This window comes from Triticum aestivum, chromosome 1B (assembly GCF_018294505.1).
Source record: "Triticum aestivum cultivar Chinese Spring chromosome 1B, IWGSC CS RefSeq v2.1, whole genome shotgun sequence".
In the NCBI taxonomy this organism is placed as follows: domain Eukaryota; kingdom Viridiplantae; phylum Streptophyta; class Magnoliopsida; order Poales; family Poaceae; genus Triticum; species Triticum aestivum.
The window spans coordinates 205241356-205385534 of record NC_057795.1 but is presented as its reverse complement, the minus strand read 5'-3'; positions in this window follow the sequence as shown (position 1 = coordinate 205385534).

The following is a 144179-nucleotide window of genomic DNA, read 5'->3' as shown; positions in this document are numbered from 1 at the left end:
GGGTGTGTGGCGCCTCAATGCCGGGCTACCTCATGACGCTGTTCAAATGAGTCTGGTCTGTTGTATTCGGCCCGGCCGGATTTGTTTTTAGTATATCCGACGTGACAGTCATCGACGCGTGTTGGGGCACGTCCCCGTGATCCGTAGATCGATCTTGACTGTCCTCCTTTGTTTTACAATTTGTCTCGCAGGTCATGCGTGGAGCCCCAGGCCTTCGTATTTTTGCTTGTTTGGCGACGGGGTGCGAGCTAGACTTCGGGCTGATACGCTGCTTTGTCTTGGCCACGAGGTGGTCGGTCAGCTGCATCCTGCGCTGGTAGCGTGGGCTTTAATGCCTCCTCCTCGATTTGAGGTAGCAACCTGCGCTTTGGGTAACTTTTGGTTGGGCGCTCGAGTCGGTATTCCTCGGCTACTAGCACCTCAGTCCATTTATCAGTTAGCAGATCTTGATCAGCTTGAAGCTGCTGCTGCTTTTTCTTCAGGCTTTTTGCAGTGGCTATAAGCCGGCGCTTGAAGCGCTCCTGCTCGACGGGATCCTCAGGCACGATGAATTCTTCCTCGCCAAGGCTCACTTCGTCTTCGGAGAGGGGCATGTAATTTTCATCCTATGATTCTCCATCCATTGCCTGTTTCTTAGGGCTAGCTTGCCCATCCTCTCGCTCAACCTGCTCGAAGCCTAGCTGGGCGGGATTGTTTTCGTCTTCGACATTATTCGGAGCGTTATTGTCTCTTGTGCCGGTATCACTATTTTTGCTATGACGAGGCTTAGAGCGGCGACGATGACGTCGGTGCTTAGATTGCTTCTCAAGGGGATTATCCTCCATTGCATCATCGCCATCGCTTTCTTTGGGGGTGTCCACCATATATATATATATATATCATATGATGAGGTGGTTGTCCAGCGTCCTACGGGCGGTGGTTCCTGTTCGTCTCCAGCATCGTCGTCCATATCGTCGATGCCTTCGGAGTCGAAATCAAGCATGTCGGTTAAGTCATCGACAATGGCTACCAAGTGGGTGGTGGGTGGGAAACGAATTTCTTCGTCATCTACTTCCCACTCAAGCCGGACATAGTTCGGCCAAGAGTCTCCTGACAGGGAGAGAGATTTCAGTGAATTTAGCACGTCGCCCAAGGGTGAGTGCTGAAAGATATCCGCGGAGGTAAACTCCATGATCGGCGCCCAATCAGATTTGATAGGCACGGATGCGCGTGGTTCGGAACCTATGGCCGGAGATGAGTCCGAGGGTCCAATGGCACAGATCTCTTTGGAGGTGAAGTCTGTGTTCGGCTCTAGCGCCGATAAGTGTGCGGCCTCTGTGGCGGGGTCCATCCACCCGTCCTCGGATGGCACGAACTGCTCCGGATTAAGAGCCGGAGCAACCGAAGGTGTGATCTCCTGAACACCGTCCGATGGTAGATCTAAGTCATGCCCAGCATGACTGTTCGGCGCACCTGCCATGGGCTCGAATCTGTTGAAGATCAAGTCTTCGCGTATGTCGGCTGTATAGTTCAAGCCTCCAAACCTGACCTGATGGCCAGGGGCGTAGCTATCGATCTGCTCCAAATGGCCAAGCGAGTTGGCCTGCAGTACGAAGCCGCCGAATACGAAGATCTGTCTGGGGAGAAAAACCTCACCCTGGATCGCATCGTTGCAGATGATTGAAGGAGCCATCAAGCCTTATCATGATGACACAGTGGCACTCTCAATGAAAGCACCAATATCAGTGTCAAAACCGGCAGATCTCGGGTAGGGGGTCCCGAACTGTGCGTCTAAGGCTAATGGTAACAGGAGGCGGGGGACAGAATGTTTACCCAGGTTCGGGCCCTCTTGATGGAGGCAATACCCTACTTCCTGCTTGATTGATCTTGATGATATGAGTATTACAAGAGTTGATCTACCATGAGATCGTAGAGGATAAACCCTAGAAGCTAGCCTATGATTATGATTGTTGTTGTCCTACGGACTAAACCCTCTAGTTTATATAGACACTGGAGGGGGCTAGGGTTACACAGAGTCGGTTACAAAGAAGGAGATCTACATATCCGAATTGCCAAGCTTGCCTTCCATGCAAAGGAGAGTCCCACCCGGACACGGGACGAAGTCTTCAATCTCGTATCTTCATAGTCCAACAGTCCGGCCAAAGTATATAGTCCGGCTGTCCGAGGACCCCCTAATCCAGGACTCCCTCAGTTGATGCATGTAACTACAATAAAATCACAAGAAACTATGCTTATTAGTAAGGTACATGTGCATTTCACGCATGAGATTTGGCAACGAAATTATGAATAAATACCACACTATAGCATGTAAGATTTGAGTTACATATGCATGATGTAGATGTTCGTTTCTTATTGTGGTAGTAAATTTCTACAAAATGCACATAATGGCCTTAATATGGTAAATAAACCCGGAGAAGTGCCAAATTTGAACATGGTGCTTTGTAGGGTGTATGTTGATCATAGAAAAAGAAAGTTAACAGCCACATTAATTGAGTACTTTTGCAAACTACAAAAACAATATACCACCACGCCAGCATTTGACCGCCATGGCCCACCGAAACCCCTTCCATTTCTAGCGTGTGCTTCCCACCTGAAACAGTCACCGTCGCTCCAGAACGTCAATGCCGCATTCACGACCGACACAACCTCTCACTGGCGCCAGCATTGCAGCAGCACAACGGCCGAGAGAGCGTCACCGGCACGGCATTCCGGTGCAAGCGACTGCTCTGCTTTAGCGACACAACGGCCATCCGTCCGTCCACCGCCCACATTAATGACACGCGACTGCCGACGAAGCTACTCCAGTGGCAGCCGTCCATCCATTTGCCTCCGCTCATTGCCATTCGCCTGCTATATTAACTTCAGCCCCAGCCCCCAACCATAGCCAAAGACCCACAATTATTATCCTTCGGTCCCTTCCTTCTATCGGCACCACTCCAACCATGGCCTCCTCACGCTCCAAAGCTCTCTTGGATGTACTATCATAGGAGCATACGAAGGACATCGCTGGCTCCACTCCGGGCGTGCTCCAAAGCTCTCTTGGATGTACTGTCGCAGGAGCAGACGAAGGACATCCCGGCTCCCCCCCCCCGTCCGCCCTCCGCCGCCACAACCATGAAGTCGGAGCGCGTGTGCAGGCGCAGCTGGTAGCGAGGTAGAGTAGTACATGGTAGGTTACCACTGCTCTAGTCCTAGGAAGGCCACCGCTCCTCCACTCAGTCAACACCAAGCTTGGTGGGGTAAACATCGGCAGCCAATTAGCCGCTTGACAGTGACGTGGAGGCGGAAATCTTCAGAACCTTGTGCTCCGGAGGAGGAGGTTATCGAGGCAGAGCTGTACAAAGCCGAGGCGGATGAGGGGGAGGCAAAGGCAATAGCCGGAGCGTCAGTTCTCGGGGCTCATGGCCGAACATGGTGGTCGGGCACCGGCGATCTTATAGATTATGTTTATAGTAGGTTTTAGTATGGTTTGTGCGAAATATGTAATGAATTTTGTCTAGTTTATAGGAAAAGTTTTCGAAATGTAATGAATTTCATCAGGTTAATTTGAAGTTTGCTTTGTTTGCACGAATTTTTTCTGGTTAGTTCATATAGTTTTCGAAAGGTATGCGGGCAGCATTGGATGGCATCTGGCATCAGTGTCCTCAGACAGATGCTGGTGTAAATTTGTGGGTCAGTGCTGGAGATGCCCTAACTATGGTGCTATAATCGCTAACAGTTCTCCATTATTTCGCAGGGAATAGTTATCCCTCGATCAAAATCAGATCCACCATGTTTCGCACTCCTCCCACGTAAGAGTGGAGATGCTTGCTTACATAAAAATGGAGCAAGTGGACGGCACTTTAGCACGTCATATCACTCAAACCCACTAGGCCAAACTTGCCCGCCTAATAATACGTCTCCAATGTATCTATAATTTTTTATTGTTCCATGCTATTATATTACCTGTTTTGGATGTTTATGGGCTTTACTTTACACTTTTATATCATTTTTGGGGCTAACTGTCACGCCCAATATGCGACCCTATCCAAAAGGAACTCGAAGGTCCCACCAAGGATAGACCCGCATATTGAAACGCTTTTGCAAGGTGGATATCATTACATCAACATTACATAATTGGTAGGGATACATACATAAGGCAAACAATGCCACACGAATACAACATCATCATACATAAGAGCACCATCCGACTACAGATGAAACACAAACAGAAACTCAAACGACATCCACCCTGCTAGCCCAGGCTGCCGACCTGGAACCTATCCCCTGATCGAAGAAGAAGCAGAAGAAGAACTCCAAATGAGCAAACATCACTCTCGTGTCATGATCATCGCATTACCTGTACCTGCAACTGTTGTTGTAGTAATCTGTGAGTCACGAGGACTCAGCAATCATATTACCATGGGTATCAAGACTAGCAAAGCTTAATGGAAAGGAAGGGGTAAAGTGGTGAGGCTACAGCAGCGACTAAGCACATATGGTGGCTAACATACGCAAAGAAGAGCGAGAAGAGAGCAAGCGGAACGGTCGTGAAGCTAGCAATGATCAAGAAGTGATCCTGAACTCCTACTTACGTCAAACATAACCCAACGACCGTGTTCACTTCCCGGACTCCGCCGAGAAGAGACCATCATGGCTACACACGCGGTTGATGCGTTTTAATTCGGATCTGGTGTCAAGTTATCTACAACCGGACATTAACAAATTCCCATCTGCCTATAACCGCATGCACGGCTTTCGAAAGATTATACCCTGCAGGGGTGTCCCAACTTAGCCCATGATAAGCTCTCGCAATCAATGAAGGATATACCTTCTCCCAGGAAGACCCGATCAGACTCGGAATCCCGGTTAACAAGACCTTTCGACAATGGTAAAACAAGACCAGCAAAGCCGCCCGGATGTGCCGACAAATCCCGATAGGAGCTGCACATATCTCGTTCTTAGGGCACACCGGATGAGCAAGACGACGGGTTGGCATAGACCCTGGTTGCCCAGGGGGCGCCGGACATCGCTCGGTTTGGACCAACACTTAGACAAGCACTGGCCCGGGGGGGGGGGGGTAAAATAAAGATGACCCTCGAGAGCGCGACTCCCAAGGGAAAAGGGCTAGGTGAGGCAAATGGTAAAACCAATGTTGGGCCTTGCTGGAGGAGTTTATTCAAAGCGAACTGTCAAGGGGTCCCATAAATCACCCGACCGCGTAAGGAACGCAAAATCCGGGAACATAACACCGGTATGACGGAAACTAGGGCGGCAAGAGTGGAACAAAACACCAGGCATAAGGCCGAGCCTTCCACCCTTTACCAAGTATATAGATGCATTAATAATATAAGAGATATTGTGATATCCCAACCAAAAACCTGTGTACCATGGAGTAATCTTCAACTTCACCTGCAACTAGCAACGCTATAAGAGGGGCTGAGCAAAAGCGGTAACATAGCCAAACAATGGTTTGCATAGGAAAGGTGTCAAAGGTTAGAGGTTCATGGCAATATGGGAGGCTTGATAAACAGGTGATAGGTAGCGCAGCAAAGCGATAGAACGAAACAAACTAGCATAGCAATGATAGTAGTGAGATCCAGGGTAGCGATCATCTTGCCTGAAATCCCGCAAGGAAGAAGAACGAGTCCATGAAGAAGACGAACAGATGAAGCCGAACCAAGCGTAGACGAACGAATCCTCACGATCGCAACGAAACAGGAACTAACAAGAAGAAGCACACAACATGGTAAACACACCACACATGAACAAGACATGATGCACAACCAAGCATGATGCATGAAAAAGCTACATGAAGCTACTCATGGCAAGAGATGATGCAAACAAGAGCAAGACATCAAGGCAAGTTTAAATAAGGCCAGGAACAACATATAACAATTCCGGTAAGTCCTCATATGCATATTTTGAAATTGGTCCAGATCTGAATAGACTTTATGTTCAAGTTGTTAAACAGCAAGTTAAGATGCACCAAGATGATCTACACGAGATTCTAGTCAAGTTACATATAAAGTTCATTAGATTTGGAGCTACGGCCTAGAAGATATGAGCAAGACAAGATAAACATGGCATTGATGCAAAATGCACCCAAACATCAAGCAAACACCTCAAAACATGGATGCAACATGATAATATGGAACTACATGCAATTCTAAGCAAGTTTCATATAGAGCACACTCAAAACGGAGCAACGGTGCAACACATACACTCTATACAAGTCATAACAACAATCTGTCCAAAACAGCAACTAGGCATATTGCAAGCATCAAAACAACATGCTACAACATCTCAACAAGAAAACAAAAGACATGGGCATGATGTACAGGTAAAGCATAACAAAACATGAACACTGAGCTATCTCCAGAAATCACTAGAACATGCTCAAACACACATGGCAAGATTGCAAGTAATAACAATTTCAGACTTTGCAGAAAATAACATCAGGTTGCAATGTTCAGAGCTATCAAACAACATGTTACAGGAACTTATCATGGCAAACAAAGGCATGGCATGAACCTACTAAATACATAGATCAAAAGTCCTTTACTGACCATGAGCCAAAAAGTATCAGAAAATATGATGGCACCCACGTAAACACAGCAAGTTATATTACAGATTCAAACATGGCAGAAACAGAATTATGAAGGCATGTTGGTGAGCTTGTGCAACTCACTACAGAGCAAAACATGGCATGGCAAGGCAACCAACAGTAAGAAGACATATTTTTGAAGCTAAGCATGGCAAGAGCAAGTTCATAGGGTGCATGGAACACTAGCAACAATCATGGTAACAACTGAACTTAAAGTTAACAGGCTGACAGCAACATTATCAAGCAACTTTGGAGCAAGATATGAACAAGTTACAGCAAGATATAAATGCAACCAGGGGCATGGATGGATAGAGCATGACATGTACAACAAAACATATTTAGTGCTCATCTCCATATTATGTATAGAATGATTTGTAGGAGCAGGTTTACATAGCATCACGAAATAACAGATTCAGCCTAGCAAAACAGCAACATCAAGTACACTACTTAACAAGCTTGATTCACTCACCACAAGTCATTGCATGACAAGGTAAGCATAGCATCATCAAGAAGACATGTTTGTGAAACAAACCAAGGCAAGAATAAGTTCATAGCATGCAAGGACCAACTACAACAACCTTGGCAAAATTGAATATGTAAACAATCTGCAAGGAAACATTTTGAAGCAAAAGTAGAGCACGAAAATGACATGCTAGACTACTCCATAATTGCCAACAGGGGCATGAATGGATAGACAATAACCATATGTTCAAAACATCCTGACTTAAGTATCTCAAAATATGCATGTATCTCTCTGTAGCATCATGTTTACATGACATCAAAATAACAACAGAACAGGGACTGAAAACAGCAATATCACGAAGCCTAGTTTGCATGCTTGTGCTAGTCACCACATTGATCACAAAAATACATGGTAAGCACCTCTGTAAAGAAGACATGGCATAGATCAAAACACATGTAGCCATCAACCTCATAGGATGCACACATCAATCATGGCAAAAATGACAAAAGAGCATGTTATAACAGTTTCAGCAGATTAACATCATGAAGCACTCTTGCAACGATGATTCAGGCATCAAGATGAACTCAAATAAACATGATGCAATGGAATGAAATGAAGTACTCGTTGAGACAAACAATTTGACATATTACACGCACCAAACGGAGCTACGGCTGCAGAGAAACGATGCGATGAACATGGCATGATTATTTCACAAATCTGGGACTTGGGCAAATTCGGGGTCAACCTCAAACGGATCCAGATCCAGATCGGGGCGGCGCGGATCCTGAGGTGGCCGGAGCATCGCCGGAGAGGAGGGAGACGATGGCCGAGGAGGCTCGGGGACGCTGGATCCCGGGCTCCCTCGGCCGGATCCGGGCGTGGCGGGGAGGCGGCCGGCGTTGGGGTGCTCGGGGCGAGGTGGCCCGGTGGGCGGCCGGGGCGGTGCCGGTCGGGGCACGCCGGCTGGCGGCGGTGCCAGCGATGGGCGGCGACGACCGGGAGGCGGGGAGGCGAGGCGAGGGGCGCCAGCTCGGGGCGGCACGGGGCGGCGCCCGCGGGAGCCGGGAGGCGGACGACGGAGGGCGGGGCCGGCGGCAGCGCTCTCCGGCGGCAGGCACGACGGCCGGCGGCGGGGTTGCGGCGACGAGGCGACAACGATGCGTGCGGGGCGCGGCGGAGGGCGCGGCCCAGATCGGGCCCGGGGCGGGCCGGCCTCGGGCCCCGACGGGCCTGGCGGCGGCTGGGACAGGCGGCGATGATGTGGCGGAGAAGGCAATGTGTCGCGTGGGGATTGGCTCGGTTGAGGTGTCCGGCGGACATGTCCGGCTCGGGCGGACGTGTCCGGCGGCGCGAGGATGAAGACGGCTAGGGTTAGACCAGGATTTCGGGGGAGATGCACATATTTATAGGTAGAGGGAGCTAGGAGAGTCCAAATGAGGAGCGGTTTTCGCCCACACGATCGTGATCGAACGACCGAGAGCATGGAGGGGAGTTAGATGGGTTTTGGGGCTACTTTGGAAGGGTGTTGGGCTGCAAAGAGAAAGAGGGGTTTACAGTTACCCGGTTAACCGTTGGAGTACCAAATGACCTCCAAATGGCACGAAACTTGACAGGCGGTCTACCGGTGCTATACCAAGGCTGCTTGGAAAATCTCGCGCCATTCTGAGAAAGTTCAACACCCACTCACAAAGAGAGGCGAGAAGGGGACGCCGCATGACATAGGAGTGCCGGATCGCGAAACGGACAACGAGAAAAATGCTCGGATGCATGAGGTGAACACGTATGCAATGCAATGCACATGAAGACATGATAAAATGCAACACGCAAGCAAATGGCATGGCAATGATAGCGAATAATAGGCAGACACCTAGCGCATCGAAACCGGGGCGTTACAACACTCCTCCACTAACAAGAGATCTCGTCCCGAGATCTTAGGACCGAGACGGAAGGGAAAATGGATGAGGTGAAGCAAGAACTGAAGAGAAGAAGCAAAGAATCGAGAGCACTCGAGAATAAGAGAGGAACGACGTGAATGACGAGAATCGAAAAAACTCTTGGAAACAGATAGACTATGAAACAACTCTGGTTAGAACGAGATAAGAAACGAATAAGACTGAAAGGATTTAGGCAGCACTCCGGCTGAAAATGGAAGGAAAAGAACATGAACTTCACAAGATGGGATGGAACTTGACAACATAAGCAACGCAAAGCCTCCGGAAGAATTGAAGAATGGAATCAAAAGAATTTAGAAGGAAGGGTTGAACGGAGTTGTTGAGAAAATCAACAACGAAAGGATAAGCTTGTTGTGGACTTATGGAAAACATCTCAAAATTATGAGGTGATAACCGACCGCAAACGGAAATGATTGGATTACTGAGAAGAACGAAGGAATGCAAAACTCCACTTCAAAAGGATATGGAGGATTAATTGCACTTTGAGATGCAAGAAGAAAAGATACTTGAACTCCACCGATAAGAATCTTGATGAACTCTTGAAGGATGAATTAAATCATAAAGAACCACCATGAAGAACTCCGGTGACAAAAAGGATGACGAGATAGAATGAAGGAAGAAAGAATAAGATGAGTGTTGCGATGATTTAGATGGAGGTTCCGACGAAATAGCCGAGGAAATTTGAACTCCGAAAAAGAAAAGATGAAAACACTTGGAACTAGAATTTATTCCTCAAGAACAAACTCCGAAGAAAGGGATTACTCACTTGGATGAAATAATAATAAGATTTATTGTATGCTTATCCTTCATCAAATTAAATTGATGATAAGCAATGGATTTTGCATACTACTTATTCCTCTTGAAAAGGATTGAGAAGTGACATATCGCAGACTTGAGAAGGTCTTCATGAACCACCGGTAGGATTGGAAAGAACGAAAGGATTAATATGATAAACAAGGAAAAGAATCTTGAACGAACCACCGTAAGAATTCGAAAAAGACTGACGAAAGAGAATGAATCACCGGGAAGACTTAGAAGAACAAATAAGCTAGAGGGGATTTAGATGCAAAAGAATAAAGAGATCATGAGCTGATTAAAGAACACTTGAACGAAGCACCGGGATAATTGGATAACGATAGCTGAAATGAGAGGACTAAGAATTCTTCTAGAACGATGGACTCCGGTGAAAAGAAATCCAAAACAACTCCTGACATACTTCGGATGGATGAAAAGAATATCTGACAAATGGAATAATTCTCGAGGATAACAAGAAGCTAGAACCACGAATCTTCGGGAGAATGGGCAAGATTTAGAGGAAAAACTCTTCTTCGATCTTCAAATGACGACGAGAAACACCAGCAAAAATTATTGAGATACTCCAGGAGAATGAAAAGCGAAGGGGTTGAGCCCACAATGAAAATGATTTGAAATCGATCTTGGAAAAACATCTGACTGATGGGATCCATTCTTACGTCATACTTGAAAAGAATTGAGAATAACTCCGGGGGAATTAGAAGAGTCAGGTAAGATCCTGGGAAAAGACCTATGGGTTAGGGCCCACTGAAGAGATAACACCGTTGGAAAGTACTGTTGAAGAGATAGATGATGCACCGGAACAATTGAAATATTTGAATGAGGTGACAACCACGAATTAATTGGAACACAGACGAATCTCTTGATATGCCTTGAGCACTCCGGAAGGACAAACTGGCGAGAGGAGAACGAGAAGGGAAAACACTTGAACTGAGGGAAAGAATATTATCACTACCGAAAAACTTGAATTGAGTCCACCAGAAAAAATAAAGGGATGAAGAATGACGAACAAAACGAGAATTCACCGGTTGAAACAATTGAGGGAAGACTGAAGAGGCTTCGCACGAGTAAAATAGATGGTCGAGAGAGAGTCAGACTCCGGGAAGAAAAAAGGGGAGAGGGCGGGAAAACAAAGGCACCTTGGAAGGGGAAATCGATGAATATCTTGAAGAGAAAACACCGGTTGAAATCATTGAAGAAAGAAAACAAAGACTTCGCACGAGTAGGATGGATACTCGATTACGAACTCCGGTTCCGAGATGAAAAAGGGTGGGCGGGTGGGAAAAGAAAACAACTGAGGATAGAGAAATAACTTCATTGAGAGCAAACTGAGGATTGAACTCGCAAAGATGAAGGGGTTCGAGTCGACTTGACGAGAAATGCACCGGATAAAAAGAGCTGAGAACCAAAGATCGGAAAACCAACTGCGTGATCCTAAAGAAAAATTTGAAGGGGGAATAGGAGTAATTCAAAACACCTACGTCAAGATTCCTCACCAGAGCGACGAAGGGGGCTGAGGAGTAAAAAGCATTCCTACTCTCCGATATAACTAGACTCCGAAAACAGTTTTCTTCTAGACTCAACAACGGCCAAACTACACGATCAATCAAGGGGGCTCCTAGGGTCGATCGAGGCTCTGATACCAACTTGTCACGCCCAATATGCGACCCTATCCAAAAGGAACTCGAAGGTCCCACCAAGGATAGACCCGCATATTGAAACGCTTTTGCAAGGTGGATATCATTACATCAACATTACATAATAGATGGGGATACATACAAAGGCATACAATGCCACACGAATACAACATCATCATACATAAGAGCACCATCTGACTACAGATGAAACACAAACAGAAACTCAAACGACATCCACTCTGCTAGCCCAGGCTGTCGACCTGGAATCTATCCCCTGATCAAAGAAGAAGCAGAAGAAGAACTCCGAACGAGCAAACCTCGCTCTCGCGTCATGATCATCGCATTACCTGTACCTGCAACTGTTGTTGTAGTAATCTGTGAGTCACGAGGACTCAGCAATCCCATTACCATGGGTATCAAGACTAGCAAAGCTTAATGGAAAGGAAGGGGTAAAGTGGTGAGGCTGCAGCAGCGACTAAGCACATATGATGGCTAACATACGCAAATAAGAGCGAGAAGAGAGCAAGCGGAACGGTCATGAAGCTAGTAATGATCAAGAAGTGATCCTGAACTCCTACTTACGTCAAACATAACCCAACGACCGTGTTCACTTCCCGGACTTCGCCGAGAAGAGACCATCACGGCTACACATACGGTTGATGCGGTTTAATTCGGATCTGGTGTCAAGTTATCTACAATCGGACATTAACAAATTCCCATCTGCCTATAACCACAGGCACGGCTTTCGAAAGATTATACCCTGCAGGGGTGTCCCAACTTAGCCCATGATAAGCTCTCGTGATCAACGAAGGATATACCTTCTCCCAGGAAGACCTGATCAGACTCGGAATCCCGGTTTACAAGACCTTTCGACAATGGTAAAACAAGACCAGCAAAGCCGCCCGGATGTGCCGACAAATCCTGATAGGAGCTGCACATATCTCGTTCTCAGGGCACACCGGATGAGCAAGACGACGGGTTGGCATAGACCCTGGTTGCCCAAGGGGCGCCGGACATCGCTTGGTTTGGACCAACACTTAGACAAGCACTGGCCCGGGGGGGGGGGTAAAATAAAGATGACCCTCGAGAGCGCGACTCCCAAGGGAAAAGGGCTAGGTGAGGCAAATGGTAAAACCAATGTTGGGCCTTGCTGGAGGAGTTTTATTCAAAGCGAACTGTCAAGGGGGTCTCATAAATCACCCGACCGCGTAAGGAACACAAAATCCGGGAACATAACACCGGTATGACAGAAACTAGGGTGGCAAGAGTGGAACAAAACACCAGGCATAAGGCCGAGCCTTCCACCCTTTACCAAGTATATAGATGCATTAATAATATAAGAGATATTGTGATATCCCAACCAAAAACCTGTCCACCATGGAGCAATCTTCAACTTCACCTGCAACTAGCGATGCTATAAGAGGAGCTGAGCAAAAGCGGTAACATAGCCAAACAATGGTTTGCATAGGAAAGGTGTCAAAGGTTTGAGGTTCATGGCAATATGGGATGCTTGATAAACAGGTGATAGGTAGCGCAGCAAAGCGATAGAACGAAGCAAACTAGCATAGCAATGATAGTAGTGAGATCCAGGGTAGCGGTCATCTTGCCTGAAATCCCGCAAGGAAGAAGAATGAGTCCATGAAGAAGACGAACAGATGAAGCCTAACCAAGTGTAGACGAACGAATCCTCACGATCGCAACGAAACAGGAACTAACAAGAAGAAGCACACAACATGGTAAACACACCACATATGAACAAGACATGATGCACAACCAAGCATGATGCATGACAAATCTACATGAAGCTACTCATGGCAAGAGATGATGCAAACAAGAGCAACACATCAAGGCAAGTTTAAATGAGGCCGGGAACAACATATAACAATTCCGGTAAGTCCTCATATGCATATTTCGAAATTGGTCCAGATCTGAATATACTTTATGTTCAAGTTGTTAAACAGCAAGTTAAGATGCACCAAGATGATCTACACGAGATTCTAGTCAAGTTACATATAAAGTTCATTAGATTTGGAGCTACGGCCTAGAAGATATGAGCAAGACAAGATAAACATGGCATTGATGCAAAATGCACCCAAACATCAAGCAAACACCTCAAAACATGGATGCAACATGATAATATGGAACTACATGCAATTCTAAGCAAGTTTCATATAGAGCACACTCAAAACGGAGCAACGGTGCAACACATACACTCTATACAAGTCATAACAACAATCTGTCCAAAACAGCAACTAGGCATATTGCAAGCATCAAAACAACATGCTACAACATCTCAACATGAAAACAAAAGACATGGGCATGATGTACAGGTAAAGCATAACAAAACATGAACACTGAGCTATCTCCAGAAATCACTAGAATATGCTCAAACACACATGGCAAGATTGCAAGTAATAACAATTTCAGACTTTGCAGAAAATAACATCAGGTTGCAATGTTCAGAGCTATCAAACAACATGTTACAGGAACTTATCATGGCAAACAAAGGCATGACATGAACCTACTAAATGCATAGACCAAAAGTCCTTTACTGACCATGAGCCAAAAAGTATCAGAAAATATGATGGCACCCACGTAAACATAGCAAGTTATATTACAGATTCAAACATGGCAGAAACAGAATTATGAAGGCATGTTGGTGAGCTTGTGCAACTCACTACAGAGCAAAACATGGCATGTCAAGGCAACCAACAGTAAGAAGCCATGTTTGTGTAGCTAATCATGGCAAGAGCAAGTTCATAGGGTGCATGGAACACTAGCAAAAATCATGGTAACAACTGAACTTAAAGTTAACAGGCTGACAGCAACATTATCAAGCAACTTTGGAGCAAGATATGAACAAACTACAGCAAGATATAAATGCAACCAGGGGCATAGATGGATAGAACATAACATGTAGAACAAAACATATTTAGTGCTCATCTCCATATTATGTATAGAATGATTTGTAGGAGCAGGTTTACATAGCATCACGAAATAACAGATTCAGCCTAGCAAAACAGCAACATCAAGTACACTACTTAACAAGCTTGATTCACTCACCACAAGTCATTGCATGACAAGGTAAGCATAGCATCATCAAGAAGACATGTTTGTGAAACAAACCAAGGCAAGAATAAGTTCATAGCATGCAAGGACCAACTACAACAACCTTGGCAAAATTGAATATGTAAACAATCTGCAAGGAAACATTTTGAAGCAAAAGTAGAGCACGAAAATGACATGCTAGACTACTCCATAATTGCCAACAGGGGCATGAATGGATAGACAATAACCATATGTTCAAAACATCCTGACTTAAGTATCTCAAAATATGCATGTATCTCTCTGTAGCATCATGTTTACATGACATCAAAATAACAGCAGAACAGGGACTGAAAACAGCAATATCACGAAGCCTAGTTTGCATGCTTGTGCTAGTCACCACATTGATCACAAAAATACATGGTAAGCACCTCTGTAAAGAAGACATGGCATAGATCAAAACACATGTAGCCATCAACCTCATAGGATGCACACATCAATCATGGCAAAAATGACAAAAGAGCATGTTATAACAGTTTCAGTAGATTAACATCATGAAGCACTCTTGCAACGATGATTCAGGCATCAAGATGAACTCAAATGAACATGATGCAATAGAATGAAATGAAGTACTCGTTGAGACAAACAATTTGACATATTACACGCACCAAACGGACCTACGGATGCAGAGATGCGATGCGATGAACATGGCATGATTATTTCACAGATCTGGGACTTGGGCAAATTCGGGGTCAACCTCAAACGGATCCAGATCCAGATCGGGGCGGCGCGGATCCTGAGGTGGCCGGAGCATCGCTGGAGAGGAGGGAGACGAAGGCCGGGGAGGCTCGGGGACGCCGGATCCCGGGCTCCCTCGGCCGGATCCGGGCGCGGCGTGGAGGCGGCCGGCGCTGGGGCGCTCGGGGTGAGGCGGCCCGGTGGGCGGCCAGGGCGGTGCCGGTCGGGGCACGCCGGCGGGCGGCGGCGCCAGCGATGGGCGGCGACGACCGGGAGGTGGGGAGGCGAGGCGAGGGGCGCCAGCTCGGGGCGGCGCCCGCGGGAGCCGGGAGGCGGACGACGGAGGACGGGGCCGGCGGCGGCGCTCGCCGGCGGCGGGCACGGCGGCCGGTGGCGGGGTTGCGGCGACGAGGCGGCGGCGATGCGCGCGGGGGCGCGGCGGAGGGCGCGGCCTAGATCGGGCCTGGGGCGGGCCGGCCTCGGGCTCCGACGGGCCTGGCGGCGGCTGGGACAGGCGGCGGTGACGTGGCGGAGAAGGCGACGTGTCGCGTGGGGATTGGCTCGGGTGAGGTGTCCGGCGGACATGTCCGGCTCGGGCGGACGTGTCCGGCGGCGCGAGGATGAAGATGGCTAGGGTTAGACCGGGATTTCGGGGGAGATGCACATATTTATAGGTAGAGGGAGCTAGGAGAGTCCAAATGAGGAGCGGTTTTCGCCCACACGATCGTGATCGAACGACCGAGAGCATGGAGGGGAGTTAGATGGGTTTTGGGGCCACTTTGGAAGGGTGTTGGGCTGCAAAGAGAAAGAAGGGTTTACGGTTACCCGGTTAACCGTTGGAGTACCAAACGACCTCCAAATGGCACGAAACTTGACAGGCGGTCTACCGGTGCTATACCAAGGGCGCTTGGCAAACCTCGGGCCATTCCAAGAAAGTTCAACACCCACTCACGAAGAGAGGCGAGAAGGGGACGCCGGATGACATAGGAGTGCCGGATCGTGAAATGGACAACGGGGAAAATGCTCGGATGCATGAAATGAACACGTATGCAATGCAATGCACATGAAGACATGATAAAATGCAACACACAAGCAAATGGCATGGCAATGATAGCGAATAACAGGCAGACACCTGGCCCATCGAAACTGGGGCATTACACTAACCTACTAACCGGAAGCCCAGCCTGAATTGCTGTTTTTTGCCTATTTCAGTGTTTCGAAGAAAAGGAATATCAAACGGAGTCCAAACGGAATGATACCTTCGGGAGCGATCTTTTTGGAACAAACGCAAACCATGAGACTTGGAGTGGCCGTCAAGCAACAAACGAGGCGGCCGCAAGGGTGCCCGGCGTGCCCCCGGGGGTGGGCGCGCCCCCCACCCTCGTGGGCCCCTCGTGGCTCAACCAACCTACCTCCTTCCCCTATATATACTCCCGTACCCAGAAAACATCGAAGAGCACCACGAAAAACTATTTCCATCGCCGCAACTTTCTGTATCCGTGAGATCCCATCTTGGAGCCTTCGCCGACGCTCCGTCGGAGGGGGAATCGACCATGGAGGGCATCTACATCATCTCCAAGGCCTCTCCAATGAGTTGTGAGTAGTTTACCACAGACCTTCGGGTCCATAGTTATTAGCTAGATGGCTTCTTCTCTCTCTTTGAATCTCAATACCAAGTTCTCCTCAATCTTCTTAGAGATCTATTCGATGTAACTCTTTTTGCGGTGTGTTTGTCGAGATCCGATGAATTGTGGGTTTATGATCAAGTTTATCTATGAGAAATAATTGAATCTTCTCTGAATTCTTTTATGTGTGACTGTTTATCTTTTCAAGTCTGTTCAAATTATCAGTTTGGTTTGGCCTACTAGATTGATCTTTCTTGCAATGGGAGAAGTTCTTAGCTTCAGGTTCAATCTTGCGGTGTACTTTCCCAGTGACAGCAGGGGCAGCAAGGCACGTATTGTATTGTTGCCATCGAGGATAAAAAGATGGGGTTTATATCATATTGCTTGAGCTTATCCCTCTACATCATGTCATCTTTCTTAATGTGTTACTCTGTTCTTATGAACTTAATACTCTAGATGCAGGCAGGAGTCAATCGATGTGTGGAGTAATAGTAGTAGATGCAGAATCGTTTCGATCTACTTGTTGCGGATGTGATTCCTATATACATGATCATGCCTAGATAATCTCATAACTAAGCACTTTTCTATCAATTGCTCGACAGTAATTTGTTCACCGACCATAATACTTATGCTATCTTGAGAGAAGCCACTAGTGAAACCTATGGCCACCCGGTCTATCTTTTATCATATAAGTTTTCCATCTATCTTTTATTTGCATCTTTTACATTCCAATCTATATCATAAAAATAACAAAAATATTTATCTTATCTTATTATCTCTATCAGATCTCACTTTCGCAAGTTTCCGTGAAGGGATTGACAACCCCTTTATCGCGTTGGTTGCGATGTTCTTGTTTGTTTGTGTAGGTGCGTGGGACTTTTCAGGAGCGTCCTACTAGATTGATACCTTGGTTCTCAAAAACTGAGGGAAATACTTACGCTACTTTGCTGCATCACCCTTTCCTCTTCAAGGGAAAACCAATGCAGTGATCAAGAGGTAGCAAGAAGGATTTCTGGCGCCGTTGCCGGGGAGGTCTTCGCTCAAGTCAAGACATACCAAGTACCCATCACCAACTCATCTCCCTCGCATTACATTATTTGCAATTTGCCTCGCGTTTTCCTCTCCCCCACTTCACCCTTGCCGTTTTATTCGCCCTCTCTTTCCCAATCTCCTCTCTCTTTCGCTTGCCTTCTTGTGTGCTTGTGTGTTGGATTGTTTGTCATGATGGCTCAAGATAATACCAAATTGTGTGACTTCTCCAATACCAATAATAATGATTTCCTTAGCACTCTGATTGCCCCTCTTAATGATGTTGAATCTTGTGAAATCAATGCTGCTTTGTTGAATCTTGTTATGAAAGATCAATTCTCCGGCCTTCCTAGTGAAGATGCTGCTACTCATCTAAACAACTTTGTTGGTTTGTGTGATATGCAAAAGAAGAAATAGATAATGATATTGTTAAATTGAAGTTATTTCCATTTTGTCTTAGAGATCGTTCTAAAACTTGGTTTTCGTCTTTGCCTAAAAATAGTATTGATTCTTGGAATAGGTGCAAAGATGCTTTTGTCCCTCAATATTTTCCTCCCACTAAGATCATCTCTCTTAGAAACGAAATTATGAATTTTAAACAACTTGATCATGAGCATGTTTCCTAATCTTGGGAAAGAATGAAATTAATGATTCGCAATTGCCCTACTCATGGTTTGAACTTATGGATGATCACACAAAAACTTTATGCCGGATTGAATTTTGCTTCTAGAAATCTTTTAGATTCGGCCGCGGGTGGCACTTTTATGGAAATCACTTTAGGAGAAGCTACTAAACTCCTTGATAATATTATGGTTAATTATTCTCAATGCCACACGGAAAGATCTACTAGTAAAAAAGTGCATGCTATAGAAGAAATTAATGTTTTGAGTGGAAAGATGGATGAACTTATGAAATTGTTTGCTACTAAGAGTGCTCCTATTGATCCCAATGATATGCCTTTGTCTACCTTGATTGAGAATAATAATGAATCTATGGATGTGAATTTTGTTGGTAGGAATAATTTTGGTAACAATGCTTATAGAGGAAACTTTAATCCTAGGCCGTTTTCTAGTAGTCCCTCTAATAATTATGGAAATTCCTATAATAACTCTTATGGAAATTTTAAGAAGATGCCCTCTGATTTTGAGAATAGTGTTAAAGAATTTATGATCTCTCTAAAGAATTTCAATGGTTTGCTTGAAGAAAAATTGCTTAAAGTTGATGAATTGGCTAGGAATGTTGATAGACTTCCGCTTGATGTTGATTCTTTGAAACTTAGATCTATTTCACCTAAGCATGATATCAATGAGTCTCTCAAAGCCATGAGAATTTCCATTGATGAGTGCAAAGAAAGAACCGCTAGGATGCGTGCTAAGAAAGATTGCTTTGTAAGAGCGTGTTCTTCTAGTTTCCATGAAAATAATGATGAACATCTAAAAGTAATTGATGTGTCCCCTATTAAATCTTTGTTTTGCAATATGAATCTTGATAATGATGGGACTGGAGATGAGTCAACTTTAGTTAAAAGGCGTCCCAATAATTCGGAGTTTTCAGATCTTGATGCTAAATTTGGTAAAAGTGGGATTGGAGAGGTCAAAACTTTAAATAGCAATGAACCCACTATTATGGATTTCAAGGAATTTAATTATGATAATTGTTCTTTAATAGATTGTATTTACTTGTTGCAATCTGCGTTGAATTCTCCTCATGCTTATAGTCAAAATAAAGCTTTTACCAAACATATTGTTGATGCTTTGATGCAATCTTATGAAGAAAAACTTAATTGGAAGTTTCTATACCTAGAAAACTTTATGATTAGTGGGAACCTACTATAAAAATAAAATTAAAGATCATGAATTCTATGCTTTGTGTGATTTGGGTGCTAGTGTTTCCACGATTCCGAAACTTTATGTGATGTGCTAGGTTTCTGTGATTTTGATGATTGCTCTTTAAACTTGCACCTTGCGGATTCCACCATTAAGAAACCTATGGTAAGTATCAATGATGTTCTTATTGTTGCAAATAGGAATTATGTGCCCGTAGATTTTATCGTTCTTGATATAGATTGCAATCTTTCATGTCCTATTATTCTTGGTAGACCTTTCCTTAGAACGATTGGTGCAATTATTGATATGAAGGAAGGGAGTATTAGATTCCAATTTCCATTAAGGAAAGGCATGGAACACTTTCCAAGAAAGAAATTTAAATTACCTTATGAATCTATCATGTGAGCTACTTATGAATTGAAGGCCAAAGATGGCAATACTTAGATCTATTCTCGCTTTTATGCCTAGCTAGAGGCGTTAAACGATAACGCTTGTTGGGAGGCAACCCAATTTTATTTTTGTTTCTTGCTTTTTGCTTCTGTTTAGTAATAAATATTTCATCTAGCTTCTGTTTAGATGGGGTTTTATGTTTTAATTAGTGTTTGTGCCAAGTAGAACCTGTAGGATAACCTACGGTGATAGTTCATTTGATTTTGCTGAAAAACAGAAACTTTTGCACGAGCGAGAATAATTTTGATAAATCACAGAAAGGTGATTTTGCGTTTATTATTTTTGCAGAAGATCAATAGACAAATTTCCATGGACTTCCTATTTTTGTAGGAGTTTTAGAGGTCCAGAAGTATTCGAAAGTTACAGATTGCTACAGACTGTTCTGTTTTTGACAGATTCTGTTTTTCGTGTGTTGTTTGCTTATTTTGATGCATCTATGGCTAGTATCGGGGGGTATGAACCATAGAAAAGTTGGAATACATCAGGTTTAACACCAATATAAATAAATAATTAGTTGATTACAATACCTTATGTGGTGGTTTTTCTCTCTTGCACTAACGGAGCTCATGAGATTTCCTGTTGAGTTTTGTGTTGTGAAGTTTTCAAGTTTTGGGTAAAGATTTGATGGACTATGGAATAAGGAGTGGCAAGAGCCTAAGCTTGGGGATGCCCATGGCACCCCAAGATATTCAAGTACAACCAAAAGCCTAAGCTTGTGGATGCCCCGGAAGGCATCCCCTCTTTCGTCTTCCTTTATCAGTAACTTTACTTGGAGCTATATTTTTATTCACCACATGATATGTGTTTTGCTTGGAGCGTCTTGTATGATATTAGTATTTTCTTTTTAGTTTACCACAATAATCCTTGCTGTACACACCTTTTGGTAGAGACACACTTGATTTGGAATTTATTAGAATACTCTATGTGCTTCACTTATATCTTTTGAACTAGATAGTTTTGCTCTAGTGCTTCACTTATATCTTTTAGAGCACGGCGGTGGTTTAATTTTGTAGAAATTACTGATCTCTCATGCTACACTTAAACCATTTTGAGAGTCCTTTAGAACAGCATGGTATTTTCTATGGTTATAAAATTGGTCCTAGAATGATGGGCATCCAAGTTGGGTATAATAAAAACTATCATGGAAAGTGAATTGGATGCTATGATCAATTTGATGCTTGATAACTATTTTGAGATATGAGGATGGTGATATTAGAGTCATGCTAGTGGGGTAATTATGAATTTGAAGAATACTTGTGTTGAAGTTTGTGATTCCCGTAGCATGCACGTATGGTGAAGCACTTTGTGATGAAGTTGGAGCACAATTTATTTATTGATTGTCTTCCTTATGAGTGGCGGTCGGGGACGAGCGATGGTCTTTTCCTACCAATCGATCCCCCAGGAGCATGCGCGTAGTACTTTGTTTTTAATGACTTGTAGACTTTTGCAATAAGTATATGAGTTCTTTATGACTAATGTTGAGTCCATGGATAATACACACTCTCACCCTTCCACCATGTTAGCCTCCCTTGTGCCGCGCAACTTTCACTGGTACCAAACACCCACCATATACCTTCCTCAAAACAGCCACCATACCTACCTATTATAGCATTTCCATAGCCATTCGAGATATATTGCCATGCAACTTTTTACCGTTTCGTTTATTATGACACGCATCATCATTGTCATATTCCTCTTTGCATGATCATGTAGTTGACATCGTATTTGTGGCAAAGCCACCTTCATAATTCTTTCATACATGTCACTCTTGATTCATTGCATATCCCGGTACACCGCCGGAGGCATTCATATAGAGTCATATTTTGTTCTAAGTATCGAGTGTAATCTTGAGTTGTAAATTAATAAAAGTGTGATGATCTTCATTATTAGAGCATTGTCCCAAGTGAGGAAAGGATGATGGAGACTATGATTCCCCCACAAGTCGGGATGAGACTTCGGACTTAATAAAAAAAGAGAAAGGCCAAATAAAAAAAGAAAGGCCAAAGAAAAAAAAGAAAAAAAGAGAAAAGAAAAGAGAAAAGAAAAGAAAAAATGAGAGAAAAAGAGAGAAGGGACAATGCTAATATCCTTTTACCACACTTGTGCTTCAAAGTAGCACCATGATCTTCATAATAGAGAGTCTCCTATGTTGTCACTTTCATATACTAGTGGGAATTTTTCATTATAGAACTTGACTTGTATATTCCAATGACGGGCTTCCTCAAAATGCCCTAGGTCTTCGTGAGCAAGCGAGTTGGATGCACACCCACTTAGTTTCTTTTGTTGAGCTTTCATACATTTATAGCTCTAGTGCATCCGTTGCATGGCAATCCCTACTCACTCACATTGATATCTATTAATGGGCATCTCCATAGCTCGTTGATACGCCTAGTTGATGTGAGACTATCTTCTCCTTTTTGTCTTCTCCACAACCACCATTCTATTCCACATATAGTGCTATATTCATGGCTCACGCTCATGTATTGTGTGAAAGTTGAAAAAGTTTGAGAATACTAAAGTATGAAATAATTGCTTGGCTTGTCATCGGGGTTGTGCATGATTAAATACTTTGTGTGATGAAGATAGAGCATAGCCAGACTATATGATTTTGTAGGGATAACTTTCGTTAGCCATGATATTTTGAGAAGACATGTTTGTTTTGTTAGTATGCTTGAAGTATTATTGTTTTTCTGTCAATATGAACTTTTATTTTGAATCATTTGTATCTATACATTCATGCCACAATAAAGAAAATTACATTGAGAATTATGCTAGGTAGCATTCCACATCAAAAATTCTGTTTTTTTATCATTTACCTACTCGAGGATGAGCTGGAATTAAGTTTGGGGATGCTTGATACGTCTCCAACGTATCTATAATTTTTTATTGTTCCATGCTATTATATTACCCGTTTTGGATGTTTATGGGCTTTACTTTACACTTCTATATCATTTTTGGGACTAACCTACTAACTGGAGGCCCAGCCCAAATTGCTATTTTTTTGCCTATTTGAGTGTTTCGAAGAAAAGGAATATCAAACGGAGTCCAAACGGAATGGAACCTTCTGGAGTGATCTTTTTGGAAAGGCAAACCAGGAGACTTTGAGTGGATGTCAAGCAACAAACGAGGCGACCATGAGGGTGCCCGGCGCGCCCCCCACCCTCGTCGGTCCCTCCTGGCTCAACCGACCTACCTCCTTCGCCTATATATACTCCCATACCCTGAAAACATTGAAGAGCACCACGAAAAACTATTTCCACAGCCGCAACTTTTTGTATCCGCGAGATCCCATCGTGGAGCCTTCGCCGACGCTCCGCGGGAGGGGGAATCGACCATGGAGGGCCTCTACATCATCTCCAAGGCCTCTCCGATCAGTTGTGAGTAGTTTACCATAGACCTTCGGGTCCATAGTTATTAGCTAGATGGCCTCTTCTCTCTCTTTGAATCTGAATACCAAGTTCTCCTCGATCTTCTTGGAGATCTATTCGATGTAACTCTTTTTGTGGTGTGTTTGTCAAGAGCCGATGAATTGTGGGTTTATGATCAAGTTTATCTATGAGAAATAATTGAATCTTCTTTGAATTATTTTATGTGTGATTGGTTATCTTTGCAAGTCTCTTCGAATTATCAGTTTGGTTTGGCCTACTAGATTGATCTTTCTTGCAATGGGAGAAGTATTTAGCTTAGGGTTCAATCTTGCGGTGTCCTTTCCCAGTGACAGCAGGGGCAGCAAGGCACGTATTGTATTGTTGCCATCGAGGATAAAAAGATGGGGTTTATATCATATTGCTTGAGTTTATCCCTCTATATCATGTCATCTTTCTTAATGTGTTACTCTGTTCTTATGAACTTAACACTCTAGATGCAGGCAGGAGTCGGTCGATGTGTGGAGTAATATTAGTAGATGCAGAATCGTTTCGATCAACTTGTTGCGGACGTGATGCTTATATACATGGTCATGCCTAGATCATCTCATAACTATGCACTTTTCTATCAATTGCTCGACAGTAATTTGTTCACCCACTGTAATACTTATGCTATCTTGAGAGAAGCCACTAGTGAAACATGTGGCCCCTAGGTCTCTCTTTTATCATATAAGTTCTCCATCTATCTTTTATTTGCATCTTTTACTTTCGAATCTATATCATAAAAATACCAAAAATATTTATCTTATCTTATCTCACTTTTGAAGTTTCCGTGAAGGGATTGGCAACCCGTTTATCGCGTTGGTTGCGAGGTTCTTGTCTGTTTGTGTAGGTGCGTGGGACTTTTAAAGAGCCTCCTACTGGAATACTTTGCTGCATCACCCTTTCCTCTTCAAGGGAAACCAACGCAGTGCTCAAGAGGTAGCACCTAACGCGCGGGAAAGCCCTGCCGACGTCATTTTGTTCTGGATTTCTATCGACCGATCGCACGAAAATGTTACACTTTGCAAGTTCAAAAGGAAAAGGTGGCACACCTAAAGCACGCCTGTCATGTTGGCATCGCACCCCCGACAGTCCGTCTCGCACGCCGCTCACGAAAGGGGACACGCGTTGTCTTGCATTTTCACTGACATGTTGGACTGCAATTGAATAAACTGTTGATAGCCGAAATCTAATTGCTCGGCGGGCGTCGGCTGAGAAGAGGGAGACGGGGGAGGGAGAAGAGATCGCCCGCCCACTGTGCATGGACTCCAAGAAATATGGTGATATTGTGAGGTGGGCCATGCGGGAGTCCGGACCACTTCCAAGCCCGCTTCTAACTGCCCTGGCCCACCAGAAAACCCCTCCCCCCCCCCCGCTCCCGCGCGCGCTCCCCCAGGAGCCAGCTGCCCGCATTCATAGCAAGTACAATACTGGGCTATAAGCCGACTTATGTGGAGGAGAGAGGCATTGAGAAAGTGAAGGAGTGGGCTCTACAAGAGCCCGTCTCTACATGTGCTCCTAGCTATAAAAAACAATTGTATCTAACAAAAACAAGGTAAGAAACATTTGAGAGGAAATAGATAGAGAGAAAGTGAGAAAAAGTTGTAACCTTATAGCCAACCATATAGTCAACACTATGTTACATGAGGAAGGAGGGAGTTGTGCACATGCCAAGTTCACTGGGTTGCCATGTTTCACACTCCTCCGTCGTAATAGTGGAGACAATAGCTTTCATCAAAAATAAATAATGAATACTCCTTGCTCGTCCTCGATATCGGAAAGAATACTTTCATTCGCCGACATGTGGGACATCAACCATCCTGGTCCACTTGCCATGCACAAAACTATCCTAGTCCACCCCGGTCGTAGTGCAGGCCCAACCTTTCCCACTGTAAGTTGGTCGGACGAAGGAACCATCATGATATACCCGCAATACTGCTACCACACGCGAAGACTGGACGGCACTGTAGCACATCATATCACTAAAACCCACTAGGCCAAACTAGCCCGCCTAGGATTTGTATCTCTCTATACTGCTATGATTTTGTGTTCTCAAAACATATCCTTTGTCAATCTAATGACTAGTAGTAGAAAGAAATGGAGGCCTCCATGGGTTCATAGGATAGGAATTTTATAGGAATAGGAAAATCATAGGAAGTGAGATGACATGCATCTCAATTCCTATAGAGAAAGATTTGTTATTTGGTGCATAGGATAGGAATTTTTCCATTGAGTCTAGGCTAACTTTTTTTCCTCCAAAATGTGAAGGATTGATTCCTATCCTACATAGGAATAGGTATCCATTCCTATAAACCAAAGGGTACAAAGGAATTTTTCCTTTGCAAATCCTATCCTATAGAGCTCCTACCAATTCCTACAAACCAAAGGAGGCCGGAGGGTATTTCTCTTTCTCTAGATCTCTCTCCATCCCACAACCCCCTAGCACACATACACACTCTCTATAGCCACTCCGAAAGTACGACGTCACTACACATTCACGCTTCCAACAAAATTTTTACACATTCACACATGTTACAAGTACGTGCCAATTTTTTGCTGGTGTGAATGTATCCGTGAACCAACTCTTTGAGTTTGATGTGAATTGATGTATAATTGTGGACTATTGTCTAATCAATCGCTAAGCCTACAATTTTAGGAGGTTGGGCTATTGGCCTATCAACGACGGATCGGACCTATAAGCGTACCATGAGCTCATCAACCCCAACGTTTCTCTTTGGTGAGTGTTTGCAAGTACTATAGCTCGCACAGTAGCTAGCCTACTAACACCAAGAATCATCAAACAAGCCCTGCTGATATAATAAACAGTTCAAACTTACGTCTAAGCATGCCATGTATTACATCAAAAGCTGTTGAGGATACATCTGTTTCCATAACTCAGAGAGGGTTCGCATGATTCACTATCAATCAAAAGTACTGCCCACACAAGACAGTGCACTATACCTAAGATGGTTTGATAACATGCATCATTTTGGTAATTAAACACAATGCAAACTACCTTGAAGGATTAGCGCGACCAACTATTTCTTGTCATCGATCTCTCGGGCAATGACCACAGCACGGACAGTGGCATGGGAATCGATCTCTGGGGCGATGTCCACAGGACGGACCGCGACATCGGAATCGATCTCTCGGGCGATGTCCACAGGACGAAAAGCAGCATTGGAATCAATCTCCGGAGTGATGTCCACAGGACGAACCACGATATCGTAAATGATCTCTGAGGCCATGTCTACAGGACGGACCGCGGCATTGGAATCATCAAGGACGTCCACCGACACCTGCACAACCCTAACATATTAGCAAGCACATTGCAAATAATCAAAAACCACAACCATGGTAAGCCATTTTTTTACCTTGTGTAGCTCATCGAGGGATCCCATCCCTCCGGGGGCCATCTCCTCGATGGGGGCCATCGCCTTGCCAGGGAAATACTGCTTCTCAACGGTGACTATCTCCTCAAACTCGGCCTTGAGCCTCTCATAGGTGGCCATTAGAGTTTCTGGGGTAGGCACGGTGGGGCCCTTGCTGTTCTTCCAGCTTTCTTTGAGAAGTTCGTCCGCCAACATCATCAACTCTTTGGCTAGTGTTTGTTTCTTGGAGTTCTTCGTCTCCATGGGTTGGCCCGCCAACATGGCCAACTCGTTGGTCGGTGCTCACTTCCTAGAGATCTCTGTCTCAAGTGGGTTGTCCGCCCGCAACTCTTTGCCTAGTGCTCCAGGATCAATCAACTGACAAACAAAAAGCAATCAAAAGGAAACCAGAATTGCAATGAAAACAGGAAAAGAATAGACAGTGAGAATCAGTTGGTGCTTCAAAAAAAGAAGATTCTTGGAATGAAAATATAGTAGCATCACTGATTTGCCCACCTTTCCTTTGTCGGTACAGAAGAAAAATGGCAGAAGTGAGTAGCCTGAAGTGAGGTTTTCTTCAAGATAGGGGAGAATGGGTTGGTACGAGCGTTCTAGTGAAATGATTGTTGCTTCGTCCAGTCCAACTTTGAGTCCACTTTACCACTGCTGGTAAAGTGTGGGTTTTGTTATATGATGGGTCATGACGGACACACCGGGGTGACTGGTGAGTCTCGACTGTAGCACCTCGCTGTGATTTTGTGGATGGCACGCGGGCCCGGATGCTTGATGTCTCGCATGTAATAGAGCGGCTAGTCATATAGTAGTTTGGACGATAGACGAGGAGCTTTGTCCTGGTTTATTGGTCCCTATGATAATCTGCGCCAAATTTTGACTACAAATTTAACTAACCAAATGTTCATGCATGTCACAAAAAATTACATCATTGAAAACTATGTTCAAATATGAATCCAAGGATATAATTTTTTGTTAACATGCACAAACTTTTTGTCAGTTAAATCTTTGGTCAAAATTTAGCACAAATTACAAAGGGGCCCAATAAAGATTGTACTCTCACATTTTGTTTTGAGGATACTCCCACATAGAAAATATAAATAATAATGCATGTTGGTGCAGCACACGTTTCCTATAATTCTAGCCGTGGGCTTGTTCACTATTTTTATGAGGCGGTGGTTGTTCACTTAATGGAGGGTCTAGTACGAGACTTGAACGATACAAAGTGCAACCTGGCACATCGTAACACCACTTGGAATAAGCGGGTAGCTATCTCAAAAAGCAATCAACTACTCAAAAAAACATACACAATTTTAAACGATTGCTTTGATGGAGTGAAAAAACAAAACTACCCTACTATACATATATATATAGGCAGGAGCCTCCGCGCTTGCTTGCTAGGGTTGCTCTATTCATACACTCTCATCCTCTCTAGATCTAAACAAGATAGCGAGGGTAACACTGTATTTCTATCCTCACCACTGTTTATAGATCTAGACATATCCCCCTCCACTGGTGAAGGGGAGGAGGGGCAGTGTTTAGGCCGTCGCCGACAGCGAAGGAGGAGACCCACTGTCGGCCGCACCATTATCTCTGGCCGAGCACCGGCGTGGGAGGTCCTCCGATCCCTTCATCACTGCCCTAGTGTGGGCGGATTCGGCCTCCCGCCGCCCACCTATCCACACCCTGACGACCTTCAGGTATATCTTCCTTTGAAACTAGCCTAGCTCTACTTCTCCAGCTCGTTACATCACTGCATGTTCATAAATTTCTACCTCTCAGCCCCCTCATAGATAGGCTTGATCGGATGATCTAACGTCACCTAATTTTTTTTCTACTATTAGAGGTAAAGCTACTTCATGGAGGTGAATTTTTTACTTGGTTCAAACAAGCAATAAAGGGGGGGGGGATTAGTATGTACATCGGACTTGGTACAAACAAGAAAGAAAGAGGGTGAAAGTAGTACAGACTGGTCATCCAACCGGTATCTTGGTCGAAAAGGGAAATATAGGGGAAACACTGTACACAGTGGTATGACCAGGACTAGATTTTCTATCCACACATAGGAATAGGTGGCTAGAGTGAACAAAAATGGGACCAACCCAGATATATTTCTTGGATGTTTGTTTCTCGGGGCGACAAACTCTGAATCACCACTTTATGCCCCGGTTTAGGTACATGGTGCTAGACTACTGGTGCACCCACTCTCCCATGCCCTTATAGCAAATATTTAGCTATTCTTAATATAATGCCCCTGGTAAAATGAAGCCATGCCACTGTTATAAGATGTCAGATATCGAGTTCCGGCAAAACCCTTAAGGCTCGAATTCTAGGGTGCGCACGAAGATATTCTCCCTACCGAAACACGCCCACAACCTCATCGCGATTCTAAGCTAGATCGATGAACAACACAAGAGACACGAGGTTTATACTAGTTCGGGCCACCATTATGGTGTAATACCCTAATCCAGTGTGTGGTGTGGTGGATTGCCTCTTGGGCTGATGATCAACAGTACAGAGGAAGAACAACCTCGCGAGGAGAGGTGTTCTTGTGGTGGTGTGCTTGAGGAGGAATCGCTCCGTCTCTCTTGGCTCTAGATGAGATTCTAGATGCCTTCTACTACGGTGGCTGGCTCTATTTATAGAGGCCCTGGTCCTCTTCCCAAATATTGAGCGAGAAGGGAGCCAACAATGGCCATTTCGAAAGGGGACAGCTAGTAGAGGTTATCCTGACTAAAGGTGGTCTTCGATTGCCAAAGGTACTGGTGATGACGCCGTCTTGGGCTCCACGGGTGACCTCCGTCACGCCGTCCTGCTGGTCTTGGTCTCGTTGCACCGATATGGAAACCTTTGCCTAATGCCTCGGTACTCTGCGCCTGCGCTTGCCCCCTTTGCACCAAAGAGGAAACGAGGACACTCGCAAGCTGGCGCCCGCCTGGCGCCCGCCTGGTCTTGATCGTCATGGCTTACGTCATGAGCACCTCGCGAGGCACCCCTTGCCTTGATCTCTCCGCCTCCTCGCGAGCCTGCCTGGTGAGGCCGCCCTTGAGGAGGCCTTGCGTCGTCCGCCCCACGAGGCTTGGCCCCTCGCGAGGGTCTTGAACTTGGGCTGATGAAGATGGGCTGTAATGGGCCACTTGCTAAGCCACACTGCAGGCCACAGACCGGAAAGTCTGGGGACCCCCGTTCCCAGAACGCCGACAGTAGCCCCCGGTCCCAAGGCGTGCTCGAACTTGGCTTAGCAGTGAAGCCAAAGGGCAAGTGCGGAGCACCGTGGGCCCCAACAACCTATGGCCTTTGTCGCCGCATGGCGACTGATTGGACGTGGGCGCCTCCGTTTCCCCACGCTGCCTCAATATCTGCCTGGCTAGGCGGCCATGGCGCTTTACACAGTTAGTTCCCCCTTCGCTGGCAGCGTGCTTCCTATTCCCCCTTCTTCCTCGAATCTCTACTTCTGCTCCCAATCTGACTTGAGCTCTACTCCCACCATTGCCATGGCGCCAACCAGCAAGGATAAAGGAAAGAAGCCCCTGTCCTCAACTAGTTCGTCCCCTACAATCAAGCCCGCCGTCGGCCGGTCGCTGGTGCTCAATCTGGAGTCTTTGGGCAAGGTCTGCCTTATGCTCGCCTCCAGCTTCAACGAGTGCAGAACAACGATGGCTTGGCCCGCGTCCCATGCCTCCATCATCAGGACCGTCAGGGAGGTTCGATTCTTCGTCGACGCCCTATGGGCTAGCCTTGTTCCCCCTTCCTCCGCCTTCTTCAATGCGGTGCTTTCCCACTATCGGATCCATATGATGCATATTGATCCTCAATCCGTTACCCTTCTTGTTGTCTTCGCCTTTGTTTGCGAAGCCATGGTGGGCATTGCCCTCTTGCACCACTTCTTCTCTTTGTGCCTAACTGACCCCTTGCAGTGCTCGGGGTGCGTGAGCTTCCAAGCCGTGGTAGAGACGGTCGCCTAGAGGATCGATTTTGGCCTCCCGCCTTCCACGAGTGGGTTTCGGACGCGGTGGCTGTATGTGGATGTCGGAGTGCTCAGCCCACTGCTCTCGCCTCCAATGTTGCTTGCTATCCCCAATCCCGGCTGGGGCCATGAGAGACTCATGAGCCCCTGGCTCTCCTTTGTCTGGCACCGACTGAGGAGGTTGAGAGAGCTTAGTGTGACTACGCCCCGGGTGGTGAGGGAGTTCGTCTAGTGTCGCGTTGCTCCTCTTCAACGCCACTCCCAGCCGATGTGGGCCCTGAGAGGCGACTTGGACCGCACGAGGCTTCAGGAGATGGAACTGGCGCCCGAAACACTGAAGAAGGTGGTCGAGGTCTTGACTGGCGACCCTTCGCCTGGCGACATACGGCACGGGGGTAGCCTCCTGTATCTCTGCTCGAGCAGGGCTAAGTTTGCGAGGCAGATGCGTCTCTTCGATGAATGGGGGTTGCGTCCGGCTGGTCTTGCGGGGCCTCGCGAGAATCCTATCGCTATGACCCCCTTCCTCGTCGCCAGCACCGATCTTGCCCCATGAGCGGGTGCAGGGAGGCAAGCATCGCTTGAGGCTGGAGGCTCAGGTGTTGTGGTGCTGACGCCGCACGGGGCTCCTGAATCGTCATCCTCCGGAGCTTGTCATGCCCGCCCTGACGCTGTCGTCGATGGGGGGGGGGACGCAACCCGCGGCTCCCTAGGCCGGAGCCCCCGAGGCCTCGGCAGGCCATCAGGAAGTGGTGCCTGATCGCTCCTCCCAGCTTGGCGCCCCTGAGGTTGGCCGCCTGTGTGCTTCTTCATCCGCGCCACACGCTGGTCCTCACGTTGAGCGCCTGGGTCGGTTCCGCCTGGACTTCGCTGCTCTCCGCAAGAGGAAGGAGTCTGCGAGTTGCAGTGGACGCCCCTTCCGACCGTTGAAGCAAAGTAAGTACTTCGCCATAGATGAGTAAGTACCTCGTTCTCGCAATTCCTCAATCGCTGCTCCCCTTCCTGACTGTGGCTTCTCAGGATTCCTCCTGGCAAGCCTAAAGAGTCTCCCGAGAAGCAACTTCCTCCGGCTCGGCCTTCATCACTGTCCTTGAGCGTCCCGAGCCTGTATGCTGCCCCTGACGCGGGATCAGCTGGAGAAGCAAACCTGCCTGCGGGGTGTCTTGAGCCGGTGCCTTTGCCATCTTTCCTTCGCGACCTCGCCTGGGGCACGACCAGCCTGCCCAGGGCTCCTCCTCTGATCATGGATGGCGAGTGGTTGGCGTTGGTCCATGGCTATTCTTTGGGGAGTGGACCTGCGCCGGTCCGGGTCCCTTGCGGAGCCCGGCGGTGATTGTGGGGGCGCCAGCCCCCAGCCCCTTGCCGAGAGGGGGTGAACCACTTTAGGGCCCGCCGACAGTGCCGGCGATGGAGGACGACATTGACAGCATGCTTGAGCGCGCGCATGAGTGAAGCATCGTTCGCCGAGAGTTCCTCCGGAAGGCGATGGACGCGATGGGCCAGCTTGGTGGAGAGCTTGCGGACGTGGACGCGTGTTTTGAAGCTGAGGGCCTGCGGCTAATTGAGGAGCGTCGCAAGCTGAAGGTGGCAGTCAACCTCGCGTGTCATCAGCGCGAGCTTGACAATGCAAAGGCCGAAGCATCCCTTGCGGCCTCGTGAAAGGCCTGCTCCCGAGCTATAGAGGAGGCTCGGGAAGCAGACCATCGACGCGAGATCACGGAGAAACGTGCGTGGGATCTCCAAGCCTGGAGCGCTTCCCTGGAGCAGCAGGTGGAGCTGCGTTAGGCCGCGCTTGCATCTCTGAAGGGGACACCTGTCGAGGAGGAGGAGCTCCGGAGGCACGAGGAACTGCTGACACTGGAGGCTGCTAAGTGCAATCTTGACCTTGAGCAGTTGCAGATGAGGGAGCGCCAGGTTACCCAGGCAGAGGACGAGGTTGGCGCGCATGAGGCTCGAATCCAGGAGGAGGTCGACCACCGCATAGCGGAAGCTCGTGCAGATCTTGAGCGCATGTATGACCAGAGGCTGGAGCTGATTGAAGCCGAGGCCACAGGCAGGACTGCTGCCCTTAGGTCCAAGCTGACTGAAACGAAGCAGCGCGCGGTGGTCGCCACAGCTGCCCTGGTCTCGGCGCAGACTGAGTTGGCATCGACCCATGCCGAGCTACTTCTTATTCAATAGCGGGTCGACGATGCCGAGTCCGTTGCGCGGCAGAACAGAGAAGAAATTCTTCAATGGCAGACGCTGGAGCACATGCATGGTCCAATGCTCCAGCAACTCAGGAACAGGGCCAACACGGCCCTGGGTAATATCTGTGAGGCAGATGCCCCGCATCCTCACGTGACGAACTATGCTAGTCATCTCCAATTCTTCACTGATGTGGTGATGCACCTGGAGAACCGCTCCGAGAGAGCTCGCCAGCTTGTCGAGAAGAGGAGCCACAGCTTGCTCGGGCGCGCATTCTCCCACATCTTCATCCACCTTCAGAACGCACATCCCCCCTTCGACTTCGACGCTGTCATCGCCCCAGTGCCCGAGGCCATCCGAGGCGACCTGGCGTGGTGGGTAGAGGACAACGTGAATGCACTTGTTATGGCCTTTGCTTCTGACAACGATGGGGCAATAGTTGCCGCGGATGAAGGCGATGTAGTCAATGGCAGTGAAGATGGCGCCAATGATGGGGATGGTGATGCCAGTGACAATGACAGCAGCGCCAGTGATGCCTCCGAAGGCGACCAAGAGGGTGCCGTGAGCGATATGTCTGACTGATCCTGTGTTCCTTGCTGTTTAGCCTGCACACAAAAGCTCGAGCGCGGCCCTGAAGGTTGTGAGAGTGAAAGTGCTAGTTATCGACTAGAGGGGTGGTGAACAGGCGATTTTTATGGAAGTCTTCAAAACATGGAAGTTTCAAAGACAAACACGAAAACTAGACCTATAAACATGCAGCGGAAGATGAACTACACTAGACAAGCCATAGTAAAACAAGTATGAAGCTAAAGCTTGATGACTAATAGCAGGTAGTAGTAGGATTGGGATGGAAGATAGTATGAAGCCAATCAGGACAAGTACACACAATGAAGTCAAACAGGCATAGCAATCAGGCAATGACTTCACAAAGATGAACTGTAAGTAAGGAGAGTAAGTGATAGAACCAGTGCATTGTGAAGACAAGGATTTGTTCGACCAGTTCCAATTGCTGTGACAACTGTACGTCTAGTTAGGGAGGCTGAGATTGAACTCAGAAGACCGTGTCTTCACCTTATTCCCCTTGAGCTAAGGACACACAGTCCTCGCCCAATCACTCTGGTAAGTCTTCAAGGTAGACTTCCAAACCTTCACACACATCGTTCACCGGCAATCCACAATTACTCTTGGATGCTCAGAACGCGACGCCTAACCGGCTGGAGGATTCACAGTCCTCAAGTGTAACAAGTCTTCAGATCACGTGGACAGAAAGACTTCAGTGATGCCAAACACTCTTTGGGCTCTGGGTGTTTTGGGCTTTGTCCTCACAAGGATTTCTCTCTCAAACTCTTCGGAGGTGGGTTGCTCTCAACGACAAAAGCCGTGCACTAACTCTGAGCAGCCACCAATTTATGGTGTAGGGGGTGGGCTATTTATAGCCACTGGGCAACCCGACCTGATTTGTCCGAAATGACCCTGGGTCACTAAGGAACTGACACGTGTCACAACGGTCAGATTTCAAACACACGCGACAGCTTGACTTGGGCTACAAGTAAAGCTGACTTATCCGACTCTGGATAAGATTTGCTCTCATTGTCTTCGCTCGAAGACATAGGATTTTGGTTGAGCATCACTTCAGTCACTCTGACTTTGTTCACTTGGACCCCACTTAACAGTGCGGTGGTTCCTATGACTCAACAAAGAAGAAAAGAAACAACGAAACTACTAAGTCTTCGCGCTCCATAGTCTTCACTCAATGTCTTCTTCTGTCATAGTCTTCAATGTGAATATCTTCACGTACCACCATTATCTTCAATGTCTTCATACATTTTTAGGGGTCATCTCCGGTAGGTAAACCGAATCAAGGAGGGACTACTACCTGTGTTATCCTGCAATTCTCACAAACACATTAGTCCCTCAACCACGTTTGTCGTCAATACTCCAAAACCAAACTAGGGGTGGCACTAGATGCACTTACAATCTCCCCCTTTTTGGTGATTGATGACAAACTGGTTGAAGTTTTCAACGGGGATATAAATATGTGAAATTGTAAAGGATGAGGTATTGTCTTCGTAAGTAGCAAAAGGCTCCCCCTGAAGATGTGCATATAAATAATTTGCTTTTGGAATGCAAATGCACATGGCAGGTTCTACTTGTGGAGATCCTCTTCAACTTATGAAGACAATTCATCATGCATGATCTGATGTAACGAAGATAATGACATGCATAATGAAAAATGGACGTCTGCAAAATGATTTAAGTGCGGAAGTTATCATCGCACATGCGGAATTTATCATCTCATCACAAAATAGCAAATAAGTAGCAGACGACCATCGAGTTTAAGTGTTACAACTCAGAGAACCAAATGTATCAAAAGCAAGAGTTGTAAACACTAGGCAAAATATAATGCAACCGCCCATATGAACCCGCTTGAAGACTATCAACTCATAGCTTCTCCCCCTTTTGTCAGTAAGGACCAAAAAGGGTTGAAGACATTGAGTCTCTACTCGTTCCCAGAAGGAGTAGGAGAAGATGCAGGGTTGGTCTCGAGGTTTGGCGGTGCAGACGAACTTGGAGCAGTGTCGATGCGTGTTGGAGGTGGCGAAGTAGCATCATCTTGATCATCGATCACACGAGCATTCACAGTTGCAGCAGAAGAGGAGAACTCTGAGTCTTCAAGAGATGGAGTGCGCCGCAGAACAACATTTCTGGGCGGAGTGGAATCAAACTTGAATCGTTCTGAGAAGCCATCATCCTGAAGATCTTCCTCAGCACACATAAGCGTCAGCCCTTTCCATGTGCGTCGACAGGTTTCATGCGCGACAAAGGCATTCTTGGTTGCAAGGTTGCGAATGCGATTGACGTCAGTCATGATGCTCTGCATCTGGCGCTTGAGCCAATCATGATGCCTATCCTGTTTCTGATGCAGGCCAACGAGAAGCTCTCGGTCATTGAGAACACGAGATCGCTTTCGAGGCCGTTTAGCAATTGTGCTATTAGTGGCTTCGGTTGGGGCACGGTGAGGTGCACGTGTAGTACCAGCCAACGGATAGACTCGAGTGGCAGCCATCACACCTTCAATGGGCTGAGTGAAGCTCTGACGATCAATGTTGTGAAGATAAAGTGGCTCTTTGTCAGGCTCTGGATAGATGGCTTCAATAGACATATCAACATCTGGCAAGAAGATAATGTGGTTGCGTGCAGATGGCTGATAGTTGAAAGCAGTGTGAAGCTTGATCAGACGCATGATCCATGGAGCATAGAACTTCAAGCCAAAAATGTCAGATCCTGATGCAGCAAGTTGGCAGATGAAGAAATCTTGTGCATTGAAGCTTTTGCCATGAAGAATATGGAAGACCAATGTCTTCATTGCACCTTTGAGCTTAGCCTTTGGAGAATGTCCTTTGATAGGCCAGAGAGTTCGCCTTATGATGTGATAGATTGTGCGTGGCAGATACTCAAGGTCTTCAACAAAGAACTCTGTAGGATATTCTGCATCTGGAGGCAATGGCTTCATCATACTAAGCATCTGGCTCATGTTGGGTTCAGGCTTGTGAAAGATGCTTTCCACAGCTGTAGTGTGAAGCTGACAACCAGGCTCATAGAGATCACCTGGAGTGGGCAGGCCAGTAAGCTCAATGACATCAAATGCTTTGGCTTCATGATGGACATTTCCAGTCATCCACTCAAGGACCCAAGTCTTAGGATCCCTGTTGTAGCCTCTGATATGAAGAGTGGCGTAGAATTGGAGCAGCAACTCTTCATTCCAGTGCTCCTTGTCAGTGACAAAATGCAGTAAGCCAGCCTCTCTGAAGCAATCAAGAGCTTCTTCCAAGCAGGGCAGGCCAGCTATGGCTTCAGTATCAGGGCACATATGCGGAAATATGCGGCCTTGGTTGTGCATGAATAATAGTTGCGCTGCTGATAACTCCAGAACCGATCAGATGAAATCTTGGGCTTGGTGTAGGGGTTCTTGTCGCTATCGAAGAAGGTGTTGTGTGCAATGAAGCCGTCGACATTGAAGGATCCTAGTGAAGTGGCAGTACCTGGAAATCTGGGCAGTCTCGGCTTTGGCTTCTAAACCTGAGGCTTGTGCTCGACATGGTAGCCAAATTGAGGACCAGCAGCAGGTGGAGGAATCAGAATAGGCCATCTGACAGTGACATTAACTTCAGGCTGCAGATTGGCGACAGGTGCGGCATTGACTTCATCTGCTTGATGGGCTTCATTGGCTTCATTGGCCACTAGTGCATTGACCACTGTAGGCTCCACATAGGCTTCGTCCATGACAACGTCATTGGCTTCAGGAATGTCATTTGTGGCAGCGTCAGTATTCTCACCCTCCACTTGAGTAGCTGGAGGTTCTTGCATGGACTGATTTTCATCATGCACTTCTTCTTGTGTTGTAGGGGGAGTAGCGACACGCTCTTCTTCTTGTGTTACTCCGGCCGATGCAGCCGGAGGGTCATCAGCAGCATTTGCTTCAGACGCAGGGACCATCACAGAAGGATTGTCTTCAACGAACACTTGATGTGCCACTGAGCTTGACAAGTTGGAGCCCTCTTCTGTGATGGTGGTCATGGAGGCAGATGGCTTCAGGCCTTTGCGAAGCTGTTGGAATACAGGCGACACCTTTGGTGATGGTGAAGTCTCCATGTAGTTGTCATCATTTGACATGGGGCTGATGACAGGTATAGATGATGGTTGGGGTGTACTTGGTGAGGCTTGAGGTGGGGCAGCTTGCTAGGGGCGATCATCCCACGATGCATCTTGTGATATTGGCGGCTAAGGACGACCAATGCTAATAAGCTCACTGTTCGTTCGAACAGGCGATGATACCATTGGGCGCTCGATTTGAGGAAGAACTACATCATCTTGAGCAATATCTTCAGTCGCGATGGGGTCGACGACTGGAACTTCTTGAGATTCAGGAGCCTCTATGGAAGCAGGCTCATGAACAATCATGCGACGCTCTTGGTTTGCAAACGGAGGGGGAACAAATGAAAGGGGTTCAACAACAAGGGGCTCTGTAGGAGCAGCCCGATCTCTTCTCTTGGTTTTTCTCTTCTTAGGGGGTGGTTCTTCATCAGTGGTGCGCTTGGTTTTCCGCTTCCTGGCTTCGGCTTCAGCTGCCTTGGTTTTCTTCTGTTCAGAAGCCACTGAAGGAGCCTTGGGCTTCGAGCCGCGCATGCTGGCAGGGAAGACCATGTGTGGTTCTTCATGCCGTGGTGCTTCAGTGTTGGCTTCAGATGACTTCTTTTTCTTGGCAGCCATTGAGGGGTCAATGCCAGGGCGGCCAAGTGCCTTGCGCTTTTCAGCTTCATTGTAGGCTTGAACGCATTTGTCAGCGAGTGCTTTCATGCGCTCTCTTGAGCCTTTGGCTTCCTCGAGTTTCTTCCGAAACGACTCCTTGAGGTCATTGAGCATCGCCTTGAACTTTTGCACATCAGCCACATTCAGCCTGGCTACATGCTTCTTGAACTGTTCCTTCTCGAAGTCTATCTTTCGCTTCAGTTCAACTATGCGCTGAGCCAGAGCAAGCTCAGGAGCAATGGCGCCTTGGAAAGCAACGCTGACGTCGATGGGAAGCTGAAGGTCATCAAAGCTGAGATCCTGATTATCAAACCACTCATCAATGAAGTTCTTCAGAATGTTTACATCAAAGAGGGGCAGATCGTTGAAGATCTCCGCCTCTTGCTTGCTCTTGATCAGCTGAGCATCTTCACCAAATTCTTCATCAGAAGACAAGTCAATGGGTTCAGTTTCATTCCTCAGAATGGCTGCAGGCGTCAGTGCATGACTCAGTTTCTGAACTGGTGTCTTCTATGGCTTCTCATGCTTCTTGGAGATGCGAGAGAGATCTTCAGAGTTATTGCCTGGAGCAGAAGGGGCAGTTGCCAATGGCTTCACTCTTGAAGCTTTTGGGGCAGCAGATGATTTTGAAGCTTTAGTCTTCTTTTGCTTCTTAGGATTTGGAGGAGGAGTTGGAGCTTCGTCGGTGTCAGCATCATCATCAGAATGATCCACTTTGGCACCTCGAACGGTAATGTGAGTGATGAGGCCAGCAAGGTTGTAGAAGGGGCCAATCCTGTTTTCATTGGCTTCACGGGTGCCATTGTCCCGAGGTGCGGAGGGACCAGGGTTGAAGTCAAGCCCTAGATCCTTCTTGTTCTTTGCAGCTGAGTCTTTGGCGAACTGGTAGTTGCGCTTGAACAGACTGTCTTCACGACACCAGAGTAGTGAAGACGGGTCAGCATTCTCAGGCTGTGGTCCGCGCACCATGCAAGGATAGAAGCCTTGCTCAATAGCTTCAGCCTGATTCCAGGGTGGAAGATTTCTGTACAGAATATCACTCCAGGGTGCCTTGATGGCATTCTTCTCTGCATATTCTTGGTGATGAAGCGATATCTGAACCACTCTTCTGCCCAATATCTTCGAATCCATTGGATTCGATTCTTGCGTTCAGTATAGGTTTCTTCTGGATCAGTTTTGTACATCTCATGCAAATCTGGAGGTAAGTCCTTGGAGGTGTCACCACGATGCTGTCTGCCTCCCTTTCTTGCTGACTTTTCCAGTTGCCATGAAGTGTAAACTGAAAGGCTTCAGTACTTTCAAAGGCTTCAAACGGCTGGACTGACAGGAACTCGCTTCAGGTGAGTTGATGTGACTCTGCAAGAACTCTGCAAACGAATGCAGACTATGAGAACCAAGGGATTCTCCCACGGACATGTACCTGTGACAACATTAAAGGTGCGAGGGAAGGGGAAGAGGTCATATGCATTCTCAGAAGATTTTGAAGATAAATCAGTTTGAAGACATTGACCTCATAACGCGAAGACATTCACTTATATGATGAGAGTTGGTTCCAGAGTTGTACAAATCCAAGAATAAGTACAAGTGAGGAATCTAACTTGTGAAGAAGCATAAGTGAATATACTAGGCAAAATATGAGATGCAGAAAGAGATAGATTCATATTTGAAGATCTAGAAACCACTTTTGGTAGAAAGGGGTGAATCTATCAGATCAAAAAGACGGTAAAAAGTAAACTTTTATTACCACAAGAAGAACTGCTAGACGGAGCGAAGATGGATGCCGAGCAGTTCGATCTCCCGTGCCCTAACTTGGCGATGAAAGACACCTCCAGCGACGGCAGAGAAGACGAGGTCCGCGGCCGGCGTGAGGACGGCGTCGAGGAAGTCGTGACAGCTAAGCGCTTCGTCGTCGGTGTCGTCAAGAGCTAGCGTAGGCGCTCGGGTTTGCGAGAGATGGAGAAGGAGGAAGAAGGATTTTGACTGAGATGAGACAGGCATTTATAAGGATAGAGACAACACAGCGCAATTACGCAGGTGCCCCTGGCGGTTCACATTGAATGGACACGTGGCGAACATGCAACTCATTGAAAGTTGTTCCACATCCCACGCATGCCTGGATTTTCGGGGTGGTCGTTCCGAATTCTTCGGGTTTCAGGCAAAAAGGACAAGGCATTAAGGCTAGATATAAATGTTTGTCTCTGTATCTTCTGCTGACAAGGATGCAGAGAAGACATTCGATAGTTTCAACAGAATGCATATGATTTGGATAGATAGAGCTTGAGATAGAAGGTATAGAGGGGTTAGGGTCTGATCACATTCACTTAGTTCAAAAGATTCAAACAAGAAAACATAGCCATAAGTGAATGTTGTCGAGGACAGAATACAGTATATATATATAACAGTGTAAAGCCAAATCAGTAACCATGAAGTCAAATTAATGTTGAAGTTGAATCACTTGCGAAGATTTTGCAAATATGACGCCATGAGGAAACACTTCATAAGAGTTTGGTGGTGGCGTTACCCACCGTATAGGAAGTATTAGACCCAGACACGGCGCACAATTATCGTGGCGCTCTGAAGTCAATTTCCACGTTAATGTATTCACACTTAGAGTGTATGTCTTCATTGATTGAAGATATACATTACTTCGTGTGTTGCACATCTAAGTCATCAAACTGCATAAGTCTTAGGATGTGTGCCTAATCACAGGACATTCGAGGATTCCAAGATATTTAGCTCACACCGCAACTTGCAAAACCTTTTCTCATCCAAGGTCTTAGTGAAGATATCAGCCAACTGATCTTCTATCTTGACGTGAATGATATCAATATCTTCTTTCATAACATGATCTCTGAGGAAGTGATAACAAATTTCAATGTGCTTTGTCTTCGAGTGCTGAACTGGGTTATTGGCAATCTTGATAGCGCTTTCATTATCGCAGTAGAGTGGCACATGCTTCATATGGATGCTATAGTCCTTAAGAGTTTGCTTCATCCACAGAAGCTGAGCGCAGCAAGATCCAGCAGCAATGTATTTAGATTCAGCAGTTGAGAGTGATACACAGTTCTGCTTCTTTGAAGACCAACAGACAAGAGATCGACCCAGAAAGTGACATGTGCCTGATGTAGACTTGCGATCCACCTTGTCACCAGCATAATCAGCATCCGAAAATCCAACCAGATCAAACTCTGAGCCCTTTGGATACCATAATCCTAGTGTTGGGGTGTAAGCCAAATATCGAAGAATTCGCTTCACAGCTAAGTGATGCGACTCCTTTGGTGCCGCTTGGAATCGGGCACACATGCAAACACTAAGCATGATATCTGGCCTAGATGCACATAAGTAAAGTAAAGAACCAATCATGGAGCGGTATACCTGTTGATCGAAATCTTTACCATTGACGTCGGGGCTTAGATGACTTTTGGTTGGCATTGGCGTCGTGTATCCTTTGCAGTCTTGCATTCCAAACTTCTTCAGGCAATCTTTGAGATATTTTTCTTGAGATATGAAGATGCCGTTGCGTTGCTGACGGATTTGAAGACCGAGAAAGAACTTCAGCTCTCCCATCATGGACATTTGATATTGTTCTTGCATCATGTGAGCAAATTCATCACTGTATTTCTTGTTGGTGCAACCGAAGATAATGTCATCCACATAGATTTGGCACACAAACAGTTCACCATCATATGTCTTCGTGAAGAGAGTGGGATCTAGAGAACCAGGTTTGAAGCCTTTGCTCTTCAGGAAGTCTTTGAGTGTGTCATACCAAGCACGAGGGGCTTGTTTGAGGCCATACAGTGCCTTGTTGAGCTTGTATACCATATCAGGATGTTTTGGGTCTTCAAAGCCAGGCGGTTGTGCAACATATACTTCTTCTTCAATCTTTCCGTTGAGAAAGGCACTCTTCACATCCATTTGATACAGAAGGATGTTATGATGATTTGCGTAGGCTAGCAGTATGCGAATGGCTTCAAGCCTAGCCACTGGAGCAAATGTTTCATCGAAGTCAATTCCTTCAACTTGTGTGTATCCTTGAGCAACGAGCCGTGCTTTGTTTCTGACTACTTGACCATGCTCGTCTTGTTTGTTGCGATATATCCATTTTGTCCCTATTATGGTGTGCTTGCGAGGATCAGGACGCTTGACAAGTTCCCATACATTGTTCAGCTCAAACTGTTGTAGCTCTTCTTGCATAGCTTGAATCCATTCAGGTTCCATGAAGGCTTCAACAACTTTCTTGGGTTCAGAGATTGAGACAAATGCAAAGTGCCCACAGAAATTTGCTAGCTGTGTTGCTCTTGAACGAGTGAGTGGACCAGGTGCATTGATGCTATCGATTATCTTCTCAATTTGTACTTCATTTGCAACACGAGGATGAACTGGACGAAGATTTTGCTCCTGCTGAACATTGTTATCATTTGGAGGATTGTCTTCAGGCTGAGCAATGTCTTCAGGTTGATTAGGTGCAGAAATAATGAGTTCCTCTTCAGGCTGGGCATCTGATGGTATGATCTCTCATGTTCCCATTAGCTTGATTGATTCACTGGCAGGTACTTCATCTAGCACATTTGGCAGGTGCTCTCTTTGCGAGCCGTTAGTTTCATCGAACCGCACATCCACAGTTTCAACCACTTTATAGTGAAAGAGGTTGAAGACTCTGTAGGAGTGCGAGTCCTTTCCATAACCAAGCATAAAACCCTTCATGTGCTTTCGGTGCAAATTTTGAAGTGTGATGTGGATCCTTGATCCAGCACCTAGCACCAAATACTCTGAAGTAGCTTACGTTTGGCTTCTTACCAGTTAGGAGCTCATAGGATGTTTTCTTCAGAAGCTTGTGAAGATAAACATGGTTGATGACATGACATGCAGTATCAATGGCTTCAGGCCAGAATTTTCTTGGAGTCTTGTATTCGTCAAGCATCGTCCGAGCCATCTCAATAAGGGTTCTGTTCTTGCGCTCCATGATGCCATTCTGCTGAGGTGTGTAAGGAGCAGAAAACTCATGAGTGATGCCTAAGGTGTCAAGATAGAGGTCGAGGCCTGTGTTCTTGAATTCTGTGCCGTTGTCACTCCTAATGTGCTTGATCTTGACGCCATAGTTGTTCATGGCGCGGTTGGCGAAGCGTCTAAAGACATCCCGCACTTCAGTCTTGAAGAGAATTATGTGCACCCAAGTGTATCTTGAATAATCATCAACAATAACGAAACCATAGAGACAAGCAGTGGCAGTGAGAGCAGAGTAGTGAGCGGGACCAAACAAGTCCATGTGGAGCAACCCAAAAGGTCGAGATGTAGTCATGATTGTCTTCGAGGGATGCTTGGCCCTTGTCATCTTCCCAGCTTCACAAGCACCACATAGATGATCTTTCTTGAACTTGACGTCTTCGATGCCTATGACGTGCTTCTTCTTGGCGAGAGTGTGTAGGTTCCTCATGCCAGCATGCCCTAGCCTCCGATGCCAGAGCCAGCACTCTGAAGACTTGGCTAGAAGACATACGGCCATCTGTGGTCCTGCTGAGAAATCTACCATGTACAGATCATCTTTTCTGTACCGTTCGAAGACTAGAGACTTGTCAGATTCCATTAGTACAAGGCAATGATATTTTCCAAACAGCACAATCATGTTTAAGTCACAAAGCATTAAGACAGACATTAAGTTGAAACCAAGGGATTCAACAAGCATCACTTTGTCCATGTGCTGATCCCTTGAGATTGCAACTCTACCTAGGCCCAATACCTTGCTTTTACTAGTGTCAGCAAATGTGATGTGACTTTTATCACATGGACGTAAGGTTGAGTCCATGAGAAGACTTCGATCACCAGTCATGTGGTTAGTGCATCCGCTGTCCATAATCCATTCTGTCGCACGAGGTGTCGTACCCTACAGTGTAGTTAGGAGGATAGGCTTCACAAACAGTGTTGTGAAGCATAAGCATTTGACGCACAAGAGGATTATCAAGGCTTAGATCAAGGTTAGGACTCATAGTATGACTGGCAAGCGATTCAGATGTGAAATACATAGTAAGATCATTTGGGCATTTTATCTTGCGTCCCACAATGTGTTTTAGGTCCCCAGCAATAGCATCGGACGCCTTTGATTTCAGGCTGGAGACCTTTCTCTGCAAAAGAAAGTTAATTCTTCTTCACCACCCACATCTTCAGGGGTGGCTTAGAAGCAATGAGTCTAAGTGCAGCATCTGAGAATTTTGGCTTTGGAGCCCTTGCAAATAGCCTTGCAGGAGAAGCATGATACTCATATGAATAAGCAGAAAAGTTCTTAGTTCTATGAACATAGCGGTTTGAAGACACACGCTCATATTCATAAGTCTGAGTATGGTTTCCCTGCAAAACATTGGCGTTAGGGTGACTCAGGTGAGTCATGTATCTGTATGAAGCCTTTGGTCCATATGAAGCCATAGGTCTGGGGTTTGTCTTCTTCCTTGGTGGTGTCATGATGACATTCACTGGAAGATTCTCAATACGCTGTTTAGGTACCCAGATCTTCTTCATAGGTGCTCCATTCCTGCAGTTAGTACCAATATACCTGGCAAACACTTCACCATTCTGATCCTTAAACAGTTTATAGTTTGCATCAAATGATTCATCAATGATAATGGGGTTAGCGCAAGTGAAACCAGATAAGGTGGATAGATATACTGAAGATTCCTTTGCAGCAACCCATGTGGTTTTGGGGTACTGCTCAGGCTTCCAGTACAACCCATCTACATTCATTTTCCTCTCGAACCCAATACCCTCTTTTCTAGGGTTTCAGTTCAGAATCTGCTTTTTGAGGACATCACATAATGTCTGATGCCCTTTGAGGCTTTTGTACATGCCTGCCATGTACAATTCCTTCAGCCCTGCATCATCAGTGATACTTGCATTGTCCTCAGATGAGGAATTAGTGACAGCAGAGACATATGAAGAATTTGTAGTATTAGAAGCATTTGAACATTCAGATGAATAATTAGTAGTTTCACGTTCAATGCACTTCAGACATGGACGAACAAATTCTTCCTATGTAACGCTGATTTGTTGAGCAAGTAATGAATCACGCTCCTTCTGAAGATCTTCATAATCCACTCTTAGCTTTTCAAGATCTTGCTTTCTTTGAAGACTTTCAGAAGAAAGCTTCTCGTGATCAGACAAGAGAGCATTATGTTGATCTTGAAGGGCGTCAAACTTGGAATGAAGTCTCTGGAGACTCTCAGCCAACGCTTTTGACTGATCCATTTCTTCACCCAACATATCATCGCTCTTACTAAGCATGTTTTGAACCTTTTCCAAGGCTCTTTGTTGTTTAGTGGCAAGGGAAGCAAGTTTGACATAGCTGGGGCCAAATTCATCACCTGATTCATCATCACTAGATTCAGAAAGGTAGCATTCAGTTACCTTAGCACCCCCTGCCATGAGGCATGGTGAAGATGATGACGATTCAGGTGCAAAGATTCTCTTTAAGAGACTCCTTGTAATCCTCAAACCAAGGATCATGACGAGTACGATGACCTTCATAGACCTCAGAAAGCCGGTCCCAGATTAGCTTCGCGTGATTGAGGTGCATGACGTTCCTGAACTGATTTCAGGACAAACAGGAGCAGATGACATCCTTCACCGTAAGGTTCAGTAGAGTGTAGTTGCGAATGTCATCAGCCTCCGCCATCTTGCATAGATCGGTAAGACCAATCTCAGTGACGGTCCACAGTTTGTTGTCCATAGCCATGAGTCGCTTCTTCATCATGGCCTTCCACCGAGGATACTCATGACCGTCAAAGGTGGGGCAAGATACGTTCCTCAATCCTGGAGTTGACATAGCTGAAACTCCAGGTGGTTAAACCAAATCACATAGAACAAGGGAGTACCTTGCTCTGATACCAATTGAAAGTGCTAGTTATCGACTAGAGGGGGGTGAATAGGCAATTTTTATGAAAGTCTTCAAAACATGGAAGTTTCAAAGACAAACACGAAAACTGGACCTATAAACATGCAGCGGAAGATGAAATACACTAGACAAGCCATAGTAAAAGAAGTATGAAGCTAAAGCTTGATGACTAATAGCAGTTAGGTAGTAGGATTAGGATGAAAGATAGTATGAAGCCAACAAGGACAAGTAGTCACACAGTGAAGTCAAACAGGCATAGCAATCAGGCAATGACTTGTAAGTAAGGAGAGTAAGTGATAGAACCATCATGTTGTGAAGACAAGGATTTGTTCGACCAGTTCCAGTTGCTGTGACAACTGTACGTCTGGTTAGGGAGGCTGAGATTGAACTCAGAAGATCGTGTCTTCACCTTATTCCCCTTGAGGTAAGGACACATAGTCCTCGCCCAATCACGCTGGTAAGTCTTCAAGGTAGACTTCCAAACCTTCACAGATTTCGTTCACCGGCAATCCACAATTACTCTTGGATCTCAGAACGTGACGCCTAACCGGCTGGAGGATTCACAGTCCTCAAGTGTAACAAGTCTTCAGATCACGCGGACAGAAACACTTCAGTGATGCCAAACACTCTTTGGGCTCTGGGTGTTTTGGGCTTTGTCCTCACAAGGATTTCTCTCTCTCAAACTCTTCGGAGGTGGGTTGCTCTCAACGACAAAAGCCATGCACTAACTCTAAGCAGCCACCCATTTATGGTGTAGGGGGTGGACTATTTATAGCCACTGGGCAACCCGACCTGATTTGTCTGAAATGACCCTGGGTCACTAAGGAACTGACATGTGTCACAACGGTCACATTTCAAGCACACGCGACAGCTAGACTTGGGCTACAAGTAAAGCTGACTTATCCGACTCTGGATAAGATTTGCTCTCATTGTCTTCACTCGAAGACATGGAATTTTGGTTGAGCATCACTTCAGTCACACTGACTTTGTTCACTTGGACCCCACTTAACAGTGTGGTGGTTCCTATTACTCAACAAAGAAGAAAAGAAACAGCGAAACTACTAAGTCTTCGCGCTCCATAGTCTTCACTCAATGTCTTCTTCTGTCATAGTCTTCAATGTGAATATCTTCACGTACCACCATTATCTTCAATGTCTTCATACATTTTTAGGGGTCATCTCCGGTAGGTAAACCGAATCAAGGAGGGACTACTACCTGTGTTATCCTGCAATTCTCACAAACACATTAGTCCCTCAACCATGTTTGTCGTCAATACTCCAAAACCAAACTAGGGGTGGCACTAGATGCACTTACAGAGAGCATTTTGGGAGGGGAAGCCTCTCATGTAAAAAGATCGTCACCCGCATGCTTTTAGGAACAATACCGAACGTGCGCCAGTATGATACAATGAGCCCTGCGATGAGCTAGTTGCTATAGTTTACCTTTAGCCCGGAAAAGTGCTGAATAGGCTTGCGAGGCCGTGAGCCTCCGAGGGTCTTCTGGAGGACCTGCTGGCTAAGTGTGAGGGCCTCGCGAGAGCGAGTGCCGGCCGCGGGATGGCATGTGCGCGTGCGCTTGGCCCAGCCCCGCCTACGAAAGGCTCGCGAGGGTGAGGCAGTTAGTGCAAATTCCAAACTAGGGCAGAAACCAGAAGACGAGAAATCACATGAACGAGACGAGACACCCCTCCCCGCATACGCAAATGCAAATTCAATTTCAACTTAAATCCGAAGCAAGGAAGCTCGACCACTGAAAGGAAGGCAAAAAGCAAAAGGCCGCGTCTGGCACCTAGCCTAGTCTTCGACATATTCTCACCAGCGCGGAGCAAAGTGTTGCCACTCGCATGGGAGGGAGCCCCCGAGGCCCGAGGGCGGATCTCCAGAGACTCCGGGGCGTGTACAGCCCCAACTCATTATTACGTGAGAGTGTCACGGGCGGTGAGCTTCACAGGCACTGGGCCTTCTTCACAGGTACCAGCCTTGCTTCATATCGCCAGACGAGGGCTACGCCTTGCACCACCCTCTACCACCATTGACAGCGGCCGGAGACCAAGGATGACGCCAATGGGGTAAAGGGGACGCCAGCGGTTCCCCCGGCGACCACGGGTCCTCTGCCGGGGGCAGGCTTCACAGCACCTCCCCGGCAGAGGGCCTACCTCCGGGAAATGGCTTGTTCCGTGCACCTTGGGGAGGGGCCTGTCTCCTGGCCCCTCCTACAACCCCTAGTGTGCTCCTCCTGGCGGAAGGAGGCTGCTGAGCTGGGGCAGCCTTCCGCTTCAGTGACCTGAACTTCCTACAACCCATGGTTAGCATAAGCTTGCTCCTAAGGAATTAGCGGTACCCAATAGCTGCTGTTGCCAGCGTGGTTGGTGAGGCTTCCTTGAGGCTCCTAAAAAGGCTCGGCTTCTGGTGTCTCTTCCTCCCATCCTGACCTGAGAAACAAGCCAGGGTCGTCTTCCAGCGCGTATTCCCGATCCACCATGTGGGGCACGTAAGCCTCCAAGGTCGCCGTAGTGCCCCACGCTCCATGTGGCATGGCCTGACGCGCCATCTTGGGGATGGTAGGGTGGTGGCCCGCCCGGGCCGTAGGCGGCGATGCGCATGCCTTTGCTCATCAGGGGTAGTGCTGGTGCAACTTGGCGCCCGGTGCCGATGGTTGAGCTGGCATCGATGAAGCCTTGGGGCACGCCTGAGGACGCACGGGCGCGGATGGGCCCGCCGCATGATCGGCCTGGGGCCTGGGGTGGAATCTGGATGCAGAAGGGAGGCGCCCCCGAAGTTGCGGCATCTAGGAGCTCAGCAATGCGCTCCAGCAACACGTCTCGGCCGCTCTCCTGCAGCCTGCACCGCAGCAGCTCTTGAGCGACAGTGAGCGCGGCCCTCATGTTTTCTAGTTCCCGTCGGGTGTGCGGCGTCGTGGCCGCAGCGTGGTTTGAGGCCCTTGCAGCTGACCGCGCCTACCGCGGAGTGAGAGCAGGCAGCACTTGACCGCGTCGCCCACGCCCCACAGCATTCAGCGGAGCGCGGGCTGCCTGAGGCGCGAGGTTGAGGTCACCTTGGGCAGGTGGCGGGGCATGGGCTGGCCATGCCGCCCAGCGGTTGGCCTTGGTCGTCGGGTCACCGGACAAGGATGCGACAAAACGATGGAACATAGACCAGCAGAAAGAAGACTTTGGCGCACCCCTACCTAGCGTGCCAAAAGTCAGATATCAAGTTCCGGCAAAACCCTTAAGGTTTCAACTCTGGGGTGCGCACGGAGATCTTCTCCCTACCAAAACATGCCCACAACCTCGCCGCGATTCTAAGCTAGATCGATGAACAACACAAGAGACACGAGGTTTATACTGGTTTGGGCCACCATTGTGGTGTAATACCCTAATCCAGTGTGTGGTGTGGTGGATTGCCTCTTGGGCTGATGATGAACAGTACAGAGGAACAACAACCTCGCGAGGAGAGGTGTTCTTGTAGTGGTGTGCTTGAGGAGGAATCGCTCCGTCTCTCTTGGCTCTAGATGAGATTCTAGATGCCTTCTACTGCGGTGGCTAGCTCTATTTATAGAGGCCCTGGTCCTCTTCCCAAATATTGAGCTGGAAGGGAGCCAACAACGGCCATTTCAAAACGGGACAGCTAGTACAGGCTATCCTGACTAAAGGTGGTCTTCGACTGCCAAAGGTACTAGTGATGACGCCGTCTTGGGCTCCATGATGACCTCCGTCATGCCGTCCTGCTGGTATTGGTCTCATTGCACCGATATGGAAACCTTTGCCTGATGCCTCGGTACTCTGCGCCTGCGCTTGCCCCCTTTGCTCCAAAGAGGAAACGAGGACATTGCGTAGGCTGGCGCCCGCCTGGCGCCCGCCTGGTCTTGATCGTCATGGCTTGCGTCATGACCACCTCGCGAGGCACCCCTTGCCTTGAAATATCCGCCTCCTCACGAACCTGCCTGGTGAGGCCACCCCTGAGGAGGCCTTGCATCATCCGCCCCGCAAGGCTTGGCCCCTCGCGAGGGTGTCAAACTTGGGCTGGTGAAGACGGGTCGTACTGGGCCACTTGTTGAGCCACGCTGCAGGCCGCAGGCAGGCAAGTCTGGGAACCCCCATTCCCAGAACGCCGACATAAGCCATGTAAAGTTTAACCAATTGTTTTTGCCAGTAATTGTTTGAGACTCTGACTGTTTCCTCTATAGCTTTTTGTGCAAATAGGGATATCCATTTCACCTCATTGCTATTGCGACCTTTTGGTGCACTTCACAAAACACTTCTTATAAGAAGTGACTTTTGTGTTGTTTAACTGGAATGTCTGAATGTAACGTTGGTTCATTTCGGTGAAACTGCACAAAGGTAGATTTGTGTTCCAATCTTCATCCTCCATATTGGCACCATAACATTCCTTTAGGTAAGAATGATATTTAATGCATGTGTTCACCTCTATTTTCCGTCTACCATGAGAAAATAATGTTATTGTTTACTAGTACACTTGTACTCCCTCACTGACAAAACCAATTCTGAAATAGATGGCCAATCATGTACTTGGTTTCACCAACTGGTGAGGAGAAAGAGAAACAGAGCATGAAGAGGAAGATAAAGAAGAAGAATGAGAAAATGAAGAAGATCACACGATGGTACCGTCCTATGTTATCCTGACATCTTGCTAGTAGTATTGTATTGCTGTGTTGCTACTAGTCTTAATTTACTTGGAAGACTAGCAAGATGCCCGTGCATTGCACGTAACATCAAGATGCATTTGTATGAGTAGTTTATCTTGTGAGAGAAAAGGATGAACGAGGGAAGGCCTTATTTGGAAATGTGAAGAAGGGTGTGGGTATCTTTTTGCAAAATTGCCATAGCTTCCTTCCTATCTGCTGGATATAAATCGAGTGGCATATATTGCAGGATGGAAGGCACACCATCATCACCAACTCTGTTTTTATACGAGTAGAGATAAATAGAGAAATGCAGCAGAGTAGTACTTGGCTTGACGACACATCATACTAATTAACTGGATTCTGGATGCATGTCTGACCCAACTCTACATGATGAACAGTGCCAAGGTGATTATGCTGAAGCCGAGGCCTCGGTCGAGGCCATTTAAGGGCTCCGGGAATGTCTCTCTTACATGTGAGACGATCCTCCAGGAGCCCTTCCACTTCTGATGTCTCTCCTACAAGGTCACTTAATTAATTAGGAGTACTTAAGTAGCACTAATTAATTGTTGCCTAATTTTCCCGTCGAAGTTAAACAAATATTTAGTAGCACCCTATGCTGAATCATGTATGTGTGTATGTGTGTCTGTGGAGGTGAATCGTGTGGTGGAGCAGGGAGGGAATCTTGGTAGTGTCATGACATAATAATGATATTGTTTTGCATGTCAATGTATTGCCACTAGTTCAATGAGGCAATGTTTTGTGTATTGTCCATCATGAATTTGATGCTACCATTAAAGTAATATGCTAATGTCTTTCTATCCTTTCTCACTAAGATAATGAAGGTTTCACCTTGTTCCTACTTCTGCAAGCAGGGATCATGTTGTGCCAATCGTACATTTTAGTGGAACTGCACAAGAAAATACAATGAACTGTATCTCAGCCAGTGCTTTAACTCTGCTGGAAGTTCTTGATAATCTTTTGATATAATCTCACCACTGATAAACAAGAGTGATGTCAACCATACATTTGAAGTGCACAAAAATATATACTATTGAATGATTCCAGTGAGTGCTTTATCATCTCTTCTGGGACTACTTGAATAAGCTTTTTTTGCTCAGGTTGGTACGGCCTAAGGCCTTCATCCATATTAATTTGCTGCATCTCTATTTGTATCGTGCTACTGTGTTGCTACTGTCATGAGAAACTCATTTATCTTTGCACGTTAAAGTTTTGCAACCTATGATACATGGCAATGCTTTCAGTGTTGAGCTAATTGGCACTGATTAAATAAACTAATACCTCTCTTTAAGCAAGACTACTATGTTGTTAACTTTACCAATTAAGATAATGAGGGTGCTTCTATTTGTTCGTGTATGTTTCATCAACTAGTCCCACTATTATAGTAATCTCACTCTCTCAATATATGTGCCAACAGGGATGCTCAATTTTGGTGGAACTGCACAAAAACTTTGGGTGCTTCATTGCCTCGACTGCATCCTTCCTTTCCTGTCAATCTCTTATCTCGGCTTCCAGTCAAAGGAAATAGTAATTTATATGCTTCCTCACACAGGTTGGTACCGGTCTTTAACCTGATTATTGTTCTTGTCATATGTATTGGTAAATTGGTATTGTACTACTGTTTGTCGATTTCACAAAGGAGTAACATGGAGCCTAAACTCACAGGCAAATCATTACATTGGGCGATTTCAGTAGAACTGCACAAAAAGATCAGATGGACAGATACTTATGTTGTTGCTATGTACTCCAAAGTTCACTCAGACAAGCATCCATGTTGACAAGAAGAAGTGCCAGAGTGAACGCCAACAATATTGCTTGGCGATAGCCCAGAAAAACGTAGTCCAGTCTTTGGTCCCAACTTGTGCCTTTTGGTTATCGACGCATATGGTAGCAAACTGTATGGCATGGAGTCTAAAGATTCCAGACAAGTTGTGGTTGATGCGTATATTCATCTGGCACTTAATCAGTCTACACACCAGGGATGCTCCATTTCAGTTGAACTGCACAAAAAATTTGGGTGGTTCATTTTATCGACCGCCTCCTTTCTTGTCTGCAATGTAGAATTTTGGCGAGCTACAAGACCAAGATGAGCCAGTAAACTAGTTGGATGAAAGTAGTGGCCAAGTTTCTCAAAACTCCCTCGGCATCGAGGCCACTATCTCGAGGATAAACCTACAAGCAAAGTTCAGATTGTCTGTGCTGCCTCTTATGTACTCAAAAGTTTACTCGTACAAACATTAATTTTAGCAAGAGGTACCACCGAGTGAACACCATTTACCAGTCTATACCCTAGGTAATTAAAGTTTGTCCATGGATGATATTGGTTGTTATCTCAATCATTTGGATGCATAAACATGCTAAACATGTGTATATCTAAATCTTTTTGTGAATTACCTATGAATATTGTCTTGTGATCTATCAATCATTTGGATGCATAGACATGCTTAACTTGTGTATATATTAATCTTTTGAGTTGTTGATTGTGAATGTTGGCTATGAATATGAACGTGTCCTGTGAACCTGAGTTGGATACAAATGTTTACCTTTTCTGTTGTACATGTGTGTGAACTTGTTAGAATGTCTACTGTGGGATTGTGACGTGTGAGTGTCAATGGCACACCTTCTTCCCGAGAAGAATTGCACTTGCTTGTTAGGGTAGCAATGGTGCATCATCTATTTCTTTTTTGCTCTGTCTTCCCCCCTCCCCCGCTCAACCCCTGTTGTAATGTTTTTGGCCTCAAAACAAACATAGTACTATGTTATTTTTGGGCCTTGATGAAAAATCAAGTGTTGCTTCCTGTAGGTTGGCCCGTCCAACAAATGGGCTACTGGTCCACCACGGACTGGGAGGCTAAAAATACAAGTTGTATGGTGCATAGGCAAGTAAAAAAACTCCATTGAGAGCCATCCACTTGAAAAAAATCGTGTTTGATGTGCTTCTTCAGTTGTGCTGCTGGCCCCTCTTTAATCCAGTTCGCTCCATTCCCCAACCCGCAGCACGGGACGGAAGTTTATTTCTCCCTCGCACTGATGGGGGATTGAAGAAGCGCGGCATCGAATCCAACACCGGCGATGGCTACTTGTCCAAGTGATTTTCACATAAGAAACTGCATGTTTCAGAGGTACAACATTTAAATCAACATGCACTTTTCAAACATGGATAACAGAATGTTGAAAATTTTATTCATGGTAAAAAATGGAACTAGCAATAAGTTAACATCATGTTGATCAACATTCATGTATAGCACATCTTCATAAGATGAAAAGTCAAAAAGATATGTTATTTTCAAAATGGCAATACAATGTTGAGTGTGCGAAAAACTGGGTAAACTAGGAATGAAATTTTGGCAAGTGTTAGATATTTTTCAACTGCATGAGTTGGAATCGAACCCGGGCAGTACAGCTTTTGGGTGAGAGGGCTGCAGCCACCTGGCTAGTGCGGTATGTTCAAAAGAATGAAGGTGTCTTCACCGGCTCTAGTTCTTTCCCATCCGTGTGCGCTCGCCATGGCACCGCCGTATGTCGTTGTCAACATGCTCAACAACCGAGAGGAATCCAGAGAGGACTGTACGCCGAGAGGTTGACAGTGGAGACCCACCAGGTCCAAGTCGTACATAAGCAAGTGCCTCATTGGAAAAAAAGCTTCCTCCTGATTGTATACTGACGTTGGGGCCCATGGGTTTGTCAACCTAGTCAATAAACAAATTAAATTTCCAACGATGACTGTCATCGGAGAGCTTTTTTTTCAGGGATATCGGGGATCTTTTTTTTGTTGCAGGAAAGGGGTATCGAGGATCTAGCTGGTATTATTTTTTCAGAGGGCAAACAAGTATCAGCTAGGCCTAGGTTCTGTTTTTTAATATGTGTAGCCGGCGACATACCAAGACAGTGGCTTCAACTTATTTTTTTGAGGTCCTAATGTACGTACTAGCCTATGGGCCTCCCAGCGTAGGTTTTACTTTTTCTTAAACATCGGCAACCCAATGTATTTTTTTAATAAAACGCAGATCTCTGTTCTATTTATCTATATATAAGAATAATAATGCAGTCTCCTATTTATGTTTCCCTTCTAACCACATTATATATATATTTATATTATTACTATTATCATATATTTAATAGAGATTTATATATATATTATAAAAACATCCCACGTCTTATTAACTTATAAAAGTAAATGTTTAACAGAAGTTGGCAAGGAAAATCCTGGTTGTTTTCGACTCACAGGCAAGGAAAATCCTGGTGATTGCGTACAAAAGTTTACGAAGATTTTAAGGACTAATGTAATAATAATGCACTCATTTTTCTTTTGAGCAATAACTCACTAAATTTTTAGTTTTATATATAATAAAATGTGTAGCTCCGATTTATTTTTTGATATTAATTGTTCCTTCTAGCCTAACATTAAATATATAACAAGCCCAGCTAATTCGTGTAATTCAAGAAAATGCAAATGAGCTGGGATTTCTTAGAAAAAATTAAATGGGCTGCATTGACGCGAAATTATTTGTTCGCCCAGCCTAGCAAATGGATTGTAAATTCTAAAAAACATGGGTTAAATATATGCCACATTTTTACAGGCTGACATGTGGACCAATAGGTCGAAGCCTATGCAAGGCGTTGTCAACTTAGTCAAAAACTAATTCTGACATCCACAACCATTGGATTTATACCTTCAATCTCTCATCTTCTTCCTCCAGCATCGCCGGGACCGCCTGCTCTGGCCTCCGGCGGCTAGTGGCTCTGCTTAGCATGCATCCCTATGAAGCGCTACCCCACCACCGGCCAGGTTATCCCTCCACACCTCCTGTTATTCTCCACTGACTACAGGCCCATGCCGCACCAGAACCAGTTATAACCCTTGTACTCCTCTCACTCTGCGACTCCACTGCCGCATCTTCCCATCTCCGGTTCGTTCCCGTCTGGGGCCTCACCGTCGTCCACCGCCTTGCTATGCTCGACGTGGCATGGTCAACAAATGGGAGTCATCGTAAGAGGACTGTACGTGGAGAGCCTCACAGCTGGGACCCACGAGGTCCATGGTCACACGCAAGGAAAGTTCCTCCTTATTAAGCTAAAAAAATGTCTCCTCCCCCTGACAGCTGGGACCCACTGGCTGTATCTTCGCATGGAAGGAAGTGCCTCCTTGTTATGCAAAAAAACTATTCCTCCCGATGCTAGCTAGGACCCGGCAGATTTGGTGGCTAACTTGTGGGCCTACTAAGTTGACACGTACGCATGGCTTTGTCAACTTAATCAACAAATGATTCTAGTAGCTGGACCATTGATGTTAAGCCAACAGTTGTGCTGCTTCTTCAACCTCTGTTCTTGCTCCTATCTCCCATAGGCGGCAGTGCTGCCGCGCACCCGAACCAGTCAAGTTTCCCACTCCTCTCCATTTGCGACTCCATTGTCGCGTCTTCCCCATCTCTTGGTTGTTCCAGTTTGGGGCCTCACCGCTGTCCACCGGCCTTGGTGTGCTCGGCACGGTGTGGTCAACATGGTCAACAAACGAGAGTCATTGGAAGATGACTGTACGTGAGAGGTTGACAGTGGGGACGCACCACGCGCATGGACACACGCATGCAACTGCATCCTTTTTTACCCTCAAAAATAATGTTTTCTTGTAACGCCCCGGATTCGATGCGCCGGGTGTCTGCCAGTTTCATTGTTGTTGCCATGTCATTTGCTTCCGTGTTGCATTTTGTCATGTCATCATGTGCATTTCATTTTGCATACGTGTTCGTCTCATGCATCCGGGCCTTTTCCCCGTTGTCCATTTTGCAATCCGGCACTCCTATGCCCTCCGGCGTTCCCCTTTTTGTCTCCTGTTGTGAGCGGGTGTTAAACATTCTCGGAATGGACTGAGGTTTGCCAAGCGGCCTTGGTATACCACCGGTAGACCGTCTGTCAAGTTTCGTGCCATTTGGAGGTCGTTTGATACTCCAATGGTTAACCGCACAGCCCGAAACCCCCCTTTCTCTTTGCAGCCCAACACCCCTCCAAACTGGCCCAAAACCCATCAAACTCCCTTCCATGCTCTCGGTCGTTCGATCACGATCGTGTGGGCGAAAACCGCTCCTCATTTGGACTCTCCTAGCTCCCTCTACCTATATAAAGGCCCTCCCCTTCCATTTTCGCGGATGAAACCCTAGCCTAGCCTCTCTCGCCCGCCGGACATGTCCGTGCGCCGCCGGACGTGTCTGCCGCCCTCAGCCACGTCGCCTGAGCCAATCGCAGGCTGCCATGTCATCATCGTCGCCGTCCCGGGCAACCTGCAGCTGCCACGTCGCCCCTGCTCCTCCCCACCGTGCCTTCTCTCTCCTCCCCGCGCCGCCGCGGCCCTGCGGGCCCACGGCCGGCCCGCTCGGCCCGACCGCACGCCCCGCCGCCTCCCGCGCCGGCCCGGCCGCGCCGCCGCCCGGCCCGGCCGCCTCCCGCGCCGCTGCCCGGAACCCGCCGCCGGTCGGCGCTCGCCGGACCCCGCCGCCGCATCGCCCCGCGTGCCTCCTGCCGACGCCAGCCTCCGCCGACCGCGCGAGCCCGCGCCCGCGCTCGCCGTCTCCGCCTTCGCCGCCGTCCGCCGCCGCCGGAGGCCTGCCCTGCTCCTCCGCCGGACCCCGTCGGCGCCCCCGCGGCCGCCCGCCGCCTCGCCGCTGCAGGCCCCGTGCCACGTCGCCTCCCTCGCCGGCCATCCGCGCTCTGCCGCCGCCCTGCCGGGATCCGGCCGGATCCGGCCAGATTCGGCCCGGAGAGCCCCTTCCCTGGCCTCCTCGACCTCCTCTGGCCATCTCCCTCGTCGCCGTCAACTTCTCTGGTGAACCTCGGGTTCTGTGCCCAATCTGGATCTGCAAGGTTGACTTCCCCCCCTCCGTTTTCACTAAGTCCCGAATGTTTTGTTATTTTCATGCCATGTTTATCGCATCGTATCTTTGCATCCGTAGCTCCGTTTCGTGCGTGTAATATGTAAAATTGTTCGCCTCAACGAGTACTTCATTTCATTCCATTGCATCATATTCATTTGAGCTCATCTTGATGCCTGAATCATCGTTGCAAGAGTGCTTCATGATGTTTTCTGTTGTCTGTTAACATAACTTGCTCTTTTGTCATTTTTCCCATGATTGATGTGTGCATCCTATGAGGTTGATGTCTACATGTGTTTTGAACTAGGCCATGTCTTCTTTACAAAGGTGCTTACCATGTATTTTTGTGATCAATGTGGTGACTAGCACAAGCGTGCAAACTAGGCATCGTGATGTTGCTGATTTTAGTCCCTGTTCTGCTGTTATTTTGATGCCATGTAAACATGATGCTACAGAGAGATACATGCATATTGTGAGATACTTAAGTAAGGATGTTTTGAACATATGGTTCTTCTCTATCCATCCCTGCCCTTGGTTGCAATTATGGAGTAGTCTAGCATGTCATTTTTGTGCTCTACTTTTGCTTCAAAATGTTTCCTGGCAGATTGTTTACATGTTATTCAATTTTGCCAAGGTTGTTGTAGTTGATCCTTGCATGCTATGAACTTGTTCTTACCTTGATTTGTTTCACAAATATGTCTTCTTACAGTTGATTACCTTGCCATGCCATGTTTTGCTCTGTAGTGAGTTGCACAAGCTCATCAACATGCCTTCATAATTCTGTTTCTGCCATGTTGGAATCTGTATTATAACTACTATGTTTACATGGGTGCCATCATATTTTCTGTTCCTTTTTGGCTCATGGTCAGTAAGGGACTTTTGTTCTATGCATTTAGTAGTATCATGCCATGCCTTTGGTTGCCATGATAAGTTCCTGTAACATGTTGTTTGATAGCTCTAAACATTGCAACCTGATGTTATTTTCTGCAAAGTCTGAACTGTTATTATTTGCAATCTTACCATGTGCGTTTGAGCATGTTCTAGTGATTTCTGGAGATAGCTCAGTGTTCATGTTTTGTTATGCTTTACCTATACATCATGTCCATGCCTTTTGTTTTTATGTTGAGGTCCTGTAGCATGTTGTTTTGATGCTTGCAATATGCCTAGTTGCTGTTTTGGACAGCTTGTCCTTTAAACTTGTATAGAGTGCATGTGTTGAACCGTTGCTCCGTTTTGAGTGTGCTCTATATGAAACTTGCTTGATTTTGCATATAGTTTCATATTATCATGTTGCATCCTTGCTTTGGTGTGTTTGCTTGATGTTTGTATGCTTTTTGCATCAATGCCATGTTTAACTTGTTTTGCTCATATCTTCTAGGCCGTAGCTCCGAACCAAATGAACTTTATATGTAACTTGACTAGAATCTCGTGTAGATCATATTGGTGCATCTTAACTTGCTGTTTAACAACTTGAACATAAGGCTTATTCAGATCTGGACCAATTTCGAAATTTGCATATGAGGACTTACCGGATTTGTTATATGTTGTTCCCGGCCTCATTTAAACTTGCCTTGATGTGTTGCTCTTGTTTGCATCATCTCTTGCCATGAGTAGCATCATGTAGCTTTGTCATGCATTATGCTTGTTGTGCATCATGTCTTGTATATGTGTGGTGTGTTTACCTTGTTGTGTGCTTCTTCTCGATAGTTCCTGTTTCGTTGCGATCGTGAGGATTCTTTCGTCTACGCTTGGTTCGGATTCATCTGTTCGTCTTCTTCATGGACTCGTTCTTCTTCCTTGCGGGATTTCAGGCAAGATGACCGCTACCCTGGATCTCACTACTATCATTGCTATGCTAGTTGCTTCGTTCTATCGCTTTGCTGCGCTACCTATCACCTGTTTATCAAGCCTCCCATATTGCCATGAACCTCTAACCTTTGACACCTTCCTATGCAAACCGTTGCTTGGCTATGTTACCGCTTTGCTCAGCCCCTCTTATAGAGTTGCTAGTTGCAGGTGAAGTTGAAGATTTCTCCATGGTGGACAGGATTTGGTTGGGATATCACAATATCTCTTATATTATTAATGCATCTATATACTTGGTAAAGGGTGGAAGACTCGGCCTTATGCCTGGTGTTTTGTTCCACTCTTGCCACCCTAGTTTCCGTCATACCGGTGTTATGTTCCCGGATTTTGTGTTCCTTACGCGGTCGGGTGATTTATGGGACCCCCTTGACAGTTCGCTTTGAATAAAACTCCTCTAGCAAGGCCCAACCTTGGTTTTACCATTTGCATCACCACCACCTACCTTTCCCTTGGGTCGGCCAACCCGAGGGTCATCTTTATTTTAGCCCCCCCCCCCTCCCGGGCCAACGCTTGTCTAAGTGTTGGTCCAAACCGAGCGATGTCCGGCGCCCCCTGGGCAACCAGGGTCTATGCCAACCCGACGTATGGCTTATCCGGTGTGCCCTGAGAACGAGATATGTGCAGCTCCTATCGGGATTTGTCAGCACAGTGGGAGGCTTTGCTGGTCTTGTTTTACCGTTGTCGAAATGTCTTGTAAACCGGGATTCCGAGTCTGATCGGGTCTTCCTGGGAGAAGGTGAGCTTATCATGGGCTAAGTTGGGACACCCCTGCAGGGTATAATCTTTCGAAAGCCGTGCCTGCGGTTATAGGCAGATGGGAATTTTTTAATGTCCGGTTGTAGATAACTTGACACCAGATCCGAATTAAAATGCATCAACCGCGTGTGTAGCCGTGATGGTCTCTTTTCGGCGGAGTCCGGAAAGTGAACACGGTCTTTGGGTTATGTTTGACGTAAGTAGGAGTTCAGGATCACTTCTTGATCATTATTAGTTGACGACCGTTCCGCTTGCTCTCTTCTCGCTCTTATTTGCGTATGTTAGCCACCATATATGCTTAGTCGCTGCTGCAGCCTCACCACTTTACCCCTTCCTTTCCCTTTAAGCTTTGCTAGTCTTGATACCCATGGTAATGGGATTGCTGAGTCCTCGTGGCTCACAGATTACTACAACAACAGTTGCAGGTACAGGTTGTGCGATGATCATGACGCGAGAGCGATGCTTGCTTGCGTTGAGTTCTTCTTCCGCTTCTTTGATCAGGGGATAGGTTCCAGGTCGGCAGCCTGGGCTAGCAGGGTGGATGTCGTTTGAGTTTCTATTTGTGTTTCATCCGTAGTCGGATGATGCTCTTATGTATTATGATGTTGTATTCGTGTAGCATTGTATGCCTCTTGTATGTATCCCCATCTATTATGTAATGTTGATGTAATGATATCCACCTTGCAAAAGCGTTTCAATATGCGGGTCTATCCTTGGTGGGACCTTCGAGTTCCTTTTGGATAGGGTCGCATATTGGGCGTGACATTTCTCCCCCTGACAACTGGGACCCACCAGCTACATCTTCGCATGCAAGGAAGTGCGTCCTTATTATAGGCAAAAAAAGATTGCTCCCCCCTGACAGCTGAGACCCACCAGCTATATCTTCGCATGTGAGGAAGTGCGTCCTTATCCTCCCTGACAGCTGGGACCCACATGGTCGAAGCATACGTAGCATTGTCTGTCTTGTCGCGAACGTGTACGTACATACTAGTCGGTCGGTTGGTCTACAACGATGAACCGTGGCTGAGTAAGTAGCGGCACATGTCATAATAGAGCCCCCACATAGCAGTTTAGGCTGTCCCGTCTAAATCGTGTACTCGTACATACAGCCACACGCCAAAAAATACGACCACGTACGTACATACGAGCGGGGTCTCGAAATGGATACTCGCACATACGGACGGCCAGGGCTCATGTATGGAGAGGCGATGGATGGCAGTGACGTTGTCCTGTTTATCGGGAGCTAGCCAGCTGAGTCAGAACGGAGTAAACAGCGTTGTGTTCACCGGGAGCCAAGTAACTGGGTCGGAACGCGTCCTATTCATCATGAACGAAGCCACTGGGTCAGAATGCGTCATGTTCATCGAGAGCCAACCGGCTTGGACGGAACAGCCAAAATGGGTTCTGGCGTACCGCAAAACGAAGGAAAACAGCCTTTTGTTCGATCGTGTATGGTCGAAATGGGGTCCCGTTCATCGGGAAGGGTCTGGCATACCGCACAACGGAGGAAACGGACTTATGTTCGAGTGCCTATGGTTGAAACGGGGTTCTGTTGATCGAGAGGGGTGTGGCATACCGCAAAACAGAAGAAATGGACATGTGTTGGAGCGCCTACGGTCGAAACGGGGGTCTTCTACTTCTTGAGATTGCATTGGTTTTTCCCTTTAACAGGAAAGGGTGATGCAGCACAGTAGAGATAAGTATTTCCCTCAGTTAAGAACCAAGGTAACAATCCAGTAGGAGAAACGCGCAAGTCCCCAATAGATGTACCTACACAAACAATCAAACACTTGCACCCAACATGATAAAGGGGTTGTCAATCCCTTCACGGTCACTTGCAAAGGTGAGATCTAATAGAGATAGATAAAACTAAACAAAAGATAAAACATTTTTGTCTTTTTTTGTTTATAGATCAGAAAATAAAATATTGCAAAATAGTAGATCGAAAACTAATATGATGTAAAATAGACCCGGGGGCCATAGGTTTCACTAGAGGGTTCTCACATGAAGGCAAATAATACGGTGGGTGAACAAATTACTGTCGAGCAATTGATAGAAAAGCGCAAAGTTATGACGATATCCAAGGCAACGATTATGCAATATAGGCATCATGTCCATGTCAAGTAGACTGACTCCTGCCTGCATCTACTACTATTACGCCATGCATCACCCATTATCCAACATGCATCTAGAGTATTAAGTTCATAAAGAACGGGGTAACGCCTTAAGTAAGATGACATGATGTAGAGGAATTAACTCAAGAAATATGATGAAAACCCCATCTTTTTATTCTCGATGGAACAATGCAATGCGTGTCTCGCTACCTCTACTTTGTCGCTGGGCGAGATCACGCAAGATTGAACCCAAAGCTAAGCACCTCTCCCATTGCAAGAAAAACCAATCTAGCTAGACAAACCAAACCGATAATTCGAAGAGAAATACAAAGATACCAAATCATGCATATAAGAATTCAGAGAAGATTCATATAATATTCATAGATAAGCTGATCATAAATCCACAATTCATCGGATCTCGACAAACACACCGCAAAAGAAGATTACATTGGATAGAGATATTTTATTATTGCTCGCCAGTTGCTTATGCCATTGATATGAGTTAATATAATTTCTAAGAGTTATTGTTCACATGGTTAGTCATAATCTTTGCTGAAAACATGGGCGCTACTTAAGCTAATTTATGTAAACAAGAACAAAAGAGTTCGTAGAAGTTTTTCTTTTTTACTTTCAGTTTATCAACTGAATTGCTTGAGGACAAGCAAAGGTTTAAGCTTGGGGGAGTTGATACGTCTCCGTCGTATCTACTTTTCCTAACGCTTTTGCTTTTGTTTTGGACTCTAATTTGCATGATTTGAATGAAACTAACCCGGACTAACACTGTTTTCATTAGAACTACCATGGTGTTGTTTTTGTGCAGAAATAAAAGTTCTCGGAATGGAACGAAACTTTTTGGAGAATTATTTTGCAATAAAAGAAAAATACTGGAGCCAAGAACCATCGGAGGGGGGCCCTGGTTGAGCACAACCCACCAGGGCGCGGCACCCCCTCCAGGCGTGCTCAGGTGGGTTGTGCCCACCTGGTGGCCCCGCAAACCCTAATTCCAACTCCTTAATACCTATTTTTGAAGAAGAAAATCGGGGAGGAAGAATTATCGAGCTTCACGAGACGGAGCCACCGACACCTCCTATTCTTCATCGGGAGGCCAGATCCGGAGCCCATTCGGAGCTCCAGAGAGGGGAATCTTTGGTCTTTGTCATCACGAACCATCCTTCATCACAAATTCTATGATGCTCCCCGCCGGGAGTGAGTAATTCATTTGTAGGCTTGCTGGTCGGTGAGGAGTTGGATCCCTAGTATCCACTATGTTCTGAGTTTAATGTTGTTATGACTTTGCCATGCTTAATGCTTGTCTCTAGGGCCCGATTGTGATTTCAGATTTGAACCATTTATGTTTTCACCATTATATCTATGTTATAGATCTGATCTTGCAAGTCATATTCACCTATTACGTGTTATGATTCATAAACCCCGGGGTGACAATAATCGGGATACTTTCCAGTGATGACTGTAGTTTGAGGAGTTCATGTATTCACTATGTGTTAATGTTTTGTTCCGGTTCTCTATTAAAAGCAAGCCTTAATATCCTATAGTTTCCTTATAGACCCCGCTGCCATGGAAGGGTAGGACAAAAGATGTCATGCAAGCTCTTTCCATAAGCACATAGGACTATTTATGGAATACATGCCTACATTATATTTATGAACTCGAGCTAGTTTTGTATCGCCCTAGGTTATGAATGTTATATGATGAATATCATCCAACGAATTCACCAATCCAATGCCTACGAATTTTCCACATATTGTTCTCGCTAAGTTACTACTATTGTAGCTACAATTACACTTATTACAAAATCACTTCTATCACTGTTACCGTTACTGCTACTATCAAAACTATCATATTACTGTGCTACTGGTCATATTGCTGCAGATATTTAATCTCTAGGTGTGGTTGAATTGACAACTCAACTGCCAATACTTGCAAATATTCTTTGGCTCCCCTTGTGTCGAGTCTATATATTTGGGTTGAATACTCTACCCTCGAAAACTGTTGTGATCCCCTATACTTGTGGGTTACCGGTGGAGAAGAACAATCTCCCCAGGGCTTCGCCAAGCACAATGGAAACTATGACGGAGGATAAACTAGAGGGGGGGTTGCCGGCACACGGCTTGGTGAATCTTGATGTGTTTCGTGTGCTAGCCCTGCCCCTCCATTCATATGTTGAGCCCTGGGATCGTTTCTTGGAGAAAGAGCCTCCTCAAAGTAGGTTTAGCCCATAAGTCAAGAGTCCTTCTTGGACTCCAGGACAAGACGCCAGGATCTTAGGCGTTTGGCCCAGAAGCTAGGGTCCCTGGTGTCTGGCCCCTGGCCTCCGCAAAACTTCCTTTTGCACCTTCCTAAAGCCCCATGGGCTTTACCCCTTGGCCCAAATAAAGTGTCCTCACATTAGAACATTTCGGGAAACATCAGAAACCCCTTCCGATGAATTTCGGAACCCTTCCAGTAACCAAACACAATTATCCTATATATCAATCTTTACTTCTGGACTATTCCGGAGCTCCTCATCATGTATGTGATCTCATCCAGGGCTCCAAACAACATTCAGTCACCAACAAACATAACTCGTATAACACTATATCATCAACGAACGTTAAGCATGCGGACCCTACGGGTTCAAGAACGATGTAGACATGACCGAGATGCTTCTTCGATCAATAAACAATAGCGGGACCCAGATGCCCATATTGGTTCCTACATATTCTATGAAGATCTTTATCGGTCAAATATTTATGACAACATACATAGTTCCCTTTGTCCGTCATTATGTTACTTGCCAGAGATTCGATCATCAATATCTCCAGACCTCGTTACCGGCAAGTCTCTTTACTCGTTCCATAATACATCATCTCATAACTAAGTCCTTAGTCACTTTTCTTGAAAGCTTCTTGTGATGCTGTATTACCGAGAGGGCCTAGAGATACCTCTCCGTCATACGGAGAAATCCCAGTCTCGATCCATGCCAAGTCAACAGACACCTTCGAAGATACATGTAGAGCACCTTTATGATCATCCAGTTATGTTGTGACATTTGATGGCACACAAGGCATTCCTACGGAGTCCTAGATTTTCATGATCTCATGGTCGAAGAAACATGTATTAGACATTAAGAAAGCAGTAGCAAACAACTGAACGATCATATGCTATGCTAACGGTTGGATCTTATCCATCACATCATTCTCCTAATGATGTGATCCTATTATCAAATGACAACTCATCTCTATGGTTAGGAAACCTTAACCATCTTTGATCAACGAGCTAGTCTAGTAGAGGCTCAATAGGGACACGGTATTTGTTTATGTATCCACACAAGTATTTAAGTTTCCGGTCAATACAATTTTAGCATGAATAATAAACCTTTATCATGATTAAGGAAATATAATAATATCATTTTATTATTGCCTCTAGGGTATATTTCCATCAATCTCACGCGAACAAAAAGTTGTGGCGGCGAAAAATATATTTCGGGTGGCTCTCTGATGTCAAGGGAATACTTTATAATTTATAGAGGCAGAATTAGGTCAAGAAATGCCACGAGGGGACTACAAGCCTGGGGGCACGCCTCACGAGCTTGTCGCTCCCTTGTGACTCTTAAGGTCTTCTCCCGAATCTTATAGGGGCCCTTCAGGTCTAGAAAAATTAATCCAAATTTTTTTCTTTGTTTGGATCTGTTTGATGTTTATTTCCTGAAAAGCCAAAAACAGGAAAAAAACAACTGGCCCTGGGCACTAGGTTAATAGGCTAGTCCTAAAAATGATATATAATTACATATAAAACACCCAAGATTGATACTATAATAGCATGGAACAATCAAAAATTATAGATGCATTGGAGACGTATCACCAGACCTCTCTTTGAATCGACTATGAGAGCGGACTCCTCGGCTTCTACAATCCGACTGATAGGAAATCCAGCTGACGCTTCGTATGTTAGTGGGTTTTTCTCCCTCACTTGATTCATGTCTTGGCTTCCCATTTTGGTTGGCGTGACAGCTAGTTGAGGAGGTAGGTTAGTGACAGGGCATATCTCCCTTCGTCCCTGATCGTTGCAATAGGTGGTAAACGGAGAACACTTTTAGCTGCGTCCATGGGGGAAGTCCCCTTAATTATCATTCAATAACCGGGGTGTGGATGAATGGTAGTGGCATAAGTGATACGGGGCTTCCACGTGTATGCATGTATATGTACTTGGCTCTGCCCACAAATATAAACATATAAAGTGGCTTAGGATTCTGACATAGCATTATGCTTAGGAATCGGTCATGTAGACATATACTAGTGGGGAATGCAGACTTTATGGAAACACTTTAGTCTTATCGATCTCAACAACCACTACTCATGTTCCATGTTACTTTACTTTACTTTTGCAAGTTTGTTTCACCTTTGCTACAATCACCCAATACTTAATTTCGTTTCCACTTTGCTTTGGATCGCATTTAACTTGCAGGCATTGCTATTTGAACCCTTCAAGAGACAAAGACTAATTCATGTCGGAGATTCATGCTCCCTGTGGAATCGATACTCTTACTTTGAATAAACTACAACTAAACCTTGTGCATTTCCAGGCCATCAACGACTGAGGGCATGAAAGGAATATAATGGAGGAATGGCTATCTGTTGTATCTTTTTGTTAGTCATGTATGATATGCAATATATATGTGTGTGCTTGTGCATGTATATGGTGCAATTGAGGATGCATTATCCAACAATGATGTTCGGTCATCAATGATCGACCTCTGTGTCAGAGCATTTTAGTACTGTAGTGCACAATAGTCTCCAGAACCTATTAGCATAGCCAGGCCAGCTTGTCAATGTTATTTCACTGTGGAGAGTGGATGGACGAAAGGCTCCTCATCCATCAAAGAAGAAGACACAATGCCCCACTAATTGGCCTCCACTCGACCTGTTGCATAGATAGACAAGCATGAAATAAAAAACAATCAACCAAACTAAAAACTCAAAAGCAAAAACAAAAGAACAAAAAAATGTTGCTCATCGATGAGTACCACTGCCACATGCAGAGCAGGTTAAAAGTTAAGGCAGAAGAATTGTGCCCGTGCTACTCATGGCCTCCATGGTAGATCTCCCATGAGGTTGCCTTGTTTGTTTGTTAACACCGACAACTCCGGTCGATGGCTCCCTCGGCATGCCCCTAAGCAACTCTGATCGATGGCTTCCTCGATGTTGTTGATGAGCATATCGATGCATGCATCACCGCAATAGATGCATGACATGGTCTGACTTATGACACCTCCTTATCGACACACGGGAAGAAGCTCAAAACACCTGCATGTGTGAGAGCAAAGAAAAACTATGGGCGAGTGAGACAGAATAAGTACGACACCCCCATATATAACCCCACGAACCACCAGGCCCACGGCATACTGATATAGCACACCCCTACCCAGATGCGCGGGCGTACCCTGTGCAGCTACGCACATGAACACAAAAAGGGTACCCAGCATGTAGGTGTACACAAAGAGAGTGCCTGGACGCAAGGTCATACCCGGCGCATGATAACCCACAAGTATAGGGGATCACAACAGTTTTCAGGGGTAGAGTATCTAACCCAAATTTATCGATTTGACAGAAGGGGAGCCAAAGAATATTCGCAAGTATTAGCAGTTGAGGTGTCAATTCAACCACACCTAGAGAACTAAATATGTGCAACAGAGTGATCAGTGGCACAGTAGTATGATATATTGATAGCGGTAGTAGCAATAGTAACGATAACAGTAACAGTAGCAGTTTTGTAGTGATTGTAACAACAGTAGTAGTAACTTAGCAAAGATCAATATATGAAAAGTGCAGTGATGGATATTTATGTTGGATTGCATTCACATCTAATAGGCACAACCTAGAGCAATACACATAGCTCCAATTCATCAATATAATGTAGGTATGTATTTCGTGTATAGTCATACATGCTTATAATAAGATCTTGCATGACATCTTTTGTCCTACCCTCCCGTGGCAGCAGGGTTCATACGGAAACTAAGGGATATTAAGGCCTCCTTTTAATAGAGGACTGGATCAAAGCATTAACACATAGTGAATACATGAACTCCTCAAACTACGGTAATCACCGGAAAGAATCCCAGCTATTGTCACTCTGGGGTATGCAGATCATAACACGTAATAGGTGCGTATAACTTGCAAGATAGGATCAAGAACTCAAATATATTCATGAAAACATAAAGGGTTCAGATCTGAAATCATGGCACTCGGCCCCTAGTGACAAGCATTAAGCATAGCAAAGTCATAGCAACATCAATCTCGGAACATAGTGGATACTAGGGATCAAGCCCTAACAAATTGACTCGACTACATGACAAATCTCATCCAACCCCATCACCGTCCAGGAAGCCTACGAAGGAATTACTCACTCCCAGTGGTGAGCATCATGAAATTGGTGATGAAGAATGGTTGGTGATGATGATGGCGACGAATCCCCCTCTCTGGAGCCCCGAACGGACTCCCGATCTGGCCTCCCGAAGAAAAACAGGAGGTGGCGACGGCTCCGTGTCGTAAAATATGATGAAACTTCTTCTCTTATTCTTTTCTCGGGAAAAAGGAATTTATAGGCTTGAAATTAGGGTCAGCGGAGCCACGTGGGCCCCACAAGGTACCAGGGCACGCCCATGGGGGCCGCGCCCTAGTGCCTGTGGGCAACTGGTGGGTCCCCTCCTGTAGGTCTTTGCTCTAGTATTTTTTTATATATTTCATAAAAAAGGTGCAAAAATTTTTATCTAGTTCCGAGAACTTTTATTTCTGCACAAAAACAACACCATGGTAGTTCTACTGAAAACAGCATTAGTCCGGGTTAGTTTCATTCAAATCATGCAAATTAGAGTAAAAACAAGAGCAAAAGTATTTGGAAAAGTAGATACGATGGAGATGTATTAGCGTAGGCGAACGAGATAGGGCACCCGGACGTGCGGTCATACCCGGTGCACGCACACACAAATATGTACTCGGTGCGCGGGCATAGCCATTACACACAAACAAAAAAGCCCAGGAAATGAATAGGTGACCACTTGAACGCCCGACAACTAAACAACTGGGTAGCTAGAAAGCCCGGAAAAGCGCATGTTCAAGTAAGCACGGGGCGGGCGAAGACCCTACTATAACCATACCATCAGGATATCCTGCCTGGCAGTCCTTCATACAACCTACCCAACAGCCCCGAATAATCGAGCAACCAATAAGAGGCACAGGCAAGCGGAAATCCCGGGCAAGCGCCTGCACGAACAACTTAGTTCGGCCAGAGACAAACAAGCTGACATGTGGGCCCGGCCTTAGCCCGTGCGGGCGAACAAGATAGGGTACCTAGATGTGCAGTCGTACCCAGCATGCGCGCGCGCGCACACACACACACACACACAGAGAGAGAGAGAGAGAGAGAGAGAGAGAGAGAAATAGGTACCTGGGTGTGCGGGCGTACAAGTCGCATGCGAAAAAATCCCAGGAATGAACAAGTGACCACTTGAACGCCTGGCAACTAAACAACTAGGTAGCCGAAAAGCCCAAGCAAGCGCCTCTTTGATAAAGCACAGGCAGGACGAGGGCCCAACCTTAACCGTACCATCCAGATACCCTGCCTGGCAGCCCTCTGGACAGCCTACCTGGCAGCCCCGTACAACCGAGTAACCATGAAGAGGCACATGCAGGCAGAAATCTCGGGCAAGCGCCTGCACGACCAACACAACTCGGCCGGAGACGAAGGATGCTGACATGCAGACCAGGCCATACCCCACACGGGCAAGGCAACGAACGCGCTGGAAAACGTGGGTGTGATGTAAAGCCCCGCAGAGAGGTGACCCCGGCGCTCCCGTATCCCACATGTCATGGACCCCCAAGGAATACCGTTTGTCTGTGCAGCAACCATGAAGATGGGACGGCGCGGAGTGCACGAGGGAGCTAGCCGCGGAGTTCAGCATGAAATAGACGGTGTAGAGAAAGGCTAGTACTCCCGCATCCTTTATAGGAATAATTACGTGCCACTTCCACTCTTCTGTTAGGTACGTTGTAAAAACCTATTAACTTTTTGTTTTTGTAAAATGTTTGCATATCTCTTTTTTTCTTATTGTGTTGTTGGTACATAGTAATAGATAGTTTTTGCCTTATTGTGCTTTTGGTATCCTATATACCTAAGAAGTTCATCCCCACTGCATGATTTATCTTAACATGCGGGCTGTCCATGTCAGCATGATGCAACGTCAGCAATCAGTTTCCAAATAGCAACCAATTGGTCCTTTTTCATGCAAGATGCGCTATTCTTCTAGCATACGATAAGCCTGCTGGAATGGTGCATGTCTTCCAGCCCTTCATGATTTCCATCTTCTCCCCTTCTCCCTGCAATCAATTTCCCCACCACGCCGCACATAAGATGGATGGGGGTGCGAGTGATCTTCTGCATTCATCATTAGAAGAAGGACTTTATTTTTATTCTCCCTTTGTCCCCATCTTCTTCATCCATCAGCACCACCATAGCTAGGTGTCTGCGGTCCTTCTCCGCCTCCACCCTCGGCATCTGAATCCTTCCGCTACCACATGTGCTTGACGGGGCAAATTGGAGCCATAGCAGCTCTGCCATGGATAATTTGTATACCTCGACGGGTACACCATCATGAACGCAAGTTGAATCCCCCACCGTGACTCATCTCCTTCAATAGTCACGTGGGTTGGAGGAGACAAATCTGGAATGATGGTTGCCACCATTATGCCACCCACAGAGGCCTTCTTGACGAATCTAAAGCCCTTGGAAATTAGGACAAGGGGCCTGAGTGCGCACCACGAGAGTCGGACAAGGCTCCGAAGTCGTAGTTGGATAAGGCGGATAAATCTGCCAAGGAAGCGTCATCTTCCATGACACTGATGAATACACTTCGGTTTGGTTCTTTCGAAGCACGGTCTGCACCTAGCCGGTTATGGAGTAACCGAGTCGAGGCGGACAATCCAGAGGAGCTTGAGTTACCACCAGTGATGCTCCCTGATGCTATGTCTCCGAAGGTAAATTCGTCTCAGAGGGCTGATTCCGGGCCGATGGATTCGTCGGGCATCAAACTGCAGATTGAGAGTGGGGGGGGGGTTGTGGGCAGGAGGCCCGCATCACCAGCCCACCCGCGGCGGTCCATGGCCTCCTTGGGGAGGGGGGCAGGAGGCCTGTGGAGACCTCTTCCCGCGGGGTAGCTCAGGGCAGCATGGATGGGAGCACGGGCAGGAGGCCCATACCTTCCCTTCTCCGGCGTTGTCTCCTCGCAGCGTTGACAGTTTGGGGGGAGGGGGACTGTCGAGCAGGTGGCTACACGGTCTACTTCTCCCATTGCTACGGTGGGTGATTCCCACTTGACCACGCCTTACCCTTCTTCACTGGCAACGAGGGAAGGGCATGGGAGCAGGGAACACACGCCTCGGCAGAGGACTATGGTGGAGCTTATCGCTTTCGGTGGGATCAAGAATCTGGTGACGTCTGGCAGGCGTGTCAGCAACCGGATCCAGGGTCAGCCCAATGCAGATGACATGCAACTAGCACGTGCCAAGAGGTCGGCCAAGCTTTGGGATGTTGAGGCAACTATAGGTATGTCTTTCAATAAGCGTTGTTCAATTCTGCATTTCACCGAGCATGAAATTATTGATAAGGAAAACGACTTAGGCATATCTTTGGTTCGAATGAGAAGGAAGTTGCGAAATCTGTAAGTGATCTGATAGATTTAGAAGCGGAGAGGGCTTCTGAAATAATTCAGAATCTCGCATCAGTCAAACCTATGAATGACGATGACATGAAAATTTAGGCATGGTTGCTCTTGAAAACATATATTAATCTCTTGCCAAATCTGCAAGCCGAAGATGAGGATGGGTTGGAGAACACGGACACTGTAGAGCCTCTAATGATGGAGGGCACTGTCTCATTTTCTGTCGATCCCACGTTTCCGAAGGGTGACGAGGAGAAGCCCAAGACACCCTGGAAACGAAAAATTTATCCTACTTCGGCGGTCCATACAAGTGCTAGGGTTAAGCTTAAGAAAAAAAATCCATGATGACCTATGAAAGGAACCTTTTAGAATAGCAGAGGTCTAGCTGACTTGGCTAAACGAAGGTTCTTGGCAGAGACAACGATAGAGCAAAAATTAGATTTTATTGTGCTACTCAAAACACGAAGGGATAATTTCACCTCACAGTTCCTTGGAACTTTATCCGGAGGAACAGATTTTGACTGGCACGTCTTACCTCCTAGAGGAAGATCTAGTGGGATATTACTAGGGGTTTGGTGTGAAACGCTTGAGGTGCTTAACGTGGTTCGGGGGGATTTTGCGGTCAAGTTTCGGGTGAGATCGAAAGTAGACGGCTTTAGATGGGCTCTCCTTGCTGTATATGGGGTAGCACAACCCGAACTTAAACCAGATTTTTTAGCCGACTTGGTGCGGATCTGTGGAGATGAGACTCTTCCAATCCTAATTGGAGGGGGCTTTAATATAATACGGAAGAGAGATGAAAAGAACAATGACAATTTCGATGGACGTTGGTCTATGATGTTTAACATGATTACTGAGAGTCTTAATTTGAGAGAAATTGAGCTCACCGGTAGACAATTTACCTGGGCCAATTCATTGCCCACTCCAACTTATGAGAAGTTGGATAGGGTGCTCGCTAGTGTGGAATGGGAACAAAAGTACCCATTAGTGTCGGTTCATGCGATGCAGAGGGTGATCTCAGACCACACACCACTAGTAGTAGACTCGGGAGAGGCTACCCATATTGCAAACAATAATTCTTTCTCTTTCGAACTAGGTTGGTTCGAGAAAGAAAACTTCTTGGAGATCATTCCATGTGAATGGGCAAAGCCTGTTAGTGGACGAACAAGTATTGAGAGATGGCAAAATAAGATTAGACATTTGAGAAAGTTTTTGTGAGGTTGGGCCAGAAATGAGAGTGGGATTTATAGGCAAGAAAAAGAGCGACTCATCCAATTAATAGAGGCGTTAGATTTAAAAGCTAAAGTTAACCTTCTTACGGTTGAGGAGCAAAGCTCAAAGTCTGAAGCTGAGCAAGGCTTACGAGCTCTCCTTAGAGAAGAGGAGCTCAAGTGGGCATTGCAGGCTAAAGTACTTAAGGTCGTCCAAGGGGATGACAATACACAATTCTTCCATATGATCGCAAATGGTAAACATAGGAAGAAGAGAATAATACAACTTGAACAGGACAAGGGGACAATTGTGGGACATGAGAACTTGAAGCTTATATATCTAATTATTATAAACAACTTTTTGGGCCTCCGGAAGCAAGCACGGGGAGAATGATATTCTATCTGCACCGTTTACTGAAAAAGAGGTTCTCAATGCAATCTCACAAATGAAATCGAATAAAGCACCGGGACCAGATGGGTTTCTAGCTGAATTCTATAGGAAATGTTGGCATATTATTAAAGATGATCTTATGCCTATGTTTCATGATTTTTTAACAGCCATGTAGAGTTGTTTCATCTTAACTTTGGTATGATTACGCTGTTGGCAAAGAAAGAAGAGGTAGTTTGGATCGAACAATTTAGGCCAATATGTCTTCTTGACGTGAGTTTCAAAATATTCACGAAAGTGGGTACCAATAGATTGACACAGATTGCTCACTCAGTGGTACAACCAAGTCAGACAGCGTTCATGCCAGGACGACACATACTTAAGGGGTGGTCGTTCTACATGAAACACTGCATGAAATTCATTCGAAGAAGCTAGATGGGGTTATCTTAAAAGTGGATTTTGAGAATGCATATGATAAAGTTAAATGGTCTTCCCTTCAGTAGGCAATGCGCATGAAAGGATTTAGTGAGGCATGGAAGAACCAAGTGGGTTCTCAGGTCCAGAAGGGTAGTGTCGGCATCAAAGTTAACGATGATACCGGTCATTACTTTCTCACACACAAGGGATTGAGACAAGGGGATTCCATGTCTCCTCTCCTATTTAATATAGTGGCTGATATGTTGACCATTCTTATAGGCAGAGCCAAGCAAAACGGTCAAGTGGAGGTTTTAGTCCCTCATCTGGTCGATGGGGGCGTCTCCATTTTACAGTACGCTGACAACACTATTTTATTCATGGAACATGACATTGCAAAAGCGCGAAATATGAAACTCATATTATGTCTCTTCGAACAATTGTCTGGCCTAAAGATAAACTTTCACAAGAGCGAGTTGTTCTGCGTTGGAAGAGCCAAAGAAGAGCAAGACACTTATAGACAACTGTTCAGATGTGAATTAGGTTCTTTGCCATCCAGTTATTTGGGCATACCGATTCATCACCGTAAGTTATCTAATAAATAATGGAAGTGCATCAAAGATCGAATTGAAAAAAAGCTTAGTTGCTGGAAGAGCAAGCTTATGTTGTATGGAGGTCGATTAGTGCTGATTAACTTGGTACTTACTAGTATGCCGATGTTCCTGCTATTGTTCTTCGAGATTCCGAAAGGGGTGTGGAAGAGACTTGATTTCTTTAGATCTTGATTCTTCCGGCAGTCAGAAGAGGCCAAGAGGAAATACCGTCTAGCGTGATGGGATATACTTTGCCGTCCCAAGGACCAGGGGGCCTCAGTATTGAGAACTTGGAAATCAATAATAAATGCCTTATGAGTAAATGGCTCTACAGGTTAGAGACAAAGCCGGAGGGCATGTGGGCACAGATTCTACGCAATAAGTATTTATAGTCTAAAATGCTCGCCCGGGTTACCGTAAGACCAACAGACTCACCATTCTGGAAGGGACTCATGAGAACAAAGGACTTGTTCTTTCGTAGGGTCAAATTCTTGGTTGGCAATGGAATGTCAACAAGATTTTAGGAGGATATATGGTTAGGAGAGACGCCCCTAGCTGTACAATATCCCACCCTTTATAACATTGTGCAACGTAAGGAGGATTACATAGGCACAATATTTCAAATGATTCCCTTGAATATTCAGTTCAGACGTGCGTTAGTTGGTGAGCGATGGGATGCATGGATGCACTTGGTTCAGAGATTGATAGACGTTCAATTATCCGACCAACTGGATTCGACGCACTAGAAGTTAGCTAGAAATGGGGTATTTATGGTGAAATCTTTCTACATGGATCTGATTAATTCTGGCCCAATCTCGAGATTGTTACATATCTGGAAGGTTAAGTTTCCCCTGTGTATTAAAATATTTATGTGGTTCGTTCACAAGCAAGTAATCCTCACCAAGGATAACTAAATAAAGAGGTGATGGGTACGTAGTTCACGTTGTTGTTTTTGTGATCATGATGAAACAATACAACATCTATTCCTTGAGTGCCCACTCACCAAATTGCTTTGGAGAACTATCCATATAGCCTTTAACATTAATCCTCCAGTTGACATTGAACCGTTGTTTGGAACGTGGTTAGCTGGGGTTGAGCATACTACTGCGGCTCGTATTCGGATTGGAATATGTGCGCTTCTTTGGCTATATGGAATTCTAGAAATGATACTCGGCAAAAATTAATGATGTTTCTCGTACTAACAACATATTTAATACTTGCATGCATGCAGTCATAATGGCACTTAGTTACTTCCTCCACACTTCTTCCTTGCATGCACGTGGCGTATTAATGATCCCGGTTAATGAAAAGAAAAGCTAGCTTGCAAAGTAGTAAATAAATTTTACCTTGGGACCTGTAATATGAGTTTGTGGCCTTGTATAAGGGAATGGAGGGAGTATGATTTTTAACAGACAAAACACTTTATCTTTCTTGCAGGTCATCTTCAGAGCTACCGCAAGGATCTGTGCGTGGTCCTTACTCACTCCTATGGACTCAAGGGAGCCTTTGCTTACTGGGTGCAACCAGTGGGAGATGGTAGCACGGGTTATATTCAACCGATTCAGATGGCGGTCGCATAACAGGATAGGAGTCTAGAGAGCTTATCCTTTACATTGCCTTACCAGTTGGAATTTTGAGCATGTACTTTTCATTTATTTGTTTCACTCCACTTGTGAGCTATAATACTTTTATGACTATGTGCTACTGCTACCTCTTGAACACTATGTTGGATTTCCATTGAAGAGGAAAGGATGATGCAGCGAAGTAGCATAAGTATTTCCTTCAGTTTTTGAGAACAAAGGTATCAATCCAGTAGGAGGCTCCTCAAAAGTCCCTCGTACCTACACAAACAAACAAGAACATCACAGCCATTGTGATAAAGGGGTTGTCAATCCCTTCATGGTAACTTGCGAAAATGAGATCTGATAGAGATAATAAGATAAGATAAATATTTTGGTATTTTTATGATATAGATTGGAAAGTAAAGATTTCAAATAACGATAGATCGGAAACTTATATGATAAAAGATAGACCCGGGGGCCATAGGTTTCACTAGTGGCTTCTCTCAAGATAGCATAAGTATTACGGTGGGTGAACAAATTACTATCGAGCAATTGATAGAAAAGTGCATAGTTATGAGAATATCTAGGCATGATCATATATATAGGCATCACGTCTGCAACAAGTAGATCGAAACGATTCTGCATCTACTACTATTAATTCACACATCGACCGACTCCTGCCTGCATCTAGAGTATTAAGTTCATAAGAACAGAGTAATGCATTAAGCAAGATGACATGATGTAGAGGGATAAACTCAAGCAATATGATATAAACCCCATCCTTTTATCCTCGATGACAACAATACAATACGTGCCTTGTTGCCCTTGTTGTCACTTGGAAAGGACACTGCAAGATTGAACCCAAAGCTAAGCACTTCTCCCATTGCAAGAAAGATCAATCTAGTAGGCCAAACCAAACTGATAATTCGAAGAGACTTGCAAAGATAACCAATCATACATAAAAGAATTCAGAGGAGATTCAAATATTTCTCATAGAGAAACTTGATCATAAACCCATAATTCATCGCATCTCGACAAAAACACCGCAAAAAGAGTTTCATCGAATAGATCTCCAAGAAGATCGAGGAGAACTTAGTATTGAGATTCAAAGAGGGAGCAGAAGCAATCTAGCTAACAACTATGGACCCGAAGGTCTATGGTAAAGTACTCACAACTCATCGGAGAGGCCTTGGAGATGATGTAGAGGCCCTCCGTGGTCGATTCCCCCTCCGGCGGAGCGCCGGCGAAGGCTCCAAGATGGGATCTCGCGGATAAAGAAGGTTGCGGCAGTGGAAATAGTTCTTTGTGGTGCTCCTGGATGTTTTCAGGGTACGTGGATATATATAGGTGAAGGAGGTAGGTCGGTTGAGCCACGAGGGGCCCACGAGGGTGGGGGCGCGCCCACCCCCTAGGGCTCGCCCTCCTGCCTCGTGGCTTCCTCGTCTGCTGCTTGACGTCCACTCCAAGTCTCCTGGATTGCGTTTGTTCCAAAAAGATTGCTCCTGAAGGTTTCATTCCATTTGGAATCCGTTTGATATTCCTTTTCTTCAAAACACTAAAATAGGCAAAAAAACAACAATTCGGGCTGGGCCTCCGGTTAGTAGATTAGTCCCAAAAATGATATAAAAGTGTAAAGTAAAGCCCTTAAACATCCAAAACGGGTAATATAATAGCATGGAACAATCAAAAATTATAGATATGTTGGAGACGTATCAGCTATTTCGAGACTTTTCTAATAAGATGGTTGCATGCATCATTATGATGCAGAGGCCGGGGGTACGCCTCCATTTCCAAAAAAAATGTTCTCCACATATTCCTCGAATAGTTTATGTCGTATGGGGCTGGAGCATAGCATCGATTTACTTTTATTTGGTCATATATATGCTTATGATGAGGTTTGTTTGTGGTCACTCACACATGTAATCTCAATGTACTGGATTGACACCAACACAAGTTCATTCCATCATATTAGCCTTCTGACGGTTTTCACTATAGAATATATAGTATAGCATCTCTTTGTTAGATTATATCAGTGCTTGCAGTTGCACACAAACGTGAGAACCAAACAATAGTGGCACATTATTCTTGACATTTATTTTTCACATTAAGTTAGATCTTTACATATTTGATGATTATTCCTGATGACACCCATGATCATGAGCTATCCGTTTTCATACTATATAGCCACGTGTTATTTTTTTGCGAATATATAGCTGTAATTCCCGCAGCAACGTGCGGGGTGTCATATAGTATATATATAATAGATAGATACATGTAAATTTAAAGCCATATATTATATGTGAGCCATTTTTTGTTATAATCCGAATATATTTATTACTTGGTGCTTAAAGGTAAAGAGAGAGTGTACGCAGGTACTCTTACAACATCATATGTTTTAGAATACAACATCCCCAAAAGAGGATGTATATTTGGAGATGTAAAAGTAGGTGTTATATAGTTTACATCATAAAAAATAATTTTTACATTAAAAAGAGCCAACTTCAACAGATGATGTATATTTGGTGATGTAAAAATACTACTTCAATAGATGATGCATATGCGAAGATGTAAAATAACCGCCTACAGGTGCACTATAACCCTTGTACAGCCGCATCATTTCAAAATCAAAATCATCATATAGAGCAATATTTTCAAATTGTACAACCAAAAGTGCATCATACTAATCAAAGTTTGAAATCCTACAACCAAAAATGCATCATATCAATCAAAGATCTTAGTCCAACAAACTAAAATGCACATAAATATAACATAGAACATAGCACTTAATTTGTGTCCTCTCCGTTGTCACTAGTCACATTATGGATGTTGGCATCATCATCACCGATGGCTTATTTTTCGACATTTTCATGGGTTGATGCATCGATATCGTCACCTCCACCGAAAGTACCTTCAATGTCACTTGTGTTTCCACCGAAGCCACTTCACATGCCACTCATGTTGCCACTGAGGCCACCTTCCATGCCACCAAAGACACCTCCCATGCCATCCATTTTTGCACCAAACCAACCTCCCATGCCACTGAAGCCACCATCCATGTTACCACTGAAGCCACCTCCCATGTTGCCACCAAAGGCACCACCCATATTGCCACCAAAGGCACCATTCATGGCACCTCCCATCATGTCCACTCCACCGCCCACTCCACCACCCATGGCACCTCCCATTCCACCACCCATCGCACCTTCCATCCCACCGCTCCCATCCCTCCTCCCATTTCAACCATGACACCTCCAATTCCTCCTCCCATTCCACCCATGGCACCTCCCATTCCACCACCCATGTCACCTCCCATTCCCCCTCACATCATATTTGTCATGAGCATTTGCTTCTTCATGATCATTTCATCACGACAAAAGCTCGACATACGCCTTTGCTTTGGGGTCGAGGACACTTGTGTCCATGAACATAAACTTGAGTGCCTTCTCCACCATCTTGAACTCTTGACCCGCCGCCTTTCTCTCCTCTAGTTCAACCTTTCTCTCCTCGGCCGCCACCCTCTGCTGCTCGGCTTCTCCCCTCTCCTCCATTTCTTTTAACTTCAATTTTTTCCTCGGCATACTCATTCCTCGCAATGACAATGGCGTCAAACCCTTCTTTAAGATCATTGCCTCCTACCTTTGAACACTTCACTTGTTTACATCCATCCGACCTATATGATTTGGTCGTCGAGTGAGGAGTAGGGCTCCTTCTCTCCTCACCACTGTCGTCATCATCATCCTCAACAACCACACTTTCTTCTTCAAAGCATCATAAACTTCTCGATGCTTTCACTTCTCCTCATCCTTAAGCTCTTTGTAGCAATGATGGAAACTGAAGTCTTTTCCTTTCTTTTTCCTCCTCTCTCTTTGATGTTTCTTTCTCGAACAATCCTTGCGCAAACCATTTTCTACAACAAACTAACAAAGGTGCCATCATCATTTTATTGCATAATTGCGCAATGTAGAGAAAACACACACAATGTAGGGAACATATGCATACTTACCATGTCACTATCACCGCAACCACTATGGTTCATGCGACCAACATTTGACAAAGAAACCCGCCATTTTTGACATTCATGAAAGGAAATATTCCCTAGAGGCAAAATTAAAGTTATTATTGTATTTCCTTATATCATTATAAATGTTTATTATTCATGCTAGAATTGTATTAATCGGAAACTTAGTACATGTGTGAATACATAGACAAAACAAAGTGTCCCTAGTATGCCTCTACTTGACTAGCTCGTTTATCAGAGATGGTTATGTTTCCTAACCATAGACATGTGTTGTCATTTGATGAACGGGATCACATCATTAGGAGAATGATGTGATGGACAAGACCCATTTGTTAGCTTAGCATTATGATCATTACAGTTTCATTGCTACTGCTTTCTTCATGACTTATACATGTTCCTCAGACTATGAGATTATGCAACTCCCGAATACCGGAGGAACACCTTGTGTGCTATCAAACGTCACAACGTAAATGGGCGATTATAAAGATACTCTACAGGTGTCTCCAAAGGTATTTGTTGGGTTGGCATAGATCAAGATTAGGATTTGTCACTCCGTGTTTCGGAGAGGTATCTCTAGGCCCTCTCGGTAATGCTCATCACTATAAGCCTTGCAAGCAAAGTGACTAGTGAGTTAGTTGCGGGATGAGGTATTATGGAATGAGTAAAGAGACTTGTCGGTAACGAGATTGAACTAGGTATGATGATACCAACGATCGATCTCGGGCAAGTAACATACCGATGACAAAGGGAACAACGTATGTCGTTATGCGGTTTGACCGATAAAGATCTTCGTAGAATACGTAGGAGCCAATATGAGCATCCAGGCTCCACTATTGGTTATTGACCGGAGATATGTCTCGTTCATGTCTACATAGTTCTCGAACCCGTAGGGTCCGCACGCTTAACGTTCGATGACGATATGCATTATGAATTATGTGTTTTTTATGACCGAAGTTTGTTCGGAGTCCCGGATGAGATCACGGACATGACGAGGAGTCTCAAAATGGTCGAGACATAAAGATTAATATACTGCACCATGTTATTCAGATACCGGAAGTGTTCCGGATAATTTTTGACAAAAACGGAGTGCCGGAGGGGTTACCGGAACCCCCCGGGGGAACTAATAGGCCACCATGGGCCTTAGTGGAGAGAGAGGAGGGACGCAGGAGGGCTGGCCACGCGCCCCCGGGTCCGAATTAGACTAGGGGAAGGGGGCGGCACCCCCCTTTCCTACTCCCTCTCCCTCTCCTTCCTTCCCCCTCTCTTCCTTGGAGGGGAATCCTACTAGGACTAGGAAGTCCTAGTAGGACTCCTCCTCTTGGGCGCGCCCCCTGGGGCCGGCCGGCCTCCCCCTCCCTCCTTTATATACGGGGGCAGGGGGCACCCAAGAACATGCAAGTTTCTCTTAACTGTGTGTGGTGCCCCCCTCCACAGTTACACACGTCGACCATCTTGCCGTAGTGCTTGGGCGAAGCCCTGTGCCGGTAACATCATCATCACCATTGCCAAGCCGTCGTGCTGATGGAACTCACCCTCGACCTCAACTAGATCAAGAGCACGAGGAACATCATCGAGCTGAACGTGTGCTGAATGCGGAGGTGTCGTACATTCAGTACTTGGATCGGTTGGATCGCGAAGAAGTTCGACTAAATCAACTTTGTTACTAAACGCTTTCGCTTTCGGTCTATGAGGGTACGTGGACACACTCTCCCCTCTCATTGCTATGCATCTCCTAGATAGATCTTGCGTGATCGTAGGAATTTTTTTGAAATTACCATGTTCCCAACATTGGTATCCGCGCTAGGTCTATGCGTTGATGTTATGTGCACGAGTAGAACACAAAGAGTTGTGGGCGATAATAGTCATACTGCTTACCACCAACGTCTTACTTTGATTCGGCAGTATTGTTGGATGAAGCGGCCCGGACCGACATTACATGACCGCGTTCATGAGACTGGTTCTACCGACGTGCTTCGTACACAAGTGGTTGGCGGGTGTCTGTTTCTCCAACTTTAGTTGAATCGAGTTTGACTACAACCGGTCCTTGTTGAAGGTTAAAATAGCACACTTGACGAAAAATCGTTGTGGTTTTGATGCGTAGGTAAGAACGGTTCTTGCTAGAAGCCCGAAGTAGCCACGTAAAACTTGCAACAACAAAGTAAAGGACGTCTAACTTGTTTTTGCATGGCACGTTGTGATGTGATATGGTCAGGACATGATGAGATATAAATTTTTGTATGATATGATCATGTTTTGTAACAGAGTTATCGGCAACTGCCAGGAGCCATATGGTTGTCGCTTTATTGTATGCAATGCATTCGCCATGTAATTGCTTTACTTTATCACTAAGCGGTAGAGATAGTCATAGCAACAATAGTTGGCGAGACCACAACGATGCTACGATGGAGATCAAGGTCTCGGGCTGGTGATGATGGAGATCATGACGATGCTTCGGTGGAGATCATGAGCACAAGATGATGATGGCCATATCATGTCACATATTTTGATTGCATGTGATGTTTATCTTTTTACGCATCTTATTTTGCTTAGTACGACGGTAGCATTATAAGATGATCCCTTACTAAAATTTTCAAGGTATAAGTGTTCTCCCTGAGTATGCACCGTTGCGACAGTTCATCGTGCCAAGACACCACGTGAGGATCAACATAGTGATGTTCACCATTGAAAACTACTCCATCTCACGTGATGATCGGACATTGTTTAGTTGATTTGGATCACATGATCATTTAGATGACTCGAGGGATGTCTATCTAAGTGGGAGCTCTCAAGTAATATGGTTAATTGAACTTTAATTTATCATGAACTTAGTCCTAATAGTATTTGCAAATTATGTTGTAGATCAATAGCTCGCGATGTAGCTCCCCGTTTATTTTTGATATGTTCCTAGAGAAAAACAAGTTGAAATATGATAGTAGCAACGATGCGGACTTGGTCCGTGATCTGAGGATTATCCTCGTTGTTGCATAGAAGAATTATATCATTGATGCACCGCTAGGTGACAGACCTATTGCAGGAGCAGATGCAGACGTTATGAACGTTTGGACAATGCTCGGTATGATGACTACTTGATAGTTTAGTGCACCAAGCTTTACGGCTTAGAACGGGAACTTCAAAAAATGTTTTGAACGCCACAGAGCATATGAGATGTTCCCAGAGTTGAAATTGGTATTTCAGACTCATGCATGTGTTAAGAGGTATGAGACCTTTGACAATGTACTTTGCCTACAAGATGGAGGAGAATAGCTCAGTGCTACCTCTTGAGCACTACGTTGGTTTTCCCTTGAAGAGGAAAGGGTGATGCAGCAAAGTAGCGTAAGTATTTCCCTCAGTTTTTGAGAACCAAGGTATCAATCCAGTAGGAGGCTCCTCAAAAGTCCCACGCACCTACAAACAAACAAGAACCTCGCAACCAACGCGATAAAGGGGTTGTCAATCCCTTCACGGAAACTTGCGAAAGTGAGATCTCATAGAGATAATAAGATAAGATAAATATTTTTCGTGTTTTTATGATATAGATTGGAAAGTAAAGATTTCAAATAACGATAGGTCGGAAACTTACATGATAAAAGATAGACCCGGGGGCCATAGGTTTCACTAGTGGCTTCTCTCAAGATAGCATAAGTATTACGGTGGGTGAAAAAATTACTATCGAGCAATTGATAGAAAAGTGCATAGTTATGAGAATATCTAGGCATGATCATATATATAGGCATCACGTCTGCAACAAGTAGATCGAAACGATTCTGCATCTACTACTATTAATCCACATATCGACCGACTCATGTGTGCATCTAGAGTATTAAGTTCATAAGAACAGAGTAACGCGTTAAGCAAGATGACATGATGTAGAGGGATAAACTCAAGCAATATGATATAAACCCCATCTTTTTATCCTCGATGGCAACAATACAATACGTGCCTTGCTGCCCCTATTATCACAGGGAAAGGACACTGCAAGATTGAACCCAAAACTAAGCACTTCTCCCGTTGCAAGAAAGATCAATCTAGTAGGCCAAACCAAACTGATAATTCGAAGAGACTTGCAAAGATAACCAATCATACATAAAAGAATGCAGAGGAGATTCAAATATTTCTCATAGAGAAACTTGATCATAAACCCACAATTCATCGGATCTCGACAAACACACCGCAAAAAGAGTTTCATCGAATAGATCTCCAAGAAGATCGAGGAGAACTTTGTATTGAGATTCAAACAGGGAGCAGAAGCCATCTAGCTAATAACTATGGACCCAAAGGTCTATGGTAAAGTACTCACAACTCATCAGAGAGGCCTTGGAGATGATGTAGAGGCCCTCCATGGTCGATTCCCCCTCCGGCGGAGCGCCGGCGATGGCTCCAAGATGGGATCTCGCGGATACAGAAGGTTGCGGCAGTGGAAATAGTTTTTTGTGGTGCTCCTGGATGTTTTCAGGGTACGTGGATATATATAGGTGAAGGAGGTAGGTCGGTTGAGCCACGAGGGGCCCACGAGGGTGGGGGCGCGCCCACCCCCTAGGGCTCGCCCTCCTGCCTCGTGGCTTCCTCGTCTGCTGCTTGACGTCCACTCCAAGTCTCCTGGATTGCGTTTGTTCCAAAAAGATTGCTCCTGAAGGTTTCATTCCATTTGGAATCCGTTTGATATTCCTTTTCTTCAAAACACTAAAATAGGCAAAAAAACAACAATTCGGGCTGGGCCTCCGGTTAGTAGATTAGTCCCAAAAATGATATAAAAGTGTAAAGTAAAGCCCTTAAACATCCAAAACGGGTAATATAATAGCATGGAACAATCAAAAATTATAGATATGTTGGAGACGTATCAGCTATTTCGAGACTTTTCTAATAAGATGGTTGCATGCATCATTATGATGCAGAGGCCGGGGGTACGCCTCCATTTCCAAAAAAAATGTTCTCCACATATTCCTCGAATAGTTTATTTCGTATGGTGCTGGAGCATAGCATTGATTTACTTTTGTTTGGTCATATATATGCTTATGATGAGGTTTGTTTGTGGTCACTCACACATGTAATCTCAAAGTACTGGATTGACACCAACACAAGTTCATTCCATCATATTAGCCTTCTGACGGTTTTCACTATAGAATATATAGTATAGCATCTCTTTGTTAGATTATATCAGTGCTTGTAGTTGCACACAAACGTGAGAACCAAACAATAGTGGCACATTATTCTTGACATTTATTTTTCACATTAAGTTAGATCTTTACATATTTGATGATTATTCCTGATGACACCCATGATCATGAGCTATCCGTTTTCATACTATATAGCCACGTGTTATTTTTTTGCGAATACATAGCTGTAATTCCTGCAGCAACGTGCGGGGTATCATCTAGTATATATATAATAGATATATACATGTAAATTTAAAGCCAGATATTATATGTGAGCCATTTTTTGTTATAATCCGAATATATTTATTACTTGGTGCTTAAAGGTAAAGAGAGAGTGTACGCATGTACTCTTACATCATCATATGTTTCAGAATACAACATCCCCAAAAGAGGATGTATATTTGGAGATGTAAAAGTAGGTGTTATATAGTTTACATCATAAAAAATAATTTTTACATTAAAAAGAGCCAACTTCAATAGATGATGTATATTTGGTGATGTAAAAATACTACCTCAATAGATGATGCATATGCGAAGATGTAAAATAACCGCCTACAGGTGCACTATAACCCTTGTACAGCCGCATCATTTCAAAATCAAAATCATCATATAGAGCAATATTTTCAAATTGTACAACCAAAAGTGCATCATACTAATCAAAGTTTGAAATCTTACAACCAAAAATGCATCATATCAATCAAAGATCTTAGTCCAACAAACTAAAATGCACATAAATATAACATAGAACATAGCACTTAATTTTTGTCCTCTCTGTTGTCACTAGTCACATTATGGATGTTGGTATCATCATCACCAATGGCTTATTTTTTGACATTTTCATGGGTTGATGCATCGATATCGTCACCTCCACCGAAAGCACCTTCAATGTCACTCATGTTTCCACCGAAGCCACTTCCCATGCCACTCATGTTGCCACTGAGGCCACCTTCCATGCCACCGAAGACACCTCCCATGCCATCCATTTTTGCACCAAACCAACCTCCCATGCCACTGAAGCCAGCATCCATGTTACCACTGAAGCCACCTCCCATTTTGCCACCAAAGGCACCACCCATATTGCCACCAAAGGCACCATTCATGGCACCTCCCATCATGTCCACTCCACCACCCACTCCACCACCCATGGCACCTCCCATTCCTTCTCCCATTCCACCACCCATCGCACCTTCCATCCCACCGCTCCCATCCCTCCTCCCATTTCACCCATGACACCTCCAATTCCTCCTCCCATTCCACCCATGGCACCTCCCATTCCACCACCCATGTCACCTCCCATTCCCCCTCACATCATATTTGTCATGAGCATTTGCTTCTTCATGATCATTTCATCGCGACAAAAGCTCGACATACGCCTTTGCTTTGGGGTCGAGGACGCTTGTGTCCATGAACATAAACTTGAGTGCCTTCTCCACCATCTTGAACTCTTGACCCGCCGCCTTTCTCTCCTCTAGTTCAACCTTTCTCTCCTCGGCCGCCGCTCCCTACTGCTCGGCTTCTCCCCTCTCCTCCATTTCTTTTAACTTCAATTTTTTCCTCGGCATACTCATTCCTCGCAATGACAATGGCGTCAAACCCTTCTTTAAGATCATTGCCTCCTGCCTTTGAATGTTGGAAATATGCCCTAGAGACAATAATAAAAGGAGTATTATTATATTTCCTTGTTCATGATACTTGTCTTTTATTCATGCTATAATTGTATTATCCGGAAATCGTAATACACGTGTGAATACATAGACCACAATACGTCCCTAGTAAGCCTCTAGTTGACTAGCTCGTTGGTCAACAGATAGTCATGGTTTCCTGACTATGGACATTAGATGTCGTTGACAACGGGATCACATCATTAGGAGAATGATGTGATGGACAAGACCCAATCCTAAGCATAGCACAAGATCGTGTAGTTCGTTTTGCTAGAGCTTTTCCAATGTCAAGTATCTCTTCCTTAGACCATGAGATCGTGTAACTCCCGGATACCGTAGGAGTGCTTTGGGTGTACCAAACGTCACAACATAACTGGGTGACTATAAAGGTGCACTACAGGTATCTCCGAAAGTGTCTGTTGGGTTGACACGGATCGATACTGGGATTTGTCACTCCGTATGACGGAGAGGTATCTCAGGGCCCACTCGGTAATGCATCATCATAATGAGCTCAAAGTGACCAAGTGTCTGGTCACGGGATCATGCATTACGGTATGAGTAAAGTGACTTGCCGGTAACGATATTGAACGAGGTATTGGGATACCGACAATCGAATCTCTGGCAAGTAACATACCGTTTGACAAAGGGAATTGTATACGGGGTTGATTGAATCGTCGACATCGTGGTTCATCCGATGAGATCATCGAGGAGCATGTGGGAGCCAACATGGGTATCCAGATCCCGCTGTTGGTTATTGACCGGAGAGCCATCTCGGTCATGTCTGCATGTCTCCCGAACTCGTAGGGTCTACACACTTAAGATTCGGTGACGCTAGGGTTATTAGGAAGACTTGTATGTGATTACCGAATGTTGTTCGGAGTCCCAGATGATATCCCGGACGTCACGAGGAGTTCCGGAATGGTCTGGAGGTGAAGATTTATATATGGGAAGTTGTCATACGGACACCGGAAAGTTTCGGGGGCATATCGGTATTGTACCGGGGCCACCGGAGGGGTTCCGGGGCTCCACCGGGAGGGGCCACCCCTCTCGGAGGGCCTCATGGGCCGCAAGGGGCAGGGAACCAGCCCCTGGAGTGCTGGGCGCCCCCCCCCCTTGGGCCCATGCGCCTAGGGTTGGGGGGGAACCCTAGTGGGGGTGCCCACCTTGCTTGGGGGGCAAGCCCCCCTCCCTGGCCGCCCCCCCCTCTAGATCTCATCTAGAGGGGGCCGGCCCCCTTCCCTCTTCCCCTATAAATAGAGGGGCGAGGGGAGGGCTGAACACCTGATCCAAGGCACAGCCCCTCCCCTCCCCAACACCTCTCCTCCTCCGTTGAGTGCTTGGCGAAGCCCTGTCGGAGTACTGCCTCTCCACCATCATCACGCCTTCGTGCTGTTGCTGGACCCTTCTTGCTCAAACTCTCCTTTCCCCTTGCTGGATCAAGAAGGAGGAGACATCGTCCGTTCTGTACGTGTGTTGAACGCGGAGGTGTTGTCCGTTCAGCACTTGGTCATCGGTGATTTGGATCATGGCGAGTACGACTCCATCATCCCCGTTCGCTTGAACGCTTCCGCACGCGATCTACAAAGTGGTATGTAGATGCAATCTCTCTCCCATGACTCGTTGCTTAGATGAACTCATAGATGGATCTTGGTGAAACTGTAGGAAAAATTTTAATTTTCTGCAATGTTCCCCAACAGTGGCATCATGAGCTAGGTCTATGCGTAGTTCTCTATTGCACGAGTAGAACACAAATCTGTTGTGGGCGTAGATCTTGTCAACTTGCTTGCCGCTACTAGTCTTATTTTGCTTCAGCGGTATTGTGGGATGAAGCGTCCCGGACCGACCTTACACGTACGCTTACGTGAGACAGGTTCCACCGACTGACATGCACTAGTTGCATAAGGTGGCTAGCGGGTGTCTGTCTCTCCCACTTTAGTTGGAGCGGATTCGACGAAAAGGGTCCTTATGAAGGGTAAATAGAAGTTGACAAAATCACGTTGTGGTTATTCGTAGGTAAGAAAATGTTCTTGCTAGAACCCAATTGCAGCCACGTAAAAGATGCAACAACAATTAGAGGACGTCTAACTTGTTTTTGCAGCAATTGTCATGTGATGTGATATGGCCAGAAGTTGTGATGAATGATGAATGATATATTGTGATGTATGAGATCTTGTTCATGTAATAGGAATCACGACTTGCATGTCGATGAGTATGACAACCGGCAGGAGCCATAGGAGTTGTCTTTATTTTTTGTATGACCTGCGTGTCATTGAAGAACACCATGTAAATTACTTTACTTTATTGCTAAACGCGTTAGCCATAGAAGTAGAAGTAGTCATTGGCGTGACAACTTCATCAAGACACGATGATGGAGATCATGATGATGGAGATCATGGTGTCATGCCGGTGATGAAGATGATCATGGAGCCCCGAAGATGGAAATCAAAGGAGCTGTATGATATTGGCCATATCGTGTCACCTTCATATAATTGCATGTGATGTTTATTATGTTTATGCATCTTGTTTACTTAGAACGACGGTAGTAAATAAGATGATCCCTTATAATAATTTCAATAAAGTGTTCCCCCTAACTGTGCGTCGTTGCTAAAGTTCGTCGTTTCGAAGCACCACGTGATGATCGGGTGTGATAGATCCTTACGTTCACATACAACGGGTGTAAGATAGTTTTACACATGCAGAAACACTTAGAGTTAACTTGACGTGCCTAGCATGTACAGACATGGCCTCGGAACACAAGAGACCGAAAGGTCGAACATGAGTCGTATAGAAGATACGATCAACATGGAGATGTTCACCGATGATGACTAGTCCGTCTCACGTGATGATCGGACACGGCCTAGTCGACTCGGATCGTGTAACACTTAGATGACTAGAGGGATGTCAATCTGAGTGGGAGTTCATTAAATAATTTGATTAGATGAACTTAATTATCATGAACTTAGTCTAAAACCTTTGCAAAATATGTCTTGTAGATCAAATGGCCAACGCTCATGTCAACATGAACTTCAACGCGTTCCTAGAGAAAACCAAGCTGAAAGATGATGGCAGCAACTATTCGGACTGGGTCCGGAACCTGAGGATCATCCTCATAGCAGCCAAGAAAGATTATGTCCTAGATGCACCGCTAGGTGAAGCACCCATCCCAGAGAACCAAGACGTTATGAACACTTGGCAATCACGTGCTAATGATTACTCCCTCGTTCAGTGCAGCATGCTTTACAGCTTAGAACCGGGGCTTCAAAAGCGTTTTGAGCGACACGGAGCATATGAGATGTTCGAGGAGCTGAAAATGGTTTTTCAAGCTCATGCCCGGGTCGAGAGATATGAAGTCTCCGACAAGTTCTATAGTTGTAAGATGGAGGAAAACAGTTCTGTCAGTGAGCACACACTCAAGATGTCTGGGTTGCACAACCGCCTGTCCCAGCTGGAGATCAACCTCCCGGACGAGGCGGTCATTGACAGAATCCTTCAGTCGCTCCCACCAAGCTACAAGAGCTTTGTGCTGAACTACAATATGCAGGGGATGGTGAAGACCATTCCTGAAGTATTTTCAATGCTGAAGTCAGCAGAGGTTGAAATCAAGAAAGAACATCAAGTGTTGATGGTCAATAAGACCACTAAGTTCAAGAAGGGCAAGGGTAAGAAGAACTTCAAGAAGGATGGCAAAGATGTTGCCGCGCCCGGTAAACCAGTTGCCGGGAAGAAGTCAAAGAATGGACCCAAGCCTGAGACTGAGTGCTTTTATTGCAAAGGGAAGGGTCACTGGAAGCGGAACTGCCCCAAATACTTAGCGGACAAGAAGGCCGGCAACACCAAAGGTATATGTGATATACATGTAATTGATGTGTACCTTACCAGTACTCGTAGTAACTCCTGGGTATTTGATACCGGTGTCGTTGCTCATATTTGTAACTCACAGCAGGAGCTGCGGAATAAGCAGAGATTGGTGAAGGACGAGGTGACGATGCACGTCGGGAATGGTTCCAAGGTCGATGTGATCGCCGTCGGCACGCTACCTCTACATTTACCTACGGGATTAGTTTTAAACCTCAATAATTGTTATTTAGTGTCAAGTTTGAGCATGAACATTGTATCTGGATCTCGTTTGAGGCGAGATGGCTACTCATTTAAATCCGAGAATAATGGTTATTCTATTTATATGAGAGATATGTTTTATGGTCATGCCCCGATGGTCAATGGTTTATTCTTAATGAATCTTGAACGTAATGTTACACATATTCATAGTGTGAATACCAAAAGATGTAAAGTTGATAACGATAGTCCCACATACTTGTGGCACTGCCGCCTTGGTCACATTGGTGTCAAGCGCATGAAGAAGCTCCATGCTGATGGACTTTTAGAGTCTCTCGATTATGAATCATTTGACAGATGCGAACCATGCCTCATGGGCAAAATGACCAAGACTCCATTCTCCGGAACTATGGAGCGAGCAACCAACTTATTGGAAATCATACATACTGATGTGTGTGGTCCAATGAGCGTTGAGGCTCGCGGAGGATATCGTTATGTTCTCACTCTCACTGATGACTTAAGTAGATATGGGTATGCTACTTGATGAAACACAAGTCTGAGACCTTTGAAAAGTTCAAGGAATTTCAGAATGAAGTAGAGAATCAACGTGACCGAAAGATAAAATTCTTACAATCGGATCGTGGAGGAGAATATTTAAGTCACGAATTTGGTACACACTTAAGAAAATGTGGAATCGTTTCACAACTCACGCCGCCTGGAACACCTCAGCGTAACGGTGTGTCCAAACGTCGTAATCGCACTCTATTGGATATGATGTGATCTATGATGTCTCTTACCGATTTACCGCTATCATTTTGGGGATACGCTAGAGACAGCTACATTCACTTTAAATAGGGCACCGACTAAATCCGTTGAGACGACACCGTATGAATTATGGTTTGGGAAGAAACCTAAGCTATCGTTTCTAAAAGTTTGGGGATGCGATGCTTATGTCAAGAAACTTCAACCTGAAAAGCTCGAACCCAAATCGGAAAAATGTGTCTTCATAGGATACCCTAAGGAAACCATTGGGTATACCTTCTACCTTAGATCCGAAGGCAAGATCTTTGTTGCCAAGAACGGATCCTTTCTGGAAAAAGAGTTTCTCTCGAAAGGAGTAAGTGGGAGGAAAGTAGAACTCGATGAAGTACTACCTCTTGAACCGGAAAGTAGTGCAGCTCAGGAAGATGTTCCTGTGGTGCCTACACCAACTGGAGAGGAAATTAATGATGATGATCAAGGTACTTCGGATCAAGTTGCTACTGAACTTCGTAGGTCCACAAGGACACGTTCCACACCAGAGTGGTATGGCAACCCTGTCCTGGAAATCATGTTGTTAGACAACCATGAACCTTCGAACTATGAAGATGCGATGGCGGGCCCAGATTCCAACAAATGGCTTGAAGCCATGCAATCCGAGATAGAATCCATGTATGAAAACAAAGTATGGACTTTGACTGACTTGCGCGATGATCGGCGAGCGATAGAAAACAAATGGATCTTTAAGAAGAAGACGGACGCGGATGGTAATGTCACCATCTATAAAGCTCGACTTGTCGCTAAGGGTTATCAGCAAGTTCAAGGGATTGACTACGATGAGACTTTCTCTCCCGTAGCGAAGCTTAAGTCCGTCCGAATCATCTTAGCAATTGTCGCATACTATGATTATGAGATATGGCAGATGGACGTCAAAACGGCATTCCTTAACGGTTATCTTAAGGAAGAGCTGTATATGATGCAGCCGGAAGGTTTTGTCGATCCTAAGAATGCTAACAAAGTATGCAAGCTCCAGCGATCCATTTATGGGCTGGTGCAAGCATCTCGGAGTTGGAACATCCTCTTTGATGAGATGATCAAAGCGTTTGGGTTTATGCAGACTTATGAAGAAGCCTGCGTTTACAAGAAAGTGAGTGGGAACTCTGTAGCATTTCTCATATTATATGTAGATGACATACTTTTGATGGGAAATGATATAGAATTCTTGGACAGCATTAAGGCCTACTTGAATAAGTGTTTTTCAATGAAGGACCTTGGAGAAGCTGCTTACATATTAGGCATCAAGATCTATAGGGATAAATCGAGATGCCTCATAGGTCTTTCACAAAGCACACACCTTGATAAGATTTTGAAGAAGTTCAAAATGGATCAGTCCAAGAAAGGGTTCTTGCCTGTATTGCAAGGTGTGAGATTGAGCTCGGCTCAATGCCCGACCACGGCAAAAGATAAAGAAGAGATGAGTGTCATCCCCTATGCCTCGGCCATAGGATCTATTATGTATGCCATGTTGTGTACCAGACCTGATGTAAACCTTGCCGTAAGTTTGGTAGGAAGGTATCAAAGTAATCCCGGCAAGGAACACTGGACAGTGGTCAAGAATATCATGAAGTACCTGAAAAGGACAAAGGACATGTTTCTCGTTTATGGAGGTGACGAAGAGCTCGTCGTAAAGGCTTACGTCGACGCTAGCTTCGACACAGATCTGGATGACTCTAAGTCACAAACCGGATACGTGTATATCTTGAATGGTGGAGCAGTAAGCTGGTGCAGCTGCAAGCAGAGCGTTGTGGCGGGATCTACATGTGAAGTGGAGTACATGGCAGCCTCGAAGGCAACACATGAAGCAATTTGGGTGAAGGAGTTCATCACCGACCTAGGAGTCATACCCAATGCGTCGGGGCCGATCAAACTCTTCTGTGACAACACTGGAGCTATTGCCCTTGCCAAGGAGCCCAGGTTTCACAAGAAGACCAGGCACATCAAGCGTCGTTTCAACTCCATCCGTGAAAATGTTCAAGATGGAGACATAGATATTTGCAAAGTACATACGGATCTGAATGTCGCAGATCCGTTGACTAAACCTCTTCGGCGAGCAAAACATGATCAACACTAGAACTCTATGGGTGTTTGATTCATCACAATGTAACTAGATTATTGACTCTAGTGCAAGCGGGAGACTGTTGGAAATATGCCCTAGAGGCAATAATAAAAGGATTATTATTATATTTCCTTTTTCATGATGATTTTCTTTTATTCATGCTATAATTGTATTATCCGGAAATCGTAATACACGTGTGAATACATAGACCACAATACGTCCCTAGTAAGCCTCTAGTTGACTAGCTCGTTGGTCAATAGATAGTCATGGTTTCCTGACTATGGACATTAGATGTCGTTGACAACGGGATCACATCATTAGGAGAATGATGTGATGGACAAGACCCAATCCTAAGCATAGCACAAGATCGTGTAGTTCGTTTTGCTAGAGCTTTTCCAATGTCAAGTATCTCTTCCTTAGACCATGAGATCGTGTAACTCCCGGATACCGTAGGAATGCTTTGGGTGTACCAACGTCACAACGTAATTGGGTGACTATAAAGGTGCACTACAGGTATCTCCGAAAGTGTCTGTTGGGTTAACACGGATCGAGATTGGGATTTGTCACTCCGTATGACGGAGAGGTATCTCTGGGCCCACTCGGTAATGCATCATCATAATAAGCTCAAAGTGACCAAGTGTCTGGTCACGGAATCATGCATTACAATACGAGTAAAGTGACTTGCCGGTAACGATATTGAACAAGGTATTGGGATACCGACGATCGAATCTCGGGCAAGTAACATACCGTTTAACAAAGGGAATTGTATACGGGGTTGATTGAATCCTCGACATCGTGGTTCATCCGATGAGATGATCGAGGAGCATGTGGGAGCCAACATGGGTATCCAGATCCCGCTGTTGGTTATTGACCGGAGAGCCATCTCGGTCATGTCTGCATGTCTCCCGAACTCGCAGGGTCTACACACTTAAGATTCGGTGACGCTAGGGTTATTAGGAAGACTTGTATGTAATTACCGAATGTTGTTCGGAGTCCCGGATGAGATCCCGGATGTCACAAGGAGTTCTGGAATGGTCCGGAGGTGAAGATTTATATATGGGAAGTTGTCATACGGACACCGGAAAGTTTCGGGGGCATATCGGTATCGTACCAGGGCCATCGGAGGGGTTCAGGGGGTCCACCGGGAGGGGCCACCCCTCTCGGAGGGCCTCATGGGCCGCAAGGGGCAGGGAACCATCCCCTGGAGGGCTCGGCGCCCCCCCTTGGGCCCATGCGCCTAGGGTTGGGGGGGAACCCTAGTGGGGGCGCCCCCTTGCTTGGGGGGCAAGCCCCCCTCCCTGCCCCCCCCCTCTAGATCTCATCTAGAGGGGGCCGGGCCCCTTCCCCCTTCCCCTATAAATAGAGGGGCGAGGGGAGGGCTGAACACCTGATCCAAGGCACAGCCCCTCCCCTCCCCAACACCTCTCCTCCTCCGTTGAGTGCTTGGCGAAGCCCTATCGGAGTACTGCCTCTCCACCATCATCACGCCGTCGTGCTGCTGCTGGAGCCTTCTTCCTCAACCTCTCCTTTCCCCTTGCTGGATCAAGAAGGAGGAGACATCATCTGTTCTGTACGTGTGTTGAACGCGGAGGTGTTGTCCGTTCAACACTTGGTCATCGGTGATTTGGATCACGGCGAGTATGACTCCATCATCCCCGTTCGCTTGAACGCTTCCGCACGCGATCTACAAAGTGGTATGTAGATGCAATCTCTCTCCCATGACTCGTTGCTTAGATGAACTCATAGATGGATCTTGGTGAAACCGTAGGAAAAAATTTAATTTTCTGCAATGTTCCCCAACATTGAACCCTTCACTTGTTTACATCCATCCGGCCTATATGATTTGGTCGTCGAGTGAGGAGTGGGGCTCCTTCTCTCCTCACCATTGTCATCATCATCATCCTCAACAACCACACTTTCTTCTTCAAAGCATCAGAAACTTCTCGATGCTTTCACTTCTCCTCATCCTTAAGCTCTTTGTAGCACTGATGGAAACTGAAGTCTTTTCCTTTCTTTTTCCTCTTCTCTCTTTGATGTTTTTTTCTCAAACAATCCTTGCGCAAACCATTTTCTGCAACAAACTAACAAAGGTGCCATCATCATTTTAGTGCATAATTGCGCAATGTAGAGAAAACACACACAATGTAGGGAACATATGCATACTTACCATGTCACTATCACCGCAACCACTATGGTTCATGCGACCAACATTTGACAAAGCAACCCGCCCACTTTTGACATTCATGAAAGGAAATATGCCCTAGAGGCAAAATTAAAGTTATTATTGTATTTCCTTATATCGTTATAAATGTTTATTATTCATGCTAGAATTGTATTAATCGGAAACTTAGTACATGTGTGAATACATAGACAAAACAAAGTGTCCCTAGTATGCCTCTACTTGACTAGCTCGTTTATCAGAGATGGTTATGTTTCCTAACCATAGACATGTGTTGTCATTTGATGAACGGGATCACATCATTAGGAGAATGATGTGATGGACAAGACCCATTTGTTAGCTTAGCATTATGATCGTTACAGTTTCATTGCTACTGCCTTCTTCATGACTTATACATGTTCCTCAGACTATGAGATTATGCAACTCCCGAATACCGGAGGAACACCTTGTGTGCTATCAAACGTCACAATGTAAATGGGCGATTATAAAGATGCTCTACAGGTGTCTCCGAAGGTATTTGTTGGGTTGGCATAGATCGAGATTAGGATTTGTCACTCCGTGTTTCGGAGAGGTATCTCTAGGCCCTCTCGGTAATGCTCATCACTATAAGCCTTGCAAGCAAAGTGACTAATGAGTTAGTTGCGGGATGATGTATTATGGAACGAGTAAAGAGACTTGTCGGTAACGAGATTGAACTAGGTATGATGATACCAACGATCGATCTCGGGCAAGTAACATACCGATGACAAAGGGAACAACATATGTCGTTATGCGGTTTGACCGATAAAGATCTTCGTAGAATACGTAGGAGCCAATATGAGCATCCAGGTTCCGCTATTGGTTATTGACCGGAGATATGTCTCATTCATGTCTACATAGTTCTCGAACCCGTAGGGTCCGCACGCTTAACGTTCGATGATGATATGTATAATGAATTATGTGTTTTTTATGACCGAAGTTTGTTCGGAGTCCCGGATGAGATCACGGACATGACGAGGAGTCTCAAAATGGTCGAGACATAAAGATTCATATATTGCACCATGTTTTTCGGATACTAGAAGTGTTCCGAATAATTTTCGACAAAAATGGAGTGCCGGAGGGGTTACCGGAACCCCCCGGGGGAACTAATAGGCCACCATGGGCCTTAGTGGAGAGAGAGGAGGGATGCAGGAGGGCTGGCCACGCGCCCCCGGGTCCGAATTAGACTAGGGGAAGGGGGCGGCGCCCCCCTTTCCTACTCCCTCTCCCTCTCCTTCCTTCCCCCTCTCTTCCTTGGAGGGGAATCCTACTAGGACTAGGAAGTCCTAGTAGGGCTCCTCCTCTTGGGCGCGCCCCCTGGGGCCGGCCGGCCTCCCCCTCCCTCCTTTATATACAGGGCAGGGGCACCCAAGAACATGCAAGTTTCTCTTAACCGTGTGTGGTGCCCCCCTCCATAGTTACACACGTCGACCATCTCACCATAGTGCTTGGGCGAAGCCCTGTGCCGGTAACATCATCATCACCGTCGCCAAGCCGTCGTGCTGATGGAACTCACCCTCGACCTCAACTGGATCAAGAGCACGAGGAACGTCATCAAGCTGAACGTGTGCTGAATGCGGAGGTGTCGTACATTCGGTACTTGGATCGGTTAGATCGCGAAGAAGTTCGACTAAATCAACCGCGTTACTAAACGCTTTCACTTTCGGTCTACGAGGGTACGTGGACACACTCTCCCCTCTCATTGCTATGCATCTCCTAGATAGATCTTGCGTGATCGTAGGAATTTTTTTTGAAATTACCACGTTCCCAACATTGGTATCCAAGCTAGGTCTATGCGTAGATGTTATGTGCACGAGTAGAACACAAAGAGTTGTGGGCGATAATAGTCATACTGCTTACCGCCAACGTCTTACTTTGATTCGGCGGTATTGTTGGATGAAGCGGCCCGGACCGACATTACATGACCGCGTTCATGAGACTGGTTCTACCGACGTGCTTCGTACACAAGTGGCTGGCGGGTGTCTGTTTCTCCAACTTTAGTTGAATCGAGTTTGACTACAACCGGTCCTTGTTGAAGGTTAAAATAGCACACTTGACGAAAAATCGTTGTGGTTTTGATGCGTAGGTAAGAACAGTTCTTGCTAGAAGCCCGAAGCAGCCACGTAAAACTTGCAACAACAAAGTAAAGGGCGTCTAACTTGTTTTTGCATGGCATGTTGTGATGTGATATGGTCAGGACATGATGAGATATAAATTTTTGTATGATATGATCATGTTTTGTAACAGAGTTATCAACAACTGCCAGGAGCCATATGGTTGTCGCTGCATTGTATGCAATGCATTCGCCATGTAATTGCTTTACTTTATCACTAAGCGGTAGAGATAGTCATAGCAACGATAGTTGGCGAGACCACAACGATGCTACGATGGAGATCAAGGTCTCGGGCCGGTGATGATGGAGATCATGACGATGCTTCGGTGGAGATCATGAGCACAAGATGATGATGGCCATATCATGTCACATATTTTGATTGCATGTGATGTTTATCTTTTTACGCATCTTATTTTGCTTAGTACGACGGTAGCATTATAAGATGATCCCTTACTAAAATTTTCAAGGTATAAGTGTTCTCCCTGAGTATGAACCGTTGCGACAGTTCGTCGTGCCAAGACACCACGTGAGGATCAACATAGTGATGTTTACCATTGAAAACTACTCCATCTCATGTGATGATCGGACATTGTTTAGTTGATTTGGATCACATGATCATTTAGATGACTCAAGGGATGTCTATCTAAGTGGGAGTTCTCAAGTAATATGGTTAATTGAACTTTAATTTATCATGAACTTAGTCCTAATAGTATTTGCAAATTATGTTGTAGATCAATAGCTCGCGATGTAGCTCCCCGTTTATTTTTGATATGTTCCTAGAGAAAAACAAGTTGAAATATGATAGTAGCAACGATGCGGACTTGGTCCATGATCTGAGGATTATCCTCATTGTTGCATAGAAGAATTATGTCGTTGATGCCCCGCTAGGTGACAGACCTATTGCAGGAGCAGATGCAGATGTTATGAACGTTTGGACAATGCTCGGTATGATGACTACTTGATAGTTTAGTGCACCAAGCTTTACGGCTTAGAACGGGAACTTCAAAAAATGTTTTGAATGCCACAGAGCATATGAGATGTTCCCAGAGTTGAAATTGGTATTTCAGACTCATGCATGTGTTAAGAGGTATGAGACCTTTGACAAAGTACTTTGCCTACACTATGGAGGAGAATAGCTCAGTGCTACCTCTTGAGCACTGCGTTGGTTTTCCCTTGAAGAGGAAAGGGTGATGCAGCAAAGTAGCGTAAGTATTTCCCTCAGTTTTTGAGAACCAAGGTATCAATCCAGTAGGAGGCTCCTCAAAAGTCCCACGCACCTACACAAACAAACAAGAACCTCGCAACCAACGCGATAAAGGGGTTGCCAATCCCTTCACAGAAACTTGCAAAGTGTGATCCGATATTGATAATAAGATAAGATAAATATTTTTGGTATTTTTATGATATAGATTGGAAAGTAAAAGATGCTAATAAAAGATAGATGGAAAACTTATATGATAAAAGATAGACCCGGGAGCCATAGGTTTCACTAGTGGCTTCTCTGAAGATAGCATAAGTATTACGGTGGGTGAACAAATTACTGTCGAGCAATTGATAGAAAAGTGCATAGTTATGAGATTATCTAGGCATGATCATGTATATAGGCATCACGTCTGCAACAAGTAGATCGAAATGATTCTGCATCTACTACTATTAGTCCACACATCGACCGACTCCTGCCTGCATCTAGAGCATTAAGTTCATAAGAACAGAGTAACACATTAAGAAAGATGACATGATGTAGAGGGATACACCCAAGCAATATGATATAAACCCCATCTTTTTATCCTCGATGGCAACAATACAATACGTGCCTTGCTGCCCCTGCTGTCACTGGGAAAGGACACCGTAAGATTGAACCCAAAGCTAAGCACTTCTACCATTGCAAGAAAGATCAATCTAGTAGGCCAAACAAAACTGATAATTCGAAGAGACTTGCAAAGATAACCAATCACACATAAAAGAACTCAGAGAAGATTCAATTATTTCTCATAGTTAAATTAGATCATAAACCCACAATTCATCGGATCTCGACAAACATACCGCAAAAAGAGTTACATCGAATAGATCTCCAAGAAGATCGAGGAGAACTTGGTATTGAGATTCAAAGAGAGAGAAGAAGCCATCTAGCTAATAACTATGGACCCCAAGGTCTATGGTAAACTACTCACAACTCATCGGAGAGGCCTTGGAGATGATGTAGAGGCCCTCCATGGTCGATTCCCCCTCCGGTGGAGTGTCGGCGAAGGCTCCAAGATGGGATCTCACGGATACAAAAGGTTGTTGCGGTGGAATTAGGTTTTCGTGGTGCTCTTTGATGTTTTCAGGGTACGGGAGTGTCGGTCTCAAAAACGGCGGATCTCGGGTAGGGGGTCCCGAACTGTGCGTCTAAGGCTAATGGTAACAGGAGGCAGGGGACACGATGTTTACCCAGGTTCGGGCCCTCTCTATGGAGGTAATGCCCTACTTCCTGCTTGATTGATCTTGATGATATGAGTATTACAAGAGTTGATCTACCACGAGATCGTAGAGGCTAAACCCTAGAAGCTAGCCTATGATTATTATTGTTCTTGTCCTACGGACTAAATCCTCCAGTTTATATAGACACGGGAGGGGGCTAGGGTTACACAGAGTCGGTTACTGAGAAGGAAATCTACATATCCGAATTGCCAAGCTTGCCTTCCACACAAAGGAGAGTTCCACCCGGACATGGGACGAAGTCTTCAATCTCGTATCTTCATAGTCCAACTGTCCGGCATAAGTATATAGTCCGGCTATCTGAGGACCCCCTAATCCAGGACTCCCTCAGTAGCCCCTGAACCAGGCTTCAATGACGATGAGTCCGACGCGCAGATTGTCTTCGGCATTGCAAGGTGGGTTCCTTCTCCGAATACTCCAAAGTAGATCTTGAACACAAGAATTGTGTCCGGCTCTGCAAAACAAATTCCACATACCACCTTAGAGAGCATAATATTCCGCAAGTCTAATCTGCTGACAACTTTCCCATAGCGTGACATCACGCCGTGGCCCAGTCATTATTTGAACCATTTTCTCAACCTGCTACTGCACATCTTGCGAGGCGGTTTTATTGGCATGTCTTGTCGAAGCAGAGATCGTGTCCCCTTATCATGGGATTCTCATCAATACGGGTGTGGGTAACCTAACTGCGCCATTAACATGGCGCTTGGGGAATAAGCGAGTTTCCAGGGCAAGTGGGGAGGCGCATGAACCCTGCTACCTTTATAAGGAGATAAGGATTCCCCTTTTTCACCCACGCCTTCTTCTTCCTCTGCTCATCCATTCTCGAGCTCCAACGCCCGAGCTTTCACCTTCTCTGCAAAATCATTTCGAACATGTTCGGAGCGGGAGGCAAATGGATGGCCTCCTCCGTCACGAAGGAGGACATCAAGAAGCTTCGGGAGGCCGGATACCTGTCTGCAAACATCACGCATCGACTTCCGGCCGAAGGGCAGATCATCCCTGCCCCGAAACCCCGGGAAAGGGTAGTATTCCTCTCTCACTTCGTCCGCTGGCTGGGATTCCCCCTCCACCCGTTCGTCCACGGACTAATGTTCTACTACGGGCTAGACTTCCATGATTTGGCCCCCAACTTCATCCTCAACATCTTGGCGTTTATCGTCGTGTGCGAGGCCTTCCTCTGCATCACGCGCCACTTCGGCCTATGGCTGAAGACCTTCAACGTGAAGCCAAAGGTGGTGGGCGGCCAACAAGCGGAGTGCCGGGGTGCCATGGTGGGCAAGATGCCCAATGTCACCTGACCCGAAGGCTCCTTTGTGTAGACTATGAAGGGGTGGCAATCGGGGTGGTTCTACATCACCGAGCCGCGCGACGCTAACTGGGCGGCGACCCCCAAATTTCGATCCAGCGTCCCCATGCGGCTCATCTCCTGGAAAGAGAAGGGCTTCAGACCTGCGTCCAAAATATGATAAGCAAGAAAATCAAGCTCGTCAACATGGTCCATGTTATGCTCCTCTGCCAGATCCTTCCGTGTCAGAGATGGGTTTGCAATCTGTGGGAGTTCGACCCGGTCGAACACCAGACGCTGCAAGAGCACTTCGGCACGACGCACGAAGACGTCTGGAAGGTGTTTTTCAAGGCCAACAAGGTACCACCGTCCATAACCGAAGATCGCGGACTCAGCGCAAAACGCCGAGCCAATCCGGTAAGTTTTCATATTTCGCAAGATATGCCTTTTACCAGCACATCCACGGGAGGAATCTAAGCCTCCATGCCGATTTTACAGGCCTAGGTAGCGATAGCGGAGAAGATCGACTGTCCGGCTCCGCTACCTGAAGATCTAGAATCGCCTCTTCTAACGAAGATGCTATTCCCGGCACCCTATGATGTGCCAGAGAAGAAGGCCAAGAAGACAGTTGCGGGGACCCGAGAAGGTCTCCGGTGCAAGGTTGCATCGGACATGATGTCCGAAGATACCGAGACGCCCTCCTCCACCGAAGACGATGGAGAGGAGGAGGAAATCCACACACACACACCCTACCGGGGGAGAAAGAAGAGGAAGGCCGCCCCATGATACGTCTCCAACGTATCTATAATTTTTGATTGTTCCATGCTATTATATTACCCATTTTGGATGTTTATGGGCTTTAGTTTACACTTTTATATCATTTTTAGACTAACCTACTAACCGGAAGCCCAGCCCGAATTGTTGTTTTTTTTGCCTATTTCAGTGTTTCGAAGAAAAGGAATATCAAACGGAGTCCAAACGCGATGAAACCTTCGGGAGCGATCTTTTTGGAACAAATGAAAACCTGGAGACTTGGAGTGGAAGTCAAGAAACAAGCAAGGTGGCCACGAGGGTGCCCGGCGCGCCCCCACCCTCGTGGGCCCCTCGGGTATCCATCGACCTACTTCTTCCTCCTAAATATACCTACGTACCCCGAGAACATCAGAACAGACCATGAAAACCTAATTCCACCGCCGCAACCTTTTGTATCCGCGAGATCCCATCTTGGAGCCTTCGTCGGCGCTCCGCCGGAGGGGGAATCGACCATGGAGGGCCTCTACATCATCTCCAAGGCCATTCCGATGAGTCGTGACTAGTTTACCATAGACCTTCGGGTCCATAGTTATTAGCTAGATGGATTCTTCTCTCTCTTTGAATCTCAATACAAAGTTCTCCTCGATCTTCTTGGAGATCTATTCGATGTAACTCTTTTTGTAGTGTGTTTGTCGAGATCGATGAATTGTGGCTTTATGATCAAGTTTATCTATGAGAAATATTTGAATCTCCTCTAAATTCTTTTATGTGTGATTAAGTTATCTTTGCAAGTCTCTTCGAATTATCAGTTTGGTTTGGCCTACTAGATTGATCTTTCTTGCAATGGGAGAAGTGCTTAGCTTTGGGTTCAATCTTGCGGTGTCCTTTCCCAGTGACAACACGGGCAGCAAGGCATGTATTGTATTGTTGCCATCGAGGATAAAAAGATGGGGTTTATATCATATTGCATGAGTTTATCCCTCTACATCATGTCATCTTTCTTAATGCGTTACTCTGTTCTTATAAACTTAATACTCTAGATGCATGCTGGATAGCGGTCAATGTGTGGAGTAATAGTAGTAGATGCAGGCAGGGGTCGATCTACTTGTCATGGACGTGATGCCTATATACATGATCATGCCTAGATAATCTCATAATTATTCGCTTTCCTATTAGTTGATCAACAGTAATTTGTTCACCCACCGTAATACTTATGCTATCTTGAGAGAAGCTACTAGTGAAACCTATGGCCCCCGAGTCTATCTTTTATCATATAAGTTTTCAATCTAATTTTATTTGCATCTTTACTTTTCCATCTATATCATAAAAATACCAAAATATTTATCTTATCATATTATCTCTATCAGATCTCACTTTCATAAGTAGCCGTGAAGGGATTGACAACCCCTTTATTGCGTTGGTTGCGAGGTTCTGTTTGTTTGTGTAGGTGCGTGGGACTTTTGAGGAGCCTCCTACTGGATTGATACCTTGGTTCTCAAAAACTGAGGGAAATACTTACGCTACTTTGCTGCATCGCCCTTTCCTCTTCAAGGAAAACCAACACAAGCTCAAGACGTAGAAAGAAGGATTTTTGGCGCCGTTATCGGGGAGGTCTTCGTACAAGTCAAGACATACCAAGTACCCATCACAAACTCATCTCCCTCGCATTACATTATTTGCCTTTTTCCTCTTGTTTTCCTCTCCCCCACTTCACCCTTGCTGTCGTGGATTTAACACGTCAGATGTCCTAGTGAGAGGACTTAGTCATGGAGACATCGCAATGAGATTAGCTTAAAGGGGATAAACCGGACAAAGGACACGGGGAGTTTATACTGGTTCAGCCCCTTGCGGTGAAGATAAAAGCCTACGATACAGTTGTGATGGAATTGATGGGGTCTCGATGAGCAGGGAGCGAATCCGCTTTACCTATCTCTCGAGTTGTTGTTTCTTGTCCCTGAACTGCCGTCGGGTCGTCCCTTTATATACACAGGTTGACGCCCGGTGATTTACAAAATACTGAGGCCGGCTCATATACGTGTCCGGCTCGGTTTCTACCTTTCCCTATCTTACAACACAAGTTACATATCTCATGGCGGTTTATGTCTATGAGCCCTAATCCACCCTTGGGCTCTAGGCCTCTAAGTCTTCTGTAGTATAGCGTCATATACCTTGTCTTCATGGGCTTCAATACGGATGAGCATAACCCGGCCCCTCCTGGGCGGTTTATACTCAATAGTTATATCCCCAACATTAGACCCCAGATTGATTTGAACTTGTTCATGTCAATCTTCAACACTTAGGAAAAACTCCTTGAACATCCTCGTATGATCCTTGTAAACCGTCATATGAACTTTGATAAACCGCCGTGACGTCATCTTCCAAGATTGTAATAAATCGCCGTGACGTCATCTCTATATAAAAACCTGTAAATACTTTTCTTTTTATTAATGACCCTCCAAAAACCGAGGCGACAGCTGTGTCAGATATCCATTTTTTGGGTTCCTCGATTCCCGTGCCTGTCACTTATCCCTTCGCCTTGTAAATAGGACCAAAGGTTATTCTTTTCCTTTCCCTTCGTGCCCTTTCGCCTCATCGTCTTCCTTGCGTCGCCCCGGTGCTCGAGTACAGTTGTCATCGTCGACCTTCGCTTCTGCACCACCGACGGCCGCTGCATCAACCTGATCTGACCAGAGAAACGCGACGCCTCTCCGCCACTCCTTCAACCTCTGTAAGTTTTCTACCTCTTCACCTCAGATCTGCCATTAGGATTTTGTTGTTCTTCAGTGTTCTTCCACGTTCGTCAATGTTCCTTACTGCACCTTGCGACCACATAACAACTTGATAAATCTTGATATTCCTCCTGCGTGGTCGTAGCTATAATCCATTTTTTCCTCATTATAGCATCTTTTTCTCAGAAAACAGATCCCATCTGGTTTTTCATTGTTCCGCTGTCACTACTTAGGGCTTTGGAATTTTTCTCCTTTTTTAGAACTGCGGTAGATCCAAAATCATAACACCAACTTGTGAAATCTGTTTGCGCAATACTTAGGAATTTCTTAGATCTGTAGCTTCCGCTCCATTGTAGGCGGTTTAACTTTTAGAAATATGATAACCCGCCAGGTACCATTAGCCCTCTCTTAAACCGCCAAGTCAACCTTAATGTTAAACAATCCGGTTTATGATGCATCTATGTTTCAATTGCTTCTTCCTTCTGTCCTTAGGCCGGTTTATCTGCATTAGTCATGAATTGTAAACCGGCATTGATCCTTTTTCCAGCTCTCCATTGAAATGGCGAAACAGTTCTATGCTTGCAATTGGGTCCCTTCCCAGGTTACTGAAGAACAACTGACTGGGTACATTGTGACTGGCGCTTTAGCGAGCAAAGAAACCATCCACTAGAGAGTCCCCAGTTCAAAAAATCCTCTTGAGCCCCAGAATGGAGAAGTCATTGTATTTACTGGTCATCTGAATCGAAGGTTCAGCCCGCCTGGATCAAAATTCTTTCGCGATGTGCTTGCAAGCTTCCAGATTCGCCCTCAAGATATTGGACCAAATTCCGTGTCCAATATATGCAATTTTCAAATATCTGCAAGAGGAACCCACTGTGGAACTATTCCGGGATTTTTTCTACTTAAACCGCCGTGCTGAATTTACGGACGAGCCCAACACTGAACTCGAGGGCGTTTCAATCCAGAAGAGAAAGGATGTTGACTTCCCTCACCCCAAACATCATAGCCACCCCAAGGACTGGAATCAGACTTGGTTTTACTGCCGCAATACAGCTCCAGACAATGAGAATCCTCTGCCGGGTTATCGTGCATACCGGCTTATCAAAACTCATCCAGTTCCTCAACGACTAACTGCCAAGAAACGATCAAGATATGCCCCTTAGCTAGCAAAACTCAGAGCTTTTGTGGCCAATGGTCTGACAGGCATTGATTTCGTTCGATGCTGGGTGTCTTGGAGCATTTTGCTTTTAAGCCGGTGCCCTGGTTTAATGTGTGAATACACAGGGGGTCTAAAAGACCCTCAGCGTCATGTTGACATCCAGCTCACGGACGACGAAGTCACTGAAGCTGTCAAGAAAATGCTTGATGAACCGGCAGCTGCATGTAGCAGAGTAGGGCTTAGCCCCTTCTATGCGTCCAACAAACCGCCAGCTATAAGAATTGTCTTATTTTTGCCTTAATCCATCCCTTCTTAATCGTTCCTTTATAACTTGTTGTCCATCTGTGTAGGGTGATGATCCGTTATGGAAGAGGAAAGCACAGGAACCGGCGAGAGCTCCTCGCGTCAAGACCAGGGTTACAAAGAAGCCCGCAAAGAAAAGAACTGCTGAACCTTCTGACTTGCCCAATGATGAAGAGCTTGATGACCCGGAATCAGAGGTAGAACTTGACTCTCTTGGTTCTTATTTCATACACATCATTGAAAATGATTGTTATCAGGATGATGCGGAGGCTAGCCACGCTGGCGATGCAGAGGTAATTGTTCAATCTTCCGACTCAAATCATGTGCCAGTACCAAAACTTCGTCGAGCAGTCCGGAAAGTAAAACGTTCACACCCTCTTGCTTATTTGGATCCGCACTTTTCTTTGAAGACACAGTAGCAAGAAGCTCGCCACACGACCTGGCACAATGGTCAAGTGGTTACCTCCTCCGGTTCGCAAACGCCGCCAAGAGGTCTCTTGTTCTTCTAATACACTTTATCCCAAGGTGGGTTACTTCCGATATCCTATTAATCCGTCTGATTCGAATTATCAGGGAACCTCCCATTCATCCTCTGGCGAGTCATCAGCCACCCAGATGCCGCCACTCAAGACCGTTCCTGGGTAAGCATATGATACTTAGTTTATTATGCCTTGTATTGGTTTATTGTACTAACCTCTGTGTTTTGTTCTTTTTAGTGCCAAAGCCAGACTTAGCAAGAAAGCTAAGCTGACTACCCCAACTAATGATAATCCGGCTACTGAACCGGAGAAGACCTCAGAAGCTCTTGATCAAAATGCTAACATTGCTCTGGATGATCCGATACCTCAGGGTCAGGACACTTTTGTTGAACCGCCAGAAATTAATCCAACAAGCCAATCTGCTGATCTGCCAAGCCCAGCTGCCGATCCGCCAAGCCCAGCAAGAACATCTGCTAAACCACTAAGCCCAGACAAGACTGTTGATGGCACGACAGATGATGTTGTGATTACCGGCTTTGGCCATACTGCTCCTGGCAATCCTGTCGCTTTATCCAAGCACAGTGCCAAAGAAGAATTTTCTGCTATGGACAAGGGCAAATAGAAAACAGACTTATCCAGCTATGCTCACCTCAACGCTCAGGATATTCACTCTGGATATCTAAACTGTCTGTATACAAGCCGCGACTATGAAGCTGGTTTAGTAGGTCTAATGAAAGAGCGATATGAGGTAAATATCCATTCCTTTGCACAAATTCCTTTTCCTTATAGCCTGCTTTAACTATCAACTCCAGTAGCCCCAAGGGTCGGTTTATCAATGTGAATGTGAACCGAGACTTGTAGTAGAAAGATATTGGATTTTGCTTGTATAGCCCATGTAGACCGATTTATACCTTTAGGATGAACCGGTATATCTTTTGTAATGTAGTTTCCAAAATTCCTTCCAGTCATCAACATGATCTGGTTTATTGAGAGAAACTTGATAACCTTGAATTGATCCGATATGCATTAGCCCCCAAGTGCCAAGTATATAACTTGTTGTGTGCTTGGGACTTAAAATATCAGTTGAGAAAAAGAATTCCGCATTAGAGTGACGCCCCCGATTCAATCGTACACTAATCATACACGCAAATGTGTACGATCAAGATTAGGGACTCACGGGAAGATATCACAACACAACTCTAGACACAAATCAAAAATAATACAAGCTTTATATTACAAGCCAGGGGCCTCGAGGGCTCGAATACATAGCTCAATACACAAGAGTCAGCGGAAGCAACAATATCTGAGTACAGACATAAGTTAAACAAGGATGCCTTAAGAAGGCTAGCACAAAAGCAATAACGATCGAAGAGGCAAGGCCTCCTGCCTGGGACCTCCTAACTACTCCTGGTCGTCGGCGACCTTCACGTAGCAGCATACATCGGCAATGGCATCTGGCTCCAAGGGTCCACCATATGGTTGCATCAACCGGAAAGAAGAAAGAAGGGGAAAAGGGGGTAGCAAAGCAATCGTGAGTACTCATCCAAAGTACTCGCAAGCATCAGATCTGTACTAAGTATGCAATAGTATCAAATGGAAGGGTTGTATCTGTGGACTAGACTGCAGAATGCCAGAATAGAGGGGGAAGGCCTAGCCTATCGAAGACTAGCATCTTCACGCAGCTCCGAGCATCTTGCAGCATGTAGAAGAGTAAAGAATAGCAGTTTATAATATTTAACAAGCATGTTGTAACATTAATGCCTAGAGATCCTTCCTCGACTCCCTGCGAGAAAGCAATCCCGAAGCCACATATCTCAAGTATCCATTTGTAGTTGTATAAGATCAGGATATAAGTCTGAACGTCCATTACCGTGGACACGGCTATTAATAGATAATCTTCCCTGCAGGGGTGCACCACGTTACCCAACACGCTCGATCACTCTGGCCGGGCACACCTTTCGGGGGTCAATGCCTGGCCTCGGAAGATCAACACGTCGCAGCCCTACCTAGGCTCAGCAGAGAGGTCCCTGCCGGTCTACATCCTAAGCACTCCGGGGTCTTGGGCCCATCGCCCGCAGCACTCCGGGTCGTTGTGTGCAGGGTGGATACCAGCACCGCCTCGCATGGCCAGCATGATCTGACCGTGCCACAATGCTGAACTGGACGTCTGACAAAGCTTCGGCTGATACTGCGACGTCGAGGCCCATAACTATTCTCGCGTGGTGGTTAGTGCGTAAAGGCCAAAGGCCAACTCAGATCAAATACCCAAACCTGTTAGTGCATTATTAAAAGGAGTGACGGCTGTCGGGACAAGTCCGGAGCTATCACCCCCTCCCGAGTGATACCGCTAAACAGCCAGCCGCCACTGTCACATCGCATGGGTGCTCTCCGGGCCCGCCCGGCTTTCACAATGGTCTCCAATAAAGTCAAGGTAACTGTGTGTCCAGACATCAAGGGGAAAACCCGAGGAATCACCCCCGGTGGATTCCACTAATGTAATCATCAAGGTGAATGTAAGAGGGACCACCCTCGAGGTTCACACTTGAGGTGTTGAACGACAGAGCCATATCGGGAATGGTGAAAGAGGAAATCACCCTCGATGACCACGATCGAATAGCTACACTACAGAATTATCATCAGAAGTGCGTTAGGAGGGATCACCCTCGGCACTCGATAGTAGCTCTGCAGAGTTGGGCAACAAAAGGGGCGTGATGTGATGTGAGGTGTCGGGCTCTGGTCGTCGATCACGCTGATCGAGTCGTCGATGATGAAGCAGAGGCAACAAGGACAAGGTGGGGGTCACTGATGGATCACTAACCAACCTATACTAAGCAGTTTAGGATAAGCAGGTAAGGTATAACAGCAGGTTACAAAAGTAGGCTATGCATCAGAATAGGAGCAATCAATTACAGTAGCAAAATCTAATGCAAGCATGAGAGAATGGAATGGGTGATATCGGGATGATCAAGGGGGGGCTTGCTTGGAAGCTTCGCTGAAACAGAAGAAGGATCTTCTTCGACATAGTCAATCACAGGGGCATCAGCAGCGGTCTCGGGGTCTACCGAAGAGAAGAGAGGGAAGAAACGGTAAATATAATGCAATAGATGCAGCTCAGATGTATGACGGGGTAACACGCAGGGCTAGGGGTGTTCTAACGCGGTGCTACACGACACTGATGAAGTGGGTTAACATCCGAAGTTAGGCGTTTTCAGAAAGATGAAACAGAGGGGCGGTTGCAGGTTTGCTATGCTAGGGACATGTGGCAGACGAACGGACCGCTTATTCGGATTCGTCTCGTCGTTCTGAGCAACTTTCATGTATAAAACTTTTTCATCCGAGTTATGGTTTAATTTCTATTAATTTTCAAAGTTTTATTATTATATTGAAATTAATTTTAATTCAAAAATAAATGCTAAAACGCTAGGCGCACCCAGCATAGTGTCCACCAAAGTGTACCCAGTGGCTGACAGGTGGGCCAGGGGTCCCAGTTGACCAGTCAATGTTTGACTGGTCAACAGGGGTGGGGCCCATTGTCATAGACTATTAGATTAACTAACTAGTGTAATTAGTTAAACTAGGTAATTAGCCTAATTAAACCAGATTAAACTAATTTAATGAATTAATTTAATCATTATTATTATTTTTAAAAACATATATTTTTTTATCTTCTTTTTTTAATGGGCAGGGCGCTGGGCCCCAAAGGCCAGTGGCTCAACTGAGCCACATGGGCGCTGGGTTAACGGGGCAGCGAACCAGCCCGAACGGCCACGGGCGAGGGGACGCGCCAGGGCGCCGGCGATGAGCGGTGGAGTAGGGGCCTAGGAGGGCGGCTAGCAACGTCAGGGCCCGTGGGTGTATGCGGGCGCGGCGGCCGGAGGTCCGTGCGGGTGGGGCGTGGCGGCTGGGCGCGGCCTCCGGAGAGGCCACCGGCAGGCACGGAGTGGAGGGGGCTGCGACCAGTGGTAGGAGGCCGGGACGCCGGGGAGCGGCGACAGCGGCGTCGGAGCATGGCCGGGCGGAGGCGGGGCTGCGGGAGCGGGGCTAATCTGGCCGGAGCCCCGATGGTGCTGGCGCGGGCACCGGGCGCCGGAGCGCGCGACCAGGGGAGTGGGAGCAACGGGCGTGCGGGCCGGCGCTGAGCGAGACGACGCGGGGCAGCAGTGGCCGCGGGCATAGGGTAGGGAGTAGGTCGCGGCGAGCAACGGCGAGGCGCGGCCAGGGCCTCGCGGTGAATCGCAGGAGGGGGAGACGAGGCGGGGCCTGGTGCAGGCGGCTCGAGGGTGTGGTTGTGGGTGGCTGGGCCTCGCGGGCACGCGCGCACAGATGCGTAGCTTCGGCGATGGAAACCGAGCTCGACCGCGGCGGCAGGTACGGTAACGACGGCGAATACGGATATGAACGCGGAGGAAAGCGCCAACGGAGGGAGAGAAAGGAGCTAGAGCTCACCGGCGTTACAGAGAAGGCCCGGGGATGCTGGAGGAGCTCGAGGTGGCGCAGATCGACGCGGTGGCCGCCGGAGCCCGAGGAGGAAGTCGAGGTTGGGGTGGCGTCACGAGGTCGTCCGGCGCCGTGTGGCTTGAAGTAGATGATGAGGACGACGCTAGCGGGGCTCGGGGTCGTCGAGGAGCACGCGAACGACGAAGACGATGGCGACGGCGGCGCGTCGGGCGCAGTGGCTTCGGGCGCCCGGGAGCGGAGACAAGTCCAGAGGGTGGGAAGGAAGTGGATCTGGGAGAGGGCAGAGGGGGAGTGAGAGTGGAGAGCGAGTGGGTGGAGAAGGGGGGAGAGGACCGAGGCGGCGGGGGTCCTTATCCTCTCCGGGGCCTGTAGCGGCGCGGGGCGGCGATGTGGTCGGGGACGAACACGGGAGCCTCGGTCGTTCGAACAGTGGGGAGGGAGACGACCGGGGGAAGTGGGGCTGGGCCGGCCTGGTGCGCGGCCTGGTTGGGCCAGGCGGTTGGGTGGGCCTAGGCCTAGGGGGGCCAGCGGGTTTTTATTTTGTATTCGTTTTTTATTTTATTTTCAATTATTGTCTTCTATTTAGTTTCTTTCTATTTTTAGTTTTCTAAAATACAACACTAGCCCCTAAATCAACATTAGTAATTTATGACACTGCCACAAATAGTTTGAGGTTTAAATAAAATAGTTTAGTATTTTTATAATTTAAAAAGCATTTAACAATTGTTTTTAGCCACTGTTTTATTCACAAAAGAGCATTTAAATACTTTTAGAAAAAATGTTGGGTCAGCACCATAATTGGTTATGGAATATTTTCCACACTTTGAACATTTTATTTTGCATGTTTGAGAAATTTGAACTTTGGACTTTAATTTGAATTTGAATTTGAATCATGATTTGGATCAAGTGAGGATTAGCAACAGTAATGCGATGACATGGCACCATTAACGGGGAATTAATGTAGCTTAATTATCCGGGTGTTACAATTCTCCTCCACTACAAGAAATCTCGTCCCGAGATTTTAGGAGGTAGAAGAAAACAAAAGCAGGGTATTCGTCACGAAGACGATCCTCGAGATCCCAAGTGACTTCCTTTTCAGAAGGACTTGACCACTAAACCTTTTAGAAATTTGATAGCTCTCAAACGGGCGCGACGTTCAGCTTGAACGAGAACGCGGATTAGATGCTCTCTGTAAGTGAGATCATCTTACAGGGGTTCAGCTTTATAAGCCTTGTGGTTGTTGCGATAAGACTTGCGACTTAGGGCATCGGCCATGATTAGCCTTGCCAGGGGTATAAGAAATACAGTATTCATAGTGTGTAATTGTTTCCATACATCGCTGCTGACGAAGATCCAGATCTAGCTGAGTAACAGATACTTCAGACTTTGATGATCGGTGAAGATCTCGCAACGATTTCCAAGAAGGAAATGTCACCATAACTTCAATGCAAACATTGGTGAAGGAGCGTTATCAATTCTCATAAACGGAGAAGAGTTTCATGCATTCAATGAATATATCCGCGCTTCGTCATTTCGAACAAGATGAGCATGGTAGCTTACTATCTCATTGAAAGATGTAGTAGAGGGACGGTCTTAGTGGCACAAATGATAGCAGCGGTATGTGTTTTCAACCATCCTATTTTTAGGATGAGGTCGATATTGGACGACTTCAAAACAATGGGGAATCATGGAATTCCAACCCTTAAAATTCAACTGGGATGTTGCGACTAGCCATGGTGGTTCGACATTGGCACGCGGGATGCACTTTGAAATTCTGACCAAGTGATGGCGGTTTCAACAGGTAAGGAATCCTTGTGGCTATCCCAGTGGGACCTTTCAGGTAGTAAGCCGTGAAGGCGACATAGTTGGCAGGGGCTACATTAGCAGACTCCAACTCGAAAGTGATGTCACTGAGCCAATCATCAGCATCAAGTGGCTGAGTTGAGCTACGTGGATGATAAGGTTGAGACGCGCAAAGTATTGCAGAGGCACTGGGCTGGGTTGTTGATTCATACTGGGATGCGGGAACTGAGCCATGACTCGTACCATGAACTGGCGATTCAACATCAAACTGTTGTATCATTCCGGCCATGTATTTGGGAGTTGGTGGATTTTCGCCACCACAACCACAACCAGTGGGTCGAACCATCCTGCTTAAAAGCAACAGGTGGTAATTTTAGCAAGGGGTGGAGCAAGTGTATGGAGTCATTCATGATGTAAATAGAACAATGAGCAAAGGCGCGGTATGTACAAAATGGTAGTCATTGAAGACATACCGATACATATGCGGGGCCAATTATACGCTGCTCGCATGAGTTCGGATAAGAGTAACATAGGAGACATACCAGGCGGCACGCATGCACGCGATGGAAAGCTACAACAACGGAACATAGCAAAGGCTACATCAGCGTCAGTGAAAACCTCTGGAGCAAGGGATTAGCAAGTGAGGATGCAGGGTGCCCTCGATAAGAGGATCCTGAGGTCATTGAATAAGGCGAAGCAGAACTTGACCCTCAATTCAAGAAAGCCATAGTACAAATCTCTGGATGGATGTGATCATGAGAACCTAGGATAGACTTAGCAAAATCATTTGTCCCGAGTAGAAGAGAGATCAGAGTCCCAGAGTATAGACGAGGAGTAAAAGATCCTAATACCACCCAATGGCGACGTGGGCCCGTAAGCCACACAGCCATGTTAGTAATTCAGTCTTTCAAAGACTAGACTCAACTTCGTCCAAGGAGTTGGAAAGGGGGATCCTACAGGCAGTCGGCTCTGATACCAACTTGTGACGCCCCTGATTCAATGGTACACTAATCATACACGCAAATGTGTACGATCAAGATCAGGGACTCACGGGAAGATATCACAACACAACTCTAGACACAAATTAAAAATAATACAAGCTTTATATTACAAGCCAGGGGACTCGAGGGCTCGAATACATAGCTCGATACACAAGAGTCAGCGGAAGCAACAATATCTGAGTACAGACATAAGTTAAACAAGGATGCCTTAAGAAGGCTAGCACAAAAGCAACAACGACCGAAGAGGCAAGGCCTCCTGCCTGGGACCTCCTAACTACTCCTGGTCGCCGGCGGCCTTCACGTAGCAGCATACATCAGCAATGGCATCTGGCTCCAAGGGTCCACCATCTGGTTGCATCAACCGGAAAGAAGAAAGAAGGGGGAAAGGGGGTAGCAAAGCAACCGTGAGTACTCATCCAAAGTACTCGCAAGCATCAGATCTATACTAAGTATGCATTAGAGGTTGTATCTGTGGACTGGACTGCAGAATGCCAGAATAGAGGGGGAAGGCCTAGCCTATCAAAGACTAGCATCTTCACGCAGCTCCGAGCAACTTGCAGCATGTAGAAGAGTAAAGAATAGCAGTTTATAATATTTAACAAGCATGTTGTAACATTAATGCCCAAAGATCCTTCCTCGACTCCCTGCGAGAAAGCAATCCCGGAGCCACATATCTCAAGTATCCATTTGTAGTTGTATAAGATCAGGATATAAGTCTGAACGTCCGTTACCGTGGACACGGCTATTAATAGATAATCTTCCCTGCAGGGGTGCATCACGTTACCCAACACGCTCGATCACTCTTGCCGGACACACCTTTCGGGGGTCAATGCCCGGCCTCGGAAGATCAACACGTCGCAGCCCTACCTAGGCTCAGCAGAGAGGTCCTCGCCGGTCTACATCCTAAGCACTCCGGGGTCTTGGGCCCATCGCCCGCAGCACTCCGGGTCGTTGTGTGCAGGGTGGATACCAGCACCGCCTCGGATGGCCAGCATGATCCGACCGTGCCACAATGCTGAACTGGACGTCTGACAAAGCTTCGGCTGATACTGCGACGTTGAGGCCCATAACTATTCTCGCGTGGTGGTTAGTGCGTAAAGGCCAAAGGCCAACTCAGATCAAATACCCAAACCTGTTAGTGCATTATTAAAAGGAGTGACGGCTGTCGGGACAAGTCCGGAGCTATCACCCCCTCCCGGGTGATACCGCTAAACAGCCAGCCGCCACTGTCACATCGCACGGGTGCTCTCCAGGCCCGCCCGGCTTTCATAAAGTCAAGGTAACTGTGTGTCCAGACATCAAGGGGAAAACCCAAGGAATCACCCCCGGTGGATTCCACTCAATGTAATCATCAAGGTGAATGTAAGAGGGACCACCCTCGAGGTTCACACTTGAGGTGTTAAACGACAGAGCCGTATCGGGAATGGTGAAAGAGGAAATCACCCTCGATGACCACGACCGAATAGCTACACTAGAGAATTATAATCAGAAGTTTGTAATGAGGGATCACCCTCGGCACTCGATAGTAGCTCTGCAGAGTCGAGCAACAAAAGGGGTGTGATGTGATGTGAGGTGTCGGGCTCTGGTCGTCGATCACGCTGATCGAGTCGTCGATTATGAAGCAGAGGCAACAAGGACAAGGTGGGGGTCACTGATGGATCACTAACCAACCTATACTAAGCAGTTTAGGATAAGTAGGTCAGGTATAACAGCAGGTTACAAAAGCAGGTTATGCATCAGAATAGGAGCAATCAATTACAGTAGCAAAATATAATGCAAGCATGAGAGAATGGAATGGGTGATATCAATATGATCAAGGGGGGGCTTGCCTGGAAGCTCCGCTGAAACAGAACAAGGATCTTCATCGCCGTAGTCAATCACAGGGGCATCAGCAGCGGTCTCGGGGTCTATGGAAGAGAAGAGGGGGAGAAATGGTAAATATAATGCAATAGGTGCAACACAGATGTATGACGGGGTAACACGCAGGGCTAGGGGTGTTCTAACGCGGTGCTACACGACACTGGTGAAGTGGGATAACATCCGGGAAAGTTTTCTCGGAGTTAGGTGTTTTCGGACAGATGAAACAGAGGGGACGGTTGCAGGTTTTCTATGCTAGGGACATGTGGCAGACGAACGTACCGCATATTCGGATTCGTCTCGTCGTTCTGAGCAACTTTCATGTATAAAACTTTTTCATCCGAGTTACGGTTTAATTTCTATTAATTTTCAAAGTTTTATTATTATACTGAAATTAATTTTAATTCAAAAATAAATGCTAAAACGCTGGCGCACCCAGCACAGTGTACACCAAAGTGTACCCAGTGGCTAACAGGTGGGCCAGGGGGTCCAAGTTGACCAGTCAACGTTTGACTGGTCAACAAGGGGGTGGGGCCCCTTGTCATAGACTATTAGATTAACTAACTAGTGTAATTAGTTAAACTAGGTAATTAGCCTAATTAAACCAGATTAAACTAATTTAATCATTATTATTATTTTTAAAAACATATATTTTTTGATCTTCTTTTTTTAATTGGCAGGGCGCTGGGCCCCAAAGGCCAGTGGCTCAACTGAGCCACATGGGCGCTGGGTTAACGGGGCGGCGAACTAGCCCGAACGACCATGGGAGAGGGGACGCGCCAGGGCGCCGGCGACGAGCGGTAGAGCAGGGGCCTAGGAGGGCGGCTAGCAGCGTGAGGGCCCGCGGGTGTATGCGGGCGCGGCGGCCGGAGGTCCGCGCGGGTGGGGTGTGGCGGCTGGGCGCGACCTCCGGAGAGGCCACCGGCAGGCACGGACTGGAGGGGGCCGCGACCAGCGGTAGGAGGCCGGGACGCCGGGGAACGGCGACAGCGGCGTCGGAGTATGGTCGGGCGGAGGCGGGGCTGCGGGAGCGGGGCTAATCTGGGCGGAGCCCCGATGGTGCTGGCGCGGGCACCGGGCGCTGGAGCGCGCGACTAGGGGAATGGGAGCCGCGGGCGTGCGGGCCGGCGCTGAGCGAGACGACGCGAGGCAGCAGTGGCCGCGGGCATAGGGTAGGGAGTAGGTCGCGGCGAGCAATGGCGAGGCGTGGCCAGGGCCTCGCGGTGAATCGCAGGAAGGGGAAACGAGGCGGGGCCTGGTGCAGGCGGCTCGAGGGTGTGGTTGCGGGTGGCTAGGCCTCGCGGGCGCGCTCGCATAGATGCGTAGCTTCGGCCATGGAAACCGAGCTCGACTGCGGCGGCAGGTATGGTAACGACGGCGAATACCGCTATGAACGCGGAGGAAAGCGCCAACGGAGGGAGAGAAAGGAGCCAGAGCTCACCGGCGTTGCAGAGAAGGCCCGGGGACGTTGGAGGAGCTCGAGGTGGCACAAATCGACGCGGTGGTTGCCGGAGCCTGAGGAGGAAGTTGAGGTTGGGGTGGCGTCACGAGGCCGTCCGGCGCCGTGTGGCTTGAAGTAGATGATGAGGACGACGCTAGCGGGGCTCGGGGTCATCGAGGAGCATGCGAACGACGAAGACGATCGCGACGGCGGCACGTCGGGCGCAGTGGCTTCGGGCGCCCGGGGGCGGAGACAAGTCCAGAGGGAGGAGGAAGTGGATCTGGGAGAGGGCAGAGGGGGAGTGAGAGTGGAGAGCGAGTGGGTGGAGAAGGCGGGAGAGGACCGAAGCGACGGGGGTCCTTATCCTCTCCGGGGCCTATAGCGATGCGGGGCGGCGATGTGGTCGGGGACGAACACGGGCGCCTCGGTCGTTCGAACAGTGGGGAGGGAGACGACCGGGGGAAGTGGGGCTGGGCCGGCCTGGTGCGCGGCCTGGTTGGGCCGGGCGGTTGGGTGGGCCGAGGCCCAGGGGGGCAGCGGTTTTTTGTTTTCTTTTCATTTTTTATTTTATTTTCAGTTTATTGTCTTCTATTTAGTTTCTTTCTATTTTTTGTTTTATAAATTACAACACTAGCCCCTAAATCAACATTAGTAATTTATGCCACTGCCACAAATAGTTTGAGGTTTAAATAAAATAGTTTAGTATTTTTATAATTTAAAAAGCATTTAACAATTGTTTTTAGCCACTGTTTTATTCACAAAAGAGCATTTAAATACTTTAAAAAATGTTGGGTCAGCACCATAATTGGTTTTGGAATATTTGCCACACTTTGAACATTTTATTTTGCATGTTTGAAAAATTTGAACTTTGGACTTTAATTTGAATTTGAATTTGAATCATGATTTGGATCAAGTGAGATTAGCAACAGTAATGCAATGACATGGCACCATTAACGGGGGATTACTGTAGCTTAATTATCCGGGCGTTACAATTAGCCCCCAAGTGCCAAGTGTATAACTTGTTATGTGCTTGGGACTTTGAAGAAAGTATTACCAACTTATTGTCTGTCTTTTGCAGGCTGACTTGACCAAGAAAGATTCACAAATCGCCGACCTCCAACAAAACATCAAGTCCCAGCAAGCCGAAACTTCAAAGGCCAAAGAAGAGCTGAAGGGCACTTTAATAGCCATGGAACAGTTGAAGGATGGATTCAAAGAGGAGCGAGCAGATTGGGAGGCTGAAAAAGCCACTTTGCTAAAGCGGGTGGAGGATGCTGAAGCGGCCCTTAAACCAGTGGCAGAAGAGCTGACTGGCCTAAAGCGGCAAATCAACACTATGACTTCTGCCATCTTTGGTAAATATCCTTTTCATGAACCGTACTTAATCATCCTTGAAACCGCTAGTTTAACAATAATATTGTAACCATTGCAGGTAGCCGTGTTGCCCATCTTTGTTTAGATATGTGCAAGAAACTGAAGGCTGCCTATACCTTGATAGAGCAGTTATATACTGACGCTCAACGGGTCATCTGCACCGCATCATACAACAAACCGCCCCCAACTTCAATCAAGGATACATTGGCAAAGTTGTCCATGATGCCTGCCCAACCCGAGGAAGTAAAGAGATCAGCTGCAAGGGCTGGTGCTTTGTCCGCAATGACTCATGCCAAGGCTTGGATAGTTGATCTTGATCCGGAGGATATTGGAAACGGGTATCCCAGCCAAAAAGAAGATGGATCAAAATTTGACAATGACGCCCTCAGGGCTTTGACAAAGGAAATGCATCCACTTGCGAGTAAGCTGGCTGAGGAGACTGATTTGTCTTTCCACCGGTCGATTTATGACGCGGACAACAGACAGATTGATGCATCGGTTTATGAAGCACAAAATCTTATCCCGCCAATCTGTAAGCATACTTATGCCCCTGATGTTAAACCGTCCGATCTTATTAGTGGTGAAGTTGTCTTCAGAGCTTTATCTGGGATTGACTAGGCAACCATTGACTTCCAGCCACTAGGTGGGGAGGCGGAGGGTGAACCGGCGCAAGATGATCCACAACCTTCACATCAACCTGAGGAAGAATCATAATCCTGAAGCCGGTTTATCGTATGCACACTGTCATCCTTTGTGAAAAACAATTATCCTTTTGGGCAGTTAAGAATGCCTTGTAATAGGCTAGCTTAAACACTTGGTCTGCTATGCCATCGTGCATAGCCACTTTACCTGATACTGTTATTCTACCATGATATGCACTGTCTGCTTATGATCCTTAGCAATTTGATGCAATCATGTTTCTGCATAGAACAAACTTAAAATTTCCCTGGCGGTTTACTGTCGGACGGGTTATGATACCCAATATAAAGCCAGGGTTTATAACCAAGACTGTAAAACAATGAAATATGAAATACACCATACCTGTAATATTGAATCACATTGTTGGTTTACCAACTTTCTTGTAGTAAGGGTGATAACCCAATTTTTGAGTGTTGATAACTCCCACCATGCTGTGCTGGTTTATAATAGGCCATACCGAGTTATGATAAACACCAGATGATCATCCTGGCGACTTATAGTCAATGCCAGGCCGGGTTAGCAAACACCGGTTTATAGTTGGTTGTGTACTAACAACTTATAGTTGAAAGCCACGCTGGGTTAACAAACACCGGGTTATATTGATGACTTATAGTCAGGCCGGGTCAGTAGACACCGGTTTACCTCAAAACCTTATCAAAGGAGAAAAACTTTGACAAATGGAAGCAAATGAAAAACTTGTAGTCGAGGCTTTTCAAGGGCTGCCAGGCCCAAATTCGAGGCTTTTCATGGGCTGCCAGGCCACTGAGTTAAACCATTTTACAAAGCCTTTTAAGATGGGCCTCACATTAACCAATCATCGTTTTAACTTTGACAAGTTCAGGGTCTGTATAAGATTGACTTGTCAAATGTTCGGCGGGTCATACCAGGATTACCTAGACGGAGTGGCTTACTTGATGAAGGCATGTTAACCTGGGGTTTTAGGTGAATACACCTAGCTTCCAAGCCTGGCTTGATAGCCTATTACAAGGGTCCTTTAAAACTCTTTGTTGCTGTGCACAAAGAACCCCAAGGTAACATTGTGAGCCGTGCTTAGTGGGTACCTATGTTTGAGTTGTGCGTGGCAACAGACTCTCTTTGGTCCCTTGGGTGTGAATCCCCCAAGCTTTGTTGTGGCTTTTTAAGCCGGTTTGATGGGTAATCAGAACTCCGCTTTATAAGCATAAGCCCCCATGTAACCAAGAAGATATATAAGACGAAACAGTAGAGGCCCCGCTTTAGCAAGGATGCAGGTTTATTTATTGATCATAATATGTACATTGTCAAAAGTATATACATAGTAGGAGCCTGTGGCTCAGGTGTAGTAAGGCCGAAGATGAGCTATATTCCACGGCCGGTGGGTCTCCTCCTCCGATTTGCGTGAGTCTTTGTGCTCTCGAACATCGATAAGGTAGTATGACCCATTGTTTAGATTCTTGCTGACCACAAAGGGCCCTTCCCAAGGTGGGGATAACTTGTGCATGTCCATCTGATCTTGGATAAGCCGAAGCACTAAGTCACCTTCTTGAAAAGCTCTGGTTTTAACCCGACGGCTGTGATAACGCCACAGGTCTTGCTGATAAAATCGTTGAACGAGCTGCCGCAATATCCCTTTTTCGTCTAACAGGTCCAATGCATCTTGGCGTGCTCTTTCATTGTCCGCTTCAACATAAGCTGCCACTTGGGGCGAGTCATGGAGAATATCACTTGGGAGAACTGCTTCTGCTCCATAAACCATAAAGAAGGGTGTGTAACACGTATATCTATTGGGGGTGATGTTAATGCTCCATAAAACAGAAGGCAACTCTTCCACCCAACAACCTGGCGTCCTCTGCAAAGGGACCATAAGCCGGGGCTTGGTACCCTTCATGATTTCTTGATTAGCTCTCTCCCCTTGACCATTAGACTGGGGGTGAGCCACTGAAGACACGTCAAGCCGGATGTGCTCGCGTTGACAGAACTCTTCCATGGCACCCTTGGAGAGATTCGTGCCATTATCTATTATAATGCTGTGTGGAAAACCAAAGTGGAAAATTACCTTTTTCATGAATTGAACCGCTGTGGCCGCATCACACTTGCTTACTGGCTCTGCCTCCACCCACTTTGTGAATTTATCAACTGCCACCAGAAGGTGGGTCTTCTTATCATTGGACCTCTTAAAAGGCCCAACCATATCTAGCCCCCAAGTTGAAAACGGCTAGGTGATTAGAATCATCCTCAATTCCTGGGTCGGAACATGAGCTCGGCGTGAAAACTTCTGACAGCCATCACACTTTCTGACCAGATCCTCCGCATCAACATGAGCTGTTAACCAGTAAAAACCGTGCCGGAAAGCCTTAGCCACCAAGGATTTTGAACCGGCATGATGACCACAATCTCCTTCATGGATTTCACGCAAGATCTCATAGCCTTCTTCAGGAGAAACACAACGCTGAAACGCCCCTGAGACACTGCAATGATGTAACTCGCCATTGACAATAGTCATGGACTTGGATCACCGGATTATCTGCCTGGCCAGAACTTTGTCCTCGGGTAACTCGCCCCGGGTCATATACGCCAGGTATGGCACTGTCCAATCAGGGATAGCATGAAGAACCGCCACCAATTGAGCCTCCGGTTCAGGAATAGCCAGATCCTCCTCCGTTGGTATTTTGACCAACGGATTATGCAGAACGTCAAGAAAAACATTGGGCCGCACCGGTTTATGCTGGGAACCGAGCCGGCTTAAATCGTCCGCCACTTCATTTTTGCACCGATCAATGTGCTCGACCTGGTAACCCTGAAGTGACCGGCAATGACATCCACCTCGCGCTGATAAGCCGCCATGAGTGGATCCTTAGAATCCCAAGTACCAGACACTTGCTGAGCCACCAAATCGGAGTCACGGAAGCAACGTACCCGGATTAAGTTCATCTCCTTGGCCATCTGAAGACCGTGGAGTAAGGCCTCGTACTTAGCTGCATTGTTAGTACAAGGAAACATTAAACGGAGAACATAACAAAATTTGTCACCTCGAGGGGAAGTCAGAACCACTCCAGCCCCCGAGCCCTCAAATTGTCTGGACCCATCGAAGTGAATGGTCCAGTACGTGTTATCCAGTTTATCCTCCGGCGCCTGCAACTCTGTCCAGTCGTTGATGAAATCCACGAGCGCTTGGGGCTTGATAGTTGTGCGAGGCATATATTTTAACCCATGAGGTCCAAGCTCAATAGTCCACTTAGCAACCCAGCCAGTTGCCTCTCTGTTCTAAATGATATCTCCCAATGGAGCAGAACTGACCACAGTAATGGGATGGCCCTGAAAGTATTGCTTAAGATTCTGGCTTGCCATAAAAACTCCGTACACCAGCTTCTTCCAATGTGGGTATATTTGCTTTGATTCGATAAGCACCTCGCTAATGTAATAAACCGGTCGCTAAACCGGATACTCCTTACCTGCCTCTTTACGCTCCACCACAATGGCCAAGCTGACAGCCCGGGCGTTAGCAGCCACGTATAACAGCAATGGTTCCTTATCAATGGGGGCAGCAAGAACAGGCGGTTCGGCTAACTGCTTCTTCAGATCTTCAAACGCCGCATTAGAAGCATCACTCTAGACAAAGTTGCCTATCTTCTTCATCATCTGATATAGAGGGATCGCCTTCTCCCCCAACCGGCTGATAAACCGGCTTAGCGCTGCAATACGACCCGCTAGTCATTGAACATCATTGGTACACGCCGGTTTAGCCAGGGACGTAATAGCCATGATCTTTTCTGGATTAGCTTCAATGCCCCTATTAGACACCAGAAAACCCAAGAGCTTGCCTGCTGGTACACCAAAAACACACTTGGTCGGATTAAGCATCATCTTATAAGCCCTCAGGTTATCAAAAGTTTCCTTCAAATCAGGTATTAGTGTTTCTGCTTTCCTGGACTTCACCACGATATCATCCACATAAGCATGAACATTGCGTCCAATCTGATTATGAAGGCAATTCTGCACACACCGTTGATAAGTCGCCTGGGCACTCTTGAGCCCGAAAGGTATAGATACATAGCAGAAGGCTCCAAAGGAAGTTATGAAAGTCGTCTTCTCCTGGTCCTTGATTGCCATTTTGATCTGATGATAACCCGAATAAGCATCCAGAAAACTCAACCGCTCACAACCCACCGTAGCATCAATGATTTGATCAATACGGCGGAGGGCAAACGGATCAGCTGGACAGGCCTTGTTCAAATCTGTGTAATCCACACACATACGCCAAGTGTCGTTCTTCTTGAGTACCAGCACCGGGTTAGCCAACCACTCAGGGTGAAAAACCTCCACAATAAACCCTGTTGCCAAGAGTCGGTCTACCTCCTCACCAATGGCCTTGCGTCTCTCTTCATTGAACAGCGAAGAAACTGCTTGACCGGTTTAAATTTGGGATCAATATTAAGAGTGTGCTCAGCGAGTTCCCTCGGTACACCTGGCATGTCAGAAGGTTTCCATGCAAAGATGTCCCAGTTCTCACGGATGAACTCGATGAGCGCGCTTTCCTATTTTGGATCCAACTGATGCTAAACTGCTTGGATGAATCGCCAGGAACAAAATCAACCAACTTAGTCTCATCAGCCGATTTAAATTTCAAAGCTAGATCATGCTCTGTAGTGGGTTTCTTCAGAGAAGTCATATCTGCCGGATCAACATTATCTTTATAGAATTTTAACTCCTCTGTTGCACAAACCGACTCAGCATAAGCCGCATCACCTTCCTCACACTCTAAAGCAACCTTGCGGCTACCATGAACCGTGATGGTCCCCTTATGACCCGGCATCTTTAGCTGCAGATAAACATAACACGGCCTTGCCATGAACTTAGCATAAGCCAGCCGTCCAAATAGGGCATGGTACGGACTCCTGATCTTCACCACTTCAAAAGTCAATGTCTCTGATCGTGAATCATGATCATCTCCAAAATCAACCTCCAGAGCTATTTTACCGACCGGGTAAGCCGATTTACAAGGCACCACACCGTGAAAAACGGTGTTCGATGGTTTAAGATTCTTATCCGTCAACCCCATACACCGGAAGGTTTCATAATACAAGATGTTGATACTGCTCCCTCCATCCATGAGCACCTTGGTGAACTTATAACCTCCAACCTGCGGTGCTACCACCAACGCCAGATGACCCGGATTATCAACCCGGGGCGGATGATCTTCTCGACTCCACACAATAGGCTGCTTAGACCAGCGCAAATAACGGGGCACCGCCGGTTCAACGGAATTCACTGCCCTCTTATGATAACCTGACTTCTAATCGCGCTTGCACAGGCTAGTAGTGAAGACATGATACTGTCCACCATTCAACTGCTTCAGGTGACTCTGATAACCTGACTATTATTGTTGCTGATTCCCCTGTTGGTTATAACCACCTTGGTTGCCCTGATTGGCTTGATTGCCCTGTCCACCTTGATTACCTTGAAATCCTGAACCGGAGTTACCTCCACCATAACCCGGCCCGTGAAACCCGGGTCCTGAACTGCCGTACGGTCCATGATCATACCGGAAGATATCTGAGTTTTTGAACTCTCGCATAATAAAGCAATCCTTCCATAGGTGTGTAGCTGGCTTCTCTTGCGTCCCGTGCTTTGGGCAGGGCTGGTTTAATAGGCGCTCCAGATTCATACCTGGTCCTCCACCCCGCAGGGGCAGTTTACCCTTACGATGCTGATTATTACCGTGTACATTGGTGTTAGCCACAAAATCGAAATTACTGTCCGCTTTACGCTTACCGTTATTCCCATGGCTTGCCTGGTTATGTTGTTTTCCTTTCGCGTCGACGTTCTTCTTTCCCTTCACCGGCTTCTCATTGTCAGACTCGGGATCCTTGGTACTATCAGAATCGGCATACTTAACCAAAGCTGCCAAGAGTGTACCCATGTCATTGCAGTGACGCTTGAGCCATCCCAACTTCAACTTCAGCGGTTTAAACCGGCAATTGCCCTCTAATGTTATGATTGCCGAATCAGCATTGATGCAGTCCGATGAATGCAGGGTTTCCGAAACCCGGCGCACCCAATGAGTTGTTGATTCGCCTTCTCCTTGGACACAAGCGGCCAGATCCACAATTGACATGGGTTGCTTGCACGTGTCTTTGAAGTTTGCTATAAATCGGGCCTTCAACTCGTCCCATGAACCGACGGAATTAACGGGCAGACTCTTTAACCAAGTGCGAGTCGTTCCATCCAACATCATGGTGAAGTACTTCGCGCACACTGCTTCATCCACATGCAGCATCTCCATCGCCATCTCATAACTCTCAACCCATGACTCGGGGGGTAAATCATCGGTGTAATTGGGCACCTTACGCCGACCCTTGAAATCCTTGGGTAACCGCACATTGCGTAGAGCCGGAGTGAGACACGGCACCCCCCAAGAGCTGAAAGCAAGTCCTCGTTCTACCGACGTCGTCGGTCGAACCGGAGTAGGCTGATGATTCGTGTACTGTGCCGCCAACTACGCCGCTAACTCTGCCTCCTGACACGCTCTACCATTATCCACCACATCCTGAGCATTTGCACCACCATGCGCTGGATTAGGCCCTTGAGGGGCGTCGCAGTTCCGCGCACTGCTTGACACAGCCGGTTCATCAATGTTCTTGCTATAACTCCTGCTTGAGCGAGGGGTTGAATGAATTCTGTCTCGGCTATATGAATAGGCCTGCTGTTGTACCATAGCAGTTTGAAGGAGATCCCTGGCCCGTCGCGGCTCAACCGCCGCTGGAGACTCGCCCTCCATCGGAATAGCTGCCAATCGAGACACCGCAGCGATCATGTTGTCCAAAGGGGTGGAGAAGTGACCCGATGGGGTCTGCATGTACTACGGTGGGTTATCTATTTGTCGAGGCGGGTCCGTCACCCGTGGCTGATCTGGTGCTCCTGTCCCAGGTGCTTCAGTCCGGTTTACTGCTGCCGGATTACTGGGTCCTGCTCCTGGCGTGTTGAAGAGATTCATTGCTTCATAAACCGGCGGCAGACGAGACCGGTGCCTCCTCCTCGACACGTCGTTCAAAGCATTCTGATCCAGCATGAGCCGGTAATTCTCTACTTGAATCCGCTATGACTGGGCATCTAAAGTGGCCTGCTCTCAGCCATCCTAGTTTCCTTAGCCGCCAAGTCCTCCTTGGCCTGAGTTATCTGATCCCACAGCTTTGTGACCTCCGCATTATGCCGATCTTGAGTCTCCAGGGTAACTGTTGTGGTCAACAATGTCATCCAGGCGTCCAATAAACTGGACAGAACTTGAGCCGGCCGGCACGCAGGGCCTGGTGCCCCGGCTGCCGATCCAGAAGTCATAGTTGCTGCAGTTGAAGATTGCAATGTGGGCTGCATACCGGCCATGAAGATTGCAACCCAGTTTGGCGGTTCAAGGGGGTCCGGAATACTGTCGCCATCGGAACAGCCCCCGAACCGGCCATCTTGTAGCTGGTACAGCGACTCGGTCTCGCCGGTGGATGATTCGCCATCAGAGTAAGCGACCGTCTCACCATCGGAGACCGGTTCAGATTCCGCACCATGGATGAATCCCACGAACGCACGCTTCATGGCAGAACGAACCTGGGCAGGGCTTGCACGCTGAGCCGTCTCGACGAGGTCCGTGCAGATGTCCGGCTTAGGGCCCGGTTCGCCGATCTTGCCGATGAAGACGTGAATTCCTCCAAAGGGGACCCGGTACCCATACTCAATTGAGCCGGCCTCGGGGCCCCATCCTGCGTCGTCGATGTAGAGTTTGCCGCGACGACTCTTGGTCATCCGGCCCACTGCGTATCCCTTGAGCCCTTCAAAGTTGCCCTTCAAGAACTCGAAACCATCGTGCGATAGCCGCACGGTGGGCACCAACTGTCGTGGAATTAACACGTCAGATGTCCTAGTGATAGGACTTAGTTGTGGAGCCATCGCAACAAGATTAGCTTAAAGGGGTTAAAGCGGACAAAGGACACTGGGAGTTTATACTGGTTCAGCCCCTTGTGGTGAAGGTAAAAGCCTACGATCCAGTTGTGATGGAATTGATGGGGTCTCAATGAGCAGGGAGCGAATCCGCTTTACCTATCTCTCAAGTTGTTGTTTCTTGTCCCTGAACCGCCGCTGGGTCGTCCCTTCATGTACACAGGTTGACGCCCGGCGATTTACAGAATACCGAGGCCGGCTCATATACGTGTCCGACTCGATTTCTACCTTTCCCTATCTTACAACACAAGTTACATTTCTCATGGCGTTTTATGTCTATGAGCCCTAATCCGCCCTTGGGCTCTGGGCCTCTAAGTCTTCTGTAGTAAAGTGTCATATACCTTGTCTTCATGGGCTTCAATACGGATGAGCATAACCCGACCCCTCCTGGCGGTTTATACTCAGTAGTTATATCCCCAACACTTGTCGTTTTATTCGCCCTCTCTTTCCCAATCTCCTCTCTCTTTCGCTTGCCTTTTTGTTTGCTTGTGTGTTGGATTGCTTGTCGCGATGGTGCAAGATAATACCAAATTGCGTGACTTTTCCAATACCAATAAGAATGATTTCCTTAGTACTCCGATTGCTCCTCTTAATGATGTTGAGTCTTGTGAAATCAATGCTGCTTTGCTGAATCTTGTTATGAAAGATCAATTCTCCGGCCTTCCTAGTGAAGATGCCGCTACCCATGTAAACAACTTTGTTGATTTGTGTGAGATGCAAAAGAAGAAAGATATGGATAATGATATTGTTAAATTGAAGTTATTTCCGTTTTCACTTAGAGATCGTGCTAAAATTTGGTTTTCGTCTTTGCCTAAGAATAGTATCGATTCATGGAATAAGTGCAAAGATGCTTTTATCTCTAAGTATTTTCCTCCCGCTAAGATCATCTCTCTAAGGAACCATATTATGAATTTAAAACAACTTGATCATGAGCATGTTGCCCAATATTGGAAAAGAATGAAATTAATGATTTGCAATTGCCCTACTCATGGTTTGAGTTTATGGATGATCATACAAAAATTTTATGCCGGATTGAATTTTGCTTCTAGAAATCTTTTAGATTCGGCCGCGGGAGGCACTTTTATGGAAATCACCTTAGGAGAAGCTACTAAACTCCTTGATAACATTATGGCTAATTATTCTCAATGGCACACCGAAAGATCTACTAGTAAAAAAGTGCATGCTATAGAAGAAATTAATGTTTTGAGTGGAAAGATGGATGAACTTATGAAATTGTTTGCTACTAAGAGTGCTCCTATTGTTCCCAATGATATGCCTTTGTCTACTTTGATTGAGAATAACAATGAATCTATGGATGTGAATTTTGTCGGTAGAAATAATTTTGGTAACAATGCTTATAGAGGAAACTTTAATCCTAGACCGTTCCCTAGTAATTCCTCTAATAATTATGGAAATTCCTACAATAATTCTTATGTTAATTTCAATAAGATGCCCTCTGATTTTGAGAATAGTGTTAAAGAATTTATGATCTCTCAAAAGAATTTTAATGCCTTGCTTGAAGAAAATTGCTTAAAGTTGATGATTTGGCTTGGAACATTGATAGACTTTCGCTTGATGTTGATTCTTTGAAACTTAGATCTACTCCTCCTAAGCATGATATCAATGAGTCTCTCAAAGCTATGAGAATTACCATTGATGAGTGCAAAGAAAGAACCGCTAGATTGCGTGCTAAGAAAGATTGCTTTGTAAAAGCGTGTTCTTCTAGTTTCCATGAAAATAATGATGAAGATCTAAAAGTTATTGATGTGTCCCCTATTAAATCTTTGGTTTGCAATATGAATCTTAATAATGATGGGGCTGGAGATGAGTCAACTTTAGTTAAAAGGCGTCCCTATGATTTAGAGTTTTTAGATCTTGATGCTAAATTTGGTAAAAGTGGGATTGGAGAGGTCAAGACTTTAAATAGCATTGAACCCACTATCTTGGATTTCAAGGATTTTAATTATGATAATTGTTCTTTAATAGATTGTATTTCCTTGTTGCAATCCGTGTTGAATTCTCCTCATGCTTATAGTCAAAATAAAGCTTTTACCAAACATATTGTTGATGCCTTGATGCAATCTTATGATGAAAAGCTTAATTTGGAAGTTTCTATACCTAGAAAACTTTATGATGAGTGGGAACCTACTATAAAGATTAAAATTAAAGATCATGAGTGTTATGCTTTATGTGATTTGGGTGCTAGTGTTTCCACGATTACGAAAACTTTATGTGATACTCTAGGTTTCCATGATCTTGATGATTGCTCTTTAAATTTGCACCTTGCGGGTTACACCATTAAAAACCTATGGGAAGGATCAATGATGTTCTTATTGTTGAAAATAGGAATTATGTGCCCATAGATTTTATCGTTCTTGACATAGATTGCAATCTTTCTTGTCCTATTATTCTTGGTAGACCTTTCCTTAGAATGATTGGTGCAATTATTAATATGATGGAAGGGAATATTAGATTCCAATTTCCATTAAGGAAAGGCATGGAGTACTTTCCAAGAAATAAATTTGAATTACCTTATGAATCTATCATGTGAGCTACTTATGAATTGAGTGCCAAAGATGGCACCACTTAGATCTATCCTCGCTTTTATGCCTAGCTTGGGGCATTAAACAATAGCGCTTGTTGGGAGGCAACCTAATTTTATTTTTGTTTTTTTGGTTTTTGCTTATTTAGTAATAAATTTTTCATCTAGCTTCTGTTTAGATGTGCTTTTTAATGTTTTAATTAGTGTTTGTGCCAAGTAGAACCTATAGGATAACCTATGGTGATAGTTAACTTGATTCTGCTGAAAAACAGAAACTTTTGCACGCATGAAAATAATTTTACTAATTCACAGAAACGTGCTTCTGCGTTGATTATTTTTGCTGTAGATCAATAGACAAATTTTCTAGGACTTCCTATTTTGGTAGGATTTTTAGAGTTCTATAAGTATTTGAGAGTTATAGATTGCTACAGACTGTTCTGTTTTTGACAGATTATGTTTTTCGTGTGTTGTTTGCTTATTTCGATGCATCTATGGCTAGTATCGGTGGGTACGAACCATAGAGAAGTTGGAATACAGTAGGTTTAACACCAATATAAATAAATAATGAGTTCATTACAGTACCTTATGTGGTGGTTTTTCTTTCTTGCACTAACGGAGCTTATGAGATTTCCTGTTGAGTTTTGTGTTGTGAAGTTTTCAAGTTTTGGGTAAAGATTTGATGGACTATGGAATAAGGAGTGGCAAGAGCCTAAGATTAGAGATGCCCATGGCACACCAAGATATTCAAGGATAACCAAAAGCCTAAGCTTGGGGATGCCCCGGAAGGCATCCCCTTTTTCGTCTTCGTCTATCGGTAACTTTACTTGGAGCTATATTTTTATTCGCCACATAATATGTGTTTTGCTTGGAGCGTCTTGTATTATATGAGTCTTTGCTTTTTAGATTACCACAATCATCCTTGCTGTACACACCTTTTGGGATATGCCCACTTGATTAGAATTTATTAGAATACTCTATGTGATTCACTTATATCTTTTGAGCTAGATACTTTTTGCTCTAGTGCTTCACTTATATCTTTTAGAGCACGGCCGTGGATTAATTTTATAGAAATTGTTAATCTATCATGCTTCACTTATATTATTTTGAGAGTCTCTTAGAACAGCATGGTATTTTCTATGGTTATAAAATTGGTCCTAGAATAATGGGCATCCAAGTTGGGTATAATAAAAACTATCATAGAAAGTAAATTGGATGCTATGATCAATTTGATACTTGATAATTTTTTGAGATATAGAGGTGGTAATATTAGAGTCATGCTAGTTGGGTGATTATGAATTTAAAGAATACTTCTGTTGAAGTTTGTGATTCCTATAGCATGCACGTATGGTGAACCGCTTTGTGATGAAGTTGGAGCACAATTTTATTTATTTATTGTCTTCCTTATGAGTGGCGGTCGGGGACGAGCGATGGTATTTTCCTACCAATCTATCCCCCTAGGAGCATGCGCGTAGTACTTTGTTTTCAATAACTTGTAGATTTTTGCAATAAGTATATGAGTTCTTTATGACTAATGTTGAGTCCATGGATTATACGCACTCTCACCCTTCCACCATTGCTAGCCTCTCTTGTGCCGCACAACTTTCGCCGGTACCATACACCCACCATATACCTTCCTCAAAACAGCCACCATACCTACCTATTATGGCATTTCCATAGCCATTCCGAGATATATTGCCATGCAACTTTCCACCGTTCCATTTATATGACACGCATCATCATTGTCATATTGCTCTTTGCATGATCATGTAGTTGACATCGTATTTGTGGCAAGGCCACCTTCATAATTTTCATACATGTCACTCTTGATTCATTGCATATCCCGGTACACCGCCAGAGGCATTCATATAGATTCATATCTTGTTCTAAGTATTGAGTTGTAATCTTGAGTTGTAAGTAAATAAAAGTGTGATGATCTTCATTATTAGAGCTTTTTTCCAGTGAGGAAAGGATGGTGGAGACTATGATTCCCCCACAAGTCGGGATGAGACTTCGGACTTTAAAAAATAGAGAAAGGCCAAATTAAAAAAATAGAAAGGACGAATAAAAAAATGAGAGAAAAGAGAGAAGGGACAATGCTACTGCCCTTTTACCACACTTGTGCTTCAAAGTAGCACCATGATCTTCATGATAGAGAGTCTCCTATGTAGTCACTTTCATATACTAGTGGGAATTTTTCATTATAGAACTTGGCTTGTATATTCCAATGATGGGCTTCCTCAAAATGCCCTAGGTCTTCGTGAGCAAGCGAGTTGCATGCACACCCACTTAGTTTCTTTTGTTGAGCTTTCATACATTTATAGCTCTAGTGCATCTGTTGCATGGCAATCCCTACTCACTCACATTGATATCTATTAATGGGCATCTGCATAGCCCATTGATACGCCTAGTTGATGTGAGACTATCTTCTCCTTTTTTTGTCTTCTCCACAACCACCATTCTATTCCACATATAGTGCTATGTCCATGGCTCACGCTCATGTATTGCGTGAAAGTTGAAAAAGTTTGAGATTAGTAAAGTATGAAACAATTGCTTGGCTTGTCATCGGGGTTGTGCATGATTAAATACTTTGTGTGATGAAGATAGAGCAACAACCAGACTATATGATTTTGTAGGGATAACTTTCTTTAGCCATGTTATTTTGAGAAGACATGATTGCTTTATTAGTACGCTTGAAGTATTATTATTTCTTATGTCAATATGAACTTTTATTTTGAATCATTTGGATCTGAACATTCATTCCACAATAAAAAAATTACATTGAGAATTATGCTAGTTAGCATTCCACATCAAAAATTCTGTTTTTATCATTTACCTACTTGAGGACGAGCAGGAATTAAGCTTGGGGATGCTTGATACGTCTTCAACGTATCTATATTTTTTGATTGTTCCATGCTATTATATTACCCGTTTTGGATGTTTATGGGCTTTACTTTACACTTTTATATCATTTTTGGGACTAACCTACTAACCGGAAGCCCAACCCGAATTGCTGTTTTTTTGCCTATTTCAGTGTTTCGAAGAAAAGGAATATCAAACAGAGTCCAAACGCGATGAAACCTTCGGGAGTGATCCTTTTGGAACAAATGCAAACCTGGAGACTTGGAGTGGATGTCAAGCAACAAGTGAGGCGGCCACGAGGGTGCCCGGCGTGCCCCTGGGGGCGAGCCGGCGATACATTCGGCGCTGGGGGCGGTTTTGCGCCTAGTCGTTGCCCCCCAGCTCGCCCCCAGGCGCCAATGTTGGCCCACTTTTCAGCCCCATTTCAATGAAAAGGGCCCATATGGGGCGAGAATAGGCCCATATTCGGCGTGGTTCGCCATGGCTCAGCGTTCAATTATCAACATAATTTTTTTATCACATATTTCATCATAGAAAAATCAAATACTTCAACAAAATAGTACAACAATAAATAGTTCAATACAGATTATATAGTTCAACAAATAAAAACTCATATTTCATCACACGTCGCGCCCGGCGTCGCCCTTGAGCCTCCATAGGTGCTCCACCAGATCCTGCTGCAGTTGATGATGCACCTATGGGTCTCGGATCTCCTGACGCATACTGAGGTAGGCAGTCCAGGTTACCGGTAGCTGGTGATCAACTTGGGAAAGAGGACCCTGCCTGTGGTATGGTTCAATGTCAAACACTGGCTCTTCCTGCTCGCTCTCAATGATCATGTTGTGCAAGACGACACAGCAGGTCATGATCTCCCACATTTGATCTTTCGACCAGGTCTGAGTAGGGTACCGGACAACAGCAAATCGAGATTGGAGCACACCAAATGCCTGCTCGACATCCTTCCTGCAAGCCTCCTGAGTCTTCGCAAACCAGGCGTTCTTGCCTCCTGGCACAAGGTTTGAGATGGTCTTCACAAATGTCGACCATATCGGATAGATGCAGCAGCTAGATAGTGAAGGAAATATGCCCTAGAGGCAATAATAAAGTTATTATTTATTTCCTTATATCATGATAAATGTTTATTATTCATGCTAGAATTGTATTAACCGGAAACATAATACATGTGTGAATACATAGACAAACAGAGTGTCACTAGTACGCCTCTACATGACTAGCTCGTTAATCAAAGATGGTTATGTTTCCTAGCCATAGACATGAGTTGTCATTTGATTAACGGGATCACATCATTAGAAGAATGATGTGATTGACTTGACCCATTCCGTTAGCTTAGCACTCGATCGTTTAGTATTCTGCTATTGCTTTCTTCATGACTTATACATGTTCCTATGACTATGAGATTATGCAACTCCCGTTTACCGGAGGAACACTTTGTGTGCTACCAAACATCACAACGTAACTGGGTGATTATAAAGGTGCTCTACAGGTGTCTCCGAAGGTACTTGTTGGGTTGGCGTATTTCGAGATTAGGATTTGTCACTCCGATTGTCGGAGAGGTATCTCTGGGCCCACTTGGTAATGCACATCACTTAAAGCCTTGCAAGCATTGCAACTAATGAGTTAGTTGCGGGATGATGTATTATGGAACGAGTAAAGAGACTTGTCGGTAATGAGATTGAACTAGGTATTGAGATACCGACGATCGAATCTCGGGCAAGTAACATACCGATGACAAAGGGAACAACGTATGTCGTTATGCGGTTTGACCGATATAGATCTTCGTAGAATATGTGGGAGCCAATATGGGCATCCAGGTCCCGCTATTGGTTATTGACCGGAAACGTGTCTCGGTCATGTCTACATAGTTCTCGAACCCGTAGGGTCCGCACGCTTAATGTTTCGTTGACGATATAGTATTATATGAGTTATGTATGTTGGTAACCAAATGTTGTTCGAAGTCCCGAATGAGATCATGGACATGACGAGGAACTCCGAAATGGTCCGGAGATAAAGTTTGATATATGGGATAATAGTGTTTGATCTCCGGAAGGGTTCCGAAATTCACCGGAAGGGGTTCTGGATGTTTCCCGAAATGTTTGGGTACAAGAACACGTTATTTGGGCCAAAGGGGAAAGCCCACAAGGTTTTTGGAAAGCGCAAAAGGAAGTTTTGCGGAGTACAGGGGCCAGACGCCAGGGTCCCTGGCGTCTGGGTCCAGACGCCGGGAACCCTGGCGTCTGGCCCTGGAGTCCGAGAAGGACTCTTGCCTTTCGGGTGAAACCGACTTTGTGGAGGCTTTTACTCCAAGTTTTGACCCCAAGGCTCAACATATAAATAGAGGGGCATGGCTAGCACCAAAGACACATCAAGAAACACCAAGCCGTGTGACGGCAACCCCGTCCCCTCTAGTTTATCCTCTGTCATAGTTTCCGTAGTGCTTAGGCGAAGCCCTGCGGAGATTGTTCTTCACAAACACCGTCACCACGCCGTCGTGCTGCCGGAACTCATCTACTACTTCGCCCATCTTGCTGGATCGAGAAGTCGAGGACGTCATTGAGCTGAACATGTGCAGAACTCGGAGGTGCCGTGCGTTCGGTACTTGGATCGGTCGGATCGTGAAGACGTACGACTACATCAACCGCGTTGATAAACGCTTCCGCTTAGCGATCTTCAAGGGTATGAAGATACACTCCCCCTCTTGTTGCTATACATCACCATGATCTTGCGTGTGCGTAGGAATTTTTTTGAAATTACTACGTTCCCCAACAGTGGCATCAGAGCCCAGGTTTTATGCGTTAATGTTATATGCACGAGTAGAACACAAGTGAGTTGTGGGCAATACAAGTCATACTGCTTACCAGCATGTCATACTTTGGTTCAGCGGTATTGTTGGATGAAGCGGCCCAGACCGACATTACGCGTACGCTTACGCGAGACTGGTTCTTTCGACGTGCTTTGCACACAGGTGGCTGGCGGGTGTCTATTTCTCCAACTTTAGTTGAACCGAGTGTGGCTACGCCCGGTCCTTGCGAAGGTTAAAATAGAACTAACTTGACGAACTATCGTTGTGGTTTTGATGCGTAGGTAAGAACGGTTCTTGCTCAGCCCGTAGTAGCCACGTAAAATTTGCAGCAACAAAGTAGAGGACGTCTAACTTGTTTTTGCAGGGCATGTTGTGATGTGATATGGTCAAGACATGATGCTATATTTTATTGTATGAGATGATCATGTTTTGTAACCGAGTTATCGGCAACTGGCAGGAGCCATATGGTTGTCGCTTTATTGTATGAAATGCAAATGCCTTGTAATTGCTTTACTTTATCACTAAGCGGTAGCGATAGTCGTAGAAGCAATAGATGGCATAACGACAACGATGCTATGATGGAGATCAAGGTGTCGCGCCAGTGACGATGGTGATCACGACCGTGCTTCGGAGATGGAGATCACAAGCACAAGATGATGATGGCCATATCACTTATATTGATTGCATGTGATGTCTATCCTTTATGCATCTTATCTTGCTTTGATTGACGGTAGCATTTTAAGATGATCTCTCACTAAATTATCAAGAAGTGTTCTCCCTGAGTATGCACCATTGTGAAAGTTCTTCGTGCTGAGACACCACGTGATGATCGGGTGTGATAGGCTCTACGTTCAAATACAACGGGTGCAAAACAGTTGCACAGGCGGAATACTCAGGTTAAACTTGACGAGCCTAGCATATACAAATATGGCCTCGGAACACGGAGACCGAAAGGTCGAGCGTGAATCATATAGTAGATATGATCAACATAGTGATGTTCACCATTGAAAACTACTCCATCTCACGTGATGATCGGACATGGTTTACTTGATTTGGATCACGTGATCACTTAGATGACTAGAGAGATGTCTGTCTAAGTGGGAGTTCTTAAGTAATATGATTAATTGAACTTAAATTTATCATGAACTTAGTCCTGGTAGTATTTTGCTAATTATGTTGTAGATCAATAGCTCGCTTTGTTGCTTTCATATGTTTATTTTGATATGTTCCTAGAGAAAATTGTGTTGAAAGATGTTAGTAGCAATGATGCGGATTGGATCCGTGATCTGAGGTTTATCCTCATTGCTGCATAGAAGAATAATGTCCTTAATGCACCGCTAGGTGACAGACCTATTGCAGGAGCAGATGCAGACGTTATGAACGTTTGGCTAGCTCAATATGATGACTACTTGATAGTTTAGTGCGCCATGCTTAACGGCTTAGAATCGGGACTTCAAAGACGTTTTGAACGTCATGGACCATATGAGATGTTCCAGGAATTGAACTTAATATTTCAAGCAAATACCCGAGTTGAGAGATATGAAGTCTCCAACAAGTTCTATAGCTAAAAGATGGAGGAGAATCGCTCAACTAGTGAACATGTGCTCAGATTGTCTAGGTACTACAATCGCTTGAATCAAGTGGGAGTTAATCTTCCAGATAAGATAGTGATTGACAGAATTCACTAGTCACCACCACCAAGTTAGTAGAACTTCGTGATGAACTATAATATGCAAGGGATGATGAAAACAATTCCCAAGCTCTTCGCGATGCAAAAATCGGCGAAGGTAGAAATCAAAGAAAAACATCAAAGTGTTGATGGTGGACAAGATCACTAGTTTCAAGAAAAAGGGCAAAGGGAAGAAGGGGAACTTCAATAAGAACATCAAGCAAGTTGCTGCTCAAGTGAAGAAGCCCAAGTCTGGACCTAAGCCTAAGACTAAGTGATTCTACTGCAAAGGGACTGGTCACTGGAAGTGGAACTACCCCAAGTATTTGGCGGATAAGAAGGATGGCAAAGTGAACATAGGTATATTTGATATACATGTTATTGATGTGTACTTTACTAGTGTTTATAGCAACCCCTTGGTATTTGATACTGGTTCAGTTGCTAAGTGTAGTAACTCGAAACGGGAGTTGCATAATAAATAGAAACTAGTTGAGGGTGAGGTGACGATGTGTGTTGGAAGTAGTTCCAAGATTGATATGATCATCATCGCACACTCCCTATACTTTCGGGATTAGTGTAGAACCTAAATAAGTGTTATTTGGCATTTGCGTTGAGCATGAATATGATTTGATCATGTTTATTGCAATACGGTTATTCATTTAAAGTCAGAGAATAATTGTTGTTCTGTTTACATGAATAAAACCTTCAATGGTCATACACCCAATGAAAATAGTTTATTGGATCTCGATCGTAGTGATACACATATTCATAATATTGATGCCAAATAAATGCAAAGTTGATAATGATAGTGCAACATATTTGTGGCATTGCCGTTTAGGTCATATCGGTGTAAAGCGCATGAAGAAACTCCATAAAAATGGACTTTTGGAATCACTTGATTATGAATCATTTGATGCTTGCGAACCGTGCCTTTTGGGCAAGATGACTAAAACTCCGTTCTCCGAAACAATGGAACGAGCTAGTGATTTATTGGAAATAATACATACCGATGTATGCGGTCCAATGAGTGTTGATGCTCGTGGTAGGTATCATTATTTTTCTGACCTTCACAAGATGATTTGAGCAGATATGAGTATATCTACTTAATGAAACACAAGTCTGAAACATTTGAAAAGTTCAAAGAATTTCAGAGTGAAGTGGAGAATCATCATAACAAGAAAATAAAGTTTCTATGATCTGATCGTGGAGAAGAATATTTGAGTTACGAGTTTGGCCTTCATATAAAACAATGTGGAATAGTTTCACAGCTCACGCCACATGGAACACCACAGCGTTATGGTGTGTCCGAACGTCATAACCGTACTTTATTGGATATAGTGCAATCTATGATGTCTCTTACCGATTTACCACTATTGTTTTGGGGTTATGCATTAGAGATAGTTGCATTCACTTTAAATAGGGCACCATCAAAATCCGTTGAGACGACGCCTTATGAACTGTGGTTTGGCGAGAAACCAAAGTTGTCATTTCTTAAAGTTTGGGCTGCGATGCTTATGTGAAAAAGTTTTCACCTGATAAGCTTGAACCCAAATCGGAGAAGTGCGTATTCATAGAATACCCAAAGATAACTATTGGGTACACCTTCTATCATAGATCCGAAGGCAAGTTATTCGTTGCTAAGATGGATCCTTTCTAGATAAGGAGTTTCTCTGAAATAAGTGAGTGGGAGGAAAGTAGAACTTGATGAGGTAACTGTACCTACTCCTTTATTGGAAAGTAGTTCATCGCAGAAACTGGTTTCTGTGACACCTACACCAATTAGTGAGGAAGTTAATGATAATGATCATGAAATTTCAGATCAAGTTGTTACTGAACCTCGTAGATCAACCAGAGTAAGATCCGCACCAGAGTGGTACGGTAATCTTGTTCTGGAAGTCATGCTACTAGATCATGATGAACCTACGAACTATGAAGAAGCGATGGTGAGCCCAGATTCCGCAAAATGGCTTGAGGCCATGAAATCTGAGATGGGATCCATGTATGAGAACAAAGTGTGGAGTTTGGTTGACTTACCCGATGATCGGCAAGCCATTGAGAATAAATGGATCTTCAAGAGGAAGACGGACGTTGATAGTAGTGTTACTATCTACAAAGCTCGACTTGTCGCAAAAAGGTTTTTGACAAGTTCAAGGTGTTGACTACAATGAGATTTTCTCAACTGTAGCGATGCTTAAGTTTGTCCGAATCATGTTAGCAATTGGCACAATTTATGAAATCTGGCAAATGGATGTCAAAACTGCATTCCTTAATGGTTTTCTTAAAGAAGAGTTGTATATGATGCAACCAGAAGGTTTTGTCAATCCTAAAGGTGATAACAAAATATGCAAGCTCCAGCAATCCATCTATGGACTGGTGCAAGCATCTCGGAGTTGGAATATACGCTTTGATAAGTTGATCAAAGCATATAGTTTTATACAGACTTGCGGTGAAGCTTGTATTTACAAGAAAGTGAGTGGGAGCACTACAACATTTCTGATAAGTATATGTGAATGACATATTGCTGATCCGAAATAATGTAGAATTATTCTGCAAAGCATAAAGGAGTGTTTGAAATGAGTTTTTTCAAAGAAAGACCTCGACAAAGCTACTTACATATTGAGCATCAAGATCTATTGAGATAGATCAAGACGCTTGATAAGATTTTCAATGAGTACATACCTTGACAAGATTTTGAAGTAGTTCAAAATGGAACAGTCAAAAGAGTTCTTGCCTGTGTTGCAAAGGTATGAAATTGAGTAAGACACAAATCCCGACCATAGTAGAAAATAGAAAGAGAATGAATGTCATTCCCTATGCATCAGTCATAGGTTTTATAAAAGTATGCCATGCTATGGACCATACCTATTGTATACTCTGCCCTGGTTTGGCAAGGGAGTACAATAGTGATCTAGGAGTAGATCACTGGACATTGGTCAAAATTATCCTTAGTGGAATAAGGATATGTTTCTCAATTATGGAGGTGACAAAAGGTTCGTCGTAAAGGGTTACGTTGATACAAGTTTTGGCACTGATCCAGATGACTCTAAGTCTCAATCTGGATACATATTGAAAGTGGGAGCAATTAGCTGGAGTAGCTCCGTGCTGAGCATTGTAGACATAGAATATTTGCAAAATACATACGGCTCTGAAAAGACAGACCCGTTGACTAAACTTCTCTCATGATCAAAACATGATCACACCTTAGTACTCTTTGAGTGATTAACCACATATCGATGTGCACTAGATTACTGACTCTAGTAAACCCTTTCGGTGTTGGTCACATGACGATGTGAACTATGGATGTTAATCATATACAGATATCAATATTGGTGTTAAATCACATGGCGATGTGAACTAGATTATTGACTCTAGTACAAGTGGGAGACTGAAGAAAATATGCCCTAGAGGCAATAATAAAGTTATTATTTATTTCCTTATATCATGATAAATGTTTATTATTCATGCTAGAATTGTATTAACCGGAAACATAATACATGTGTGAATACATAGACAAACAGAGTGTCACTAGTATGCCTCTACTTGACTAGCTCGTTAATCAAAGATGGTTATGTTTCCTAGCCATAGACATGAGTTGTCATTTGATTAACGGGATCACATCATTAGAAGAATGATGTGATTGACTTGACCCATTCCGTTAGCTTAGCACTCGATCGTTTAGTATTCTGCTATTGCTTTCTTCATGATTATACATGTTCATATGACTATGAGATTATGCAACTCCCGTTTACCGGAGGAACACTTTGTGTGCTACCAAACATCACAACATAACTGGGTGATTATAAAGGTGATCTACAGGTGTCTCCGAAGGTACTTGTTGGGTTGGAGTATTTCGAGATTAGGATTTGTCACTCCGATTGTCGGAGAGGTATCTCTGGGCCCACTCGGTAATGCACATCACTTAAAGCCTTGCAAGCATTGCAACTAATGAGTTAGTTGCAAGATGATGTATTATGGAACGTGTAAAGAGACTTGCCGGTAATGAGATTGAACTAGGTATTGAGATACCGATGATCGAATCTCGGGCAAGTAACATACCGATGACAAAGGGAACAACGTATGTCGTTATGCGGTTTGACCGATAAAGATCTTCGTAGAATATGTGGGAGCCAATATGGGCATCCAGGTCCCGCTATTGGTTATTAACCGGAAACGTGTCTCGGTCATGTCTACATAGTTCTCGAACCCGTAGGGTCCGCACGCTTAATGTTTCGTTGACGATATAGTATTATATGAGTTATGTATGTTGGTAACCGAATGTTGTTCGGAGTCCCGGATGAGATCATGGATATGACGAGGAACTCCGGAATGGTCCAGAGATAAAGTTTGATATATGGGATAATAGTGTTTGATCTCCGGAAGGGTTCCGGAATTCATCGGAAGGGGTTCCGGATGTTTCTCGAAATGTTTGGGTACAAGAACACATTATTTGGGCCAAAGGGGAAAGCCCACAAGGTTTTTGTAAAGCGCAAAAGGAAGTTTTGCGGAGTCCAGGGGCCAGACGCCAGGGTCCCTAGCGTCTGGGTCCAAACGCCGGGAACCCTGGCGTCTGGCCCTGGAGTCTGAGAAGGACTCTTGCCTTTCGGGTGAAACCGATTTTGTGGAGGCTTTTACTCCAAGTTTCGACCCCAAGGCTCAACATATAAATAGAGGGGCAGGGCTAGCACCAAAGACACATCAAGAAACACCAAGCCGTGTGCCGGCAACCCCGTCCCCTCTAGTTTATCCTCTATCATAGTTTCCGTAGTGCTTAGGCGAAGCCCTGCGGAGATTGTTCTTCACAAACACCGTCACCACGCCGTCGTGCTGCCGGAACTCATCTACTACTTCGCCCATCTTGCTGGATCGAGAAGGCGAGGACGTCATTGAGCTGAACATGTGCAGAACTCGGAGGTGTCGTGCGTTCGGTACTTGGATCGGTCGGATCGTGAAGACGTACGACTACATCAACCGCGTCGATAAACGCTTCCGCTTTGCGATCTTCAAGGGTATGAAGATACACTCCCCCTCTCGTTGCTATACATCACCATGATCTTGTGTGTGCGTAGGATTTTTTTTGAAATTACTACGTTCCCCAACAGATAGTACCCCTTGTTGTAGTGCCGCCCATTGATCTCGAAGTTCACCGGAGGAGAATGACCTTCAACAAGCTTGGCAAAGACAGGAGAGCACTGTAGCACGTTGATGTCACTGTGAGTTCCTGGCATACCAAAGAAGGAGTGCCAAATCCAGAGGTCCTATGTGGCCACCACCTCAAGTACCACACTGCAACTGCCTTTGGCGCCTTTGTACATCCCCTGCCAAGCAAATGGGTAATTCTTCCATTTCCAATGCATGCAGTAGATGCTTCCAAGCATCCCAGGAAATCCTCTTGCTGCATTCTGTGCTAGGATCTGAGCAGTGTCTTCCGCATCGGGTGTTCTCAAGTATTGCGGTCCAAACACTTCCACCACTGCCCGACAGAACTTGTAGAAACACTGTATGCTGGTGGACTCGGCCATGCGCCCATAGTTGTCCTGTGAGTCACCGGGAGCTCCGTATGCAAGCATCCTCATCGTTGTCGTGCACTTCTGGATCGAGGTGAATCCAAGTTTGCCGGGTCAATCCATCTTGCATTTTAAGTAGTGTCGAACTTCCGGATAGAATTCACAATCCTGAGGAAGAGCTTTGGACTCATCCGATAACGGCGCTGAAATGTTTTGTCGCTGAGAAGTGGAGCATCGGCAAAGTAGTCGGAGTAGAGCATGCAGTAGACTTCGAGACGATGCCAGTTCTTTGCTTTCACCCGCCCCGGTGTCGAGCCACCTCGCCGCGGCTTTTCATTGCTTGCCAGCAGCTAGGCGAGGGCGGCGAGCACCATGAGATGCTCTTCTTCTTGGACGTTGGCCTCGGCTTCCTCCTCCAGCAGTGCGGCAAGCGCTTCCTCATCATCCGAGTCCATCGCCGAGGCAGGCAAATCGCCGAACACCTTGCGCCCG